Source organism: Opisthocomus hoazin, chromosome 19, assembly GCF_030867145.1.
Source record: "Opisthocomus hoazin isolate bOpiHoa1 chromosome 19, bOpiHoa1.hap1, whole genome shotgun sequence".
NCBI classification, from domain to species: domain Eukaryota; kingdom Metazoa; phylum Chordata; class Aves; order Opisthocomiformes; family Opisthocomidae; genus Opisthocomus; species Opisthocomus hoazin.
In genome coordinates, this window is record NC_134432.1 from 18,008,299 (window position 1) to 18,130,194 (window position 121,896).

Sequence of the window (121,896 nt, forward strand, 5' to 3'; positions counted from 1 at the left end):
ACTCGCGTTCCTCTGGCTTAGGCCCTTTATGTCTTTGTCTTATTAATTCCCCCACAAAATTAATTTTGGTCCCTCTTTTCCTTCCCTCCACGCTTGCATGGTGCAGAGGGAGCGAGCCCCCTCCTGCTCCGACTTGCCAGCCTGCTCTGTCAGCTCCCGCATCCGCAGCGAGGGACAGGGCTCCCCGGCCAGGGTTGGGCAGGCTCTGGAGCTGTGCCAGGGTGTGTTACTGGCTGTTCGCTTAAAACCACCACGAGAAGTTATCCAAAAACTCAGGCAGCTTTCTGAAGCCAGCAGTTTTCCTACATCTTTGTCTTCCATACCTATATTTCCCATGTTACTCACTTGGTTTGCTTCTCAATCATATCTGAGCCTCTGCAATTACTAACATGTTTTACTGGGGTTTGCTGCTTAGATGGCTCTCTTTTCTTTGTGAGGGACAGCACAGAAATAAGTTTACAGCCTGCATTTTAACTGTGCTTTTGCTTTTACTCCCCTTGGGATACAGGTGAAGAGTCACACGAGTTAGATTGACCCTAATTAAACATCCATATGGGCTGAGGTACCTTCCTCCTGGTCATGTAACTTCTGCTCAGAGGCAGTAACTTCGTGCCTGTCCCTTCCCTATGCTGCTGCTGCTTCCCCTCGGGACCTGCGTAGCTCAAGGCCGTGGCTGTGAAAGGCAGAGGAAGCTCCGCCTGGGCAGCGTGCAGAAACGATGCTGCCCTGGCTGCTACGGCACGCTTTGGCTGGGGGCTTCGTCAGCGCCGCGGGTGCACGGACGAAGAGCCGGTGCTGGAGACGGGCTTTCGCCAGGCGGAGGGAGGTTAGAGCGGCAGAGGGGGAAACTGCGCTTTCAAACTTCAAAGCACGTCGTGTCAGTTATAAACCCTATTAAGTTTGGTGGCTAGGGAGCGTACCCGGGCGGTTTGTGGTGTCCCCTCGGCGGGCAGGGCTGCCGGCAGGCAGGGCTGGCGTGGGTGCGTGGGCCTGGAGCGGCGGGTCTCCAGCCAGGCTCCGTCTGTTTGCAGAGTGGCGCTTTGCACTGCGCCACAGTGTAGACAATGTGTAAACTGTTGGGAAAGAAGAAAATGATTTTGGGTTGAGCGCTTTGTCTGAACTTTGTCCTTTTCTCAAGCAAAAGAAAATATTATTTCACCCTTTAAAGAGCCACACATAATAAGAGGCAAAATGTCAAGACCAATGTTGATATAAACCCCCAAGGAAAACAAACATCTATGTGGCTTCTCCTAAAGGTCTCACTTCCTCACCCCTCTCCCCTAGTTTAAACAGATTTAGTAACTGAGGAGGAAGGGGGAAGGGAGGGCTTCTTCTCAGGTCGCTGCTGAAGGGCCTCTGCATGGACCCGATTCTGCAGCGTCCTCCGTGTGAGGGTCCAGCCCTGCACGCAGAGCCTGGCGTGATGCATGTCTGGGGTGGTAAAATCTCCGTCTCTTCTGAGAAAAGCTGGGTGTGCGAGGCAGAAAGGGGAGCATGGAGCAGGACAAAGCCACAGACCCATCTTACCTCACAGGGCAATGCGGAGTCTGCCACAGAAAGCGTCCTGGGCTGCTCAGGAGGACGAATTATGCTGTGTACACAGCGCTGCACAGCCTCCCCGAATGGCGCGGGAGACCTGCCTCGTCAGAGCAGACGGGCGCGCTGGAGTCGTCAGACTGTTTGTTACCTGTTTGGATCGGCTGGCTTTTTCAAAGAGTTACGTGGGGTTAGAGCTGTCAGCAACTGGCACTGAGGAAGAAAAATTTACTTCTATGTAGAGTCATCCTATTCTTGCATGATCTCTAGCAGGAGGTGTGGCGAAGTCTGGGGCACCTCGGCAGATGCGCTGCATGTTTGCAGAGCAAGTCGTCCTTCTCCTCACTCCATGTACCTTCACGGTTCCTGTTGGTCTCGTCTTTCCCCTTGACCTCTGCAGCCCTCAGTGTCCTGGTGCTGCAAAGGGCCTGGTTTTGAATGACATTTGTTCCATTGCTGGGGACAGGTTCAAGCTGTTCCACAGCCGTTCAGCAGTTAGCCTGAAATATGAAATTCCCAATGACAGTGCTGTTACCAGAAAGCACAGGCTCAGTAATTCCCACTCACAGCAGCAATAACTATCACATGGTGCCACACAAAGTACAGGAATTAATAATTAAAAGCCTTGAACAGGCTTTGGAAGAGCTGTGTTATTATGTGCATCAGAAACAGGATAAATCACAAGCAATTCAGAAGTATATTCCCAGGTTCACTCATAACTATCGTGGTATTTGGAGTTCCTTTGGGAGCAATAAACGACATAGAGTCCATATTATAAAAATAAACATGAACTTAAGTGGCAAGGATTCACTTAAACCAAAAGGGAAAAGACTTTACTACTTGCGCTATCAGTTTAACCTAAGTAGAGTAAGTTTTACCTTAGAGTATATGCCCAGTGCTAGGAGAGGACCACAGTGGAGCAAAATGGCTGGCCGTGTCTGCTTGTCCTTGAAACTGTTTGCCCCAGTAACAACCATGGTTTTTCTAACTAAATTCTGCAAAATGTGAGCCCTCAAAGTGCTGTTCTGAAGTGAAAATAAAAGGCAAAATGCAGCTGTTTGTGATCCCACCACACTTTTATTCAGCCTTTTCTTAAATGAGTGACACCCCTATATGCAGTATTGGGGTGTCGTGGGATTCAATATTGCCTTCAAAGCCCTGGCTCCAGGAGCCCTTGGGCTATATGGGGCTCCTAGCACTTAGTTTAAAATGTGAGATTCTAGTCCTCGTGCTCACAGCTGAGAGCTGACAGTGTGACTAGTGGTAGTCCAAGAGCAGGCGACAAACCCGACCACTATTTATTGATCTTCATGGCTTTAAGCCATCTGAGTGCATTTTAAGAGCCTGACTTTGAAGGATTTTTCTGCATAAGGATTTCAGCATTTTGCCCCAAAATGCTTGTTCGAGTTTGAATGACGACAGGCTTTTCCAGTCTGACATTCCTTTTTTTTCCTTTGGTAAAAGCAGGCTCAGAACATCCTGCAGCCCAGACCAACAAAATAACGATAATTGGACAGTACCACCAGACCCAAAGTGAAATGCTGTCACCCGTCGGATCGGTTCACACTGGGAGGGCGACGCAGTTTGGCTCAGTGGTTAGATTCTTCGCTAAATGGAGAAGGGACTCCAAAGAGCCAAGAGGCAGACAGAGTGCCGGCGCTTGTGAAAGCAGACCTGCATCACAGCCCGGGAAAATTACCCAGAGGCTTGAGCTAACAAGCCTTTCCCTGGCAAACCATCTCATGACTCCAACCCATCCCTTCCAGTGGGAACCCTGCCTGGGTGAGGGCTACCGGGTCTGGCCTCATATCCACTCTTTGCTATTTCTGCCCACAAACACCGCCTTTTCTCAGATCTTAACTGCATCTCGCCTCTGATGTTGGCTCCTCCTTACAGGCTCCATTTCAATTAGCTCTCTAAATAAATACAATTCTGATGTGTGGTCTCATGGTGGGTTATTGAACTGGCTCCAAAACGCTTTTCACCAAGAAGCAGCTAACTTTCCTCTGTGTTATCGTACCCTGTAATTCACTTCACACTTCTGATGTAAAAACCCCACGGGGCAAACATACACAAGCACTTGTCTTTCCCTTGATAGCAGGTTTTTTCTAATCTGTTGAAGAATTAACCTTAAAATTATTACTGATGGAAGACAGAGCATGTCTGGTATGTGCAGCGCAGCTCTGCAACTATGTGCAATCTGCTGTAGTGTCAGTAGATGGAGCTAAGGGAGAAAAGAAAGGTTTGAGTGGTTCTCTCACGGTGCAGGTTTAGCTCTGGATTTCACCCGATTAGGAAAAAACATCTCATTTCGTTCCCGATGCTCTGAAAGTAATATAGGGAATAGTTCTGCGTAGCTCTGCCAGCACAACACCCAGTGAAAAGCAGCGACTGTTGGAAAAGTAAAGACTTAGAGGCAGTTTAGCCTGGGGGACAAAGTGTGCAGGGGAAGAGAAAGAGGGTAGTTGTATTATTTTTCTGGGAAGTGAGAGATGAGGAAAGTAATTTGTGAGGGTGGCAATGGAGTTTTGAGCACCAAAATATTAATTCCTCTTCAGTGAGCCCTGGAAAGCTACTCAGCTGGGCATTAATTATCCTCAGTGTCCCAGAGGATGCACTCTTGATGTGACAAGCCTGGGAAGCAGATTTGCAGAGTAGGTGCAGCATCAGTGCCATCATCCACTGTCACAGAGCTTCCCTGGAGAAGATATCTTCTCAACAGCGACAGCAGGAGCTCCATGGAAGGTGAATTTCATCCTCTGTAGTGGGCTTGCGCAAGCTTGCTGTGGGGACTTCCAGTCTGAACAAACTGAGGTTGACGGGTGGGGGTAATATTGTCTAACCGTGGACCTCACAACTCACCCAGCTGTGGAGTGCAGGCAGGGTGCTCAGCAAACCCCTGCTGCAGAAGGGGTAGGGTGTAGGCACATGAATCTGAAAACTCTAATACTGCTTGCACCAGTGAAGGTGCTCGCAGGCAGACATACTCCAAAGTCATCCATCATTTTCGTCATATTTTGTGATGTCTGATAATCTTTTCCAACCTCATGACGGTGATTTTGTTTGACTGTACCTTGTCAACAGCACAGTTGTTTTAACACATTGGCCATGCGAAAACATCAGACAGGAACCCAGGAGGAGCCCCTGATACTGCTGTGCAAGGCGCAGCACAGAGAACACGAGGATTAAAAAAAAGGAAAAAGATGACTGAGCTCCAGGAACTGTGAAGCCTTTTCTTTTGACTCTTTCTGCTACGATATAACAGCAGTAGTCTGTGAGGAGAAAGGATTATAACTGCTAGAAAAACAGAGGAAATTTGCTTCCTGCACACTGAGTAAAATGTACATCAGTACCTGTTGCACCAAAATGGCAGGCTGCATCCACTCCGGCAGTCAGACGACTTCATCAAGGAAGGTGTTGTAACAGCAGCATTTTGCCCGAGGCAGATTCTAGAACACACGCTATTTCGCTTGCACCAAACTATCTCCATGCTTGTGGAAAAAAACCTGTATTTACCAGGAGAAATGGAACACCTGTGGAAAAGCCTCAAGTGCTGAGGAAAGTCTGTGTGTTCGGTGCAGGACAGTTTCTCCATGGACGGGTGGCTTCGCAGAGCTGTGCCTCGCCGAGGAGGCAATGCCGCTCCCTTCCAGCCCGGGGCTCTCGGCCTTGCGCCCGCCGACCCGCGCTGCCGGCATGACGACGCCCGGGTGGGAGCTCAGCAGAGCCAAGCGGAGCGTCGCCCCTGCCGCCCGATGCCTTGGCTCAGCCCTGGGAGCAGGAGGATGGCTGAGCAGGGCGAGGGGAGGGCAGGGCAGAGCGGAGGGCTGCCAGCACCCGCCTGCCTCCCAGCAATGCACAGCGGCTTGCTTAGGGTGCTGTTACTGGAGCTGAAATGGTACAGGACAAAGTAGGTAGTACTGAGCCTCCCTGCAACTCAAGGAAACCGAGAATATTGCTTTGTTTAACGCCTTTAATCATTTTTAGCTCTTGCTGGGTGTTGCTCTATGCAGATGCTGTTTGTTTTGGAAGTTGCTGCATTCCAGTGGTCAGCAAACACATCTCTGCATGTTTGCAAGTTCTCTTGGGTGTCGTATGGTGAAAGGTGACAGAGAAAGCCAACATATAATCTAGCACGATTCTTTCTGTTTCTGCATTTGTTTTATTTTCAGCATCTGAAGATTAAAACCTTACCAGGAATACTTTGCAAGTAAAGAATAGAGAAAGAAAAATAGCTTGACATTATTCCAAGCTTCCTCCGCTGTTACCTGCCTTCCTCCCTTCCTGAGACTGCAGTGGGTGTGACAAAGCCAGCATCACTCGGCAGGTTGGAAGTTCGGGGGCAGAGGCTGGCAGGCATGTCTTAATTCTCACTTTTACACCTTTGGTGTGTGACCGATGGTACCAACAGATCGAAAAGGGATCAATCCGATGTTTTAAGGAGCTGTAGAGAATGCACGATCTACACAGCTTAATGAATTACTAAAGCAATATTTGTGTGGATACGTTGGGCCCTGCGGCTGCGGGCATTCTCGGGGAGGAGGAGGACGGCAGCGGGAGGATGCACACATGCTCCCTCTTCTCGGATTCCCTGGGGAGGGCCGAGGCCTCCGTGCAGGTGGCGGAGAAGGGCTGGCCATGCCTCGCGCTCCTCGGTGCCTCTGCTCTGCGCGCTGAGGTCGTTGCTGAGGCAGAAATGAATAAATAAGATCTTTTCATGCAAACAGGTAAAAATTCTGAAGATATTCTCTTTCTCTATAAGTATTCAGAAGGCAAACAAAAAGAGTAAGGGTGGTTTTAAAAAGCCCTCTAAAACTCCAGCCTTTTTTACAGCCCATTACTGCAAACAAATTATGCCTGTAGTGCTGAAATATGTCAGTCAATGCAACTGGCAAACAAACTGATGCTTTACAGTTGTAATTATCCAAATGTTATACACTTAGCATATAAATATTAAATCCTCATAAATAATGTTGTCAGGTCTATTTGATTTCAACTGTATTGTATTGTTGTTAAATGAAACAAACACTATATTTAAATTTATTCCCCTTGCAGTTCCATTGTTCAGCTTTATTATGATTTCTTTTAAAAGACAAAGAGAAAAGCACATCCATCCTATACAGCAGGCTACAGACAAAATAAATGCGCATCAAATAGGTTTATTTAAACAGACATGCTCATAAAATGTTAACAAGACACCAAATAATTGCAGGAAAAGGCTAAAGTCCAACTCCATACGGAGTCCAAAGGTCTGAGTTGTATTTAAGACAGAGATAAAAAAAAATACGCACTGACCGTACAACACCAAGCCTTCTATCATCGGGGATGCATCCATTTTTTCAAGGCCAATAAACTTTAATGCGCTAGTGGAATTGTATCCACATCACAAAAAATGCCCTGCCATAGAACACGTAGAACAGGCTAAAATGGGGTTTACAGTTCAAAATATTGTCCTCTTACGGTTTTTTTCATCCCACTTCCATTTTGACACAGGGGCTAAGTTGCTTACTACATTAAGGTGCTTTAAATTTTAGTGTTTCTACTACAGAGAAAAATATGTCCCTATTATTTGCAGACTAATTATCTTCATTCACCTAAATTAGCCCACAGGTTCTGCGGGTCGCTTTGGGTCCCACACAGGATTTCTCAGCAGGCGGCTGACGGACCGTTTGCTCTCTCCGTTACATGGGATGAGCAGGGAGAGGGCTGAGGTCTTAAGGAGGGGGTTACTGCAGGATGTAGGCCACTTGTGCTGCCTTTCATCCCTGTGCGTTAGCAGTGCTGGTTAGCAGTGCTAGTTAGCAGTGCTGGTTAGCAGTGCTGGTTAGCAGTGCCGGTTCATTCTGCTGTTTTCTTGTGTGTAGGGTACCCTAACATTAGCTTGGTGGAAGCTTAAGGGCCAAAGAGCTTTTTTGCACTGAAGTTTCTGGGCTCTAAATAAATGGTTTATTCTCTCTTTATTTCCATTTCCTACTTATGGAAAGGGTTAGAGCACCCTCCCCTTGGTGGAGTCTCCTTCAGCTGCCCCCTCCTGCGGCCTGCCAGACGTGGGTGCCATGCAGAGCCTGGCAGAGCAGCCCGCGCCCTTCCCCGGTACGGAAAGGAGAGGGCCCTGGTGTCCCCCGGCTCGTGGGCGCGCAGGGTGCCGGGGGCTGGCAGGGGACAGGGGTGCTCTGGCTTGCGCAGGCAGGGTCTGCCCCGCGAACGCAGGTGCTGGCGCAGGTTCTGCTCCGTGGTCGGGGGGTCTCTGTCTTCCCCGGGTCTGGAGTGAACCCGCATGGGATGCTCGGTTGGAGAGAGGTCTGGCTTTTCCCTGGGTGCAGGCACATCCCAAGCAATGCTTCACCTCTGAGGTTAAGAAAGGTCTTCTGGCTGCAAAGAAAAACTTACAAATGTGACCAGAAGGTGCCCACTGCTTTAGCCACGAGGAATAAAAATAAAGGACGGTTTAAGATCAAATGCTTTTAAACTGCGCTTACGATGTTTGTAAAGCTAAGTGATGGATTTTGAACACTTTGGCTTAGGGACACTGAAATCAGCTGCCCTTTGCTGATGATTTCAGTGTTATTACTATTCGCACGCAGGAGGCCGGTGTTCCCCGCTCCACTGCTGGAGACCTGCGGCTCTCGGCTCTGTCAGGCCAGAGGGTTTCGGTTGCCGTTGTAATTTTCCTTCCAAATTACGGATCCGACAGATGTTATTTGCATGTAGCAGTGTCTGTAAATATTCTAGGTGTGTTGGGGCTGTGGGATGGTGACCAGAATGTATATGTTGGCAGATGCTTCTCTTCAAGTATTTCACTGTAGTGAAACAAAGGCTAAAATTCAGCCTCTTTTTTTTTCTTTTAAGATGCCTATATGATTCTATAACATTTTAGAATATATAAACAAGCTTTAAGTTGTTTTCCCTGGGCACTGACAGGATTAGAACAGCAGTTTCAGAGGTGAAAGGCCTGTAATTAATACAGTATGCCAATCAAATCCCATCAGTGAAACACATTTCATTAATATTTGTTTTTTTACTGTTAAGCCACGTTATAAACATTTTAGCAGTTCACATCTGTCTCTCATAGAACAATTGTAATTGAAATTAAAATGCTGTTTTTTCCAAGGTAATTGTATTTTAGAAGCATACATTCTTGCTGGCAGACATATGATATTTTCCGCTGTGTATCTCAGAGTGCCGAACACTCTGTTTAGCCACCGATAAACAACTGCTTTCTATGTCTTTCACCTGCCAAAAGGAAACAAAAAGTTACCCTGAAAATTCCTTTTCATCTTTACCATTTTTTGCGCTTCATACATTCTGTGATCTGCCCCTTCCCAGCCTTTCTAGGGCTTAAATTAGGGCAGTTTCAGCCCACCTCCGTCCTGCTCTCCTCTCTGCCTCCTTGCAGAGAGCCCAGACCTCGGCAGGGGCTGGCCCACCCGTGCCCACGGCAGACACAGACACCCCGCCTTCAGCAGCAGCGGGGTCCCAGGGACGTCGTGTCTGTCCCCGGGGGCTAGGTACAGGGACACCTGAAGCCAGCAGCACTTGCTTCAGTGAGCAGTGGCTGCTCCGGCAGCGGAGATGCCTTAGGATTTCAAAACAAAACAGTAACGTTGTGCAACATTTTTCCATCACCTTTGGCGAATTGAGCTTGAAAATTCAAAGTCTTACAGGCTTCGCAACTGCTTTTTCCCATTTTAACAGCAGCATTTTAGTATCTGATAAGTAACATATTAATACATTGATACCCGGCTTTTCACGGCATTAATTCCTTATTAATACCTTGTTTTAGCATCATATTTTACCAGCTAACCACACTTGTTCTTAGCATCTTTGATCGCAACTCCTTCTTCCCACACAAAGGCAGGAAAAAGAATCTTTAGCATAAAAGTTGTCAGAAAAAAATAATTTTGAAATGCTTCAGGCTGGGCAGTGTGTGATGATAGCTTGAAATCAGCTCACTGAGGCTTGGTGCTTTCCTTGCCTTCTGCTGTGAAATCCCTGCGGGTGACCAAGGGGGTCTGGGGGTGTGTGACCCCGAATCCTGTCACTTCACCAACTCCCGCAGCCGCGGAGGACGGGACGCGAGAGCCGTGCAACGCTGCGGTGGCCTCCTGAGCACCGCGTAACCCGCGGCCGCAAGCACCGGGCTAACCCCGCGCCGGCGCGCTCGGCGTCCCCGCTCCCACGGGCGACGGGTTCATTCCTTGGCACCACTAAAAATTCAGACCCGGGCGCTCGTGTGCTGTTGGTGTTCGGGGCTCGGAGCCCGGGTCTCTGTCCGGCAGGTCCGGGGGGCCTCAGCCCGCCAGGGGTCCCGCACCGCCGGCCCGGGGCTGCCGTGGGGTCCCGCACGGCCGCGGGTCGGGAGCCTCCACCGGGAAAAGGCGCGGAGCCGGCGGAGGGAGCGGGGCGGGGGGCAGCCCCGCCGCGCCGGGTCCCGAGCGTGCGGGCGGGCTGCGGGGCCGGGCGGCCGCGCTGCTCTGACGGCCCGGTTGCCCCAGCCGCGCTGCGCAGGCGAAACCAGAAAGGGGAACGCGTGGATCGATCAGCTCACATGAGAGGGCTTCTTGGGGCGGGGGGTGCTTGCTTTTTAAATCGCGCCCGAGCAATGCCGCGGGTTGAAGCAGGGTTTGGCTCCGGCTCTGTGTGGAACAGAACAAACCCGGACCTGTGCTGGGGGGGTCCCTGCACCATCGGGGGGGGGGCCCATGCCGTGCCCCAAGCTTCCCGGTGACCGAGACCGCAGCCGAGCGCGCTCACGCCTGCAGGGATCCACCGAGAACCAGAGCCTGAGGCTCCCCGCCCGCTGTGACCGTTGTCTGCCCGGCAGCCCCTCACCCGGGCCGGGGGCCGCTCCCCGGCCGCGGTCAATGCGCCTGGCGCGGTGCGGGTCCCTCGGACAACGCGTCCGTCCCCGGCCAGCGCCCTCCCCGCGGGCTTCGCAGCTCCTGAGCTTCAGACTTGCGGGGAATCTCCGCGGGGCGAGCGAGACCCAGCCCGGGGCTCGGAGCGGGCCCAGCCCCGCCGCCCGCCCCGCACACCCGGAGCCGCCGGACACCGCACGGCGCGGCGGGGCCACGGCCGGGAAGCGGCGCAGACCTTTCGTCCTGACCGAAAATAAAAACGCGGCAATAATTAGAGGGACAAACCCGTGGTGCGGGGAGGAGTGTCAGGTCGGCCCGAACGGGGCTGCGGTGCCCACTGCTCGCGGCAGCCCCCGCGCCACGGCGATCGCTTCTGGGAAATGACCCCGGCTGGGATTCCGCCTCCCCCCGCTCCACAGCTGGGGCCGACAGACCCGCGCCCCGCCATCACCCGCACGGCGAGCTTGCGGGGGATGGCGGCGGGAGGGAGGGCCCGGCGGGCTCTACCGTGCGCCGGTGCCCCGTAGCGGGGCTGCGGGGGCAGCGGGGCTGCGGGGGCAGCGGGCAGTGCAGCGCGGTGCTGGGGGCCCCAGGGCTGCGCGGGGTCTCGTCCCGAGGCAGGCGGGAGGAGAGTGAGGACGGGAAGATGCTGCCGTGCGGGCGGCGGGCGGGCCCCGGGCAAGCACGCGCCGTGCGGGGCGGTGGCAGCTCCAGGCGCGGTGCGGGCCGGGGGAAACCCGCGGGCGAGACGGAGCTGCGGCGGAGGCGGCGGGGACGCGGGGGTCCGGCGGAGCGGGGACCCCCGCGCCCCCCCCGCCCGGGCTCGTGCGCGGCAGCGCTTTGCCTCCCGCTCGTTGTCCCGCGTGCGCTGCGGGTCCCGAAGCCAGCCTTCCCACCTCTGCGGCCCGCAAGGCCGGCGCGGCAGCGGCGGGCGCGCCCGGGCCGGAGCCGTCCCCCGGGGCGGGGAGCAGCGCTGCGGGCTCGCCTGGCGTGACCGCGCTGTGCGGACACCGGCAGCGCAGGGGACACCGGCCCGCGCAGCACGGCTGCCCCCCGCCGCCGCTCCCGCCGCTGCCGGCCCGCAGCCGAAGCCCCCCGTTCCCTCCAAGCCCTCTGTTTTCCCTTTCTCCCCGCACGAAGCACCGGGACGCGCCGGGGCAGCGGGGCTCGGTCCGGCCCCGGCCCGGGATCGGGGGCTGCAGGGCCCTGCCCGGGGGGTGCTCCGCGCCGGCGGCCCCCGCTGCGCCCCGGGCTCCTGCCCCGACGGGCCGGGCCCCGCGGGAGGGGAGGGGACGCCCCGGGGGGGGGGGCGCTGCCCGCGTTCCCACCGGCACGGCGCGGGGATTGTGAGTCGCACCGAGAGGCTGCCGGGCCCAGGAGGAAACGATTTCTCGTTGTTGGATTTGGGGATTATTTTTTTTTTTCTTCCTGAAAATCGAGTTTTATTTCGATTACTCGATTAAACATACAGAAACGATCCCGCAGCGCGTAGGAGCAGCAGGGGAGCGGCCGCCTCCCCGCTCTCCGAGGAGCGGGCCCGCTGCCACGGGAACCCGCTCCCCGCCCGCGGCACCGCACGGGCGCTCCCGCAGCCGCCCCGCCCGACGGGCCCGGCGCCCGCTGCGGGGTGGAGGGGCTGTCCCCGCGGCCGCCGGGATCCCGCCGGGCAGCCTGCCGCGGCCCTCCGCACCGGCGCAGCGGGGTCCCAGCGGTCGCTCCCGCCCGGGCCGCCCCACGCACCTGCCGATTCGCGGGAGGTCCGGGGTCGCCTCGTCCCTTCCCGTCGCTCCGACGCACCGCACCGCTCACGCCTGTGCGGAGAGGCGGCTCTCCGGAGCGGGTCTGTGCTGGAGCGGCCCCCGGCACCGCTCGGACGGGGCTCTCGGCGGCGGAACCCCGGGCACCTGCCCGACGCGGCGCGGGGGGGGTGTGCGGAGCGCCGGGGCCGCGGTGGGGCCCCGAGGGAGCGGGCGGGAGCGCGGGCGCTTCGGGCCCGGCCGGGCGGGGGGCGGGGAGCGCGGCCCCGCAGATGAAAGGCTGCGCTCCCCGCGCCGGCAGCCCCCCCGACCCCCCCGCGGGTGCACATGTCAGAGTTCACAGACCTGGCTGCTGCCTTTACAACACCGAGCTGTAAAAGAGCGGATATTAAACCCCTATAATGGATCCAGCTCCAAGGAGAGGTTAAATTTCCCAGTGAAACGAAGGTATTTGCCCTGAACTGAGGAAAGACGCCCCCTCCTCCCCCCCGGCCCCCCCGGCGGGAAACCCGCGGAGCCGTCGGAGCCTGGCGGCAAACCCAGCCCCCAGCCCCGCACCTGGCACGGGCCGCCGCGGGGACACAAGTGCGCGCCACGCCGCTGCCAGCCGGGCCCTGCCCGCCCCGTCGGGGCCCTGCCCCGGCCCGTCGGCAGCGAGAGCGCAGAGGTCTGCTCCGAGTGGGACCCGGCGCCGGGACACCCGAGCCGGCAGACCGGGCGGCGGGGGCCGGGGAGCAGGGCACCGCGCGGAGCCGGGCCCGTCGCCGCAGGGGCGATCGGGCGGGGGGCGGCCCCGCTCCCAGGCAGCGCGGCCCCGATGAAGCCGGGTGCCGGGGCCCGTCCCGCGGCCCCTCGGGCGGGAGAGGGGCCCGAGCCCCGCGGTGCCTAGCCCCCCGGCCCCCGACCCCCCGGTCCCCAGCCCCCCGGCCCCCAAGCTCCGCGGTCCTCGAGCCCCCTGGTTCCCAGTCCCCCAGCCCCCCGGTCCCCGATCCCGCACGGCGAGGCGCTGCGCCGGCGGCCGGAGCCGCGGAGCCCCATCCTGTCTGCCGCGCTGCCCGCAAAAATCCACTTAGGGAAGATGAAGGCGCATGCAAATGTGCGGCGCCTGCTTGCTTGTGCCTTTAATCACGGTAAATTGGCTCGAGCTCCTGCGGGCCCCCCGACGCCGCGCCCAGCGCGCGCCCCACCGCAGCAGGGCTGCTCGCCCGCCGCGCCGCGCGCTCCCGTGCCCTCGCCGGGACTCCCCGGCGCGACCCCGCTGTCCCGGCAGTTTCCCTGCCCAAGAGCTGCCGCGCAGGAGCAGCGAGGGGACGGCATCCGCTCCCGCAGTCGGGGACCCTGCTCAACGACAACACCGACCCGGTGCTCGCCGCGGTCCGCCGGGCCGCTCCCCGCGGACGGTGCGGGGGTCCCCGCTCCCCGGGCGGCCGTCGGCACATTTCAAGGGCCCCGCCGGGCCCCTCGGCGGGCTCGCAGCGCGGCCCCGGGCCCGGTGCCCCGCTCCGTGCGGCTGCCGGGCCAGCGGGGACCCCCCATGGCCGGGCGGCCGGGCCGGTGCCGGCGGCCCCGTGGGGCTCACGGCAAGCAGCAGCCCGGCGGTCTACGGTTACCGGTAACTGCGCTCTGCAGCTGGCTCGCACGCGTCCTTCCGAGGGGGGACAGCGCCCGGACCGGGCACGGCCCAGCACAGCCGGCGTCGGGTGCGCCCGGGCGGGTCCGCTCCGCCGAGGGTCCCGGGCGGTGCGGGGGTGCCTTCGGACAGGGGCTCGGTCGGAGCCGCGGGCTGCAGAGCCGCTCAGGGGAGCCCCGGTACGCGGGGGAGCTCCGCGGACCGCCGGCAGCAGGGACGCCAGACGAGCTGCGCCCGCGCCTGTGCCCCGCGCTCCGCGGGCCGGTTCCCGGGCAGCGATGCGTCGGCCGCGGGCAGGCGGGGCGGCGAGGGGCAGCGTCCGGCTGTGGGGGCACAGAAACGGGACAAGGTGAGCCGAGCCCCCCCGCGCCCCGCCGCCGCGGACGGAGCCGGGCCCAGGCGAGAGGCCGGTCCGCCCCGTCGAGGGCCGCGTAGCGCCGCCGGCTCCCCGCCAGGCAGCACCCGCCACGGCCGGGCCCGCTCCCGCCCGCCCCGATCCCGGCCCCGGCCCCGCGGGCGCTGCTCGCCCCGGCTGACCCCGGCCCCGCTCCCGGCCCCGCTCCCGGCCCCGCTCCCGGCCCCGCCGCGCCCGCGGGAGCCCCGGCCGTGCCGCCGCCCGCCGGCAGGGGGCAGGCTGCGCTCGAGCCCCGCCGCGCCGGGGTCAGCCGGGCCGGGGTCACCCGCGGGGCCCCCCGCACCGGCGGGACCGACCGCGCGCCCCGCACACCCCGCACCCCGCCGTGCCGCAGCCGGGGCGGCGGGCGGAGCGTCGGGACCGCGGGGTCCGGCGCCGCGCCCGGCGGGGCTGTCCGCGCCCGGGGGCCGGGACCGCACCGGCGCGGGCAGGGACGCGGCCGCACACGCGCGCGGGCAGCGGGGACGCGCAGACCCCGCGCACCCCGGCCGCGGGCGCCGTGCCTGCGCGGGGATTGCGCGTCGGGGGTGCGCGCGCCCGCGCGGCGGAGCGGCCCGGGGCCCCGCGCCGTCCCGCAACGTGGCCGTTCCGTCCCGCGCGCCTCTGCGGGCCCACGGAGCAGGAGGGTCTCGCCGCGCGCCCTCAGCTGAGCCCCCGCAGCGCTCCCCGCAGCTCGGGGCAGCGCCGGCGGGCGCGGGACAGGACCGGCGGGCCGGGAGCGGGCGCGGGGGCCGCGCCCCGCCGGAGCCTCCCGTGCGGGTCCGCGTCCGGGTCCCGGCTCGGGTCCCTGCTCAGCCCCCGCCACCCGCCGCGGTGCCTCGTCCTCCCCCGCCCGGCCCAGGAACGGCGGCACCGCGACGGGCTGCGCTGCAGGCTCGGCGCTCGCAGTCGAAACGAAACGCCTGGAAAGGAAAAGATTTGTCTTGCAAATAAAACCAACACCGCGCGGGAACCAAGCCGCGGGGGGGGATTCGCCTTGGTCTGGTTTGATTTCTGCGACGGTGCCGCGCGTGGGTGTTTTAATTGTATTTTGTTTTTCGTTAAAAGCAGTGTGTAAACCGAGCATAACACCTCCTCGGATTGTCCTCGGGTAAGCGGAAAGGCAACAATTACCCGGCGCGGTGTTCGCACACACGCGCGGCAGGGAGAAACAAATCCTCGGTGTGACCTTTGCGAGTGGAAGCCCACGAACAAAGGCTGAGTTACGGCTGCGGGCGCGAGTTTGGGAGGGTTCCCGCTCCGCCCGCCACGCAGCGGGACCGCCGCACACCGTCGCCCTTCTGTTTGGTTTGGTTTTTTTCCTCCCCTTCTTCTTTTAACGAGAAGTTACGTAAACTATTGCGGAGAGGAAAGAGGGGCTCTAATTTTCCTCGCAATTGTAGAAGATAATTTGACGGCAGCCCCGCGCGATGGAGAACACCGAATCCTTACGCGAAAATACGAAGGGGACATAAAAAATTAATGTAAACGAGCAGCTTTTTCTGCCCTGATGGAACTCTGAAATCTAAGCAGCTTTTATCTTGATCTCAGAATTAAATAATCATGTATTATTTTTTCAGCATTAGCTACCAAGGTTTTTCGATTTGTACCGTCCAGAACAAAACCCAAATAAGCTCTGTTACTGAAAACCCTTTCCAAAATATTTAACTAAAACACAGTCGCGAGTTTCTTTCGGAGACGTTTCCGTACGGAAACGGCACAAAAAGGCGGCTCCATCTGAAGACCGAGCAGAAGCCGTGCTCTGCAGTTCCAGCCGACACTCGTCCTGCTCATTAAATATCGACATTTTCGGAGCGTTCCGAACAAACCCCCGACCCGCGGCAGGGTCGCAGCGCATCGTGGGGCGCGTTGCGGGACTCCGCGCGGAACCCGCTCCGGATTTTTATTTCCTCGGGTTTTCGGCGGCATCGGCAGGAAAACAGAAACGAAAGGCGCGCCGGGGCGCGGGGCTGCGGGCGCTCCCGCACCGGGACCGGCGGCACCGCTCGGCCCGGCGAGCTGCGGCCCGCGAGGGAGCGCGGGGTGCCCGCGCCCGGCCGCCCCGCGCGCTGCACGCGCACCTCGCCGCGTGCCAGCACCGCGCCGCACGCGCACACGCCGAGGCGCAGCACCCCGGGCACCGGGCGCTCCCCCGAGGCCGGGCCCTCCGCGGGCAGCCCCGCCGCGACGGCGCGGAACCCCCGGCTGCGGAGCGCGGGCGCCGAGCCGGCCCCGCGCCCCGTCCCGCGCCCCCGCCGGGGCCGCTCCCGCCGCCGCCCGCGGCCCGGGGAGGGGGACACACACGCGCGCCGCTACCTTACCGCGGGCGGGGCGGGCGCCGGCAGCCGCCGTCGGGCCGGGAGCGGAGCGGCCGCGGTCCTCGGCGGGGCCCCGCTGCCCGCTCTGCCCCGTGGCCCCGCGCCGCCCGCGCCCGCCGAGCCGCTCGAGCCGCGCCAGGCGCGCGCGGAGCCCGCCCGCCCCGCGCCCCGGGCGCCGCCGCGCTTCGGGGGCCGCGGGGGCCCGGCGGGGCCGGGGCACTATTTGACGTCGAGGAGACGGATCACCGCGGCGCAGCGATACGGCGCGCGCCAATGGAGTTCAAATGTCAGCAAGTTTGAGGAGGGGTGAGGCGCCGGGGGGGTGTGTTCCTCCGCCGCGGCCCCTGCTCTAAACGGCGCGGCTCCTCGGGACGCCGCATGGCACACGGGCTGCGGAGCGCCGGGGAAGCCCCGCCGCGCCCCGCCCGGCCCCCGCCGCGCCGCTCCGCCCGGCCCCGGGAGGGCCCCGCGCCGAGGGGCGTGGGGCCGCGGCGCCGCAGCGAGCAGGTGACGCCGCGGGCCGCCCCGCGCCGTGTGCGCGGCATGTGCGCGCGCGAGTAGCGCGGGCTGCGCCCATGGGCAGCGGCGCCGGCCGCGCCCCGCGCCCCCCCCCCCGCCGCCGCAGCCCCATGCCTTCCCGGTGAACCGCGCCGCCGGTCCCCGCGCCCGGCCAGACGCGGGGCTGAGCCGGCCCCGCCGCGCCGCTGCCCCGCCGCCCGCCCCATGGACATCGCGACAGGTCCTGAGTCCCTGGAAAGGTGCTTCACGCGGGGCCCGCCGGACTGCCCGAAGATGCTGGACGGCATTAAGATGGAGGACCACCCTCTGCGCTCGGGTCCGGCCGCCTTGGGAGTGCTGCTGGGTGAGTCGCCCCCGCGCTGCGCTCGGCGCCCGGGGCCCGGCCGACGGCCGTTCTCGCCGACGCCTGCGGGGCGCGGGCTCGGCGGCGGCCGTCCAGCGCGGTGTCACCGAGCCGCGGGGCTGCCCGGGGGAGCGGGGCCGGGGGAGCGGGGCCGGGCGCCTGACGCCGCCGTCTGCCGTTCGCAGGGTCGGAGTGCCAGCACCAGGCCGTGTGCGAGGGCTGCCAGCGGCCCATCTCGGACCGGTTTCTGATGCGGGTGAACGAGTCGTCCTGGCACGAGGAGTGCCTGCAGTGCGCGGCGTGCCAGCAAGCCCTCACCACCAGCTGCTACTTCCGGGACCGAAAGCTCTACTGCAAGCAGGACTACCAACAGTAAGAGCGCGGCGGGGCCCCGCGCACGGCCCGGCTCGGCCCGCCCGGCCCGGCCTCGGAGCGCGCCCGCGGCCCGCCGGAGCGGGGACCCCGGCGCCCGGCGGCAGGAGCTCGGAGCCGCAGCGCCCGTCCCGCGCGGGGAGCCGCCCCCCGCCCCGGGGCCCCGCAGCGCTCGGACCCGCCGCGCTGCGGGACCCTGCGGCGCCGTCGGGGGTGGGGGGGCGGCGGGGCGGCCCGCTGGGGCCCAGCTCGGCCCGGCTCTCGCCGCCGGGGCAGCGCCGGCAACGCCGCGCTCGGAACCGTCCCGCGGGCCCCCGGCCCGCCGCCCCCGACCCGCGCCCGCAGCCCCGGGAGCCGTCCGCCCGCAGCCCCGGGCGCCGGCGGGGCCGTCGGGTCTCGGCCGCGGGCCGGCCCGGAGGAGCGGGGCCGCCGCCGTCCCGCCGAGCCGCCGCCCGGCGCGGGGGCCGCTCGGGCCGGCGCGGGGTGCGGGCGGGGAGCGGGCGGGGAGCGGGAGCGGCCCGGCGCTGGCTCGGTCGCCGCGGCCCGGGCGCTGCCCGCGCTTTCTGCCGCTCGGGCTCTACCCCGGGGTCGGGCTTTGTCGGGCAGCGGCCCCCCGCCGCGCCCCGTCCCCGCGCCGGGCCGGCCCGCCCCTGCAGAAGCCCACTTCACGCTTGTCACCGAAATTGAGGATCCTTTTTGTGCCGGGAGGGGGGCGAACATGGGCACTTCAATCGCTGGGACATAATGTGGCTCTGCTAGAAGTCTGGCAACAAACAAAGAACAACAACTATTGGTTTGCATCAACTTTTGTCAGGCATTCAGCAGGCTCCCAGAAAGGCCTGAAGTGGCTTAGTGGCAACAATGTGCATTTCATAGCTACAGCATGAAAATCCATCTCCATGGAGACTGGTAGTAAATGCTGACATGACATGCTGAGTATAAATATTGTTAGGGTTATAACTCTTGTATAAATGGCCCAGATAAATGTCCCCCTCTTTAGGAATTACAACAAAACGCGGTATTTCATACCGCAGCCCTCAGCAGCACGCTGCCGGAGAGCCTGCCACGGGCGCGGCGCTTCCCAGGGAAGTAACCCGGAGCTTGCTGCCGCGATCCTGCCCTCGCCGGGGCCGGGGCTTCGCCGTTACCCGCGTTTTCTCACACCCCCGTCCAGGGAGCGTAGCCACCGACTCCGTCCTGTACTTCCACGCAAAACGGAACGCCTCGCGGCAGCTGTAGTTGTAGATCAGTGAAACCTCTGCCTCTGTAGGTAGTACGACCTTAGATATTTTTTTTCTTAATTGGGAAAGAATCTAGAATAGTCCTGAGGCTACCTGAGAAAGCATTATATGGCAGGCTAAATATTTACGTCAGTTACAAACAAATGTACCCTCGAAGTCCCATCTTTAGTTTCTGTAAAATAAAGAATAATGCTTCGTGGCTTAGAAAGCAAGACCGCGGGCGGCTGCTGTGTGAAAACAAGAATACTTTTCTGACTGCAAATAGAAATGTCACCGCTTCAGAACTTTCCGTATTATCAAAGGTGTCCAATTGTATAGGGGGGGAAATGCGGTAAGCAGGCTGACGAGCAATAAAAAGATATCAACATGTTCGCCTTTGTTGAATCCCAGCACCTAGTGTGACATTACATGGTGACCTGCTGTGCGTGCCCCTAAGGACTGACAGCCGCCACGGCTCGTGGGGAGGGGAGGGGAGGCACGGTAAATCAAAATTTGTTTTTTCTGAGATTTTATTAGCCCGAAAGAGCAAACATGTGAAACTGCGCTGACCTTGTTTGTGTGCTTTCCCTGCCGGCCGCCTTTTAGGCTCGGAGAAACACGCTTTTACGATAGCTGAAGTGTGAAAACAGCCGTTCATACAGGCAGGCAGTTCTCACAGGCTGCGCGCTGCAGATGAGCAGTTTTATCAGTAAGAGAGCGGAGGGAGGAGCGGAGCCACAGGCGAGTTGTGCGAGCCGTCCGCGGCGCGCGGGCGCAGCCGTCCCCCGGTGCTGTAGCGTGCCGGGTGTGAGATGCCTGCGTGCTGCGCGAGCCTGCTGCGGGGCAGTGAGATGGAGCCGTGTCAGTGCCGAGGAAGACCAGTATCAGCAAAATCAGATGCTTTTTGTTACCCTGAGTCCTGTTCACAGATCTCGGGGCGGGGGGGGGATAAAGTGTACTTAAATATCTTAGTTACTGAAATTCGCTTTAAATAGATTTTTCTGTGCATAGTAATGTAATTTAAAGGTCAGTTTTCTCCAGAACTCCCAGGACTGTAATCAAGTGCTGTGTGTAGATCTTTGGAAAACTAGTGTCTCGTCTTTCTAATGAAAGCAAGCTTCTGATGGGTCGGATATCAGACCTTAAACCTTTCACTGGGTCAGGAAGGATTCCTGCCCATCCTTGGATGAGGGCATTTCACATTAGGGGGAAGGGTGAAAACTTGGTTTTGGGTTTTTTTTTTAATAAAAATGTTGGCTGTTTGAAGCTACCCCTGTGCTTGGAATGTCAGAATAAATCCTGGGGGAGATGGATTAGTGGCCCTAGCACAGTTTGAAGTAGTCAGAGGTGCCTGATAAGTGTAATTTTTCACAAAAATATCGTCGGTACAGCCATGGGACCATTGGGACGGGCTATGCCTGTATTTTAGAGCCTGTTTATAGAAGAGATTCGGCAGATTTTTGCATGAGTACATCCTGATCTTTTGATGTAAAGCTAAGTACGTATTTTGCTAAAATTAAAGATTTTGAGAGTCATGGGTACATTTGATTCCAAGGTTTTTAAGGGGGGGGGGAAATGGAGTCGTACAATGGCAGCAGGGAGGCTGACTCTCGCAAGCCCAAGTCAAACAGAATGTCTTCGATTTTAATGAGAGCTTTACCAATTTGCAGGATTGTTGCACATTTGGAACCTTACACTTTTTTTCTTTCAAAGGAGTTTTCTTTGTGACAAACTGAAACCTTCAGAATGAATGTTTATCAAAAATAGGGGGTTTGCGGTGCTTATATTCAGGTTCTTTGCTTAAATAGATTTATTTATCATACTGCTCATAGCAGTGCTTCTTGCTATAAAACATTAATAATTACTAATATTACATTTCTTTCCCATTTGTATATTTTCGGGGTTTTTTTGTGATTGTGCTTTTCTGGTTTGTTTTTCTCTCGCTACTCAGTATTATGTAAAAATTTTCCCTAGTTATTGCTGATCTTAAAAAAAGATGTGCTGTGTTTCAGGTTACATATTTCATATGTAAGAAATACATATAAGTTCTAGAAAGATCCATATTCTTATTCTAGCTTTAAAAATAAAGGCTGTAGGAAAGGTCATTTGTTCAAGGCATAGGAGAGCAAACAATCACAGTTGCTACATCGTATTTTTTCACTAGTGTGTGCTAAGTTTTGCTTAGGATGAGGAAGAAAAATATTTAGATTTTTGTTAGATTCTTCAAGATGTGTCAGACATTGTTTTAGCGTTGTTACTGGATGCTATTAAAAAAGACTTACGGTACATTTCTGGTATGTCTTTATACTGTTCTTCATCTCCAAGTCCTTTCTTGTCAGTGACCGGGCTGATTTTTTACCTACAATCAGCATAGAGCAGAATGTACCTGGCAGGAAGGAAAGAAAATGCTGCGAAGCCTCGTCGCTGCAGGGAGATGTTACCCTCTCCAGATTCTGGAAATTCTTTCACGTGGGCGTAGCACTGAGGCTGGTGTTTCCCACTTCGGTTGTGCTTTGTATTCGAAATAAGGCAAAAGCTTCCTGTTAGCAAATACCTCTTATTTTTGTGAATGTTATTTTTCTTCCCGAGAGAGCGAGCGTGTGTCTGTGGTGAGTGCAGGCTGTGCAATGCAGGCAGGAGCCGTGGTGCAAGAGGTGACTCGAGCTCCCAGGTTCTGCTGCATGCAGAATGGGAAATAGCTGTTTGCTAACAGGAAGATTTTACTTGTTTTCAGTTTTACTTTTTTTTGTTTTTTTTAACCCGAGGAGCACCAGACGTGTCGGTAGGCTCATCACTGCAATCGCTCGTCATCTGAACTCGGCGAAACCGTGTAGAGGAGTGGTGTCCCCCTCGGTTTCGTCAGACTGGCGCTGGTCCTCGTGCGTGTGTCATTAGGAAACAGCGTAAAAACTGACTGAAACTTAGGGACGAGGAGCAGCCTGAGCACATGCCCAGGACATGGAGTAATGATTAAAGTTAGGTCATCCGCTAAAAATGCTTTTAAAAGTCGCTGAAATGCTCTGGCGTTTTTGCTGAAAATCCAGCCAGCCCTGCACTGTCAGACACATCAGCCCGATTAAAAATTCTCTGGATGATCAGGCTTTCGTAGCGCCTCGAAACAATTCCGAAAGCGGGAGTGCTGCGGAAATGTGGCTGTTATTTCTGCCGATGACGTCAGCAGAGCCGCGGCGACCGGGCAGAGCCCCCGCAGGTCCCCCCGGTGTCGGCAGGAATTCGTCTGGGCAGCGCGGGGAGGCTGCGGGCCGATAACGGCGACGGCGCTGGGACGGCGCGGCAGGCTGGGCCAGCCACCAGCTGCCAGCTGGGTCGCAGTTAGGCTGAGCAGATACTGGCCGGGGTCTGGAACGGAACGCGGCTCGAGAATTTGGGGAGACATTTTGGCTTGCTGCTGCACTCGTGGTACCCTTATTGGACAAAATAATTGCAGTGGTAATACGTAGTTTGCACTAGTCCGTGGTAGAAAATGACAGGGAGGTTCTTTTTGCAATGTAGGCAATGTGCAATTAGATTAATAAGAGAATAATTTATAATGCTCAGCTACTAACCTGGGAAAAAATAACCAATAACTGTGAAATATACTGCAAATATTTCTTCACTGAAATATATAACAAACGGGAACATTTTTGTGTTCTGTTTAGAAATCACATCTATTATTTTTTGGCCTAAACTTGTGAACTTGTTCAAAGGCACACGTTGCACCTTTTCAACTACCAATAGTATATCATGATAAAATAGCTGGATTATAATGTCTCTTCTTAGACCAATTATGTTATTAGTGTATTTCAGTTGTAAATATACACCCCTCTTGCTTGCCTGCGTCGTGGAGCGCCCTGCAAAGCGTGGTATATCTTAAAATGCTTGCTACTACCCTGGTGAACTTCAGAGGTGGGTGCATATTTAGTAACGACGAGAGGCTGCTTAATTTAGTCGGATAGTTGGGAAGAACTATTCAGGAGAAAAAAGTATGCTTTTCATAGTGCAGCTGTGATTTTTATTTTTCATTCCAGACAATGTTTGAATTTGTACGAAATCTGCTACTTCTTCTGGCAAGAGGAATTAATTTCGTGTTGTTTAACATCTCCTTCCCCTGGAAAGACGCGTCCGTCAGGTCTAGCAAACCGCGAGAGGAGTGCTTGAGTTCCCCAGCGCTCGGTGTGCGGGTCGGCGGGGGGTTCCGTGCACCGGGAGCGCAGCCGCGGCCCTCCCCGGGCGCAGTCACGCCGGCGGAGAGCCACGGCGCTGGCGGCCGCGCGGGGACGGGGCTGGGGGCCGTGGGGGGCCCGGCACGCGCGTGCACCCGCCGCCTCGGGGGCTGCTGGCGGGCTCGGTGGGGCGAGCGCCGAGGGGAGGCGAGGGGCTCGCGAGAGCCTGCATTTTTCTTATCACTGCCAGGCTGAGAGCAGGCGAGGAGGCTGCTGCCGGGTTTGCACAACGCTCCTTGCGCCGTTCGCGTCTCGTGGCGGTTTGGGGAGAATGCGGTGCGTAAATAGAGCGGTGATATTTCATGATAATATTAGACAGGGATTTTCTACTGCTTGGGCTGGCTTGGACCGTGTCACGAGTTGCATAAAATGCGGATTCACAAAAAGGCTGTGAGTTTTGAACCCCAGAGAGATGGAAAGAGACCGTTACAGGATCCTCTGGAAAGGGTGTACTAGGTCAGACAACATACTTGCAGAAAACACAGGGATAAATCTGCTTTCTGCCTACGTTTTCTGATCGCATGCTATGTCATGTTATTGCTCAAGTGAGGTAAGAAAGCAAGCAAGTAAATACATAAAACTGTGAAGTGAATTGTACAGTAATCTCCAGTAAAGGTAAACAAGCCGGCTGTTGCTCTTGGATGGCTTAGCGCGGTAGAAGGGTTTTTTTGGCATGATGTGGGGATGGTTGCATTACTCATGAGGCACAGATTCACTCATAATGAAATGACAGTTTCTTCTTCATTACAGAATGTGAAAACTCCAGGTTTGTTCTGAAACAAAGAAGAAGGTTGGTGAAGTAACAAGTTCGTAGGGAGTAACAGTGTGACGTGAACCTTGGCGGCTGAGTCTCCGGCAGCCACGTAATGAAATTAGAGGAGTTGCTTTGGATTTAGATGGGTGCAGTTCAGAACAGAAATTTCCTTTCTTTAAGTGAATTGGAATAAACAGATCAAGTGGACAGGGAATGATTATGGAATATACACCTTGTGGACTATGTGATTGCGGTATGCTATATCTAAAGCTATGAATTAAGCTTGATTTTTGCATAATAAAAAAGTAGTAGAATTTTTTTTAGAAAGCAGAGGTGTTTTCTGAGCTGGGATATTTTCGGGAAGGTAACGGGGAGGTAAGGTTATTTTGCAGCAGTGGCAGCTCCAACAGTACTGGTAACATTTAGGGAAGGAGACGCCACTTTTCTCCATGAGTAACCAAGTGAAACAAATCCATGAACAACTTCATATCTAATTTAAAATAAAAGTTGAAAGTAAAGCTAGGCTTCTGAGTTTGAGAATAGAGACTGTAAGAGAGAGAAAAATGGCAATACTTGTGAGGAAAAGTGAGCTGACTTTTGGTTTTAAATGTAATGCTCTTTGGTGTTTATAACACGTATGCCAATATAGATCTAAATCTTGCATGCCTTGTTCAGGCAAATTATTCACTGTTTCTAGATGCCTGTAAATTCAGCATAAAATTGAGGCAGAGCTTTTACTTTTTTCTTGTCTTTTTTTTTTTTAAATACCAACCTTACATTTACTTTATGTTCCTGGGCTTGCTTTGGCTAGACTGATATTCCTCAAATTAAATAGTGACTTGCTCTTGTTTTACGTTCTGGTATGTCTGCCATTGCTTCGAACATACCTTGACAAACTTGTCCCATCTCTGTGGCCAAGGCGGTCGCCGGGCCGGAGCCAGCCCCTGCCCTCAGCAGTGCTCGGAGGAGTGAGCGCGAGCTGTTGCTGTGAGAGGGAGGTGAGGAGTGGCCGGGGCCTTCCGTTCCCTGGTCTCGAAACAGCCGTTTGCAAAACAGGCTCTGGCTGTTACCAGACAAATCACTGATAACAGACATTTTCCCCCTTTACGTGACCAGCACATACACAGAATGTACGTGTTGCCATTGCTCTTTATTGGATGCTAAATGCACCTTATTAGCGGAAAGCACCATGTGTGGCGTATTATGCAATTTTAACACAGATTATGTAAAACTCTTAAGTATCTTGTATGCAACATCAGGTATCCGCTGTGTCAAGAGGGTAAAACGTTCAGATCAGTGTCAACAGGGAAACCCAGGGTCTGTTACAGCAACTTTTGTGATGGAGATGGATATCTAGCAGCCCAGCTAACCCCCCCTGCGTGCTTCCTTCTCGTCGGGATGCTCGTACAGAACTGGGGTATTTTACTCACCTTTCAAAAACTGTTTGCCTGTGGACAACTGAACAAGTAGACATCTGCGAGATTGTATTACAGTAAAGGAATTGTTAATATGGTTAATTCCAGTTTGTTATTTTGTTGGGTTTGAAATTTTGCAGTGATCTTCATAGTAGATACAGCAGAACTGCTATGGCACAAGTTTATTCAATGCCCTTAATATCAACAGAAACAAGGAATAGCTTATTTCTTGGGAACTTTATAAGGGTTTATACTCTGATGCTTCTGTAACAAGCCAGTACATTTACAGAGAACAGTTGTCAAGGTGGTAATTTGCTTTGCTTCCAAAAAAGAATATTTTTTTTTAATATGCACAAAATTTTCCTTTGCAGATGTTGACAAGGACTTGCAAATTCGCAATTCCTGTTGACTTCAAGGAGAGCCATCCTCGCTCATCAAAGAATAGAATTTGACTCCTCATTTTACTGCAATCAGTGTGTTATTTATAATGTACAGGCGTGCACGTGCACTCTCCCAGTAAGAGCTAACGGAATTTATGTGCACGTGCTGAGGACCAAATCCTCCTGGTAGCTGTTAGGAAGTTTACTTTCATGTGTTTGTTCCTTCGTGTAACCTGAATCACCATTCACAGATTACAAAACCAAACCAAAACAAAAAAAGAATAATAGTCTACATCAATAATATTTTTTTGCAGTTGTTACTTTTATTATAGGTTATTACTATGATAGGAAGCAAGCAAATTTGAATTCGCAGAAGAAATTATTAACGCTGTTTCTAATTACAGCCAGTGGTTACTCGTCGTTCTCCGAGACTGATAGAAACATCATTACTTCTTAGAGGAGTTTCTCCTAACAAATTGAGCACTGGTGCATTGCTCGTGCGTTCGAGAGAAAGCACGTTTCTTACAGAGCGTGGACGGTGTGACCGGGGACGGCGTTTGCTCTCCGGCAGCGGGACTCGGCAGGGTGCTGGGCAGCGCTGCCTGCCGCAGCTGGAGCTGGGGTCACTGGGAGCTCGGCGGGACCGGACCCTTGGGCTGCAGCCCGATACCTGCGAAAACTCCTTAGTGAGAAAGGTTACAGTTCTCATTAGCATCCACTCCACGAACAGTTGTTTTCAACCTGTGGGATCCTATCCTTTGACATAATCAGCTTGCCTACAGCTAGCATGTTTCCGTCGCCTGATAGAGCTATTCCTGCAGCTTCTCAATGGAAGCAGCTTCTCTGGTTTCTCATTTTTCCTGTCGTGTCACAGCTGTAATCCCGTTTCAGGGGAGGGGGTTGGGGGGGTGGCGGGTGTGCTTGCTGAGATTTCTTTTGGTAATGCATGTGAAATGAGACAAGTATTTAATTCTGTATCATATCGTAAAGAGGTTTCTTAGCAAATCACAATAAAGCACTGTAGGAAATCATGAAACTAAGACAAAAAATGCGAAACAAAACACTGAAATGACCGCAGAAGAGGCGAGCTACCTTCGAGGAGGGGGAAACTTTGGTACAGTAAGGTCCAGCTGTACGTGACAGTGCAGTAGACCCAGCACTGTTCGTAAATACTCAGGATCTTCTGCAGACGTTGCTTTGCAGTTGGTGATCAGTGCTAAGCCGTCTCTAGTGCAGCAGCTCCTCATCTATTTACTCTCGTGGCGCTGTGCCCTCGGTTCTGTGGTAGATCCTGGCCGGGAGCAGGCCAGCGTGCCCAGCTCCTGAGGCTCATCGTGAGCTTCTCGGAGGGTCAGGAGCCAGAGGAGAGGTACCGGGAGCTGCAGGGAGCTGTGGGAGGGCAGGGTCCCACCGCGGCCGCACAGACTGGAGCTGGCTGGGCACACAGCCTGGTTTCCACCTCCAGTACTTCTTCCAGCAGCTGGAGGTCCAGGTTACCTGGTCCGTCCTCCCTGCCTGTTGAGTGACGTGTTCAGGATACTGGAGCCGTGCTGGAGCTGCTCGTGAGCTCACACAGGTCAAAAGCCATGGGCTGGCTCTTGCTGGCTGTGATGGGTGAGCGGGAGCTGGCGGGGGGGTGGGGAGCTGAGCTGGGATTCCCTGCATGAGTGGGATGGGATCATGCTGGTTACCTGTTCAGGTGGGTCTGCCAGGGCATCGTGAGGTTTGCCTTTCTGACTTTTCAGGAGAGGAAAGAGCTGATCTTCCTCCTCCTCCTTCTCCTCCCTCCTGCTATTAATAATCGTGGCTTGCAGACTGAATATCCACTCCATGAAGGTTTGTATGTACATGCAGGCTTGAGTCAGTACCTACCTGTTATAATTTTAGAGAGCAATCTTCAGATTAGCGGTGCGCGCAGCGGGCTGCGAGTGCTCGCAGAGGTTGGCAGCACATTCCTCCTGCAGCAGTCACCAGCGCCAGGAACACTCCCTGCGTGGAGGGGCTGATGCTGCCAGTTCACGGGCCCCAGCGGGGGCCAGAGCTGGCAAATCCCCGCTCCCAGGGCTCCCATGAGTAATGCCATTGAAGCCAATTTTCCTGGCGTGCAGTGGCTTGCAGTGTCGTGCAAGGTCAGTTTACTTACCTGACAGCAAGCGCATAGGGAGAGCTCGGTGGAGCCACGCACGGAAGTTTTTGGGGATGGGGCTCTTCAAATCTGAAACCCACCCTAAACAGAAGTTGCAGTTTAACGTTGTGAGTTGTCTTCGCAGTTGGATCTTGGCATGGGCTTCATCTGATGACAAGAAGAGTTTCACATGTGGAGCATGACCCTACGGGTCAGCTCCCACTCACACTACAGTTGATGAGGAGAGTGGGGGGGCCCGGTATGAATGTTGGTACCAGCAGTGAGGCTTTAGAAATTCCTTTCCTTCATTAAGCATTCTGACAAAGCCGAGCGTGTGCTCCTCACCCCGCTGCTGGCTCTGTGGTGCTCTGCAAGCCGCTTGGCTTCGCTGTGCTTGTGACTGCGCTGGGGAAATGCAAATACTGTATTTTGAGCGCTTCCCAGTCACCTTCTGGTCATTAATAATTAGAGTCCAGAATCAGAAAGGAAGAGAGAAGAGAGAGGAAGAAAGGAACAGTGAGCAAGACCTACCTCTCTGAAGAAGTCACCGCGAGGCCAGTCTGCCCTAAGTCCCAGTTTTGCATATTGTGTGCAGCTCTCTTGAAATCTCAAGAGAAAATGTTTTTCTGAAGTGATTCTATTGATACTAATTTTATTACGTGTCAGTCTGGTTTTTGTTACATGCAAACAATCACACAGATTCAGCGTCTCTGCTTCGTACCAGTACAGAGGTGACGGAGGAAGGCTCAGTGAAAGGCGGGGGCCCGCAGCCGCGCAGAGGAAGCCCCACCAGCTCTCCTACCCGCAGAACTCGCGTTTGCACCTGGGAAGGGAGAAGCGCGGAGGCTCCAGGCCTGCTGTCAGCCCCGCGGGTGAGGGGCAGACCCTGCTGTGGTGGGCGGCAGGGAACCCAGTACCGGCTCGACTGCTGGGGCTGGGCGGTGGCTGCTGTTGGACATCCCCAGCACACACTGCCGTGAGGGAACTGGCGCGACGCTGTGAGCAGCTGCAGAGCTCGGGTTCGGCGTCCTGCGTGGCCCATCAGGGTGGCAGTGCCCCGGCCCCGTGCGGCGAGGCGGCGGCTGTGGGCTCTGCTGCTGCCGCTTTCCAGTTCCCCCTCGCAGCGTGGAGAGGGTGGGTGTGTGGGTGGCAGCTCCCGCCCTGCTGTCCGGTGCCTGCATCTGCCGGGGGCTCGCGCCACCGGACGGGTCTGGCCAAGGTCTGCCCCGCGGCCGGAGGCTCCAGCTCGGCCAAGGCCTGCCCCGCGGCCAGAGGCTCCAGCTCGGCCAAGGTCTGCCCCGTGGCTGGAGGCTCCAGCTCGGCCAAGGCCTGCCCCGCGGCCGGAGGCTCCAGCTCGGCCAAGGCCTGCCCCGCGGCCAGAGGCTCCAGCTCGGCCAAGGTCTGCCCCGTGGCTGGAGGCTCCAGCTCGGCCAAGGCCTGCCCCGCGGCCAGAGGCTCCAGCTCGGCCAAGGTCTGCCCCGCGGCCGGAGGCTCCAGCTCGGCCAAGGTCTGCCCCGTGGCTGGAGGCTCCAGCTCGGCCAAGGTCTGCCCCGTGGCTGGAGGCTCCAGCTCGGCCAAGGTCTGCCCCGCGGCCGGAGGCTCCAGCTCGGCCAAGGTCTGCCCCGTGGCTGGAGGCTCCAGCTCGGCCAAGGTCTGCCCCGTGGCTGGAGGCTCCAGCTCGGCCAAGGTCTGCCCCGTGGCTGGAGGCTCCAGCTCGGCCAAGGTCTGCCCCGCGGCCGGAGGCTCCAGCTCGGCCAAGGTCTGCCCCGTGGCTGGAGGCGCGCAGCCAACAGGCATGGGCTCTGGTGCTGTCACCCACCAGTGCCGAGAGCTGGCGGGGAAGCCTTGCTGTGGTGCTGATGCCTCTGCCTGCCCGGGGCTGGGGATACAGCACCGACAGCCTCAGCCTGCCGGTTTGTCACAGCCTGGTTCTCCCTGATGTCTAGGGAGGAAGAGCTTCCATGTTCTGGGTGTTGCTTTGTCCCAGGGGCGATGCTGCTCTTCTAAGGGTTCCCTTTCTTGTCGGCCAAACATGCCAAAGCTTTGCAATATCTGGATACATTCTCACTTTTATTTATTTACACACACATATGAGACATTATTTACTTCATAACTTCATTCACCAACATTTTTGCAAGCTGCAAGGAAGCTGTTTCCCCACACATTTTCCCTTTGGAAGTCGTGAAGTGGTGACAGTGACAGTGTTGTAGCCGTGTGCAGTTTGTGCTTGTTGCAGTATTTGCATGAGTGCTGATGCTCGCAGCAGATACTGCGATGTCCTGCATGTGCCTTTTGGTTGGGGGGGTGGGGCTGTAAAAAGAAAAGCAATGCTCTGGCTTTTTACAGATGGGACATGGTGATGGGAGTGCTTGTAGTACGAAAGACAGGTTATCATTAAGAGCAATGTATGAAACGTTGGAAAAGTACAGTGAAGTAAAACTATTTGAGGGAGTAAATGGCATGTGAAATGCTGCAGTGATGCTATCTCTACTTGGTAGTGTTGGTTTGAACCGGCCAGGCTCCGTGGTTGGATCTGCAATGAACAAGTGATTTAGCTGATGGGAGTAGAAAGCGTAACGACCGACAGCCACTTTGTTAACGGAGGAGCAGGTGGAATTGCACTGCTGGGGGGATCCCCTGCTGCTGAGGGGTTCCCCTGCTGCAGCCCCTGTGCCCTGGTTGCTCCTGGCTGGCAGGAGCTGCTGAGGGCGAGCGTTGCATGGAGGAGGCAGTCTGTGTGTCAGCGGCAGCTTTGCATCGTGTCCTGCGCCAGGGGCTGTGGGGGCACGCGTGGCCTTGGTGGGGTCCCTGAACTCCTGGGTGGGTGTCCCAAGCGGGGGGGAGCGGGCGGTGCGCTGCGGGTGTGTAACTCCTGCTGCCTTGGTCCATGGAGTTGTGCTGCCTCGGCCTCGCTACCCATGCCCGGACAGTTCCCCAGCGTGGTTTTGTGGGTGTGGAATAAATTAGCCTTGATGGCGCCTGCATTAATTTAGTGTGGGAGAATCCCCAGAGATTCCAGGGCAATTACAGGGAGAGCAGCCTTGCCCAGCGCGGCGTCCTCCCCGTCCAGCTGCTGCTCCCCGCGGAGCCAAGGAGATGGGAGGACCTGGCGAAGCAGCGCCGGCACTCCGGCCCGCCTGCAGCATCCCTCGCGGCAGAGGCCGGAGCAGGGTGGTCCGTGGCCCATGGCCCTGCGAGCAGCCGTGCTCCACGGCTGGCCCAGGGCGATGGCACTGCGGGCCGGGCGGTAGCTGAGCTCGCTGCGCTGACCCATGTCTTGCAGAAAGGTTGTAAAACAAGCCCAAGGCAAGCAAGCCGTCTTCATTTCATACGTGTCCTATGAGTATTGGTTGTCTGGAGTAATTGAAGCCTGTTCCATTTGTGGCTTTTTTCTTACTTAAAAATTCAGCTCATATTTTGGCAGGGGTTTGTCTGAGCGCGCAGCGGATACATTCAATGGCAAGCGCTATAGCATTCAATTTGTTGGATGCCACAATTAAACCTCAGCTTTTTCACCCAGCCATCTGAAAGCCAATTGCGAGTTGTCACTCAAGCAAGAATACATACAAACAAGGGCGGTACATAGCCCCAGATCCTAACAATGTGATTTTCATCGCCTTACCAGTCTTTGGGGAGTCTTCAGCTTCCATCTGGAAGTACCTTCAACCCTTTCCAGCTACGGATCTTCAAATAGCTAGAACAGAGAGAAAACCAAAATTACATGGAGTTTATTGCCATTTCAGAAGGAAAAAAGTGTTTGAAAAAGTTTATTCAGGAAGCCAGGGGAAGTTAAGTGGGAGACATTTGCCATTTCATCAGTCTGCTGGTGATAGCCATTCATGTCATAAATGGCTTGTGTCATTTGATGCCAAAAATAACACAATTTTCCTCCCCAAAGGCCTATAGGGTTTTTTTGCAATAAATGTTTATTTGTTAATAATATACTTTAAACAGCCCAGTCTTGACCTCAAGTCTCCAAAAGAATCCATCTTCTCTCTGAAAAATCCTACCAAGTTTGTGTAATTTTTTCTAGGAAGGTGTAATTGATGGCGCAGTGAAGGGTAGTGTGTTTGCTTTAACTACTGCAGCTGCGTGGATTAACTGTTTATAAGGGCCTACTGTGCTTTGAATGGCTACTTTCTTAGATTTCAGGCTTTAGTTGACAGCACTTCCTAATGGTTCCTTGGATTTGCTGAAGTTCGATCAGTGAAAATAAATTTCTGCGCTGAGCTCACCCATTGTTCTTTCCTCGTTGCTGCTTTGAAAGCTGTGAAACCTTCACTTGTAGGAGGTCGGTTTCACTGGTTGCCCTGCACCCTGCGCCGTTTTGAACGGGGTGACCAGGACAGCGACCTGACCGGGCTGAGCGGGCGCTGGTCTTCTGCCACCTCTCGTGTTGATGCCAGAAAAAATGTAAGAGAGATTTGGGTGCACAGCAAATAACTGTATGCAAATATTTTTGACAGGCTTTCTCAGTGTAGTAATTGGAGTCTCTAGAGTCTGACACAGACCTGGCAGGTATGAAATATGAGTGATTAAATATTTGAAAATGCAATAAAGGATTTTGTAAATATGCATAATATAGGAACTGTTGTTTTGAGAGAAAATAGTAAGTCAGGTAATTAATTTATAATATGTTGCACTGTTTTGAAACTGCCTTCCCAAAAGCTGGAGTTAGATTTCCAGTGGCAGAGCGTTTGTGGAATGCCAGTGACATGTGATCAGCAGCCCAGTAGTGTAACAATTGTCTTTTCACTAAAATCACCAACCACTACTGATTTAACCGGTGTTAAATCACATTTTTCAGCTGCTGCTGTTCTGCCGTTAACCACTCTGATCCTTCTCTCTTATGATTTTTCATGCATACTTTTACTAAAAAAACCAAAGTCTTAAGACTTTTGTTAGAATTTTTTTGCTAGTCCTTAGATGAAAACATGATTTTCTTGAATAATTCTACAGGACTTGTTTACTTTGAGATCTGCTGAGTTATGGGAGAGAATTACACATTTAATTTCTCAAAGCATTTCAGCTTAAAGTGCTAGTTTGTTCTCAGTCGGACTGGCACTTGGATAAAATAAGGAACAGTATGTGTAAAATGAATGGAATTCATTTTTTCTTTAAACATTTCACATTTGTGGAGCTAAATTATTTGGATAATATGCACATTCAGGTGCTTTGTGTAAAACTTATTTTAGTGGGACTCCATGGTATTAAATAGCACTAGTCATTTACTGAGAATATGTTTGTAGTTTATTAATGGTGATGATTATACGATGTTTTAAAAATACATATTTTGAGAAGCGTAGCTTCTAGCTTGGGCTGTGGTCCTGCACTAGTAAGGTGGCTAATTGTACTCAGTCTCTTCAGTAGCTGTTTACAAGGTAGAGTTACATGCACGACTAGTTGAAGAACTGGGGGCCTTAGGGTGACTAAACTGCGTGGCCAGTGCTCGTTTACTTCCCAGAGGCATTTTCTGGGGCAGTCTGGGCTACAGTAACCAGAGCAACTCTGCTGTACCGGTAAAGGCTCGGCTGATCTTTGCGTCTGTTTTGATTTTTGCTGGCAGACTTCTTGACCTTCAGTTGTTGGATCAGTCCTGTTAAAGCAAGATCACATCCAAGCTCTCTTTCCCGTACTGAAAATATTTGGAAAATATCTTTAAACCTTTGCATGGCTTCCTGCTATCCTGCTCCTTCTGGCACCGCTGGGGAGTTTGAGCCAGACCCAGCAGTCCTGCTGCTCCTCGGCAGCGGCTGATCGCCCCGTGCCCCGGCTGCGGGCAGAGCGAGCGGCTGCCCAGCGGCGACCGCAGCCAGGGCAGCTCGTCCTCGCCTGCCTGGCCTCGGCGCTGCCGAGCGCCGGACTGCCGCCGTGCACACAGAGCCGCGCGGTGCGCACACGCCAGGCAGCGAACACGTGTAACGCGACAGTGGGCGGCACCAGGCCTGCCGCGGCTCAGAGCGGTGGCTGGGGTGTCCTGGGAGGGTTGGGGGACCATGGGTGAGGACGTGGGCCCTGTGGTTGCCCAGGGGCTGTGCTCGGTGTGGCGGGGCAGGGGCACGCGCGTGGGCAGCTCCTGCCGCAGCCGCGCGGCCACGCGGGCATCCCGGGACAGCGGCGTCGGAGCCACCTGCGCTGCGCCAGGATGCGGGGCTGCGATCGGGCAGAGTGCCCTGTCCTTCCCCTCTGTCCCCAGGAGACAGTACTGGGCAGACCGCGCGTGTGCCCGCCCAAGCCTTCTTCTCGGGCACGGGAGAGCTTCTGCGCTGCCCGGGCTCCTCCGGTCACCCTGCCGTTGTGGCACGGGCTGGATCCTGGCCCGCTCCCAGCCGAGCCCTCGGCGTAGCGTGGCAGTCCCGGGCGCGCAGCGGGCATGCGGGGGATGCAGACACGGACGCTCCCCGACTCACCCCTCAGGGCTGCGGTGAAGCTTCTCCTGATTCATTCCCGGCGGTGTGCGGTGATTCGTGCTGTCAGCATCAGCTGCCTGTTTGTGAAACCGAAAAGAAACAACCTGAAACGGGCTGGAAGTGAAACAGTCATGTTACTGAGGCTAATATGGATTTGCTCCTGTAAAAGGATATTAAAAGTCTGCCTTTGTTGCACAGAGACTGAGCTTTACCGTTTTTTAGTCTTTTTCCAGCTTACTTTGGTATTAAAGCAACTGACATAACATTTAGCTTTATCCGTGTGCGTGAGCACTCCTGCTAACTAATTCGGTAACTCTTTTGACCTTCTGTTCAAAAGATCACAACCGGTGCTGTTTCTGCACGGACACTGCCGCCCTTCAGGAGCCTGAGCTGTTCATTTCTTATGAGCACGGCTGTAGCGCGGATGGCTCGCATCTTTGTGCTGTTATATTCGTGTAATAGCTAACATTAACAGAGTTAAATGGACAAATGAACAAGAGAAAGAGAAGAAAAGCAAAGGAGCAATTAAATGTAACTTTTCATCATGAAAAGGATTTCACTGGTTTATCTTCTAATGAGATTATGTCACTGACACAAGTACCTAGGAGCCCGTGATTGACAGCCTCCTGTACTTTTATCAGGCAGTGTGACACTAAACCTCGGGGCCTTTTGTCCGATAGAGTGAGCTCACGGAAACTTGCCATCCTAATCCCCTTATTCATGTCAAGCACAGAAAAGAAGTCCTGATCAGATGGCACCTTACAACAGTGTCACCTCCACCCCCTCGTCGCTGGATGGACGTGGGACATCTCCCGCTTTGTTCGCTGCTGCCTGCTGCGTGGCACAGCTCCCGGCTGCTGGGAGCTGCGGCTGCCGCCTGGGTTTCGCCCATCCCCTCCCGCACTGCCTGTCACGACGAGCGCTTGCTGCCCGCTGCCGTCCCGGGAAGCGGTGTATCTGGTGCAGCAGAACCCCAGGGAGGTGGCAGGAGCATTCAGAGGCTAACTTTTTGTGTTTGGATTTTCTCTCATAAGAAAAGTAAGGTCTTTAAAGGCAACATTTCCCTTTGCATCATGTGTGCAAGGCCGTGTAGCAAAATGTGTCACTCAGCTTCTTCAAGTCTTCTGTCCAGAAAAAGGAGTGAGTGGAACTAAAAAACCCTGTCTTTTCAGAAGCACAGGATCGATGTGAAGCGTAAAATATTGTTGTTGCTCGGTGGTAGTTGTTACCGGGTGTAATACTTCACAAAGCTCAAAACAGGGTTTCATGTCCTCCTCAAAGCATGGGTACCTATAGAATCTGCTCCGCGGTGTTGTAGAAGTCAGCAATTCATCCCAGTTGCTGGTATTATAAGTTTCATAGCTCCGGCCCTTTCTTAGTTGTAGGAATTCCTTTGTGCGTATCCCTGCGGTAACCTATTTCAACTAGCGGTTCCCTGTGGTGCTTTATTTACTTGTCCAACTGTTTGGAAGTCTGTTAGTCTAAAGATCAGATGCTCTGAAACAAATCTTATTACTTTAACCAGCTCTGCAAATTCTTCTTTCTCCATTTTTATTGACTTCTCTTCAGCTAGAACTAATACACATGCAGCAGGTGGGCAAGTATGTCTCTCAAAGTTTAGCCTCTCAGATTTAACATGAGAAACTATAAATCTTTTTGTTTTCCTTGGAAAATGTGGGAAACCACAGGTATTTGAAGAGTTGCCTCCTCGGTGGGTTTGTGAAGTTTATGCTGGTTGCTGTAATTTTTGAAATAGAAGTCTGGGAAATTTTAAAAGAATGCTGCATTCTGGGGGATAGACTAATTATTTTTTTTCTTGTGTTAACTATTTTTTCAAGCTGTAATCAAAAGCAAGGGAATGGGAAAGCTTTAAGATTTTTTTCCTTTCATCCAGCCTGGCACTGCTGGTAGAGACACTGCGTAAAACTTCCGTCAACTGGTCTGCTGCAAGCTGGTTCAGTCGGCACTACTCACCAGTCCTAGTTTTAGAAGGTGTGTCCAGCTCTTCTGTATTTTTCATCTCTATGCACATTTTAAAAGTAATTTTAGATGTTAAAAGTCAGTGCTAATTAAATGTTTTAAGAAATTATCTTTCAGGAATTCCCCGTTCTCCTCCCCGTCCCCCCCGCCCAGTCTCCTTGCGACCTCGGGCTCCCCAGTTTGAGCACACGTCTCATCTGCGGGAGATGTTTGCATCTCTCGTGGCACTTTCCTCCAGCAGATATCAAAGTCCTGTGCAAAGCGACCTGCCCAGGGTTCCTGCGGGCTGGGGCCTGTCCCGGGCACGCTCATCCCTGGGACACACTGTTTCTTCCCATGTGTTCTGAGGACCGGGCTGCACCAGGCGTCGGGATAGGAAAGTTCTCACGTCTGGGGAGCGTGGAGCAGTTTGCTGCTGCGTCGCCTGGGTTGGTTTGCTCCTCCTTAAGCACCAGCGACTGCGGTCATACAGTGCAAGCAAGGGAACATACACACTGCTTTATTTACAAAAAAGCAAGCAAAGGAATTTACAAGGTAGCCGCTTCCCTTTAGCAGAGCAGGTTTGCTTTAAACACAGAGCTCAGCTCGGATCGCAGAGTCGGTTACTGGGCGTCAGTTTGGCAGCAATCTCTGCAGCAAGCACAGGGCTGGAGGTGGTGAGCTGAAAGCAGTGTTAAACAGCCAGCTAATCGGTGAGGCTGGTGAAAGAGTCTATAAAACGTCTGTAAACTTTTAAGGCCAGTTAACTAATAGGTGAATTGCGGCAGACAGAGTGATGTCAGGTTGTACTTGGTGACGAGGTTCAGTAAAACTGTGATCGGCCGTCAAAACATCAGACTTCTCAAAGAAAGCCTCACTGAAATGCAAGAAATGTTAAATGCAAACAAAAGTGATGCGGAATGAGGCTGTGTGTGTTTCAGAAAAGGTGACTTCAGAAAGCAGTCTGGGATCCCATTAATCTCACATGTTCAGACTTCAGGGGTCTCCACTGCGGCGGTTGGCACACACGAGGCCATCGCTCCGTTAGTGTCGGTGCTGGCGTAGGTCTCCTCAGGAACGACGAGCAGGTCTGGTTCAGAAAGACACAGGCAACGCAGTACATTCTGCATCTTCAGAGGGAACCGAACCCTGTCCTCGCAGTGTGCCCTGAAGCTTCACGCAGCAGCCCCTCACCTCCTCCTGACATGTCCTGCCCTCCTCTGAGCGAGAGGGTCCGTGAGCGGGGGAAACAACCACCCACCCGCGGCGAGTCCGGGGTGCTGTTTCTGTGTGAGCAGCGCTTAGTGCTAAGGCATTCTCACGGAAAGAAAAATAACTTGTGTTTGGACCGGAAAAAAAAACCAAAAACCTTTTGGGGATTGAATTTCAGAGCCTCTCTGCCTTCCTCTCAGCCCCCTCCGAGGGCTGAAATGATTTGTGTGCGAGGGCCTGTGACCCAGGGAGGCATCGAACAGCAGAGAAGGGAAACATTTGGAGTTCAGAGGGACAGTGGGTCTGGGTGACCAGCGTAAGACAATGCAGATGTTTCAGATCATGAGGTCTGTGATGATGATGAGAAAATGCCCCCAACAGCCTACGGGCAGGGTTCTCCTCTACAGCCCTTTTTTCTTTTCCTTGGTGTAGTGATGCCACATCTCACAGGATCAAGTTTATAGGATGTGTCATGGAAGAATCTCTGTGCTTATTGTATTAGGTCGCTCTGAAAAGTAGGGTGGGATTTTAATTTCTCCCTGCGGAGTCTGTTAGAAGCTCTGCCCCGTGTGTGTTGGCGGTGGCAGCGGGTACCCGGACCGGCAGTGTGTGCTGCAGGCCCTGGCAGTGGCCCGCGGAGGAGGGCTGTCTGCAGAGGAGCAGAGCCAGAGAAGCAATAGTTTTTGGACAAGAGTCCAACAATAACTGCATGTCCCATTGCCTTGTCTGACACAAACAGAGATTTCCTGGAAAGAGGACAGATTCTGGAACAAGGAAAGAAAAATACCGGTGGAGGGGAGAAGGAGGAGAAATTGTTCAGGAGCCTGGATCAGCAGCGGGTCTGCCGAGCGCCTGCAACACTGGCTGCTCGCCACAGCGGCTTGCTCTGCCTGGTGCCTTGATCTCGGTGTCCCTGCGCCCGGGAGCAGCGGAGAGAAACCGCGGGGCAGCACCGGACCCTGCGTGTGGGAGCTCTGAGACCAAGCCCCAGTGCCTGGGCTGGAACCCGCGTTACAGCCGGGACAAAGCCGTCTCTCAGCATCACGGCTGCCGGGCCAGAGAGTTGGCTGAGTTTTACCCCTCGGCTCTGCTGTGAAGAGGTGTTCCGGCGTTGTACAGGAGCAACAGGAGAATGGTGCAGGCTGCGAGCCCACGCTGGGGAAACAGCCCCTACTTGTATCTTGTTCAAAGCTTGATACATGAGAAACAGCAGACAGCAGTCCTGCTGCACCTGGGTGTGTGCCGGGGTCTCTGCTGGAGGGAGACCCTGTCGGTGGCCCAGTGCGGGGCTCCAGGACGGCTCACAGCCATCGTCCCTCAGGGCCCATGGCCTGCACCCCGGCGGGAAGCGCAGTGGGAAGCGCCCAGGAGACCGCCCTGCGGCACCGAGGCGGGCGCGGGCTGAGCAGGCGCCTCGTGCCCTCGCCGGGCAGCCCCTCCGCAACTGGACGCGGCGGTGGGCACCCCTGCCTGGGGGGGACTCCCCGAAGCTGTGGGGGAAAGCCCCGTCCCGCATGGCCGCCGGCGCAGGGTGAGCAGGGGGACGGGGCCTGGGCTCGCTTCGCGGGTCCGCCACAGCCATTGCTGCACCAGCAAATCCTGAATCACATGTCGGCAGGGAGGAGCGAGGAGACAGATTTTAAAGTACTGTTTGCCTAAAAAAGAAGTATTGTCTGTTGGCTTGAGGGAGGGCAGAGGCCGTGCAAGGTCTCCCCGGCATCTGTCTCGCTGGGCGGAGGAGGGTGCGTGCTGCGGCGGCGGTGAAGAAGGGGCTGCGGTGGAGTTGGCCGGAGCAGCCTCCGGCTGCCGCCCAAGGGCCCGATCCTGCACAGCCCCGCACCACTGGCTGCGGAGCGCAGGGAGCGGCGGCAGCAGCAGGTTTGCATCTTGGCACCTCTGCGAGGGGCACTCGGGCTGGAGTGGTTCCCGTGGACGCTGCCAAGCTGGAGCCTGGCAGAAGAGCGAGAACTTCCTAACTGTGACAAACGCCTGCCTGAAAAAATGTGTCTATTTACCAGTGGTGTGTTCAATTAGCCTGTGTTTTGGAAAAGCTATCTTGACCCTCTGACTGTCTCCCCTGCGATTTCAACCACCTCTTCTCAGAAAAAGGCTAGAAAATGTTTTGCTTTCAAAAGATTTAGGAACCCCGTATTTCTGGTGTCCCACTTTGCAGCCCAGATTTGACTTCTGATGCTAACTGACACGGGAACTTTCCTTCTTGGCTGCATGTGCGACTGAGAGCGCCTTGTAAGCGTAGCTTTTCATTCCGTTTTATATCTGATGGTAAGTTACTGTTTTCTTATCGGGTATAGCTAAAAAAAATGAAAACCAGAACACGGTCACCAGAGAACCTCTGTCACGGGAGGTTGTAATTAAGAAGCTGCTTCCTGGATCTGTTGTGATTTTGAAAAAAGTGACGACCACCTCGGCATGATTTCTCACCAGTGAGATGGATACAGCTTTGCCTTTTTATTTTGGCATTCAGAGTTGGGCTTATAATGAAAACTGAGCATGGCCATTATTATCATTATGGTTGAAAGCGCATTATTAAGGGCACAACTGAAGTTTTGTAAGCATATGCTGGAACATACACTTAAAGAAAAGTTTTCAACAACAATTGTGTTTAGAAACAAATGATCCTGGTTTTCCATTTCTGGGCTGTTCTGTGTGAAGCCAAATGATCGCTGCTTCAGGGATACCGTCTTTCTGCAGCATGGAGTTTGGGGTTTCAGACACAAGAGAAGCAAGCTCCCTACTTTAAAATGGTGCTGAGCTAGCAACAATGCTTCTGAGTCCAAAACAGCTTCACAAAGTACCATCTCTGGTAATCAGCTGATTTTTTTAGGTCATATGTAAATTAAGAACACATCTGCTTTCCATATGTCCCATATACACAGCTTACATATGTTTTTGGATGTATTATCTTAATCATATTTATTGGCCAAAGCAAAAAAATTGAAGTTTAAAATATTTTTGGATTCATAATATTATAAAACCAATAACTATAAAGCAAATGAGTCATGTACTACACTCCGGTTATAGCGTACAATTACGATGTGTATTTAAGGGCTATATTTCTTAGCTGCAGCGAAGTCTATAGGCAACAACGCTATCTCTCCTGTATTTTTGTCTAACAGAGATCTAAAGAAAAATTAATTACACTTCTTTGACTGATTGTTATTCTGCTGAAGTATGGTTCTAATCCTTATTAACATTCTCTAAAGTCATGCATGAAATATGACTTTTGCACCACACTCTGTGGCATATGTTTTCTCTTTCCAGCGTATTTTTCAAACTATCTTCAACCCTCACTGCTGTTCATTATTTTAAGATAGGTTTAAAGTTTGCCACAGTCTCAAAACTGATCCAGTACAGAGCGCTGCAAGGGAAAAAAATGACACATCATTCTGCTCATGAACACAAATTGCTTCTGATTATTTAGCTTTGAATGTTCTCCTCATACTGTTTTTATTAAAAGCCCCAGTATATTTACTCTTGATAGTGTCTTCAATTAAGTTAAAAAGAGTCCCTTTTCTATAGCAGTATGTAAAGAAAATAGTTGTTACAACCGCAAAATTACCGAAAAAACCTGGTTCTACTAAAGTCCTACTTCAGTTCAACAACCACAGCACGAAGTTTGCTGTTTTCTTGTAAACTTTCCAACCATTAGATAAACAGTGTCTGCATCCTCACATCCAGAGAAGCGCCCTCTCTTTGTTTAAGGACAGTTGTTTTCCCGCAGCTCTCTGCAAAATACGAACGCCATTAATCCATTGATCAATGTGGAAAGCTTGCCCGTTCGGATCTAGAGGGACTCTTTTTGCCCAGTGGTGAGTAGGTCTTGGCTCCGGGAACACTTTTGGTAACAAATTGCCAAACGACGTAGGCAGAGCGCTCTGGTTCTGTTCATTTGCCTCCTTGTGAGTGCAGTTAATTTAGGCTGTGACAAGGGGAAGGAGAGTTGTTACAAGTGGGATCCTGTGACTTCAGCACACATTGCACACAGCCAGGAATGCTTTCTTTTTCCTTTTATAAAACAGTGATTTAGGAAAATGGTCTAAGTTTAGCAGTTTCTGGAGCTTCTACTCTGTTGGCTTCACAATAACTGATTTTTCTTTTGAATACATTGTCTTTTAGTGCTGTGATGTCATAGCCTAATATTGTACAAAGGCGTAACTGGACTAAACATGTCAGGAACATGTCAGTAACTTTCCATAAATTATTCAGTCTCTTTGGGAAAACCCCTAATTATGTGTTAGCTCATTTTCTATTTCAGAGAAGTTGTGCCTTGAACTTCAGGGTCCAATTGCTGGGGAGTTTTACTGCTTTTTTTATTTTTTTGGGTTGCTGTATTTCTGCTTTAAATTCTTTCTGCGTGAGCTCTGACAGAGAACTGCAAGGATCTGGCAGAAACGGGATGGCAGAAATCAAAGAATGGGCCAGAGCAAGGGACTCAGCTTTAAACTCCTTTAGGAGAAGTGCTGGAAGCGTGCAGGATGCGAACGTCTCTGCAAAGCCGTGCGCCTTCCTCCGCTGAGAGCAACTGCCGTGCATCCTGAGTGAATACTTTACATGCTCCAGGCTATAAAGCTGTTTGTGCTTTGAAGGCAATGGGGTACGGAGGAAAAGACTGTTTGAAACATGTCACTTTGAACTGTGTTGGAGGGTCCCAGGGAGCTGGCCACCTCCGTCCGCCCCTGTTCCCTCAGAGGTCTGGTTCCAGTCTGCGAGCCCTGGAGCCAGCCCCGTAGTCTGGTCAGGTGGCCCCGCTGTGAGATGTCAGGCTGATAAGTGAAAGTAGAGACTTTCGAGTGAAGATCAAGAGTTTAGTGCTTGAACTGCATCTCTTGCTATGTGTAACAGTTCAATATGGTAACAAAAGGGTTTTCCTGCCTGCGGAGACAGATGCTGCCTGTTCAAAATGTTGCTTTACATTTGAAGCCTCAGCATATGCTGTAATAAAGGCCATCCTGAAACTTCAATGGATTGCGTCGTGAGGAAGTTCAGAGAGGAAGGAGCTTTAGGTGGATCTGCAGGATCTTTTATGAACTAATGCCCCATGAAAAAGTAAAATGGGACTATCAAGTAGGGGTCAGTCCAGGCTCAGGATCAGTGCCGCCTTGTGTTCTAGCTACGCTAGCATTCCGGCCAAGATGCCCAGACAGGGGAACAGGGGCTGGGGCGGTGCTAAAACACCTGAATTGCAGTGTTGTGGAGGTAAAAAAAGAAAATCTTGACCCTACATTTCTTGCCAAAAGGGTGCACCATTCCTGTTAGCTGATATGCAGAAGTTATGTCGGTACGGGACAATGCCGCTTAGCCGGTTGCTGTACCAAGAAATGGGAGATAATTGAATCTTCCCCTCGGAGCAAATCTGTGTGCGTCTTGGGTACTGTTGAGACTCGGCAGGCAGATGTGAGCATACGTCTGCAGCTATTCTGCATCACCTCTGCTGCAGTTTTCTCTCTCCTTTTCCTCACCGTCTCCGTTCTTCCAGGCACGTCAAAGACTTGCAGCTTAAGAAAGCAAGCGACCAGAGGCAGGGACGTTACCCTGGCTCCCTCCCCGAGGGACATTAGGGCAGCGCTCGCTGTGTCTTGTGAGCAGGGAAGGGTGAGAAACGTTTCCCTTGGCTTTTATTATAAAGCTGCTTTTTTCAATATGCTTTTGCATATCCTTTCTGAAATGGGCTGGCAATTAAGCTTTACTTGTACACATGTTTGTGAAAAACAAAACAAATAAACTCTTGTTTATTCTTCAGAATGGATCTCACAACATGCATTTAGTAATGACGTGATGGTTGGGAACAGACGTTGTCCAAAGCAGTGCGTGGATGCAGCGTGCTGTGGCTTATGGTGGGTGACAAACAGAGTACAAATGCTGGGGTTAGAATACTGAAAATGTGCAAAAAAAGAGTAATTCTGGTAAGGAAGAGAGGTTACAAAGAAGGATGTTCACTCTGCTTACCCATTATGAGCAAACAGAGAACCCTCTAACTTGTGGCAAGGCTGCAATCAACAGATATGCTACTCGTTTTTAGCAATTTGCTCTGCGACAATTTTGAATGGAGGACAGGCTGTAAATTTCTGTTTGTTTTAGTACTGACAGTAGGGAGCAGTACTAAGCTGGCTGCCAGCTAGAGCCACATGGGCTGGAATGAATTTGTGCTTAAAAACGCAAGAATTTTTAAAAGAAAATATTTTGCGCCTGGTATTTGAATTCAGTTTGTGTTATGCTGTGATTTTGTAGAGGTTAGATTTGTAATTTCACATTTTTACAGCCAAATTTTTGTCCCACAGCAGTGTAAGTCTACTATACTACTTTCCCTGAAGCAGGGCAAAGCCTGTGTGTGAAGTTTATGCAACTTTATTCAGCTCAGACCTTCCAGAAAAGGGCTGTCAGATGAATGTGAACTCTCAAGCCCCCAATAAAGATGCTGTTATTAAGTATAAATACAGAGTAGCATTTAATAGCTATAATTAACATGTGTGGTTGTTTTAAATGGATAGAAACTGGTTTTGTGTTTCCATTTTGAAGATGGGGGATTTACTTGGTTCACTTGAAGACCATAGGAAGCGTGAGTGGCTGTGAGGGTCAGAGCAGGGCGGGTGCTCTGACCGCGGTGAGGCACGGTGCTCAGGAGGAGCAGAGAGTGAGACAGGGCACGCGGGGGGATGCCGCCCCGCGACCTCTCCCAGCCGGAGGGGATTTGTGACTCGGAGACTTCCAGGGTGAGGGGTTGAGTCTTTAGAAGCTTTGGACTGTACACTTTCAATATTTAAATATTTATTCTAAAGGTTGGATTCCAGTCCGTTTTTCTGTCTCATTCTTGCAAAGAACGTGCATGCAGGCAATAGTCAGGGTAGATCTGTTGCTGATACAAATAACGTGAAGAAGCGGAGCTTACGTCCGGGGGTGTTATTTTGTCGCTCTAGCACAGGACTGAGGGGCCGGGGTGGCTTCGGCGGTGGCGGAGCTGCGGGGCAGCACGAGCTGTGCTGCGGGGCACGGGGGTCTCCAGCCGCGGGGCAGAGCAGGGTCCCTGCTCCTTCCTCTGCCTCTGTGGGCAGTGGGCCCGAGTCAAGGCGAAGGCGCGAAGCGTCCGAGAGGCAGCGTGCTGGGTGGCGTGCGAGGTGAGGCGAGGGGCTGCTCCCCGGCTCCCGGGCCCACTGCCGCCAGGGCCGGGGCTGCCTGTCCCCCCCAGGGTCTCTGGCTCACACCCAGCTGCTGGGGCTCCGGCGTGGGGTGCTCCTCCGCCCGGGCCCGCGGGCTCGATGCGGTAGGCATGCCGAGAGCACACCGCGCACACCGACAAGATCAGGTTTCGCACAAAATGCAGCAGCAGCCAAAACCTTCTCTTAAAGCACTGCCAGAAGAGGAGATGGTGGTGCTTCTCCCTCTCCCCCATCCTGCAACAGCCTGGAGCGCTGACGGGAGCCTGCGCCCTGGACACAGCAGTGGGCAGCCCTGGACACAGCGGTGGTGGGCAGCCCTGGACACAGCAGTGGTGGGCAGCCCTGGACACAGCAGTGGTGGGCAGCCCTGGACGCAGCGGTGGTGGGCAGCCCTGGACGCAGCGGTGGTGGGCAGCTCTGGACGCAGCGGTGGTGGGCAGCCCTGGATGCAGCGGTGGGCAGCCCTGGACACAGCGGTGGTGGGCAGCCCTGGACGCAGCGGTGGTGGGCAGCCCTGGATGCAGCAGTGGTGGGCAGCCCTGGACGCAGTGGTGGTGGGCAGCCCTGGATGCAGCGGTGGTGGGCAGCTGTGGACGCAGCGGTGGTGGGCAGCTGTGGACGCAGCGGTGGTGGGCAGCTCTGGACGCAGCGGTGGTGGGCAGCTGTGGACGCAGCGGTGGTGGGCAGCTCTGGACGCAGCGGTGGTGGGCAGCTGTGGACACAGCGGTGGTGGGCAGCCCTGGACGCGGCGGTGGGCAGCCCTGGGTGGGGACCCTGGGCCGGGCGAGTGCCCTCACTGCACCCCGGCCCCCCGGATGCTCCTCCTGTGACTCCTGCTCTGCGCAGTGGGGCAGGCCTGCAGGAGCGTGGTGGTGGGACCTGCCCCAGACACCTCATAGCTCGCAGGTGAGGTTTTCTCCAGGGTGGTGAAAGGTGTGAACCCCCTCAAGGGGAGGGGAGAGTTGAACTGACATCTCCCGCTTCCATAACCCACACACCTGCAGCCCGCAGTCTCATGTTTGCAGCCTGCAGGTGAGGGCCTCTCCACAGTACCGTACAGTTGGGTCCCAATTACTTTTTGCGTTGTTGTAGGATAACATGTATTCATGTGTGTCCCACAAAGGAAGCAGCGATGTCCTGCACAGCCTCAGCACCTGCAAGGACATCTTCACACTCCACCAGCAAATTTGCTCTGCGTGTTTTATTCTGGGCATCTCAGCTGTCTGTGGCAACTGAGAGCACAGAGAGAGCGGGAGCAGGCCGTTTCCGTTGTTCTCTTCTCAGGTCTGTGGTACCACTTCATACAAAGGCAACATCGTCTTGGTAGAGGCAGCGCTAATTTGCTGCGTATTGTGCGATGGCGAATGCACGCGCCCACGTGCTTGGGCACGGGTGCCCACAGTGGAGAAGGAGCAGTGGCACGGTGTAGAGCTCTTCCCTTCAAGAGGGCTGAGGACGTGAGGCTGTGAGGAGGTGGCCTTGTGCAGGCGGGGGGTGACTCTCCACTTGCGTCAACACCCGTGGGGTGACGGGATGTTGCTGCTGCTGCTTCGGTCCCAGGGGAATCAACCGGTGCGCACATGTGAGCTGATCGCTGCACAGTACTGAGCACGAAGGCATTCCCGAGGCTTCCTCGGGACAGGCTGAGTGCCAGCCAGCCTCTGTCAGCGTTTCCCAGGCTGTTTCACCCCCTGCCCCACTTCCAGGTGAACTTGACTCCTACTCCCCCGCTTCTCTCAGCCTGGGCACAGTGCCGTGCTGACACGGCTGTTCCAGCTCCAGCAGCTAATCCAAAGCCCCCAAGCACTCCTGCATCCTGTCAAGAGGGAGTACCCACAGTTTGAAAGTACTGGCATGTGTGTAAAATACTGGCGCTGCGGCCTGCAGAGCTCCCGGAGGTTGTTATTCCTGCCAGTGCACGCCAGCGTCGCTGGCAGCCTGTGGGAGAGGTCCTGGTGAGGTGGCCAGGGGACAGCCATCAGCCTCATTGTTTGAACATGTGTGCTGGTGTCCATGAGAGCAGTGAGCGGGACCCGGGCTGTGGACACAGGAGCTCTATCCGTTCAGCCGTATCTGCGTCCACGCAGCCCCACTGGTGCACCCCTTCTCACCGGAGCCCTGTTACATCCCCGGGCAGTTTTCTCTCTCCAGCTCTGGCTCCAGCACTCACTGCTGCAGTGGCTGAGGCTCCGGGCACACGGAGCTCTGAGGCACATAGTCCTGTCGCCTTCCTGATTTTCATAGTTAAACGTCTCAGCATTTAGAGTCTCCAGACCCAAACGTCATGTAGCTATGTGTAAGCACTATGACTAACATCTGTCACATGCTGTTTGCTCTCCGTGTCCTTCCCACGAGGAGAGGTATGGTCGCTCTGTGTCCTCTTTCGATGAGGTTCTTGGACTACTGGCTACACGTGCAGAAGAGGCAAGGTTGTCAAAGGGTGTATCACAAGAAAAAAGAGAGTTGGGTTAGTCCTTTTTTCTTCAGGAGAACATGACATAGGTTCACTGAGAGAGTTCTTTCTTCTTCCCTCCCTCTCATTCCTTGGCATCACCTGTGTCTTATTCACGTATGACATGACCTGGCTACTGACTGCCTATGAACGGACGACATCTGAGCAGGCGATTCCTCTGGACGCAACACGCATGAAGTTTTTAACTTCACTGGTCTCTTTTTTTCAAGCCATCGATCGTATTCCATGTACAGAGGCAACTAATAGCTGCATGTACCACATATAGAAGATGTCAGAGGAAGACCTGATCTTTGCAGGGACATTAAGCAAGGGATCCAGCAGTGTATCATCACTGCATCTTGGAATCATCCTGGAGATCTAAAGATCTAAACCATTTTATTACCCTTCCCTGAGCTTCTGCTGCTTTCCTCCCAGGAGGCAGGGGTGACAGCTGTAGCTCCTCATTATTAGCTTCACATGCTGCCGAGCTCACCAGAAGTTTGAAAATGGCAACTTGCCTGCTGGGGTGTTCCCTGGTTGCTGTGCTGGGCTGTGGGATTGGAGTGGCTGTGGGCACACGAGTGGGGCTGCTCGTCAGGGTGCCCCAAGCTTCTGGGCGGGTGAATGTGCTCAACTCTAAGAGTGCAGAGAAGCTATTTTTGTGATCAAGTTGCAAGCGTTTCTTTGGGCCTGTGGGCTTTTAGTTGTTTCGCTACTGCTGTAATGAGGTGGATTGTCTGTCCAGACAGCAACAGACATCCTTACTGCTGCGTGGGCAGAGGTCGGTTCCACGGCACGACTGAGGATGCGAGTGGGACCAGAGAAGGAGACGAGCCCTGGGAAGGAGCCGAACTTCAGGCTGGCGTGCAGTGAAACCTCCCAGGAGAAGGAGTCTGTGGCATTTCACTACCATTGCAGAGAAGGTACCTGTGAATTTCTTGGTGAATCCTTTAGTCTCTGGTGGTCTGTAAATAAGCATAAAATGCATGTTAGTTTTGGCTCAGGTTTCTATTCTCAGATGAATGAATTTGAATGAACTTGTCTTATCTGTGGTATCTCTCTTGGAACTGATGTTTGCAGAGAAGATAAATGTGCTGCTGCCTGCCTGCTTGTCCTGACTTAATCTGTGATGCACTGAGCAGTGTCCTGGGGGGATTAGGAGTGCTGGAAGAGAGTTTGGGAATTCAGGCTGCCAGGACCTGATGCTGTGACCTGTATCGGTTTCTCCATCAATGATAAAGCTGTGGATTGCATGTTAGCAGTAGGGCGTCATGGTTGCAATGTTTTCCAACATGTTTTTTTTTGTAGGGAGGCACCGTATACTGGTGTCCTGTTATCACAGCATCCAAATGAAGATATGTACTGGAAGAAAATCATTCTGCACTCATGTGTAGAGCAGGCCAGCACACCTGCCTAGTACAGCACATACCATTAGGGAAGTCTGCCTTTAGATGGTAACGTTTTTCAGGTTGGTGTCAGCAGAAGTTGAACCAGCTTCAGGTTGACTGGACTCTCTTTCCAGTTACCTGCACAATTTCTGCTTCCAAGAGCTTGTGAAAATCCTGAGGGAGAGCATGCTGTACACTGTGAATGTCAGTAAGTTACATTTGTGAAATGTAAACCATGAAGATACCATTGAAACTGTCTTACAGCAGGGGTCCTTAATGTATGGATTCAAACTTCCTTAGTACCAATGTCCTCAGAAGGATGCAACATGGTCTCAAAATTTCATTGTCCTATAAATGAAGTGTTTTACTGGAGAATTGCTTAAGCATCTTTTAGACTAAGGATTCATTCAAGGTGGAAATAAAATGAACTGAAAATGACTGAGGGGTGAGCAATGAGCAGTCCCCATAGGCCAGATCTCAGTAGGAGAAAACACTTAAAGTTTCTTTAGTGCTGGCAGGTTCAAAAGTCAGGGCTGGTTTCAATTAGCCTGGGAGAGTCTCAGTGATAAACAATTCCTGTGGTCTTGAAGCAAAGGGGCTAGCTGCATGCAGCCATTCTAACTACTTGAGCTGGCCCTGTTCCCTCTGCTCTGGGAGTGACTGTCTCTTTGAATGAAGTATTTGTCATCGTTTGTATGTGAATTCTTCTGAGTTTTTGAGAGCAAGGAAAATACAAAGTTTTCTGGTTAAGGCATTTTTGGTCTGAAGATCCCCCAGGGTATCAGCTTAAAATATGCATGACGTTCACGCAATTTATTTTCTTTAAGGGGCTGGAAAATGTGAGTGTGTGCAGATGTGCCTGTGTGCACGTGTGTGTATGGCTGCGTGATCCCCCAAGTCCTGCCTAAGGGTAAGCCCATGGGAGTGCCTGCTCTGCAGTTGGGCAACGCAGACCCGCAGGTGGAGGAGGGCTGCCACTGCCTGTGACGCACCATCCCGCAGACGGGCTGGCCTCTTGGTTGCACCCCGCTCTGGAAACCTTGTTCGCTTCTGCCCATATTATTTCGAGAGAGGGGACAGGAATTTCAGGTCATTCCAGCTGTCTGTGTGGCATAGGAGCCTATTCAAGGCCTCTGGAGCATCTCAGCGTGTTGTGGTTGCGCGCACTGACAAAGCCCATTGTTACAGTTCTTCTGGCAGACATGCGAAAGCATTGCAGTGCCGAGATGCATCACTTCACTGGTGCTCACAGTTCATAAACTGTTGAGAAAATACTTCTGCCTATTGTACAGATAATATAGGGGTAAAGTGAGAAGTTTGGATTAGAAATACTGTATCTCTCATTCGAAAAGATCGCGTCCTCGGTGCGCGGTGCTGCCTAGGCAGGTAGTGAGGGGATAGTTCATCTGATCGTTGCCTCGCGCCTCACTCTGAACTTGTGCCAGTTGCTTTTTTCCAGGCCTGCTAAGCCTATGGTGACTGGATGTGCCTTTACACTTGTAATTTATTTTCAGGTGACCAGAACAGTCCTCGTAAACAACAGAACTAAAATCAATGAACAATATTTCTGCATTCATGTAATCTTAAAATAAGCTCCTGATACCCAGCTCTGTGCCTACCCAACTCTTGGAAGTCATGGGGCTGAATGTATTTTGCTAGAATCACCATCACGGCATTTCAATTTTAAGAGCATTAAATAGTCAAATCCAGCAAAGAACACCAATAGCAGCCTGTAGCCTCTTGTTGGATTTTTTTTTTTAGCATGTTTTGGAGATAGCTGTTTTGCTTGTAGAGTTGAGAAGTCTGAAGTCACACGCAATACTGTTTCTTCATGATCTGATACCCCTATTCAGACTTAGTTACTGTTAAAGATTTATGGTAACATGCTTAGGGATAGGTTGGAGGATTATGTATAATAATTAGAGACCACCATATGCTCTTACTCCATAAAGCTTTTATTTTTAACCAAAATGCTAAGAAGCATAAGCTTGCCTTTTCCATTTGAAAAGGAGATGCTAGTATTTTCCCATAATGTGGCCACTACAGCAGAACTTTTTCAAATGAATCTTGGTGAAAGAGAGAAATTTTTGACAAATATAGTTTCTGTGCAACAAAACAAACTGCACAGCATAGTTCAGTAAGCCCCTTTAAATCATACACTGAACAAATCCTTAAGAGCAGGAGGATCTATTTTTATCATGAGAGTTTCCATAGCAAAAGCTGATTTAACTCCTTAGGGTGAAGTTCACGCCAGTGCATGTCTCTGTGAAAGATCAAACTCCCTTTAACACGTGGATGAGAGACCTGCAGAAATCTTGCGTTTGGAGTGGAGAGCAGATGTCTGTACACAAACATCCAAATGTGCGTGGAGAAGCTGCTTTGTGACTGTGATACGGTTCCTTCACCAGCAGTGACAAGATTTCAGAAAGCTGTGCCGAGCAAATGCGATGGTTGTTCAGCTGCGAGCAAAAAACCTTTCCCCTGTGCTTTTTGGAGCAGGAGGCCTTGCATGGGAGGGCTTACAAACGTTATTCGGGGGGGGGGAATTACCCAAACTTCACAGTTCAGCGCAGTCTCTGCACTGTGTGAGGATGCGGTGGCCACGGAAGGAGAACGTTGGACAGGGCAGAGCCCTTCTTGGTTGCAGGCCCGCTGGTCAGCCCGCTCCCAGGTCCCTGCTGCTTGGGCAGCTCACGGGGCTGTGGTGCCGGCCTCGGGCGCGCCACGATCCAGCACCCCGCGGCAGGGGGACGGGCCTGGCGCTGTCCGAAACGGCCGTTCCCGCTCGGCAGAACCCGTCCGGGGCAGCGGGACCCAGCTCTGTCCCCGGTCAGACGCGTCCAGCCTCTGCGTGTGCCGGGCAGCGTCCCGCGCGCTTCCTGCGCCACAGAAACGCGCGCCTGCAGAAGGCCCTGGGCGCAGCCGGGGACGCGGGCTGTCTGCGGCCGCGAGGGCGATGGCGCGGTGCGGCCTCGTGTCCGCAGGGCTGCGGCAGGCGGGCGGGGAGCCGGCAGGCTCGTCAGGGTTGGCTCAGAAGAGCTCTTGGAGCCAGCAGCTGCAGAAAATGGCTTGGTGTAGGACTGCTGTGCCATCCCCGGCAAGTGATGGATGTGTTGACCTGGGACTTGTGATACCCGAGTCCCGCTGCCAGACCGCCGCGGGCTGGGGCTGCGTGCAGGGGAGTGGCAGGGTCGTGTCGCTGCCGGGCGAGATTTACAGGGTGCAGACTGAAGCCGTTGCCTTCGCACGGATGTCGATCAGTCGGGGTTTGCGCATCTCGCATCCACCGCTGACTCCGTGACGGCTGCAGCCGGGCGACCCGCGCTGCGGGCCCCGGGGCCCGCGTGCGGCGGGGCGCGGGTCTGCGCTGGGGCGGGCCGGGGCCGTCGGGCTGCGCAGCCCCCCCGGGCTGGGGGTACGGCTGGGTGTGGGGCGTTCTAGAGCAAACTCCTTCCCCGCAGAGTCGGGAGAAGCCTCCGTGGTTGTTGCAGCGCTGGATCTTGCCCGCTGCAGTTTTTCCTACCAGCTGCAGCAGCCAGACGGAGCCTTCGAATCACAGGGCAATTCCTTTTCTTTTTTTTTTTTTTTTTCTCTGAGCAAGTTTCGTGATGAAGGCTTCCTCCAGCAGTAAAATGTGCGTATAAAGGGGAGCTGTGGCTCTGCCACAGTATCGGAGCTGCGAAAGGGTGACTGGTAAAAGAATCTGACCTGGAAAGTCTTGTTTCAGGTGTTGTATTCTCGCCTTCACAGTTTTAACACGTATGCTGCAAATTCACACTAAAAATAGATACTAATATTTAAAATATTTGCCCAACTCAGAAACTTAAAGAATAACAAAAAAAGCTGGGTAGCTTTGTAAACAAATTAAGATCAAAGTTTGTTATTGGATAAATACTATAGCAATTTGGAAATGAAAAGAGAATACCTCCGGACTGATTGTTGCATCTCACTGGTGTACAGTTTGGTTCTAAACTTCTTTCATGTTGAACTTCTACTGAGGGTTATCTTTAGTCTGAAGAAGTTCTGTGGGGACTTCTGCTTAAAAACCCTAGAATACAAGCTGTTTTTAAAAAAGAGTTCCATGATCTGTAATCAATCATTTTATAATGCACAGAATTAATTCCAACTTCAGAAATTTGACTTGTCATGTGTAGATAAGAATTCAAAGCAATATGCGAGCTCTGCTGTTAAAATGGCTCGGGGTGTCAGTGTTGAGTTGTTGAGAGTGTATAAATCATATGTATGTGTGATTCTCAGGCTAGTACCTGGGGATTTGCTTGATATGATTATACGCACTGCTCTGCTCACTTAGTTCATTTCACGTCTGCCTCGGGAGCGACCTCGGGAGGCGTTTACATTGATTATTTCCCTCACAACAGCCAACACAGTTCAAATAAAGCAGACTATGCATAATTAAAGGGATCATTGCTTTCTCACTCAAAATAGTAATGGGGCAGTGGATCTAATTTCCTACTTAACACAGAAAGGCTGTGCTTATTAACTATTCCTATGATTATTGTTTACTAAACTCATTTTAATAATGGCCTGGGTTGTTTGTTTTTTTTCTTCTGGAAGACCCAAGCTGTTCTGCATATCCTGCAGGAGCACGGCAGGGCAAACAGCTGCTCTGGAGAGGGCTTATGCGCAGCGTCTTAAAGGACTGGACATCCAGCAGGAACCGCGCAGGTTCTCAGCTGAAGGTTTGCACTGCGGGCTAGCGCTGGTGCTGTGCTGCAAGATGCGCACCCATAAAAACTGCCGTGTTCAGAAGAATCAAAAAGGGGAGGGGGGGAAGTTCCTATGTTAGAAACTCCCGGGGAGACCCTTCTGCACCTCACCTGTAGGGAGACAAACGGCTCGCTCTGGCGCAGCTTGACCCGGTGCCTGCTATGTGCCATGCCCTGTTGTTTCTCCTCGCGAGCCCTGGTCGGTGAGGCCGTTGGCATGGAGCAGCAAGAAGCCCGAGGAGCTGCTCCGCATTGCAGGGGAGCACCCCGGGCGCGCTGCATTGTGGGCTCTGTACTGTCAGCACGCCCCAGCGCAATTACATTTGAGCTCGCTCATGTGGTGGACAGCTGTGGTTTTCTGACAATGCGGTGGTTACTGTAGAGGACGCCCACTTTCAAAGCCAGCCTTGTATCTGTTTTTCCTGTGGGAGAAGTTTTTAGCACTGCCCCTAGACTGGCGTGCATGCTTCAGAGTGTGCTCTTATTTCATTAGCATAATAAAATCTGCGCCTCCCAGTTCATTCCCTTGAGAATTGAGGCAAAAAAAAAAAAGAGCAGCTCATACACTGACACCACTTGTGCCACTGAAAGAGAAAGTTGGCTGATGAGGAACGGTTGGAAGATTGTGCTGATGGCATGGAGTAGCAGCTGATCCAGCCTGATGTCAGGCAGAAGCGTGTCGGCTGCGAGCCTTGATCCAGACACCATGCCCTCGCAGCAGGAAGCGATTACACCACGCAGGGTTCCTGCTCAGGCAAGACTTGCACGTGGTGTCAGGCCCTAAATTACCAGCTCTACAGAAATAAATTTAGAAAGTTAAGACATTTTGTAAACTGGTCTTCTCATCATCTGGCAGAATTACTGAGCCTAAGGATCCTCTGCTAAGCTAAAAATCCGGGGAAGTCTGGGGCTAAATTCTGTGTGAATTTAGCTGGAGGTGGCAGGCGACAAGTTGAGCTTAGGGACTTGTAGTGAGAACATGCTCTCACATGTTTAAATTGTTCAGATTTTGTGGGAAAGATAGACATCCACCCAGACAACATCTTGCTTCTGATGGGTAGGGGAACCTATATCTCGTAATCCTTGAGAAAAATCCCGCAAACCTCATTACTCTCGGTGGATGAGCACCGGCAGCTTTCCTGGTTCATACATCTCTACCAAAGTTAATAAAATTTCCCTTAAAATGAGGACACTGCTAGCTGCTCATCCCAGTCCTGTCTTTTGGCCAGTCCTACCACACTCATCCGCCTACCTCTGTGCCAGAGCTGGCGTGCCTCCCTTCCTGGAGCTGCTGGGGGCCACGTCGACCGGCCAGCCCTGTGCCCCCTCCTGCCTTGGCTCCAGGGATGGGCCCACCAGACATCCCCGTTTCTCTGAGCGGATGCCCTGGGACGCTCCCAGAGCACTCCCAGGAGGGTGGCCGAGGCCAATCCTCCCCAGCCCTGCTCTCATGGTGGGACACGCAGCTGGACTGCTCCCTGTCCGTGTGTGGGGCTGGGTGGCCGGGGGCCAGGTTGGTGGCCCTGCCGTGTGCACCCCGGGACCCGGACCTGTGTCGGCAGCCTCTGCCCTCAAGGCTCGGCGGTCGTTCCGTCCAGAGCTGAGTCCTCGCGGCATTCACCTGGCTCAGGCGCTGCTCCAGTGCAGTTTGCCAGCCTGTCCCGGGAGGTGTTCGATCCTCAGCCCTCTGCGAGTACAGACCAGGAATCCGGTCTGAGCTTCTCTGAACAGAAATGAAATGGAACACTTTGTATAAATGGACCAAAAAGAAGACGACCCTATACCAGTTAGCCTCACCTTTTTCTTAACTTGAGCAAACTGAGTTAAAACAAAAGCCAATGATTGTAAGAAATAACTGAAAGAACTTCTGTGAAACAAGTTACAAACTCAGTCCACTCCGTGGGCTGTTAAATATCTGACAAACTTCTGGTTAACTTTAGCAAAGACCAACGACAAGTGGGTTATTGCCATTGTAAATTGTATCTAACAGTTTAATAGTTGTAATACCTGGTATGTTCTTTTTAATCGTAAGTGTCTGGAGTGTTGCAGAACAGACAAAGCATCTGGATCTATAGCAGCTGAAGTAGAAAGTTGTTTTTCTGTTTACAATGTGACCCTCTGCTCATAATAATGTTCTGTAAGTGCATGTCTTGTGCGCGCATAGACTATATATTTAGTGTGTGAAAAGGGTATATTTTTGTGTATGAAGGTTAGGATTCTAGTGGATTTTTTTAAGGTTGGAAATGAGAAAACAAACACGGTAAGCAAACCCATGTTGTTTGCACTGCCGACAGTCCGTCAGCTGGCGTGGTGACTGGCTGTGCTCCGCTGAAGACAGATGAGGGCTCGATGGCAGGGCTGTCACATCCATGCAGGCCGGACCAGCTGAATCCCAGTGGCAGCAGCCAAAAGTGTTTCCACTCCACAGATGCCCTACAGGGAGGGCTCCAGTAACTTAAACTTTACCAGGCTGCAAGTATATGCTTATTCAGACTCTCTTAATTTGAGTAATTCATGTGCAAATAGATATCGGTGTGTGTAGCTGAGAGGAAAGGTGTTGTAGGTATGGCCATATCTACTCCTGATTTTTGTTCACAGGCTTAACCCTAAGAGCATCTTTTACAGGCAGGAAACACTAGCTTTAACTGATAGACAATTGGAAGGTAATAAATGGGACTTTGCAGAGCTTTGTGTCGTGGTTCTGCCATTTCTCTGTGCAAGATCCGTTTTGGAATAGGTGGAAAGGATTCTGCTTGTCTTACTGTGATTAAAAGCGAAAGCCATAGGGCTTAAAGGGAGGAACAGTGCTTTTCAACACAGCGTGAGTGAGCTGGGGCGGACCTGCAGGACATGTCAGACAAAGCACTGAGACACATCAAAAAGAATCAGCTGAAAATGAGCTATCGGCGAAATAAACTGGAACTTATCTAGTAACTGCAGCATACTCTGCCTTAGATGTGGTTTTAGTTCAGTGACCCAGAGTCCCGCCCCAGCACACAGCTTTGCCGTAGAAGAGGCTGCGCTCAGGGTTCAACAGCCCGCGTTGGTGCCCGTGGGGAGGTGTGTCACGCTGAGGGCAGTGTCCCTGCGAGCCCCTTGCCTCGGGCAGCCCTCGGGACACGGCTCTCACCACACGGCTTTTCCCTTCGCTCTCTGGGCAGGAGAAAGGAGGACCTGCTGCAGACCTTCTGCTTGCAAATCCCTTGGCTTCTCAGGAGTCCCCCTTCTACCCACCACGTATGGGATGCAAAGCTGAGAGTAAAAACATTAAAACAAGGCTGTTCTGAGACAGAAACAAAGTAAAATAATTTCTGTGTTGGGGCTGCTTTGCTTCCCTCCCTCCTTCATGTTCAGGTTTCCAAAAGCATCCTGCTTCCAAAATGCAGGTCTGTGTTGGGATCAGGAGGACCAAACCTGTTCTCTCTTGGCCATTGCCTGCACAAGAACCTGGGTCTGTGCACGGTTCCAGGCGGGGTTTTTAGGGCGGGCAGGTACCGCATGCAGGGTATGCGGAAGACGTGGGCCCTGCGTAGGTGGCAGGAGACTGCAGTCCCCAGGCAGCCCTGTGCAGGGAGGGCGGGTACGGTCCTATAAAGAAAAAGTCGGAGCTGAGACATCATCTTAACCCCTGTGAAACTCTAGTGTTGGCTTCCACTAGTTGTACTGTAAATGAGCTATTTGGGGAGCAGACGTGGCAATGGATGTTTTGGTGAAAACTGGAAACATTGAAGGATTTATCGAAGCCAGTTGCCTCCTGTAGCCCAGCTTTATCCCAGCCAGCTGCCAGTGTTCAGTGTTCCCAGATTTTTTCCTCTTGCTTCAAAGAGGAATGGTCTAGAAGTATTTTTAATCACAAACAAATGTTTGAGAAATTTACGGGGCAGGTGAGAAGAGCCCCTGTGTCATCTCTCTCTCTCTGTGGATAGGCAGGATGGAGTCAGTGAGCCCCAGTTCCAGACTTGGGTAGCTTTTTCCCATTGCTCTGCACAAGCCACTGGACAGTTAGACTCCAGTAAAGGGCCTGGATAGGTGGTTGCCTGAATGTTGACGCCTGCACGTTTGATTCCATGCAATTAATTCAAGATAAAAATACTGCGATTGGAAGGTAGAAAAGATCTATGGCTGTCACCCGTTTGCTCCTTTGCAGGGATGGAGCTGTGTCGACCGATTTTGGCAGGGTACACACAGGAGTTGGAGCTCGCGCGGGGGCTGCGGACCAGCGGTGTGTTAGGTCAGTGGGATTGTCCACAGCCATTTCAGGCTGCTGCTGTTCTACATCCCCTCACCAGGACAGGCTGATGTACCTTGCTGAAGTCGTTCATGGCAGTACAGCACACTTGCTTGGCTGTGGGCTGCTGTTTTCTAGCTGGTCGGCTAATTGTGGCACTGTTTTCTCTCTGATGCGGAGTATTTCTTCCAACCCAGTGGAAAGCGGCACCTTGTTTTACTGGTCATCAGATGTGGCTTGGGATCCTCTCACAGTGTTCACGCAGCTGAGGTGCAGAGGTACCTCAGCTGATTTCTTAAAAGCACATTCATTGGACAAAGTTTATGATGTGTTCTGTCACTTAGTCCTTGCGCTGCCTTTCCCTATACAAAAATGACCAGAGTGTGTCATTTGTCTAAAATTCTGGGACAAACAGTATGAACAGTATCTAACCTCAGGGAACTGCTCATATGGAGTAGGATCTGCTCGATTCTGAAATTATTCCTGGGATCAAACAAGTGGAATTGACTCATAATAATAAGGGTCCCAGTAGGCCTAAATAGAAATTGGTTTTCTCAGATTCTTGATTTGTGTTGGTGTTAAATACAGTCACTGACACATCATTTGTGTCTGCAGATGTTGACACAGTACTTGTGAAGACCTGAAATGTGGGTAGTCGCTGCTCTGTTTGCAGCCACGCTGCTTTGTGCTATCAGAGTTCTCCAGCTCACAAAAGAAAAAATAACTGAGATTTGTCTTGTCTTGGGCTGACAGTATAGCCAAGTGATTGCCAGTCCAATTTGGCAGTTTTTAATCATTTTATCTCTGTTCTCTTCTCTCTGGGGAGACAGTCAGTGTTTAGCAGTCTGCTCAGAAAGACCTTGGGGCTAGTTTCAGCGGCAGTGGCTCAGAGCTCCGATTATTAGCTCTGCTCTTAGGAGCACACTGCGATCTTTCCCAAGGGAGTGGTGTGAAAAATTAACACAGGCTTAGAGCAGCAGTGCAGCAGCAAGCTATGTAACTGTAATTACTCCATTGATATTCCTCACACAATAACACTGTCATCAGTCATTTACATAAACTTTTTCTCCATGAAGAGGGAATGGCTGCTTATAACCCTATTGGGTGCTTCCAGAGCATGCATTATACATTTTATTTGTTCTAATTTCAGACTAGAGGCCTGTAGGAACAGAGGGAGGAAACGTGCAGTCTTTTCGTTGTTGTTTTTTCTATTGTAGCAGTAAGTGTGCCGCTCTACACGCATGGTCGTGCAAGCAGGCTAAAGTGTATCTTGACAGGATAGTGGGAACCACTTCCAGGATTTTAAATGTTCGATGTAATTTTAAGAAATATACCAGTATATTTTAAATATTTTAAACAGTTTGGTACACAAACTCTATCCCAAGCCTCAGTCTCTTGCCCTTTTGGTCAGGCCAGGTCCACGAGCAGCAGGTATTGTCCTGCTTGCAGAGCTCCTCGGGACATACTGGCTTTGCTTAGACTTCTTGTTCTTCCACAAGCACGCAGCATGGCTCTAGGGCCTCTGCCACGCTCTCCTGCGGCTCCGTTTTTCTCACAGTGACCAGAAAAAACGGCTGCGTAAGGCACAGGCGCGCTCTTCCTGGCAGCAGGTAATCCAAGAGAGTAACAAGAAAGAAGTGGCTAATAGAATTCAAAATTAGCACCCTCCTGTTTTCTGCCAGGACACTCATTCCCTTTGTGTCCTTCTACAATGGGGACACCCAGAGCTACGTAAAGCGAACTAGCTGCGCCGCAGGTCGGGGCCACGCAGAGACGAGCGTCGCAGAGCCCGAGCCAGCAGGCGCGTTCCGGCCGGGGCGCAGACCTGCGGGAGCGAGCGGCGGGCGCCGCAGCTCTGCGGGCGCGGGGGGCCGTTCGAGCGTTGGCCGGCCTCAGCAGCCTGGCCCTCGCCTGTCTCGGGGTCTGCAGGGCCACGCCGTCGTCGCTGCGTCACCCCACCCGGCAGGAGGGGCAGGGGGCTGGTAATTTAGTGCTCGGCTCCTTAAAAGAGCACCTTGTTAGGGAGGAGATGTCCCTGTCCTCCTAGGAGAAGTGTTAAACTTTTGTAGATATTACGCTTCCTCTAATTACAGTCTTTGGAGCCAGATATTCCTGGGGCCAAGGCTAATAATGTATTCAGAAGAGTAATAACCCTGTCTGAGCTGCAGCGTGTTTATTGATGGTGCCGGTACCTGACGGCCCTGACCGTGTCCTGCCGCTGCTCGGTGCTGCGCAGGCCTGCAGGGCACAGCATCCCATATTGCTGTCACAGTAAAAATTCTGAGCGCTGCAGCAGGACACATCTAGTGGGAAAAAAGGCGCATGATAGTCAAATTTCAGTTGCTGAATATTTAATGAAGCCTGCAGTGTTTATTTGGTTAGCCTGTCGATTTTTATCGTTCTGTCAATAGCTTCTCATATGTGGCACGGTGATGATCTTTAGCAGCCTGTCCCCTGGGAGCCAAAGCGCTAAATGCAATTATGGATTTTATACCGCAATGTGTTTGATATTTCCACTGATCTAATTTGCAGTCTGGTAGTTTATTGTTTGGCATTTTAATGGCGTTCAAATGCTATGGAAAATTTGATTTCTCTTTATAATTCACCCTAACATCATTAATGCTGGTAGCCGAATGGCATGGATTTTAGAGGGCTAAATATATAGGAAAATGATTTTTTTAGTATGGACCAAAACAATCAGATTTTTAACTAAAAGGAAAACCATGTTCTATTTTTTTCACACTTCCTCTTTGTCATGTTTCATTAAACATTAAGATTACTTTGAGGAAATAGTAAAACAAATGCTAGACCTTGCCAAACAAGCTACAAATGCAATATGTCTTCTGATGGAGGCTTCACTGTAGACCTCAAAGATCCTCAGGAGTCTTTTGAGAGAGAAACAGAATGAGAACCATCTATTAAAAAGTCTTATCGGGCTGCTTCTCTCTGCTGTTCCAGACACTTTTGCTTGATAATTTAGCCTCCGTGTATTTTTTTTTTTCCCCTCTGATGTAGCTGGCAGAAGCCCTGAGCCAACCACTTCATCAGATGCATCTATTTCACTAAAAACAAGACCAAAACAACACACAAAACAAAACCTCAAACCAACAACAACAAAAATCCCCAAGCCACGGTTTCTAAAAGTTCTTGACTTTTGGACAGGGGCTGTTGGCACAAAGAAGGGACACACAGAACTGCATGGGGCTAGGTGGCTTGGGGGAGTTAATCGTGGTGTTATTTTACACATCTACAACACTTTTATTGTGCAGTAACTCATGAGTTATGGGTCCTCTGCAATTGCAAAATAAATCCTTTAATTAACCACCTAGTCAGAAACAATTTAACCTCCTCGGTGTATCTCATAAACTACATTAGCCCCAGATTTATTTAGAATAGTGTTGTGCAAGTGTGATCTATTTACATTAAGAGTGTATGCCCTTTGTTATGTCAAGTATACTGGGACGAGGAAACACAAACTTATTTTATATGGTTTCATCCGTGGCTTTTAATGATCTTAATGAGTGTTTCCCAAATAGAAGCAAATACATTTTTTCCACTGAGTGTTACATGAAAGCAGGCAGGATGATAACTATTTCACATATACAGGTAGCTTCAGGTTTCTGTGCTCATAGCTTCCGTTAAGAATTCTTTCACAGACAACAGTGTTAGAGGGAAACCTTACTCTGCTCTTGTGTCCAGTGAAGTCAAACTATGCAGTGGCCTGTTGACAAGCAATGATTCTCAAAATGCTAAAGAGTTTGTTTCTGTCTTTCAACAGAGGTGTGAACACAAGGCCAGTCACTGTAATAAATCTTACAGGCTGCCAGAAATAGAACATGCTTTGTGGTTTATGAGTTTAAGAACATTAAAGAGGTTCAAGAGAGCTCATCTTTTAATGTAACCAAGTAGAAAAGCCGACAAAAATAAGAAGTCATAAAGGAGGCTCAACGAGGTGCCAAAAGCACTAATGAATGGATATAGAACAATGGGCTTTGTTTTTCACAAGGTGTTCCATCGCGTTGGACTGGTGGACCAGTTTGCTTTTTGGATGAGATTCATGCCGACCCATAGATTCTCAGTGTGGTGGTATGGATGCTTGTGCTGCTTGCACTGTACCTGGCAACAGCAACAAACATCAGTTACATTTGTTACTCATCTCAATTCTTTCCCCTAAATAAATTTTCCTTGAAGAAAAGATTTTTCTCTGAACTTGTTATATGCCAAGAGCAATAGTGAATCGTGTAGAGGAGAAACTGTTAGCTGCCACATTTCCTTCCGTGGGGCAAAAGTCTTTCTGTGGGTCCTTGTTCTGTCCCAGAGTGATATGCAGGGCTGTTGGGTCACAGCAAGGTTGGGCACTTGGTTTGCCAGTGCCACCAGAGATGGTGTGGAGGTTGCCTGGGGTCAGGGAAATTCTCTGCCAGACCCTTCTGTAAAACCATTTTTCGGGAAGACTGGTGAGGGACCCAGTGGGATCAGATCACAGGCAGCGCTTATTCTTCGTGCATGTCCGCCTCCAGCCGAGCCGAAACGCAGGCGAGAGCAGTCGCAGGACCACAGCAGGCTGTTGGGGGTCGGGACTGCTGGGCGTGCTGTCCTGCCTGGGGCTTGCTCTGCTGCAGCCCCCCTGTGAAGCAGTGCCTGGGGCTCAGTGGTGTGTTTGGGTCCTGGTTAGTTACTCCTGTGTCTGAGCTGGTGCCCATCGTCCGTTTGGACCCCAAAGTGACCCTTCCTACTTTAAGATCTGGCAGCTTGACCCTTATGCAGCAGAGTCATGGGCTCAGCTGGGAGCCCATCTTCTTCCCCAGGAGGGGCCAGAGTGAACTGGGATGGGAGCGCAGGAGATGGCACAATGGGCGATCACAGTCCTGCTGCTGTGAGAAAACAAACAAGGCATTGAAGAATACTCAGCAATATACAGACTCTGCAGTGGCAATGCTTGCTGGAGGTAGGCCGGAGCATCACACAACTGTGTTATCTCCAGCAAGTGTACCAAAAAACCTACCGTATTACTCAAGTTCTGGGCTATCAGAAAGCCAGGCACAAAATTTGCAGTTGCTGTTTTTGTCTGTAGAAACGAAAGCTAACAGGCTGTCACAAAAGTGTTGAGAAACCTAGTTAGCAGGAATTAGAAAAAAGCGCCACTAAGTTGTGTAGTGTGGCAGGCTAATGACATAAGGCCTGGCCCTCCAAGAGATCTGTTAGCAGATGATGGATGAATGTGCACCTCACTCGGCAGCGCCACCAGCCTTGCTCCATTCTTGAATATCTGTCAAGATGTTAAGTGGACGACTGCAATCAGCAGTGAAATAAGACCTGTGTAATCTGATGTTCCACTTAGAAAAGAAAACAAAATTCCTACCACCTAATATGAGACTACACCAGTCAACACACAAAGGCCTTTCAAGCAGGCTAGGTATCTGATAAAATCTTTACACCTCATTATCATTTGTAATTTAGAGATATGGGTACAGCTGTATCTACAAACAGTGCATGATGACATTTCCAGGGATTTTTATCTGTGGCTGTTTCCAGCGAACAGCTCTTCATTCGTACTTGTACTTTTATATTCCTTTTAATGTGTTCTTTTATTCAAACTTTATCTGCTGAGAAGGGTAGGCTGCCTGTTAAAAATGTCCCTTCAGTAAGAATTGACATAGGTTAGCAAAAAAGGCAGCCTTCTAGTTCTCTGCAATGGAAGTTCAGTTTTGGTTAATTCCATTTAGTCGAGTTGTTTTCTAGAAGGTGACAAGAAATGGAGAATTTGCTGTCTTTAGGTGCAGAAAAGTTCTACCTCTTGGGGAGAATCTGAGATTAAAAATAACTTTAGGAGTGTTAAATGAAGTGCAGTATTGAGTGACTATCTAGGACAGGACAGCCCAGAAACAACATCCAGCTTTGTTGCTGGCTAATCTGAGCCTTGCTTGTTGCTGTCACCCACATAGTTTGGATCACAGAGGACACTAGCAGATGCAATTGAATGCACAGCAGTTTGCTGTGAGAAGGCAGTCAGCTGCATAAGCACCTTGACTTCCTCAGCATTGTAGTAGAGGTTTGCAGGATGGATGTTGAGGCTGGAGGAAGTGTACCCAGAGGATTAACTCAACGCTTCAGCAGAAAACACTCTGAAGTAGAAACGTTCGTACAGCTCAGTCCTGACCAGAACATACCCTTGATGCCTCGAAGGTGCCAGGCCAGCTTCCATGCTTGGTTACTCCCACGCGGACTTCATGGGACGCTGTGGAGGGGGGGCCCTCTCCCCATGCAGGAGCGTGTCCCTGGGTGCAGAGTACTGTTGCACCCTCGCTGCATGGCTGGAGTTGGTGGTGCTGCGCCTGAAGCAACCAGGTTGCATCTCCTCTTTTGTGTCTGGACTCCTTCCTGGGGAAATCAGGGTGCAGAGAAGGATGCTTTATTTCCAGGCCTTATCCCAGAAGGCAGCTGGGAGACCGTCAAGGCACAGCTTCCCCAGAGGACCGGTGGAGCTCACCATCCCACCGTGAAGGCAACAGCTTCCATGAGCAGTCTGCTCCTTTGTGCTCTCGACACGGTGCTGGGTACCATGCCTGGCATTTCACACAGATCAGCAGGTTGCTGACACTTTGCCGTGGTCCCTCCCTCTCCTCCACTGCCCTGCAGCACGGATGTTACTCTGGTTCTCTGGGACACACGATGCCGTTCTTCAAATGGATACTTTCTTTTTTTAGAGCGTATGTCTGGGGAAGACGGGCATGAGTCACAAAAGTCCTGCTCCGCTCTCCTCCCAGCCTTCCCTCGGTCTGTGTTCTACGCTGTCGGACCTGAGCTTTGACCTTCTCCCGCAAGCGTTGCTCCATGGGAGCGCTGGTAGGCTCCGGGAGCGAGGAGGCCTGGCTCTGGGAGGAGGTAGGGAACAGTTGGCACAGGGTCAGCGAGGAGTCTTGGAAATGGATACAGACCTCCAGGTTGTTCTTGTTTCATGGCTCTCCCTCGGTGGCAGGGAGAATATGGCATCAGAATATGCATTACCCACAAAACTAGAGACTCCTTTTGTGCTAAGGAGCATCTCGGCATGGGTGTTAGGCAGGGCGGGGGCCTGGAGACCCCAGCAGTGTCTGCGCATTTGTGAGTGTTCACAAAGTGGCTGTCCGGGACCGTTCGTGCTCAGCACGGGGGTCCTTCTCTCTCTTGCTGTAAATCCCGCGGTTATGAGGCAGGTCACCCCGCAGCTGAAGTCAGTCTGAGTTCAGCTACCACCGATGGCACAGGGCAGGCCCCTCCGCGGAGTGTGCAGAGGGTGCTGAGCACCTTGACTGGGCTTCATTCTGGGCATTTGTTGTAAAAAACTGCATGCAGTTTGATCTATGAAGTTTAATATAATAGTTAAGAAATATTCCAGTGACAAATATATCATTATTTCTAATAATATTTCTGATAGTATTCATGAAATTTTAAGTGAGACGGAACTCCCTGTAATAGATGAAAGCTCTGCTTTTTTCAAGCTGTCTTTACAGCATTTTGCTCTTCACTCTCCCAGTGTCAGCTGGCTGTGATTTTAGGATTATAGTCATAAATAAAAAGAAGAGATTGACAAGGAAGGATTCCATAAAATGTTCTGCAAAGACATTGATTCCAACCCGATTCAAATACTGGAAATTAAGCAGCAATAGAAATTCTGATTACTGTTGTTACTATTAGAAATGTTATGTGATTCTAAAAGGCAAGATCTTAAGGAATAACGACCCCAGTAGCCGCGCAGCATTCCTCGTCTCGCTTCGAGCTGCAGATACTCCCGGTTTCTCCCCCGTGTCCCGTATGAAGAGGCTCGGCGAGGTGCAGCGCGGTTCCTGTGCACTGACGTGACCCTTCGTGATAGACCATCAGTGGAGTCCCGATGTGTTGTGCACACTGCATCATGTCACTTGCTACTCTTGAGTGTTGTGGTTTTAAAATGCCATGACTGACATGGTCCAACTTGTTTCGTGAAAGCCAAGAGTGCTGCTTATGGTGTACAGCTGACACATCATCTAGCTCTTTTTGTAACATTTTCTTTTTCCCTATGTCCTAACTTTTTTCTGAAAATTAGGGTGACCATCCTCAGACACCTGTTGTACAGCCCCTCTCACTGTGGACATGCCAATGACTTGTCGTTTTCCTTGTGTATCTGGAAAGCACAAGTTGAGATCTAAATCTAACTGAAAATAGTGATTGAAATAACCTATATTGCATCTGTTGTATAAAAAGACAGTTCTTGACCCCATAGTTATTTAAGCTGTTGTATTTATTATAACTACCTCTGGACAATTTCACTGAGAAAAAGAATAGGAAGGAGGACTGAAGAGAAAGGGAGGGAAGGAAGAGAGAAGGGAAAGGATGGATGGTTGGAGCAAGGAGAGGATACAGGTTAGATAGGCACAGGTAGTGATTAATGAAGATGTAGACTCTTTCTTAGGCACTGGTGCAGCAGCTCCTTGGAAGGCTGGAGCAGGACTCCTGATGGGGCTGCAGTCCTGAGAAGGAAGATCAGTTCTCTTGCGCTAGAAAACTTACGGTGGGTCACTACTGTTCTGTTGCTAGTCTCTCTGCCTAGCACAATATTTGACGTCTCAAATCCTTCAGCTTCTGGGCTGAAAATAGTCTGTACAGTGTTTCAGGTAACACAGTACAATGTACCATGAAACTGCTTAATGCTGTAGAAAATTGCTAATGCAACAAAACAGAGCCCCTTGAAAAATCAGCCAAGGCTTCATTATTCCTTCCTGGGTCCCTTTTGACCCCGTTCACTAGAGCAACACCTCCGCATGCAACAGTTCCAGCTGAGGCGTGGATGTCTGCTGTGGCTGCCGCCCTTGCCCTCCCTGGCAGCGTGTGCTTGCAGCAGGTGGGAATGCTGAAAAGCTGCTCTTACAGCCGCTCAACAGAACGCTGCGACAGGGATCGCAGCCCTCCAGTGAAGTTCAGTCTAGTGTGCTGGTCAGGGGGAACCCAGAGGAAAGGAGGCTGAGGGATCCTCAGTGTTCCTTTTGTTCCCCTTTCCTGCTCTTCTGCAGAGGCTGCTGCTGCCGAAGGAGTGCATGGGGGTTGAGACAGGGTCACCAGCACATGCGGGCATCAGCGTGCTCTCTGTGCAGGCATTATTTCTCTGTTTAGCTGGTGCTAAGGGAGTCACCTGAGCTACAGCAGTAAGAGAGGAATCTGTAGCTGAAGCAGTAATACACCTCATCTTACGCTAGATGTAGTTCCGTGCTGGGCTGGAAAAAACACTGTCCTTTTGGGTCAGGCGCTGACTTCCGGTATTGCCAGGCTCCCAGTCATTAAGCGGTGAAGTACATGTTATGTAGCAAAAGGAAAGCCGGTTTCTGTCACTCCTATTATTTGTATTGTGGCAGTTTCTGAGGGCCCTGAGGGTCTAGATAGTGGCTGGGTGCTGTCCTGATGATAGAAGCTTAGGTGTGGCTCTTAAACACCTGATGGCTCTGGATTTTTCTACTTTTAGTACAATACAGACAAAAGCCCCATATAAAAGGTCTTCCTTTTTTAACAATGAGAAAGAATATGATGGTATGCACATCACATAGCTCATCAAGCTGTAAAAATTAGGTTAACAAAGACTACTGAGTAAAAGAAGTATATATCTAAATGAAAAAAAAAAACATAGTCAGTATGTGCATAAATATGTTCCAGGCAAAAAACATAAGAACTCCTATAGAAAAAGGATTACAGAATTTCATACTTTGTGGGAGAAAAGTTCATTGAGACATGACAGCCTATCTCAAGGGGACAGGAAAGTTAGAGCAGCAGAAACAACTGCTGTGGTGATTCCATGTATATTTTTATCTGACTGATAAACTGCCTAAGCAGGAATACCTGCATGATGATGGATAACCTAGAGAAACAGAGATGAGGGAGAAGAGATAAGATGCATGGCTGCAGTTCCCGTTGCTGCTTTAGCTACAGAGGAGTATAAAAATACTCAGGTTTGAAAGGAGCATAGAAATACTCAAACCCAGCATGACATTACATGCATTTCTAGAGTAGCGTCAAGGGGCTCCACATCATTGAAAGTCAGCAACATAAAAGGTGCTTGGGCCTTTCTGAAAGGAGCGGGGGGAGCCTGTGGTTGTGTTGATAGACTTAAGCCCCTTCCAGCCTCTCTGCAGCTGGGTAAATCTCCCTAGGATTGGGCTGGCTAACAGAAATATTGGCATTCCTCAGTGCTGGGTGAGTGAGTACAACTGATTCATTTCTTTGCTCTGCAGAGTAATTCTAAGCAGCTTCTTTTTAACTGAGAGGATCAAAGTCCCCAAATGAGAATGTGGTGAACTTGATACTTCTCCACAAGCCCAATAGGCATGGACAATATACATTCTGTAACCGAAACCTTTTGGGGTTTGTGTAATACAATACCCTTTCTGTAACCCCCACCCTTTTCTCCATCCTCATGACCCTGCTGCAGCTAAGGGACTGGACAGTAGAAAAACATGTCAAGCATGAAAAGCAGCAACTTGAGGGCAAACATGACCCCTCCACTGCTAGTTACTGAACTTCTGAAAGTACGTCAAGCAAGCAGAATCAGCTAAAAAGGGAGGCCAGGGACACCTCATGTTGTGCGAGATAGGAGGTTAGGTCTTTGCTCTTTAGAACTAAAGTGTTTTGTTTTAATCATGGGGAGAGCTGCTGGCTTGGCACTGTGTGAAATAGCTTTAGAAATCCTGAGGAAGGAGGAATTTCTCAAAACAGTAAGGAAAACAAAAGTCAGCAACAGGGAAGAATTGGCCAGCATTTTTACAACAGGAAATGTGGAGGATACTGAAAAGAGAAAATTAATGACACTGGGAGTATGATCCTGTTAGCTGTTATTGTTGACACCTCATCGTTTCCAGACTAAAATGCCAGCTAAGGCCATGTCTCACTTGACACTAACTTAGGTCATCTTTGCTTTGCCCAGAGAAAAAGAAAAATCAAGCAAGAGATCGAAACTCTGTAATAAAAATGGAGCACATCACGAGAAACTCCTTTGTGTTTGGAATCGGATCAGCAGCCACAACATGGCTGCTGCCAAAACTCCTTCTGTTGATTGCACCAAATATTTTGCTGCATTTTATTTTCTGAGGTAGAATAAATGTTCCATTTTGAGCAGTGGAAAATGCTAGCTATACCTATTTTAAACACAAGTGTAATGTTTTATAGCCCATAGAGGGATAATTACAAAGTACAAAATCACAGATTTTATAGCAGATTTTCCCAGGAGTGCAGTTAGGAAAACGGTATGTGTCATGTAGCCAATTTAGATAATGATTCTGATAAAGATAAACTGAATTGTTTATAATAAGTAATTGGGTCTACAAAGGCCCAAATGACACAGACGAGTACACAAGCTCAGAGGCACAGGAGCTGCAGCCTCCGATCATGTGCATTAGCTCCCGCTCCCCAGCTGCAGTGCCTCTGCCCAGAGCGTGTTTGGCTTGGACCTGCTGCTGGGGCTGATCTTTGTAATGCAGTTAACTTTCTCAGCAATAGCAAAGATTAAAAACAGTTCAAAAGTTTTCCGCTGCTGAGGTTCCAAGGTGATGGCTCTTGTGAGGGTCTGTGCTGGGAGGAACCGTGCTTAGAGGAGGCGAAGCGGCAGATTCCCGTTTGGCAGCTGAGCTGGGAGAGACACCCAAAAGCCTGAAAATGGGAAAGAAAAGCCCCAGATTTCCTTGCTCCTAAGAAAGTCCTGGGGCCCATTCAGAGCTGAACCATGAAGAATACTGGCCTAGTAAATATACAGTGGCACTTTACCACAGGCAGGAGATTACTTGTTGAGTAGATTATCTCTCTTGAGATAAGACAAAATCCTTCAGACTCGAGTGAAGTACCTTGCCTAGCCTATTAGTAGATGACAAGATGCAGTTTGGGCCCAGTAAGCCTCTATCAATCACAAGATGAAGTAAAGCCCTAATTATCATTTAATTGCTGCCTTCAGCTTGAGCTGCCCTTCTTCCCAGCTTTCTGCATCCATTTGAGATTAGGTTGCACTAAAATGAGAACTGTAAAGGGCCTGGCAAAGGTGTGAAATTCCCTGGGTAACTGAATTAATGGCAGTGTGTTTCTGCTGCTGGGGGGTTTCTGTTCTCTATGAAGACAGAATGAGTGAGGGCAAAGGGATATAATGGGGAATTGGCAGCGCTAGCTCTCAGCCATTTGTTCACAAAATAATGACATAGAACGTGCTGGTTTGGCCAAACTCAAGCGGAACAAAGGAAATACCACTCACAGACATTTGGGTTTATGCTAATTATGTGGAATAGTGTTGTGAACTATTGTGTTGAGTTGGAAAATATGTCCATGTAGGCCTGTGCAGTTGGGTATGAGCTGCAGAATACGAGCATTGGTAACTGCAGGTTTTCTTTTCTGTGTTGTTCTTCTAGGGCATTTTGAAATTAACATACAGGTTTGGGGTATTCAGGATTTGGTTTAGTTTTTAGGTAAGGCTTCTTGTTGATCTGTTTTCCTGTGCTCTGCATGACAGGTGTGTTTCCTAAGTAAACTGCAGAAGCAGAACAGTGTTTCTCATGATGAAACTCCGACAGCAGCCCTGACACTGACATTCATCATTAAGACACTTGTCTACACTATGTAACTTTGCAACATCAAGTCCAATTTCAAAGATAATTACAGCCCATTAGTGCCTGACACATGGAGTTTAATAACAGAGTAAATATTGTGGTGATCTTTGGAAATACATAAATAAATAGATAAATACACAAAATCGTTGTCTGGCTTTAAAAATGAGCTCTTAAAACTGGTATTGCCTGAGAAGCAGGCGTAGTTGGAACTGGTCATTTAACCTCTTTAGATGAAAGACATAGTTCTATGAATCCATCATTTTACTAGTCTGCCTGGCAAGCAAATGCTACTCTTCCTAAACAGGTATTGCACAGTACGTGTTTGCAGTGCCCTGTAACAAGGTGAGCTGTACAGACTTAGTACCGGGGCGCACAGGGCCAGCTCTTCCATGGTGGTTGGGTTCCAGGAGTTAAATATTGGGAAGTCTTATGAGCATTTCCAGAAAATAAGCATTAATAGCTTGATAGATTTTTAAAGCATATGTCTTTTTGTTTAAAATAAAAAAAACTTCAGTGTTCCCAACAATGTAGTTGGAATTCCTTTAAAACCCTTCACAGTGACAGTGGTCGATGCCTTTTATACACATTCATTTGTCCACTTAATGTCAAGGAGTTTGGAGTCGTCCTTGTCCCTGCCTAAAGACTCCACTACTCTTACCCACATGGTTTACAAGCCTGTCCTTGGCCATCACAGGACAGTGGTAGGTAAAGCAGTTTTTTCACTTTGAATGGACATGCTCAGAGATTAGCAGATTTCTTTGAGGCAGCAGTATCTGGATTGAAAGCCGGGAATGCTGCTGGTCGGGCAGTCCAGGGAAGTGCCGTGCCGCTGCCGACACCGAAGCAGCTGCGTGGGCACAGGGTTGACTGGTGGTGGGGCGGCGAGTCCAAAGCAGCGGTGCATGCCTGGAGATTGCGCTTCTCTTATGCACTTGTTTCAACAGATCAAATACTTCTCATAGAGCTGACTTCAGGCCACAAAATCTAAGGAGCAGGAGACTTCTGTCACGTCGATCAGTGTGCACATCGCAGCCTGTGCAGGTCGCCTCTGGGCAGCGGGGTAGCCAGCTGCGTAGAGCACAGGAGATGAACTCTGCTTCCCTGCGGAAGCTTTGAGACCAAAGCTGCCGTTCCTGCACAGGACCATTAAGTATGGTTCAACACATTAAGACAGGAGAAGCAAGTAGACTTGCCTAGAAAGAAATTTTTCTTTAGAAACAAAATAAACTTGGTGTTAGAAACAGAGCTGAAAGGATCTCTGAATCCTCTTTTTTGGGGGAATATTCACTTTATCTAGCCGTTGCAAGATAACTGTAAAAGACAAAGGATGGAACTGAAGCCATCATTGTCTACCAGAGATTTCGCTACAGCTTTTTTTTTTTTTTCCAAAATGTCCAGTTTAATCTAACAGAGCTTGTACTGTCTATCTTTCTGTATTTCTCAGATGCTGGAGAAAGTTTCCATGCTGAGACTTTGAATAGAAAAATTTAGGCCAAAAATCATTTTTGCAGCCCAGTTACAAATCGTATAAAATTAAGGTTCGTAACAGGAAAGCACAACACGGAATAGTGTCTCCCTTTCAGTAAATATGCGGCCCAGGGACTTCAAGATCCAGGCACCTTACCAATATATTTTAAAAGAGCATGTTGTTCTGTCTCTTTACGCTTGGCAAATCCAAGCAAAGTACCGAGAGTTTTCGGGGTGCTGCAATATCAAGAAATAAAGTACTGTTCCTTTCAGTAGCGTACTAAGCAAGAGGTAGCGTTGTCTTAGCAGTGTTAAGCAGAAGCAGGACACAGTTTATTCAGTCCAGTGCTGCTCCTGCGGTCCTTTGGGTGTTTAAGTGTTTCGTTGCATTGAGTTTGACTCCACGAAGCCGGTTTGTGGCTTGACAGACGTCCCTGGAAAAGGCAGTGATCTGAATGCTGTGTGCTGAGCACTGAAAAGACTCCCAAATTATGATCAAAGCAAGAAGTAAGAGTTATGTAGTGACTCTGGCAGGTAAAAATGCTAGAAGACTGATGATTATTTCACTTTTAATAGATCACAAAATTCTCCTTGCTCCTGGGAAAGCAAAGGTCGGTCAGCAGTTTTCAGATGGTGCACGCAGTCTGCATGGGTCATGCAGGGAGTTTGTGTCCTCTGAGCTGCTGCATGCCCACAGTGTCACCACGCAAAAGCAGGAATTTAGATCATCCTACTATGCTTTAAGGCCTCCAAGTACATTTCTGTTTTGCTGCAGATAAGTTTTGCTGTAATGAATCAGAAGTATATTGCTTCAGCTTTCTAGTCTCACATGCTCTGATCCCTGCAAGCTTCGACAGCTGATGGCTTGTTACCCCAAAGCATTCACTGCAGGCACAGCACAAGCCCTGTCGTGTCTTCGAGCTGCAGTTTGCATGTAGTCCTTTTATCTCTCTCACCTTGCCTTGGACTTGGGGATGTGTGGCTGTTGCACTCAAAATCTGTCTCTGTGGGATTGTTTTATCCATGCAACAAAAGGCACTTGGAGAGACAAGAAAGCCTTGACCGAGCGGAGTCAAGCCTTCTCTGTGATGCACAGCAGAAGCTGTGAATCCAAGCAAAGCACCCAAAGCTGCCCACAGGTAGGGAGCTGCTCCTGCTCCGTGTGCTGCGGGCACTGCTGGTGCAGGCATGCCCTCGCAGTGCGGCAGCGGGCGGCCAGCCTGGAGGCCAGCGCAGCAGGCGGGTGGGCTGGGGCGGGCTGCTGCTGGGGCTCGGCTCGCACGGAGCACCTGCCCTGCAGAGCAGGCAGCCCGCGTGGGCACGGATGCCGGTACGCCGGCGCGTGTTGAAGCATCGGGCTCGGCAGAGCCCTCGGTGGGGTTTTCCTGATGCCGTTTATTGACATTACCTTCCACCCTGGCTCCCTCAGCTTTCCCCAGGCAGACTTTGTTGGCAAACGTGCCTTCGCCTGGGTGCCCGGTGGGCTGTCAGGGGCAGAATTCTTGTCTGCAGGGGTTGGTGCTCTCTAATTATGTTCAGCTAGAGCTTTCTGTGGATAAGGGTAGGTCCACAAGTTATAAATAAGGGATCAGGATTTTGTCCTTTTTGGACTAAGCTACTTTTGCTAGACTTAGGAGTTGTGTAAGTTTTATGTAGACAGACTGGATCAATATTTTAGGAATATTTAGGAAAATTTAGGTGTATTTAGGACTTTAATTTAAAAGGGGATTTATTCTAGCTTTAGCTACAGTATCTCAAGAATTTGCATAATTTATTGTCTTTTTAATGAACATAAACCATATGGCATAGGTTCTCATTATTAATTCAGAAGATATTTTTCTTTTAAATGCCCATTTTATTTTAATAATCAACGCTCTATAAAAGATCTTAATGTAGATTTTTAAGCATAATGGGAAAGTAAGAGAGAAATTGTGAAGGAAGGTCATTCTACACGCTGGTACACGGGCGTTTCAGGGCGCAGCGTAGTGGTGTCCAACCTCCTGCCGTCTAGTCGCTGGGAGATGGGAGATGCAGGGCTGTGCACGTTAAAGGGGGATGATTCACTGTAGCGCATGTATTAACATTGCAAAGATACATTTGAATCTTTTTAGGTGTAAAACAGTGAGTTTGGATCTAGTGTGAAAGCCAAAGAATAACAAACGTGGCTAGCTAAATGACTGACTTTTGGGGTAGATTTTGTACTCATGTATTCACTTTGCTGGCCCTCGTGGGGAAAATTGCACTTATAAGAGCAAAATGTGGTTAGAAATGTGGCTTGCTTTGTTTGTTTTGCAGCTACTATGATGTAAAACTGAAAACGTTTTCTATCTATCTATCTATCTATCTATCTATCTATCTATCTATCTATCTATCTATCCCCATGCTATTTTTTCCACTCCAGCTGCCTGAATTTTTTTAATAGTTGTGTATTTGTCAAGAATTCTGATGGAAATTTTTCTTAACTCACAGAATTTTTTAATTTCAGCAAAAGTAATTTCTTTCACTTGGAGCCTGATTTGCGTACAGCAACAATAATTCCTCATACTTTTCCTAAACACTAAAATAAATAGACCATAATGGTGAATAAGGAGTTTACATTCCCAATGGAAAGAATACATCTGTGGAGATGAGTTTCATTAAACTGTTAACTGAAACAGTGACTTTTGAAATTGATTCCATCTTTAGCGAGTGTAGTCAGTGCTCTCTGGAAGACTGTATTCATGAAGCATTCTTTATTTGAGATAAGCGAAAAAACACAAAAGGAGGCCTCCTCACCCTCTTTTGCTGTCTCTGGGTCAACATCTCCACCTCTTGATTAGATTTTGAACCTACTAATTAGATATAATTCATTACCTGCAAAAATGAGATCAGAAATCAAGAGCTGCTTTTCAGAATAAGGCGATCTTTCCCCTCATCCATCATGGCTATAAGTAACCCATTTAAAGTCAGACAAATGCATAACCAGCATTATTACCTTGTCATAACTAGTTAGGGGAAAGACCTGGAATAAGCTGGCATTATAAATGGTTTTTATCACATTATTTTGCAGTTATTTGTCAGCCACTTTGCTTAAGATAAATGTAGAACAATAATCAGATTCTAAAAATCTAAAAATCGGATTTTGTTAATTGCAAAGCCATGTCTGCAGACAGAACTCTCTGTAGTGGGGCACAGTGTATAAAGTTCCTTATGGAGAAATTGTACTGAGCATATCTCCATGTTTGGACTTGAAGGTCTGATAGGCCAAACATAGCAAAGGGGATCCCCTCCTTCTGAAACACTGTCAATCATAGAATCATAATCATAGAATGGTTTGGGTGGGAAGGGACCTTTGAAGGCCACCCAGTCCACCCCCCTGCCATGGGCAGGGACGTCTTCAACTGGATCAGGTCGCTCAGAGCCCCATCCAACGTGGCCTTGGACGTTCCCAGGGATGGGGCAGCCACCACCTCTCTGGGCAACCCGTGCCAGGACCTCACCACCCTCAGTGTAAAGCATTTCTTCCTTCTATCCAGTCTGAATCTCCCCTCACGACAACCACACTACAGTAATTCTGTTGCTTTTAAAACTGTAACCGTTTATGCTTCAGTTGAATACAAAAATGGATATTTTTATTATCAGAAGAAAAGATGTGTGAAGACTTTTTTCCTCCTAACAAGGGGGAACATTAGTCCTTAATGCAAGCTCCCCACTCCTGAACTCTCCATCTCACCCCATGGAAAGATGGCCCATCACTTTGGGTGTTCTGGGCCCACTTAGCAAGCTTGAAGAAACCTTCGTCCACGTTTGAAGTCTGCAAATTTTAAGAGTGGCTTTCAGTGGTCATTAAAACATTTGCATAATTTGTGGCCTGATCCTGTTCTCCATAGCAGGATTTTAAATTTGAAGTCACTCTTTGTCTAAATGTAAGTAGAGCTGAGAGACATGTTTGGGATTTATATTGCTAGAACCTTGCCCTTATATTCCCTTCAGTCAGCCTCTTTAAAACACGATTTTAAATCCTGATTTACTGAAGTTATAGGTGAAATCACAGCTACTCAGGAGAGGGTGGCATTGCAGTTCCCGGTGTGCTCCCTGGGCTCACACCCTCCACCACCTCTACTCCATGGAGGATGGGATGGTCCTGCAGAAACATACTGCAGCGAGAGCTGTGGACATCAGTCACTCTCTAAAGCTGTTGTTACAATAAAATCTTGCTGCAATTAGGATTTAATCATGTGCTTCTTTCTGTCAGAGAAAGCACAGCACTGACATTTGCGGTCACCAAAAATCCAGCCTTAGGAACCTGTTTGCACTTTTGAGAAGCCTCTCTTCCATCTTGTCACAAGACTTCTTTCCATGAATTACGGAGTGTGTTGCATTAAGATCAGTACACTTTAAGACCAACCAAGAGTTAAAGAACTCCTCCCTGGTCACTTGGCTCAGCAGTCCTACTGGGACACGAGCAGTGGCACTGACTGCTGTGAGACTTTAGTGAGAAATGGTGTCCCTCAGGGGTCCGTATTGGACCAGTGCTGTTTAAGATCTGCATCAATGACATAGAGGGATCGAGTGCACCCTCAGCAAGTTTGCAGATGACACCAAGCTGAGTGGTGCGGTCGACACGCCTGAGAGACGGCATGCCATCCAGAGGGACCTGGAGAAGCCCTAGAAGGGAGCATGTATGAACCTCATGAGGTTCAACAAAGCCAAGTGCAAGGTCCTGCACCTGGGTCAGGGCAACCCCGGTATCAATACAGGCTGGGGGATGAAGGGATGGAGAGGAGCCCTGAGGAGAAGGGCTTGGGGGTGCTGGGGGATGCAAAGCTGGACATGACCTGGCAACGTGCGCTCACAGCCCTGAAGGCCAACCGTCTCCTGGGCTGCATCCCCAGCAGTGGGGGCACCAGGGTGAGGGAGGGGATTCTGCCCCTCTGCCCCACTCTTCTGAGACCACCCCGGGAGTCCTGCATCCAGCTCTGGAGCCCTCAGCACAGGGCAGACCTGGAGCTGTGGGAGCCGGGCCAGAGGAGGCCCCAGCCATGATGCGAGGGCTGGAACCCCTCTGCTGGGAGGAAAGGCTGGGAGAGCTGGGGCTGCTCAGCCTGGGGAGGAGAAGGCTCTGGGGACACCTCAGAGCAGCTGCCAGTACTTAAGGGGGGCCTGTAGGAAGGATGGGGACAGGCTTTTCAGCAGGGCCTGCAGTGACAGGACAAGGGGTGATGGCTTTAAAATGAAAGAGGGAGATTCAGACTGGATAGAAGGAAGAAGTGTTTTACACTGAGGGTGGTGAGGCCCTGACACGGGTTGCCCAGAGAGGTGGTGGCTGCCCCATCCCTGGGAACGTCCAAGGCCAGGCTGGACCGGGCTCTGAGTGACCTGATCCAGTTGAAGATGTCCCTGCCCTTGGCGGGGGTTGGACTGGATGGCCTTCAAAGGTCCCTTCCAACCCAAACCATTCTGTGATTAATAAGAACACCCATTCTGGTGTCTAAGGATGCAGATTTACTCAACTGCGGTGAAGTACTAAAATGCACACGGAAGTCACAAAGTCAGCAGATCTGATTAACTGTAAATCCAGGTTTTTATTACACTCCTTTCCCCCCTGCCCCCCCCCCCCCCCCCCCGCAGTAGGTAAGGACGATAGCTTAATTTTGATCTCAGCTGCAGCTCAAGTGAGATTTAAGCCAAAGATATTTACTAAATGATTTATCTTATACAGCACTTTCACTGAAAAACAGTTACATGTTTTATGTACCGTTCGCAGAGTGCCATGTAGATGCATCTTACTGCAGAAAAAAGTACTTACGGAATACTTACTGTCTGGGTTTCCTTTTGGTTTTCATAAAGCCATGTCTAATTGATATTGTTAATATAATTGCAACTTAGAGGAAAAGGTAGCAGGAATAGGGGCACTTGCAAACAACAAGGCTTTTGAACTTGAATTATTCTTCCGTCATCTCAAAGCTTAAGCCATCACTAGGCAAGGGAGAGAGGGTTTATCTTCCTTTTTTTTTTTTTTTTTTTTGAAATTTTGATGAAAATTTCGTGCCTTCTATCAGCCCATGAGTATCAGCACACTAGTTATGTTGTCTGAATCTGCTCTAGAGGTGACTGTCAACGTCCAGACTTCCATCCTGCTGCAGCCTGTAGGCACACAACAAAAACAGTGGTGATTCTAATCAGATCCTGCTCTGTGCAGCATTGTGTTCGTGCTTCTGCCTGTAGTGCTGCTCGGCATACATTTGTGTTTCCGAATAAATACATTGTGAAAGGCAAAGAAGTAGTTCCACCTGATTTTTGTAATCCAGGTTCACTTTAAACGACTGATCAAATGGCAGATTTTAGACAAGCTTTCCTTTTTTTTTTCTGGTTAATGCAGTTTGGGTGGCTGTAGCGTGAAAAGACTTGACAAACTGTTAGCATTAATGTACTGAGCATAATGAACACCAACCATACAGCACATGGTGCTTGTCTGCTTATTGGTGAATTTAACTCACTTTAATTGCAGGGTTACTTACGTGATGGAGATGTAGCCCTCAGAGGGATCATTTGAGGGACGAATAATGTATTTGTGTAAAATTAAAAAAAAAAACCTCAAACAAACAACTAGCAGATAGTACTACTAGCTGTAGTAAATTATAGTTTAATAATTATTGTCTGGATAGTACTTGGCTTAAGGTTAAAAAAGAGGCACTTCTGGAAAATAGGATAAAAGCTTGCCTGGAGCACAGCCATCGGGACTGTCTTTTGCAAGCTATACTGGTGGCGAGACTTTCTGTGGAGCACCTGGGAATAAATTGAGTCTGCTGGGAGGAGAAAGTATCTACCCTCAGGGCATGTCAATGGAAATAGAAGGTGACAATGAGCCCAAGGCCTGCTTGGCCATATCACATGGGTCTCCTGATTCTATTGAAGGTATTGCACAGCAACCTGCCCTCTGAGCAAATCTGACACCTGGGAGGTTTTCTGTGCAAGTGGGAGGTGCAGGACCTTTACCCTCTAGCATAGAGCTGGTGCCGTAGGCGGTGGGACGCTGGTGGTGTTAGAACCTCCTTATGTCTGTCATTTGTACCCTGAACATTGAATGTCTTCCTCATTATTCATCCTACCACACTAGAAACAGCTGGTCTTCAAGGGAAATTACCTAATGAATCAACAATAAGGCTATTGTGTAGGCGTGACATTTCTGATAATAAATTATTGCTTTCAGGAGGTTGACCACACTTGTCAGGGTTTTGTGAGTTACAAATTCAGCTGCCTTGTCTTGTGCTGTTTTACATAACTGACAGTGTAAAACCTTGGCATTTGACTGTAAGTTATTCCCTCAACTTCTAGATATATATCATCAAATTTCTTTCTTTCTTTCTTTGTTCAGAATAATATTTTGGCATTTCCAACCCATACTTTGAAATTATATTCATTCGTTTTGAATTTGTTATCTTTATTGTGTCATATCTACCTTAGAATTAAAGACGAATTTAAATTTTTTTTTACTAGAAACATAAACAGGCTAAAAATGTAAGGACTACATTTTTTATTTCACACAGATAAATGATGTGTTTGCATTATGTATGCTTACACTTGAAGGAGTAGTTTTTCAGAAACCCGTGGTATGGAGAAAGATTTAAATATTCCCTTCCTAGCTTTCCAAAAATATCTGGATGTAACTAATTAATTTAAAAGTGCTTGGCCCATATGAAATATGCTTCAAGGATTATTATTTTAAAGCATGCTTCTTTTTTTCACATGCAAGTGTTATTTGCCTTTTACTTTGTGTATACAGGCATGTGACTAGTGATTAGAAACAAAAGTCTTTGCTCCCTCTTAGCTGAATGCAAATGATACTGAAATTCAGTCAGTATCTGCAACAAATTCTGTGCTTTATCTCTGTGGAATTCTGTGGAACCAGTTCTTTAGCTTTTAATACTGTAAGTCTTTTCATAAGTAGCCAACGACTAGAAAAGGACAGCACTTTCGTTTTCTGCCAGATTTCTCGGGGGCAAAATGCATACTTGCAAATATGAATGGAGTAGGCTAAGGTAAGTCAAGCTGGAAAGGAAGTCAGTATTCTTATGCAGGTAGATGTGGAAGTTAAAAATGAGATCTAAGGCAGGGAATATGTGTTCTAGCAAGTATACTGGGTTTCAAGCGCTCCCAGTGACTGTTGTTACACTCGTTTCTTTTCACAGGTAGTTGATGTGTAATGTCTGGACAGTGCAGCTGCTTCTGCCTCGTACAGAATATGTTCTTAATTTAATGCAGTAGGGCATTTTAAGTTGTAATATTTGCTATCTGAGAACTAGGAAACCGGCTTTGCCCAGTGTTGCCAGGGTGCTCTGAACTGGCCTCGTGCCGGACATGGTGCCAGGATCCCTCTGTCCAGGGTTTTCTAGGAAGGCCGGTTGTCAGTCAACTAATAATTATTGCACTCAACCCACCCCTCTAAGCCCCCTAAAACCATAAGGTCCCTGGGGAACCTGTGAAGTGAAGTGTTCTCCAGGAGGACTGCGGGAAATCGTGAACACGCTCTAGAGCGGTGCCTGGAGGCAGGGCCCTCAGCCTCTGGGAACACCAGCGTAGCAGAGAGCGCGCTGCGCTGGTCCCCTGCTGACCCCCAGCCCTGGAGGGGTTTCCAAATCCTGCCTTTTCAAGTCTTCCATAGTTTGTTTTTTTTTGCTTTGTATGTATCACCCCCGTGTAAGGCGCTCCCAGGCACCCTGCGCACTTGCTCCTCACGGGCCGGGCCGTAAGGGCAGTCATAGCATGCCATGCCCTCCCCGAGAAGGAATCCAAGCCCGTGGAAAATGAACAGCCTCTGCCTTTACTGCCGCTTCATTTTCCAGCATCCGTGAAGCAGCCTCCTCCGTGGTTGCAGGGCCTTAGCTGCGTGCCCTCCTGGGAAGGAGGCCTTATGGCCTCAGTGCCGGTGACTCTGCCACCGGCCACCACAGACCTCAGCCACACCGATGGGGATACATTTTCGCAGGGAAAACAGTCCTTTTTCTTTTTATAACCTGCAGCAGAGCACTGGCCTCCTTGGCGCAGTACCCCTTGCTGGGGCTGGGGGTGGCTGGCAGGAGACACAGCACCGGTGCCAGCCATTGCCCCCTGCCTGCTTCTCCCTGCTGCTGGCTGCACGGCACTGAGTGCCCGCAGACGGCGTGCCCCGCAGCCCCCCAGTGCCCGCAGACGGCGTGCCCCGCAGCCCCTGAGTGCCCCCCAGGCCCGGCGACCCCGCAGCCCCCGAGCGAGGGCCCGCAGCCGCGTGCCCTGTGGCCGTGCCCTCCGGGGCAGCAGCGTCGTGCCGGGCCTTGGCTGGAGCCGGGGAGGCCTTGCCCAGCCGCAGCATTGGTCGGGGGTGGCTCTTCGTGGGGAGGACCATGGCAGCGCAGGTCTATGGCCCCAGAACTGGTCTTGCTCCTGACACCAGCGGTTTGCAAGCAGACTCCCCAGTCACAAAACCCGCAGTCGGTCCTGCCAGGCTGCTTGGTAAGCAAAGACTAAACGGTAGAGAGAAAGCCGTGAGATACCGTGACCTTTAAGCATAATATCTTGGCATCAGTTAATTAATTTTGTTTTAAGTGTGCTGATGGTGATGCGTTAGTGGTGGACTAACTGGTTAATCGTGGATGTGTTCTGTTTATAAAACAGTGTCTGTAACCAGGGCTGGGTGCGCTGGGCGGCTGTGGCAGTCACAGGTAGGCAGGATAAAGCTCTGCAGCTGAGCCTGCTGCCCTGTCCCTCGGAGAGGGCCTTGCTCACAATCTGCTGCCTTCCTCTTCTGTCCCCTCCTACCTGGAGCAGGACTTGTCTCCCATCCCTTCTTGGGACGTTTCAGCTGCTCGTGGTGCCCGGGGGCGGATGCGTGGAGATACCCCAAAAGGCTGAGGCAATGCCCGTGCCTGCTGCCAGCACAAGGCACCCTTTGGAGGGGCTGAGCACATGGAGCTGTAATGGCTGCAGCGTGGCCACCCCGGGGTGTTGGAAACAGCTCTAGAATGCTCTCTAAAGGGCTGCTTTGGTTTGGTTGAAGATCATTGCTAACTAATCAGGGCCCAGTGATTCACGTGAGCGCCATCCAGTTACAATGCAGAGATGAAATGACTGAAAAAAGAAGTGGAAAAATAATTTTAAAACCTATAGCCACAGACCGACCCTATACAATTGTTGTGTGGGACAGTATTGGCCAAGAAAATTTAGCTGGATGTTGATGATAACCAAGGTCCCTGGAACCTTAAAATTTTTCTCCAAATTAATGTAATTTCTGGGGGTCCATTATTGAAAGCAAGTGCTTGTCGTGCTCTCCTTTTTCAGATAATGGAAATTCAGCTGAAACAAACAAAGGTGTCGTAATGGTGTCACATTGTCATTTGACTTTCCCCACCAGTCTTCTGATAAAGACACGTTGTATTCAGCAGTATACAGACATAACAGCAGTTCTGTCTCCAAAATCTGGCTTTACAGCGTAAGGCCTGTTGAGTTTCCATGGCAATGGCCACAAATTCCTCCCCAGCTCTTCAAAGTGAAAGACATATTTGTTTTGCTCACGCAACTTTGTAGCACAAAAGCTCGCTCTCTTTTTTCCCGTAACACCTGCTAATCTGCACTTGGTCCCTTTGAAGCCTCCTGCTGATCAGAAATTCAAATACATTTTTGCATGCTAATCTTACTGGTAATCTAGATCTTGTGTCTTTCATGTTCTGTCTGTGAAAACAGTTTTCTTTATAAATCACCAAAAATGCTGGTGCTGGTCGCTCTCCATGGGAGGATGAGCCGATAGGGAAATCACGCTGTCAACAGCTTGGACGTGGATTCTCTCAAGGTGCAGCACAGCCTGGACAAAGCTATCGGATCAGGGCTTTTTAACCATCCATCCGCTCTTTGTGGAAAAAAAAGGAGAAACGAGAGTAAGAGGAAAAAAGAGGGGGAAGGGTTTTCCTCAGTGCGGGTGAAGACAGGCCGCGTGTGGCTGCCCGGCTGTGCGGTGCGGCAGGGCTCACCAGGGGCAGAGCCGGGCGCTTGCAGCCAGGCGCCTGCTGCTGTCGTTTTACACGCTGTTCCTGTGCACGTCAGGTCCACAAAGGAGCAAGTGTGGCTGCAAAGCCAGACAAATGAGCGTTTGCTTCAGTGCTTTTTTGGTCATCTGATGAATAACCACGCAGCCACAGTGCTGAGCTCACAGCCTGTGCTTTCCTCCGCAGCCGAGGCTGCTGCGCCAAACAGCAGTGTTGGTACCGTGTTGGCTCGTAGCTGGAGATGTAGCTGTAGTGCTACATGAATACTCAGTGGTGTCTTTGTTTACATCGGTAGCAAAGGATTCAAACGGCTTGCCCCTGGAGTATTGCTGCATGTCCACGATCTATCTGTGTCTTCCAAAGCACACCAAAACCCTATGTCCCACATGTATTCCAGCCCCAAACCCGCTCTCCGTTCATTTTCCAGCAAGTGCCTGTGCTGGCAGCGCAGCATCAGCTGCAGAGGTGCTCACAGTCTGTGCTGTGCTACTGTGCTGCTCCTTTGTGCTTCAGAGTTTTAAAACAGAAGGGTTTGAGTTTCCCTGCAGCTTGGACATAGGGGTAGACCTCTGTGGCGTGGTTATTTTAAATGAGCCAGTCCTCACAGAGCTTTACCTTGTTGAAAATTATCAGGTTTTTTTTCCACTACTTAAAGAAAAAAGAAACCTTCATGATTAATTTCTTAACTAATAATTGAGTGAATATATACAGTCTTCCTCTTGGAGGAGATAAACAGTATACCCACTTTCACAAGACGTGTTACGTGTGCAGTGCTTGCTGGGTAGCGCAGGAAGCCGTTGAGCCAAGCCACCTCTCCCTCGAAGCCAGAGCTGCAGACTGAGCCCCTCCAGCTGCAGAGCCAGATCAGGCACCCCGGGAGTGCCCGCAGATATTCTGTCTGTGAGCTGAACCATGCAGCTCTTCCTCCATGCTCTGAATTTTATAAAATCTTAACTTTGAGAAAAATCTTTATTTACGAAAGCTCACAGTGTATTTCAGGGAAGGAATGCATACTTGCCATTTTGTATGGGATCACTAGCAAAATACTTCAAAGAGGTTTTTCTGTTCATTGTCTGCTGCATCTCGCTGCTATTCAGACTCTATTCAAATTCCCTTCCTTTCTTTAGGGAGAAGAGTCTGAGTGCATAAGGGGGCTATGGTTTCTGCAAGCAGATAATATAACCATGTAATATAAACATGGCAATAATTTCCTTAGGCCCTGTGATCCATCAGGCACATTGAGAACAGTTGGCAAAGGTCTGGGGAAGTTCCCAGTGCTACACAGCAGCTACAGATAAGATGCCTCTCTGTCTTGCTCAGCTGCAGGATCCACACCCCCGGCGCTGGAGAGGTCCATCCTGTCGTCTTTCCTGGCAGGGTAAACCTCTGCCTTTGAAGTCATATGCCCACAGCTTGCAGAGCTCACTAATGCATCAACATCAGTAATTTACCAAAAGTTGGGGGGGGGGGGGGGGGAGTGAAAGAAGGCTGCAGTATAAATCTCAATCTGGATTTATTCTCTTACTTTAGGTTCTATGTCTTTAAAGGAAAAATGCTGACAACATGCTTCCTCACAAAAAGCCTTCTGAGCCAATGCCAAGACTTTGCTCAAAACTGGTACAAAGTCACAGCTGGGATCTGAGAGCGACACTGGATTTTCCTCTACTTCCTTGCTTTATTTTTAATTTTCCAGTAGTTGAAGAGATGTTCAGTATGCCTGCTGCCTTTCGCTTTGAGGCGTGGGTCAGGGCGTGCTATTGTCTTTTGAAATAGGCGGTCACTGGTGTCTGACTGGTGCGGATCCGCTGGACTTCGTGTGTTTGCTTTCTCTGTATCTGTTACTCTGCAGTCTGGCAAGTGGGACTTTAAAACAATATTATTTGGACTGAAATAGTGCAACCAGGCAACAAGGGGCCTTGTGCCTCCGGGAAGGGCTTTTCTCCGCCGCAGAGAGCAGCTTCATGAATGGCAACATCTGCAGACCAATGTGTCTGCAAAGCTCCCTGTCCCCTTGCAGGCAGGGCCAGGTTTGTACCATAGTAACCAACGCAGCCAAAGCAACGGCCGCCTCACCTTAAACATCCTTCTACGTGGCAGAGATCTTGGTTTCTGTGCACTCTCATCTAATGATGGGATGTTGCTGCAGTAATACTGTTGGGCTTGTTTACTGTTCTAGACACGAGGTCCTGGCAGCTAACTCGGGGTCATCATCAAGATTTCAAACCTAATAAATCACAGGGAGTCATTTTTTGATAAGGATTGTGCCTGGCTAAGGGGAGCTGACCCCACATGTTTTTCTCCTCTCTGTAGCAGTCTTAGTGCCTCCTCTAATACACTGGACAGTGAGCACCTGCTTCTGCAGCAGCTATTCAGAATTTTGGTAGAGGTCCTCCTATAAGGAAACGGAGTCCGATAACTGCGTGTATTGCAGCGGCCTTCCACCTCAACGCTTGCACAGAGGAGCACTGTCTGGTATCAGGAAGGGTAGATGGATGGACTGCTCCTGCTCCCTCCAGAGCCCCAGAAAGTCCATCGGGATCTCTGCATTTGCACATGGGGGCTGAAGCACCTGTGTTATTGTACAAAGTAAGAACAGCAGCTTATTGCCCCTTTACAAACCTTTTCTAGTAGTGACTACCCTCCCCTTGAAATGCAGAGAGCTCAGAGCCTTGAATTATTGAGGAGTTTAGGACATGAATCCCAGGGAATCTCCTGCCAGATTCTCTTCCCTCCCTGAGCCAGGGGAGGGCCGACAGCGAGCGCGCAGTGTTCTCAGAGACGCTCGTGTCCTACTGCAGAACTGCGTTCCTTGCTTTCTGCAATATTGGTTGCCTGTCCAGCTACCTCACTTGTATCTAGAAGATGCAATGTATTCTTCTCCACTGAAGCTGACGTGTCCAGAGTCTCATGTCCAAATCTTGATGCTTCAATTTAAAAAATAAATATGTAAAGGAAGATGCTCCGTTCCTAGCCTTTTTGATTATAAAAAGTTTATGGAATGACTGGATCCCCACAACCATAGTAGTGATACCAACATGCCTTTTATTGCTTCTTGTGCTGTATCATGTACTAGTGTTATGGCCATGCTCCCCAAGAGAATGCAGTAAAAGTTCTTCCTAAACCTCAGGGGCTTGTGTGATCTTCTCACTTGCTATTTATAGCTGATTAAGGCCCAGTCATGTGATATAATGATAGTTCCCCTCATGCTATAATGATCCCAGAGGGAACGAAGGGCGTTCAGCACCTTACATGATCAGACCCTTCACGTCTGTGTCTTTCTGCGTGTTACAGAATATGAGCAGTAAGACTGAGTGCTCCTAGATTTTCTTATTCAGACTCATTTCAAGCACCAGCTCAGACTGGAGATTTGCTGAGTAAATAGTCTCAACAATAATCTCAGCCTGATTCCAACTAATTAAATCCTGTACAAACATCCCTCTCTGGGCCAATATAGCAAAAGACAACGAAAACACAGAAAACCAGACATAGCTTTCCTCCAGATTTTGCTCGGCCCTTTAATCCTGTATCTTTTGAAAGATAGTAACGTCCATAAGATGAGGGGTCAGCCTTCCTGCCCTCAGCATCAAGCAGTGGAATTTTTCAATAATGAACAGCTGGGTCACCAGTGACACAAAAGCTGCTGTAATATCCTGTAGGCTTACGGGGCACAACAGAAATCCCAAAGCAAATCATGATGTACACAGAAAGGGACCGTCCTTTTCTATTAAGGAGGCCACTTCAAACCAGTCTCGACACCACCTTTTCTCCAGCTTTTTGGAGGCGAGATTATCCCCTGCGTATATTTAATCACACATTGGGGGGTGGCTTTGATTGCCTTTTTAGAGTCAGAGAAGTTAAAGAACATAGTTTGAAGGCTCTTATTATCAGTGCTCCATCCGTGTGCTGTCATCCAAGATGTGTTTACAAACAACGTGGAGATCAGGGAGAACAGTAACACTGCACTGGGCCCAAGGCTGAGTTTTGCACCAGTTTGACGGAGTTGGTTGTATGAACCCAGACTCCAAGTAAGTGTGGTGAGAGCTTGTGGGAGGGGGAGGTAGGAGAGTGTTGCATTTGTGTTTTAATTTTTATGAAACCCCATGGAATTCAGGGCCTTTTCCAGAGAAAGAAAAAGTTACCTTGTAGGGTTTTTCCTAAGTACCCAGTAAAGCAAAAAGTAAACCAGGGTAACATGACCGAAAAATAAATACTATAAAAACTTTTTTAGTGTATCACAAAAGTCAGTCAGAGATGTATGCAAGATATGTTAGAGATTCCTGATTAAAAGCAGTTTGTGTCAAGGAAGTTACCACTTGCAGCATGTAGAACATCTGACAGTGATTAAATGGAGCTAGCTATTAGATTTTCCTAAAGAAACAATAGTTAAACATATCTCCACAAGTATGAAACACTTTATGTACTGTATCTGGTACACCTCATTTAAATTGACTTAGATGGAACAGACACACTAAGTCTAACTAGTGGGTTATTAAGAATATAAACCTGGTGCCCAAGAATTTACAATCAGTTATATGGGGGGTATCCTGACTTTCCTCCTTTTCCCAAGGCTTTCATTTACTAAGCATGTGTTGTAAAGATGTCACATTTACAGCAAGGGACATGTTTAGGATGTTTCTTACAAACAGTTTTAAGTTACATACCTGTAGCAAATGCATCTTGCTATGCTGTCTGCCATGGCCTTAAGAAAATGTGTGTTAAAAGAAGAAGGTGTGTGTTGGGAAGAACAAATTGGTAATTTTCTTTTAAGTTTGTTTATTAGAGCTTGTGAATTTTGCATAGAAAAATGGCATTAAATTGTTTTCTTCAGGGTGACAAGCTTTTCAGCTCTGTTAAACCACTTAGAGGTTTGAGAAATATGGTTTAAATTAAGCATATCATACTTCTAATTCTGGTGGGTAACGAAAAGAAGAGCTTGGAGATTCATCCAGCCTAGTGTTTGGTAGTTGCAAATAAACTGTGTGCTGTGAGTAATAATCATTTTAAGAGTTCCCTAAGAAATACCTTTTTTTTTCCTTCGCTTGTGAATCAGGAGGCGTATTTAGGTGGTTACTGCAGGGCTGTACGTGCACTTAGGTGCTCTAATTTGTGTTTGTGCATTGCAGGGGAGGAACAGACAAGTCCAAAGACTTTGAGTTCAGCGTTTTAATCTGCCTTTAATAATGAATTTCCCTGTTATTTTGTGAGATGAGTGGGCAGAATTGCTGAAGCAAACCACTACAGTGCTATAAGCCCAATCAAAATCACTGTTTCAGAACATGGATATCATATAAATAGTGTTCATACCTCTTTTCTATATGTCACTTACATTGAAAGGTTTTTAAACATAATTATGCTTCCATCAACAGCCAACGGAGGTCTGCTTTCCAGGCTGGCTTTTAACGCCGTAACCTATCTCACTCTCTCTATCTGTACAGGGTCAAGTCAGGAATTGCATTCAGCTCCTCCAGAGCAGAAGAATGCTGAGGGTCAGTGTTTAGTAGGTGGGAGATCATGTGAGCCGTCCTCTGGGGGGCTGAGAGCTAATTTATGCTTAAGTCCAAACTTCTCTAATTTGTATAATGCCAAGTCTAATAAAATATTCATGAGTAGCTTATCTCACTTTCAGATAATTTAAGACGGACAAAAATTAAATTGAAATATATTGCTTCAAAAATATGAGAGAAAAATTGAAGACAATGTCTTGAGAGCAGGAGACATGTTTTGCTACTTTTTGTTTAATTATCTTTTTCAGATTTACAAAGTTGTGTGCTGAGTTACTGCCAGGTAGAAGTCTGCCTTATGCACAAAGATGTCCAGAGTTTGGTCTTTTTAATAGCAATCACAAAACCGCTGGAATTCCGAGCCCTGATGTGGGTCAGCCAGAGGATGGACTTGGAGGATGTGGCATGTATGCTTCATGGGGTGACAGTAACAGTTATGCTCTAAGAAATGACAGCTTTAAAGGCAGTTGTTTTCTTGCAGTTGGATTCAGTTGAAATGATTAGGGCTTGAAGCTTTGCCAGGAGTTTGCTCTTCACCAAGAGATCGTTACTGCAGTTAGGTGATACATTTGACCAATACATTCTGTGAAATGTCAAATATGGAAGCGTGCGTGGGAGCAAAAGAAACCACAGAGCTAAATGACACTTCTGGGCTTGGTGTTCAGCTCCACGTACACTTACCCTATTCCGTTTCTGCCATGTGGCAGCTCATGACCAAAATCAGCTTATAGAATATGTAAGAAAAATACAGCGGCCGTAACCCTGCTCTCTGTGTAACTGTCAGCGGGGCACGGCCACGGATCAGCGGCGAAGCCGGGCTGGCCGCAGCGGGCAGCGAGCGGGGCAGGCTCCTGCGCCCTTCCCCAGCTCCCAGCACGGCTCTGGAGCGCGGGCAGCAGTCCTGCCTTTCCCACACTCACTGCTGGGTTAGAGCAGTACTGAGACATGGTTATTGCAAAAGTGATGCTAGCTTGCAGTGCTCAGCACCGTACAGCACAGCAAAGCAGAAAGTTGCAGTCACGAAGAACTTAAAGTACACATGGAAAAGCCAGGCAAAGGCACAGAGCGTGCAGTGGATGGGAGGACAGTACTGTGGTAGCGTCACCGTGCCTTATGGGGTGCAGCACAGCTAGAAAGGAAAGTGAGAGGCTACAATGGCAGGATGAGAACGTGTGATGTGGTGATAAGGAGTTAAAGATTTCTTCTGAATAAACAGAAATTTGAAAAGTCACACCTTTACCCTTGTGCCTGCCTGGGGTGTGGGAGATGGTCCTTAAATAAAGGGCAGTAAAGAGACATCTTCTGTGAGCAGTTTGTGACAGAGGTGCAGGACTGGGGTGATCTCTGCTCATTAGCAACAGAGGTGCGGAGCAGCCTGCCCTGGTGAGCCCGCAGGCACCACTGCAGAGTGGCCTGAGGTCTGGCAGGGTGCTGCGGGCCTGGAAGCTCCCTGCGGGGGATGTTCTCTGCAGTTACCATCCCAGGACTCAGAAAGGAGTGCATTGCAATTTAGATATGCATACACACATAAATACCTTAAAGTTTATAGATCGTGCAGTCTGCAGAAGTGCACAATGAAGCACACCGTGGATGTGTATCTCTGAAACCGATATAGATAATGCAAGACTTGACATATACAAAGGTCTGTGTCTTGTTTCTCCTCCTGAACGGACCAAACTTTCATTTCCCTATTTATTCCCTCTTAGTATTTCTAGGCTGAGTCCCTGCCCCTTCCTAAGGTGGGTGTGTAAGTCACTGCTGTGTAGGTGTGCGCTCTCTCTCTCCATGCAGTTTGTCTTTAATGTCAGCTGTTGTCACCCTTGGCAGGACACTCTGAAGGGTTCTTCTGCAGTAGCTCATCTGTGTTGGGATTCTCTGACACAGAAAACCAGAACCAGTCCCCTTCCTCCTCCTATCTACCTCCCTTCAGCAAATACCCACAGTAAGGGGATCATTTCTTTACAAACAAACAGAACAGCAGCACATCAAGTCTCTGCTGTCTCCCAAAGGGACAAAACAGAAGAACCCTCCCCCCCCCCAACCAACCAAACCCCCAAAACCAACCCACACACTTTTCTGCCCCTGCTTTGTGAGGTCCCCTCTCTTGGTGCAACGCAAATGTAGCATGGCAGAAATGTTCTGTTTTTCATGAATGTAGAGGCTGCGCAGTTCAGCACTGGGGCCATCTTCCTGCTCCAGAGTATGTGTTTAATGCCAGGAAGCAGAACACAGTCAGCCGTGCGAGATTCACTTCTGCATCCCTGTGTTACTACAGAAGCCACTCTAATTGCTCTGCATCTTTTTTGCATTTATAGGTTAATCCTAGTCTTTGCTATAAGATGATTTAACAAAATCAGGAGCAGAGCCGTATCAAGAAAGGCTAGGGCTTTTGTTGAAAGTTACTGGTGAGCTTTTATTAATTTTTCGTGAACTGACAAGCGATGGCAACTTAAGGCGGATTGTTATCTGATGTGCACCAGCTGTGGAGTGCAGATGCACAGACTTGCACTGAGCTGCTTGCATCTTCGTGATATCTGAATCAATTGATCCCCTTTTTACGTTTTATGTTTTCTGCCAGTGTCACCCCAAGATGTGTGGTTGCTAATGGGATCATTGGTAGCTTTCATGATATTCTTCTCCTAAATTCAGTGATGTTTGTCAAAAAGGGCTCATTTGGAAAGGTGCCTTATAAATCTGTTCATCCTGTACTTATTCACAGAGAGATACAAACTTCTCTTGACCAATCCAGGAGTTCCTTGCAGGTGACTATTGCACACAGTCTTCGTAATTCAACTTCTTTCCAGGGCCTTGTGTTGGGAAAACGCTGATTTCTGCTGTGCCATTAACTACCAAACCTGCAGTCTTTCTCCCAGTGCTGACAGAATTTGGAAATAAAAATGCATGTATATTTTCCAAATGAGGTTGCAACTGTAGTGCTTCAACAGATCTGTCATCTCATTTAGATAATGTGTTTCAAAGAGTGTGGAAGAGTATCTGATTGGGTTTGTTCTTAGCATTTTCATGCCAAATTATTTTGATTGTATCGATTTCCTCATATGAAAGCTATGGATTTCATTAAAGCTCATAAATGTTGTCAATGGTAAAATTCAGTCATTTGCATTAGCAGACACGGGTTTTCACAGGGTACTGCCGTGAGACAATGACTTTTGTACTTTTTCAGAAAATGCAAATGTTCCTTAGAAGTGCATGTGTTTTACTGTGAAATGTCTTCAGGATGGTGAGCTGGAAGGAGGTTCCCTCAACATGTTTGGGCGTTCAAAGCAGGAAGCAACGCCGTCAGTAGCTGCTCTGTCTTCAAACAAAGTAAATGCTCAGGGATCTTTAAACCATCGGCCTCACTTGTCCTCATGCAGATAATCTTCAAGTTGCCAATAACTGTTCTCTTGCGTAGCCCCACCTCAGTCCCTCACAAGGTGACAACTGTCTCCCCCCGGGTCCCTGTCTGACCTTCACTGCTTTTTGTGTCTATCTACGCAGAGGTGGCTCTTATACCAGGAGTGGTGGGGCCATCCCACCAGGTATTTATAAGCCTTTCTCTGAGTTTTATTTCCCTCCCCTGCCGAGCACAGATGATGCACGGGCCAGAGCAGGATGTGCACTAGATCACCACCCGCTCAGAGGCATTAAAGGTGCTGCTCTCCAGAGCAGTGTCATTATGCAGAGCTCTCACTGGAGAAGACCAGCAAGAGCAAATGCAGCCAACTCAGAGCGAGCTCTGACCAACCCCTTTCCTTGCTGCTGTCAAGCTTCGTTTATTTCTTGGTAAGAAAACGTGAGCAGGAGTTGCTGAAGGTGTAGGATCTCTCTTGCCTGCTAGCTGTATGCAGCAGTGCCTGATGGCTGCAGCAGGCACATGCCTGGAAACTGCTCTTCAAAGCCACTCCGGACCCCTGGGAAATACAGTTGTCCCCAAGCGCTGGGTGGAACAGTCCTTGTCACTGGCAGCCCATGTCGGAGTGACACGAAGCTGTGCAAGGACTTCTGGGGTCCCACAAGGCTTCACAGGTGCTGTCTGGAAGTGATTAAAAAAGTGTGCTGTGAATAAATAAGTTCTATGCCCATTTTTTAATATGTGGATTAGCATGGACAAGGCTGTGCAGTTTTCTTAGTGAACCAGATGGGTTCAGGAAGGAGAGTGTGGTGAAAAATTGAAATCTGTGGCACTGCTGTCCAATTTCTGATATTGTTTTTTTGCAAATACGTTTTTCCCAATCCCTGAACTCTTAAAAGACCATTAGGATCCAAAGACTGTTCTTTTCTGGTTATTGTTATTATTTGGGTTTGGTAACTTCTGAATGTGCTTCTGAGTTATTAGAGAGCCCCTTGCCTGGGTCACCAGAGTTGGTTCTGGACTGACATTTTGATCTGTCGAGAGTCTCATTTTCAGAAAAAAAATCCATACGTAGCCTTTTTTTTTTCCTGTTGAGCAACCAGTAAGTCTAGCTTCATTATGAGACAAAGGATGGTGTGAGCTTTCAACAAGCAATGGTTGGGTATTCTTTATCTAAAAGAAACCGTGTATAAAGCACACTCCGGCAAAGGAGACATTAAATAAAAGCACTTGTTTGGGGGTAGGAGGGAGGTTGAAGCTGCCAGCCATCATCAGATGACAGATATAGGAAATAATACCGTCCTCTGATTTCCTGAGAAGTTGAATATGAAGCATAAAACAAGGGACAGTGATGAAATCCAGAAGAATTACTTCTGTGTGTTCTGCTGGAAGAGAGTAAACAAGTACCTGTAAGCTGCCCAGGCACCACAGACACTGTTTGGACAGCTGCATTGCCCATTGAAAGGTGCTGCTTAACAGTGGCTTGGTGATAATAATGCTGGTTTCATACAAGGTTCGTATAAAATCGTACAACTCTATAGAGATAGCTGTGTTAATAAACCCTACACAGCAGAGAAGTTGGATTTTCTGATGCATACCAACTACTAATGTAAAACATGCTCCAGTGAGAATTCCTTGAAAAACTGCATTTACTGCTTCAATAATAGTAAAAGGTCACCTTGGATCACATTTGCAAAAGGTCAGATGCTGGTGGAGATAGCAGCCTGTGCACACAGAGCAAAAGTGGGTAGGTTCATTGTAGTTCCATCTGCAGCCGCAGCTCGAAACCAGTCAGGATTAGACATGGAAAAAAGTTTCTTCCATTTTGACCGATTCTGTGGTGGGAGAGGGATTATTCATATGGTAAGGAATGTCTCTGGGCCTGGTAAAAACTGTCAAAAAAGGCAGAAATATTTTTAAATGCACCGCTATGCTGAGCTCCTCTTGTATTTCTGTGTTCTTGAGATGCACTGGGGTGAACGCGTGTCTCCAAAGCAGTTATGCTAGCATGGTTTCATAGAACGGCTTCTCTAATGCGGCATGGCGCAACGTATGTAGGGCACACTTTCCAGCGTGACACCTGTGGTATAAATCTCAGAGGCAGGGAATTGTTATCCTCGGTCTGGCGGGAAGTTTTCAGTATGAAATGGTTGGAATTAGTTGTTTGCTGCAGTGGATTCTGCGTTCTCTAAAGTCAGTTCTGCGGGAATTTGAGAAACGCCTCCCTCGCAAGTTGCTGCTCTCTTCTCCAGTCCCCCTGGAGCCCCACCAATAGCTGACAAACCTCAAGCACAACGATAAAGAAGTTTGTACTGAATATTGCCTCTCCATCTGTTCTCAACCAGATGTGCTGAAAATGTTGCAAGCTTATTCTCAGCATTGCAGCTTTTTGCTTTAAAGAAAATATATTAATGGAGAGGTTCCCATAATTGAAATGGTCCCGGGAGGAATTAGCATTTGTGTACACATCAGCTGTCCCTCCATCAGCCCCAGCAGAGGCAGTGAGGAGAGCGGTTGTGGGACTGAAGATCCCATCTGAGAAACTCAAGTCATCTTCACCGTCTTGCAGTCCAGCCTCTCTGCTCCTTATATAAACTATATGTCATCTACTCCAGGGTAGTTTAGGGGGAGTTAATTCAGTTGTGATGGATTTACATTGTTTTGAATGATTCTGCTGGTGACACTTGTTTGTGACAGGGCGCGGTCCAGAGATGCCCAGTGAAGTTTGTAACGCTTGTCCCTGCGCAGACGGTAAATGAAGGTCTTCACCTAACGAACTTGTATTCCATTACAAGAGAAGTGCACCTTCTTTTCCCAAATTATCTGGTATCAGTTAAGAGGCACAAGAAATGTCATTTATCTTTGGAAATGAACTGTTAGGACATGTGTCGGAGGCTCCCAAATGCTTCAGCGAAAGGAAGCAGCAGCGTATATTTACGGCTGGAGTCTGCCCTTAAATCTGATCACGTTCTCTGTCGGCCCCTAATTCCATCAGGGTGACCCTTGCGGTATAAGGTGTAATATAAAGCAGCAACTGTCAGTAGTTACTGCAGCTGCCTGAGACCTGACAGGGTTTTACTGAGTACACAAGAGCATTCGGCACCACTTATTGCGAGTCTCTGAAGGATGCAGAGTGATCAGCGTTCTTGGAAATGAATGGTCTTTTCATGTTGTTGATTTCATTTCTGTGGATGGACACAGCACTCCCGAAAGCGAGGGATTAATAGTCCTGGCTGGATGCAAGCAGAGCGCAGCCAGCACTTCACACGCTGACGCTGGAAATAAAGTGTGGGACCTGGAGAGCGGTTTCCAAATATTTGACAGAGAGCTACCGGCGAAACTCGGTGCTGTTCCCATGTCTAGGCTGCCAGCGGTGTCTAGTAAATTTTCCCAGAGAATCGCTGCCGTCCACGCCGCGGCTTCGACACAGCCCTTTCTCAGCCCCTCGTCCTGCTGGAGGTCGCCCGCGCCTCCGGGCAGCCTGCGGTTGCTGAGCGGGAGGAGGGGCCGTGTCTGCGGGGCACTCGCTGCCCGGCGGGCCCTGCGAGCGAGCCTCCGGCGCTGGAACGCCGGCCCGGGCGGCTGCCGCCGGCGCCCTGCGAAGTGTTTTGTACCAAACGCAGCGGAGGCTCCGAGGAGGCATCGCCAAACAGCGAGCGCGGGAGCCGAAAGAGTGGGAGAGGAGCGCTCTGTCTGAGCACCCGGGCGAGCTGTACGGGAGCCCGGGGGAGCGCCCGGGCCGGATGGCAGAGCGTGCCCGGGGGAGCGGCCCGGGGCCGGGGGGCAGAGCGGGCCCGGGGGAGCGGCGGGGGCCCGAGGCCCGGAGGAGCGGCCCTGAGCCGCGGCCCGGGCCGGGCTCGGCGGGCAGCGGCCCGCGGCGCAGCCCCCGGTGCCGCCAGCGCTGCCCGCCCCGGCGAGCCCGGCGGAGGCCGTCGCAGCCCCGCGGAGGTGCGGGCCAGGCCCCGCCGGCGGGCAGGGAGCCGGTGTCGGCACGGGCCGCGCGTTACGAGGGGTCTGGGTGGAATATTGATGGATTCGGGCCTCGGAGTGACTAATTAGCATGCAGAGTTCCTCAGAAGGGTTAACATGGGATCTTTTTAATTGTCAACAGAGTTTCAGGCTATTAGTGTTGGCATATTCTTCAATAATCTGTTTTATTTTTACCTGCTGGGAGCTTAATTAAAAAACAAAGAGGCTCAATTTAAAGCCCATTACTATGCTAATTTTGTAAGAACTGGGCGGTGATTAAGAAGCTTTAAAAAGAGGAGTTTAGTTTGCTCTAGGGAATGGGTTGGAGGCAGGTTTTATTTCGTTTCATTAGCTAGCTACAATTATTTATAAACTAAATGGAAATGATATTAAAGAGTAATGAAAAAACCAGCATCTATGTATTATTGAACAGCAGAACTTTTTTTTAATTTAGCATCGAAGTGTGCAGAGCTTTTATTACTGCAACTTGCAGTTAACACAGCTAAATGCAGTTGTTAAATATAAGAGGCTTTTAAAATATGCCTATAAATACAGAGCTGTCTGGTTTGCTTTTCCTATAGATCACTAGAGTAAGTTTATAAAGATATCAACGTGACAATAAAGATGAGCTAGTGTCTCTTTTAAAAATGATTTTATGAGGTTTTATGCAGGAAAATTTCTTAACAGAACAAATTGTGAAGATTTTTTTTTTTATACTGCATATGTAATGCTGTATAATCTAACAGCGCCACAAACTTTCTCCTGTCTTTTGCCTGTAATGTGATGCTGTGATTTACGGGTATCACATGCAAACCCAAAATATGTGCAATTGCAGCAGTGTGAGGTGTGCCCGAGAGGAGCGGCTGCATCGAGTGGACGTTCAGAAGCTGAAGGCCAGGCAGATGCCAGCGCAGCAAGGGCCAGAGATGTCCCCGTGGATGCGTGGCCGTGAAAGGCCAGGCAGGCAGCAGCAGGAGGAGAGCCCGGCTCCTGTGTCGGCCCTGTGAGTGGGCAGTGGGAGGACGGTGCTGTGGGTGCGGGTATGGCCAGGGAGAGGCTGCCAGGTTGATGAGAGCCCAGGAGAGACCTCCAAGCCCGGGCAGCTATTTTGAACTGAATGCCAAAAACAAGGGTATCTGTTTGTGGCATCTGTGAGGATGTGGGCAGGGAGATGTGTCCTGTATCTGCCAGAGGAACTGGTTAAACTGGCGTGTATCTTCCCAGCCTTGGGAGGAGGAGGTGCTGAGCCTGTGCCTGGAGAAGCCACGTCTCTGGTGGCACCAGGGCCTTCTATAGAAATAACACTTTCCTATAAAATATGTAGCTATTCCAGCTTGCATGGCGTGAATGAAATCTGGTTAGCCTGGCCCACCTAGTAGCTAAGTTAACTTAGCATTTGAATTCACTCTGAAACAGTCACTCTGGTCTTGTAAAGCGACATAAACTCTGCGACCCAACGACCAGCACTGCTGCCCAGTGCTGAAACCCACTGTACGGCTGCTCATTTTGGGAAAGCTCTCTTGCTGTGCGGGGAGGGGGAGATGGAGGAAGCCTGGGCAACTCTTAGACATCAGCGTCCACCAGGCAGAGGGTCCAATGAGGAGGAAAGGTGGCCAAGGGTCAGGAGCTGATGCCAGCCCACCCTCGTGGGCTGCCCAGAGCAGCTGGCGTTTAGCCTCTGCAAGGGTCCGTGTCAGTCTGACTGCAGCACGAAGCTCTAGACATGGGTGGCCAAGCTTCCACACAGTGTCTTTGCTCCCATGACGAGGGAACAACTGCGTCCATGCGCCTGGTCTTCGGAAAGCCTGTTCTTTCCAGTGCGGCACAGAACAGGTACTCTGCTTTTCCTCAGCCTGCAGGAGACTGGTGGTGGAGCTTAGGACTAGCCTGGGCCTCTGCATTTCTTGGCTGTGGGAGCCATGTCTTGGCCACGAGACTGGCGCGTGTGCAGGCGGGGACCGCGGGCTGGGTGTCTCACAGCTGTGCAGGCCGCAGATGTTTCCGCAGGTCCCGCAGTGAGGAGCTGCACGAGCACTGGGAGGCTGCGGGCAGCCACACAGGACAGGCAGGGTTGCAAATGGAGCCACATCAGGGGACCTGGATAGCGTTGCAGGGACGCAGAAGTGAGGCGACTGCCTGAAGTGCTGACGGTCCCAGCTTTGCCCTGCCATGGTGCCAGGAGCGCAGAGCTGAGCAGCAGCCCTGCGCCGGCTGTGCTGGATTTGTCCATGCTCCAGAGTTCCCCCGGGGCTCGGAGTCCTGCAGGAGACCAGTCCCCAGGGCTGTCTGCACTCTGCAGATCCCTCCCCAGGCGTCACTGCTGTCAGTGACGCTCTCTTATGCCCTTCCTCAGCTGCATCTGCACATTTCTTCAGTCCTTTATTCCCTGCTGGAATGGGACGTGCTTCTTGTATGTGGTGCCTTGCTAAGGAGGTTGAGCCTGAAACGTGACATGGGTTTACAGATAGTTTCAGCACTGGACTGGGGATGGGGTGGCAGAGAACCGTCTCCCTCTACTTAAATGTTGCAAAACGGTCCTTTGGGAGTGTAAGAGGGAGTTTTCCATCAAGGGGGCCTCAGGTTTGGCCTCAGTATTTAATTCCACGTACGGTCTACTGATCAGGCAGTGGAGATTCACCCAGCTGAGTCCCAGACAGCGACGCGAGGCGTGCGAGGCTCACCCCGGGCGACCCTTCGGCCAGTGGTGGGGCTGCTGGCACTGCGTCCCGGCTCCGGGCCCTGGCTTTCCCTGGGGAGTGCCGGTTCCCTGAGCCCTGGGGAGCAGTGGGCGCATTTCCACTCTGCGTCGCTGCGCGTTTCAGAACAGCATTTTTGGGGCAAATGCTTCTGCTGTGAGGTGGTGTTAACAGTGGGCCGGGAGGGTGGCTGTGCGTCGAGTGGGTGTTGCAGTGGCTGCTGGAGGTGGCGATCTGCAGGGCCCAGCTGGGAGGGCAGCAGCCACCGCCGCTCCACAGCCACGGCTGGGTCCCGCAGGACCCCCCGCTCCCGCCGTGCGCAGGATGGGTGAAGGGGCCCTGCCAGCACCCAAAGCCAGGCAGCATGACACTTCTTTACTGCCCACTCACCCTTTTTTGAGGGTCTGTATCAGGCAATGGCGTGAACGGAGACAGCATGAATGTCATTATGGGGAATCTGTAAGAAGTGGACTTTTTTCCCCCCACTCATGTTCAACTTTGCAACTGAGCAATGAGGGGTCCATCAACAACCGAACCATTTCACCTCTCAAACCATGACCATTTCTCTCTTAAATTTACATTTCTAGGGCCAGGAATTGCATATTTTCTCTGTGTCTAGAAAGTGTTTAGTAGGTACTACTGTCCAAAGAAAGACATTAAAGTGTAATGTGAACAAGCAGGGATACGTAAGAAACCCACACCATTTGTGCATTTATTTGCTTGAGACCTAGTTAACTCTGATAACAATAGTAACTGGGCTAGCCCACTCCGGGAAACAGAAAAGAGCTGGCACTTTCAGAGTGACCTGTATGACAAAACTGGGACTATTTTGCTTTCTTCTGATGACTATGAACCCCTTCCAAGTCCACATCCAGGAGCAATGATTGTCCAGACAGAATCTGTGAATTGCCTAGGCACTCTTGAGACTCTTGTCCTGAGGTTTGGGCTTTTTTTGCTGGTATGTATATGATTACAAGAGGATTTATAACTGTAGAGACTTGTTTCATGACAGAACTATTTCTGTTGGTTCTCAGACTTATTTTTAATTAAATTTTTGATCTTCCTGCCATTTCATCTTTAAATCTATAACAACTTTATACTTCTCACACCAAAATGGTTGGTGGGGCATCTCTAACTTAAATAGTTGTTGCAGCCAGGAAAGTGATTCTTGATGAAAGAATTAAGTTATGAGAAGGGTCAATACAAGAATTAAAATTACTTACAGTGCCCTGCACATCTGTGACTCAAGTATCTATAGAAATCACCAGGACTTCTGTTATCAAAGTCTTCTGTGTGGATCCTGAGTTTGTCATGAGGTGCACCATTCTGGAGCCATTTAGGCTCTGTCAAGTCGAAGCTCACCATGCTGCTTCCACAGTCACCTTGGGGAGGAAAGCCTAAAGCCGCAAGTCTGCCATTCCTGTGGGTAAACTCAGGGCTGAGCCTGGCCACAGAGCTGCCTCTTGAGATAAAGGTCATACAGCAGAAAAGCTTAAAATCCTCTTTTGGTTCTAAAGGCAAGCTGGGCTATCCAGGATCCTCGAGGTCTTAAATGTCCCTTGGCCTTCTTTTGACCCTGTATACACCTTACATTCTTCCTTTCATGACTGACACTCAGTGGGTATGTGCCTTCGGGCATACTGAAGTTGTAGCTGCTTCTTCATCAAAGCAACTGTTTACAGCTGGTTTGAGTTGGATGCCAATAAACAGTATTCTTTTTGTCTCAAAATAAAAAGCAGCTTAAGTCCCTAATGATGAGGATTTTGTGCTTTGTAGAGGAAAAATTCAGCTAGGTTGAGACAGCCAGCCACTCAGCAAGTCAGAGTACTTTATACTTCCAACTAAACCGCTTTTATCTCCTCAAGGGAGTGGGCTATAGATTCTTATCATTGTGGCAGAAGTGATGAGGGTAACATCTTTAGTTGGAAATCATTGGCAACATGTGGAGAAAGCTTAAGATGTTGTCACACTTTAACTTGGTCCTAATCTGTTCAAAGGCAGTTCATACTTTCTAACTGCACCAGCAGGTAGTGAGAGAGAGTCAAAGACCATCAGGGTAAAATAGCTCATGCTTTTCTTTGGAGAGTTTATGACTTTCATAAGGCGGGTACAAAGAAGCTGCAGCGGTAACTGTTATTGTCTAAATGAAGAGCTTATGTTCACCCAACCATATTTCATTAACTTGTACACCCAAGCTTCTACATTTCCTGCCTGCTTGGTGCAGTGCTAGAAGCAATTCTTAAATATTTTAATGCCCATTGTCAGTGAAATGAGAACAAGAGAAACGTGCAGATCAGCTGTGCCACCTTCGTGGCCATCACGACCAGCAGGTAGCACGGACAAACGTGTGCTGCACTGTCGCCGAAAGCTTCCTGTGTTGTGAATTGTGACGTGTTGATGTGAGATCCAAAAGAGGAATCATGTTCCTTCCAACAACAGCAAACTGAGACATTGCTAACAACACTTTAATGCCAAAGCTGGGGATTCTGTGAGGGAGTAGCAGGAAATAGATTTAGGACCGAACTCTCAGTGGAGCTAAGCGTTTTTAAAGTCTTCTTACCTGTGAATGAGGACCCAATCTCGTTCCTGATGATGTCAAAGGAGTTCTTCATTTCACTCACTTGAAGCAAAAACTGACACAGTTTCTCCTCCTTTGTTTATCTTTAGCAGATGATCTTAAGAACCTCAGAATTACTGGTGAGCAAACTTCATTCTATTTCAGCAAATATTCTGTTAAAAAAAAGTGCTATGTCAACTTTGTAGAAAGGACAGTACAATCAGAGCAGGATTTTTTTTCAGCCAGATATTCAACAAAGCACCTCATTTTTGGAAACATTCATGGAACCCTCAGGAACACTGTGGGATATTTCTGCGCTTTTATAGAACAATTCCAAGCCATACAAGTTTTCTTGCCAAAAGAAAGGAATGCCATACTGTTGTGATGCGGTGGGGGTTTTGCACACTTTCTCTCTAACAGGCATTTCTTTTTTTTCTGTATGCATGTGTGTGTGCATGTGTGTATAATATATATACATACAAATAACCAAAAGTTAAGTAGTATTTTCCAGCTTTGACCTACTTACAAGTTTTCATTTAATTAAAAAAAGTTCTGAAAAAGTTAATAAAATGTTTAGACAAACCTTTCAGTCTTGTGAGCTTAAGGGAATAATCCTCTTTGCATGCCTAATAATGTTGTTGATGTCTAATGGGATTTCATTTTCACACATGTGGAAGTGTCCTGTGTGATATGTGTTTAACTGCTGGAATAACTTAAAACCTGTGCTAAGGTTCCAGGCAAAAGGAGGGTCTGGGCATGCTATAGGGCTTTGCTTATTGATAAATATTTTTGTATGGGTTTAGAGACTCTAGTTTACCAAAGCCTGAATACAAACACAGATGGTGATAGCTAAGTCTTTAGGACTCTGTCAACCATATTTGGCCTTACAGGAGCTAGGAGATTTTGGTAGTTCTGTGTTAATCTAAAAATTCGGTGTATAGAACAATTACAGTAATCGTCCATACTAGAAAAACTAGGCTAGTCTGTTCATTAACTTAAAAAAGATGAATCAGTTGTCTGTTCATTAATGTAAAAAAGATGAATCAGATGCTTGGAGTCTTCAAAAAAAGCCTGTATTAAGAGAGCTATTTATTTTCCATCATCATATTAGTAAGAAGTAATTGATGTGATGTTAATAAGAGTGACTCCACACTATAAGAATAAATTATCATTCGTAGATGTTGCAGGACACACCTTTAGTTGTCTGAGTTTTGGGGGGTGGATTTTTTTTTTTTTTTAATTGTTCCTTTTCCTTTTTCAGTGGTCATTTTTACAGAGTTTCTCCCAAAGCTCCGTGCCTCTGATAAGACTCTTCTGTTTTACCAGAAGAACACAGTTTGTGAAAGAAGGACAGTAAAGAGATACTATGTGAGGTGATTGAGGAAAAAAAAATTGATCCATTAAAGGTCAGGCTAATAGAGCATGATTTAGAGCAGAATATAGCGGGGACTTTTGTAAGACAAGCAGCAACTTTTCATGCTCTGATGGGGATTCTTGGGTTAAATTGCTATCTTTGAGTTCTGAACTTGGAAAGGTATTAAAGTGGAATTAAACCTTTACACAATCCGGCTCTTGTGTCATTCAGGATTTTTTTGGGTTCTGTTTAATTGTACATCACAGCAGGGTTCTGAGTGACTGGTGCTCTAAAGAAATGAGGGGTAGGGTTAAGTCTGCAGCCCACTGCTCTCTGCTAATCCTTCTTGTTTCTTGAAGAAGGATTTACTTTTGCTGCCAGCTTGTGAAAGACTTTCCTCCTCCCTAAGAGATTGTTGTGGCTTTCCTGGGGAGGTGTGGTTGCTATAGCAGGGAGTCACGCCTGGGTATTCTCTCAAACCCCACTGAGAATGGGCCAAAAAAGAGCTGAAGAAGAGTAAAACTGGGGATTAAAAAATGGAACAATGGGAGACAGGAAGATAGGAGTGGGAACAAATGGGAATTACAGCACCAAAAATAATGCAAAGTGACAAAAAGAGGAAATAGAAAAATAATAGCTGACAGTCGGACTGCAAGGAGAAACACTACAAAAGAACAATTTATTTTCAGCAGGTAAAGAAAATAAAAGGGCATCTGGGAAATAAGACACAGGCCTGTGTTGAGGGCTTTTTTGGTTCTTACTGTATTGCAAACATATATGCACCAAGTATACAAAACCTTCTCTGTATCCCCTTCTCAGTTCTACCTTTGCCACAGTCTGTTTATTCAAAACAAAACCTTCTTGGGTTTTAAACTGTGTGGTTACTTCTTTGCTGTTAAATGATATTTCTAACTGTGTTGTTCCTAGGGACTGAGTGTAGGGTAATTCTGGGCTTCTCATATAAAATATTGACATGTAGATCAATAACAGAATAAAAGATCCAACTCTGCTCAAATTCTGCTCTTGAATGCTTTCCAAAGCAATAACTGCCTCCGGGAAAATGCCAGCGGGTACTTGGTTTTGCTGCTGCTTACTGGAGACAAATTCTTCAGCTCTTACCATGGCAATGCCCCTGAAATAAGTACCTGGTCCTGCCTCTGCTGGGGGATGGTGGGAGCAGAGACTGCTGCTCCCTCCTCGCCCCAACACAGTTGTGTCCTCGCGTTGTGTTGACCAGCTCATCACTGTATCGTAAAGAGCTTACCTTTAGGATTTTTAGATGCTGTATTTTGCTTCTAAAACCCTTTGCTCTATGAAGCAGATGCAGCCTAATTTTGCAAAGATCCAAACATGTTCATCTCAGTGAAATTTTCATTCAGTTTAAAGTTTGTCACGTTATAAATAAATTTAAAAAGGCAGTCCCACATCTAACAGCAAATCTCTCTGAATGCCTTTCCTGCACCCTACTGCTTTATGTATAGGAGAGGCAGAGAGATGTAACAGATGAAACATTTTGTTTATGAAGTGTCTATGTTTTGTTTTATTTCACATGTTTTTGCAATATAGATAACAGATTACACCACAGAGCTTTCATTGCCTTGTGCTATAAAGATACTATAAAGTCTTTCTGGGTATTAATAATAGATTGTGTTGATGAGTTTGGAGAAGCTGGCAATAGACCCCCCACTGTAAAGACATTAACACCACAGGACTAAGGTATCTTTCCCTTGCAAATCAGTTGCTAAATTGGCTGTGCTGATGGGTTTGGGCACACGCTCTTGTACAGCACCCGTGCAGCAGGCACAGGAAGTTATTTTGTTTTATACTGGCAAATAACGTTTCTTCCTCTTAATGATCTTAGTTGAGAGGAAAGGCCCTGTGTAAATTCTTTCCCTAAGTCATTTTTGCCAGCCAAGAAATAACTTAGAAATTACATCTGAATTGCTTTGACACATGATTATTTTTTTCTGTAAAAGTGAAGGCCGGGGCAGTGAATCACCAACAGTACAATTTCCCTGCTTATAGGGCCTGTAGGGTGAATTTTCATATAAAAATTGTATTAGAAGAATTTCCCTGTGTTGTTTGCGATGTAAATTCAAAGGCAACTGTAAATTCAGTATGCCACTTAGTGAACAAGAAGGATAAGGCATCTCATCAGACGAGTGAATATTCAGCACGCTGGAGACAGGCAGTCCGCACACAGAGCTGGGCTGTGAAGTAAGACGCCCTCTCCATGCAGAGCGCGAGCTGCTTAGCCCTCTGGAAATCAGCGAGGTTGTACAGGTAGGAAATAAAGATGGATTTAGTTTAATGTGTGTAAATAACTGAATAAAAATCCAAAGGAAGTAAACCAAAAAAAAAACATTGGTTTTCGGTAATGACCTAGCTAAGCAGAGCTGCAGCAGAAGTACAAAATCCCCAACACCTACTATGCTTTTATAGCACTTCAGTATAATCTGAAGCAATACAAAAAGCACAACAGCAGAAGCCCATTTAGCCTTTTTTAAACTCATAGGCAAAAATAATGTTATTTCCCAAATGTTTGCACTGCCTAAAAATATAATTCTAACAAAATCATTTTGTTAATCCATGAGGCTTCTTAATTGCAGCCCTGGCTTTATCAAGTCAATTGGCGCCCTTAACTTTTATAACAGTTTCTATTCTACGGAACAGATTAGGAGAAAATTGCAGCCATAATCTGTACAGTGCAATTGCCATGCTATAAAGAGGAATGGGAGTAGCTGAGAAGAGCAATTGGATTCCCAAAGGTGGAGCACAGTAGAGCAATATCAGTGACTTTGTAAATGAAAAATTGTTTTAATTCCCTTCTAACAGCAATAATTCGATTCTTCATAAATTTTTCCATCAAAGTGTTGTAAGGAATAATGCTATAAAATAGAACTGCGTGGCAGTGATGGAAGACAGTTGAACAAAGTGGTCAATTAGGGGATGAAAATTAAGCAAAGAGGAGAATCCATTCTGTCACATTCTGCTTGAAGCGAGAAACTCCTCTGCACTTTACATTTTATGTTTTACTTTACAGTTAAGGAAGATATAACTTTTTAGGTCATTGCGGCCCCACTTGAACAAGCTGCATTAGGCTGGCAGCTTTGAATTCTGTGTGTCTTTATGCACTTCAGTGAATCCATTCGCTAGGTCTTTTCCATTTGTTTCAGCATCGTGGTTCTCACCCCGGAACCGCCAGTGCAGAGAGCTTTGGCGCGGTCAGCAAACGCAGGGCCCGCCCGCAGAAGGGATTTTGAGATGCCTCGGCTGCAGGGTTGGGTATCGGGTGGCTGGGCAGTCCTGTGCCCAGTGGCCTGAGAACCTCTGAGACTGTGACGAGCAGTCGCCTGTCACCATGTGAGGGGCCAGCTGTCCCAGTCCATTACCTGCCAAACACCCACCCCGTCAGAATGGGCGGCAGCCAAGACCTGTCTTGGTGTGCTGGGAGGGAGCTGGGAACAGTCGGTCTGCACGAAGGTCCCTCTGGACAGGTGCTCGCCGGTGGAGCAGCTGCAGGGCCCTGAGCTCTGCTCAGCAGGGGACGTCAGCTCGCTGTCCACAGGTGACTTTTTCCCTTTGTTGAAACTATGTAAACAGAAAAATTAACACAGAGCGGGAGACTTTCTGTCAGTTGTCGTTTCTGTCGCAGTACAGGCCAGTAATGCTGGTCTGGCCGGGACTGCCACATGGCACAGGGGTACACGCAGCACTGCCGTCCCTGCCGCTGATGGGAAGCAGAGTCTAAAAGTGAACCAAATCCTGCTCCTATCGAGGCAAGTGGGACTTTCCCCTCTTGTTCCAGTGGGAAGGAAATCAAACAAAGGGTAATATTTTTGTGGATACAGTTGTGACGTAAGCCATCATCTAGGTATGGCCATCCTGTGACACTGCCTGGGGCCCGTGTTTGGCGGACAGCGCGGTGACGTGAGCTTGTTTGGTGGATCCAGCGTTGGTGGACAGTGTGGTTACGTGAGCTTGTGGCTCTGACAGTGTCCATGGTCAAACTCCCACCAACTTCAGAGCAAGATTTCACTTAGCATGGGATAGCATGTGTTTGCTATCACTATTTTATCCATTAGGTTGCCTTTGCACAGCAGTACAGGACTTCTCATGAAAATGCAGGTAAAACGTTCACGGGAAGAAAAAGTAACTCAGTACCAAGACAGGCTACATTTCAGTCTTGAATCTAAATCCACATTGTGAAGCACAAGCGCAAGCTTTCACCAGTAGTTGGTGTCCTTGCTACAGCACCTGTGGATAGAGGGTCAATAAATATTTTCTTCAGTTCTCCCTGAAGAAGAAAAAGGTTTCTTTGTTTTAGTTTCTCTCTAAATATTACTTTTTTTTTCCTAGAAACTTTTAATTTTTGCACATGTTTTATTAGTACTTGATGAAAGGGAATTAGCATTCTTTTACTGAAGTTTCAGCTACGGAATTGGCTTTAATAAGCTATGTAATTGTTTTTTCTGCAGGGAAAATATTTAAAATTTATTTTTTTTAAATCATAAAATTATAATATTTCTGTTTTGCTTTAGTGCATTTGAGATGTTTTGAATGTTCAGAATTCAGTGCAACCAAGCAACAGTTTTTTATAAGCACCCATGAGCAAATGTTCAAGTCCTATGCTGGCAAAAAACCTCATGCATAGTGTTTTCCCCATTCTGTTTCATCTAAAGAAGACGGAAGTATCAAAATTTCTCCCAAAGAACAAGTAACAGATGTCATTCATTAGTAATTTAATTTCTTTTCTTAATAAAACTCAGTTGTGTGAAAAGCATAATATATTTTACTTCAGCTCTAACATATTTCTTATGATACGAGTGCCAAGCGAACTCCCAGCTGGCTATAGAGGCACGATAGGGATGTCATATACAGGCTATTATCCGAAAGAAAAGCGTCAGAGCTAGAGATTATATACCCGCAATATCTACAAAAGCTTGTGACCACCATCTTTGCATACTTATTAAATAAAGAAAAGCCAGGTATCTGCTGTGGTTTCTTGCAAATGTAACGTAATGTCAGAATAACACAGAAGGGAAAATGATTTAACGTCTCTGATAGGTAGACAGCAGCATCTGTCCCCTTGCATATATCAAACGTGGCTTAATAACTTTCTATTTACTGCTTCACGGCAGAGGTCCAGTAAATAAACAACCTGACCGAATTAGTCTATTTTTATACCTCTGTTCTGTGTAACAAACCTCTTGAACCACGCTTAATATGAACAGCAAATTTTGCACTGCACATGGAGATCTCTCAGCACAGATTAAATTAGTTATAATAAAACAATTAAAATTATTTGCTCACAGACAGGAGGAAATGGAAGAACCTGGGTGAGCAACAGAAAGGTAAAGGGTGGGTTGTCAGGACATCGGAAGAGTAAACAACAGAACCGGGATTCTCAGGAGCATAGCAGGGTCAAACTTACTGCAAGATAACTACGCGAGAGATAATAAATCAGCAGTACGTATTAAACACCAGATGGTTGTGCCCATGCAGGAAGGCACAATGGATCATGTAACTGTGGTTGTTTCTAAGGATTACTGATTCAGCCTGACTTCACAGGGATATCCTAACAAATAAAATCTTTATGGCCTCTTCTGCTGGTGAACATTTTCTTCTACTGTTTAAAGACAGGACCACGTCTTAGCGTTTTCATTGCCCCTTATATATATGGAAAATTAATTTGTTAAGTTCCCCCAGTTTTAGCCGATGAAGACTTTTTGCCTATCTCGTACTGTACAGTTGCTTCACAGCGTTTATTACAGATCCTCAGATGGACAGACAGGCCATTGTTCCAAGCTTTAGCTCAGCTGAATCCCCAAGTGTTTCAGGCATAGAGGCAAACACACTTAAAAACTCCTAAACCTATTGAGTTGTCTTTCAAAATTGTCCAGGCAACAGAATTTATTTATAAAACTCTTGCAATCGTTGATTCAAAACAAGGTTTTCTTGTTCTGCTTTGCTCCTTTGTCCTCTTTGAACCATTTTCTTTGGAATGTTTTCGTTGTGCTTAGGAGTCAGAGATTTCCTGGGGCTTCTAATAAAGGCATTTGATTTCCACTCTCCACATACTTTAACAAGTCCAAGGATTTTGAGGTTTGACGTTAACTTGAAGAGAGCTGGAGAAAATCAGCCAAGGGGGTAAAAAGTCAGAGTTATGCAAATTATTTGTAAAATGCATAGAAAGTGAAAGAAATATTTCTTTAAATGTGGTTGGCATGGGACAGGGATTTTGTCTCACCACAGAGTATCTGCATGCTCCCCTTCAAATTTATGGTGCTGACTGAAACCTGTAAAGGGGTGATCTGTAAAGTATTCCTGCTATCCTACGCTTCTCAACAGGTTTATTACCATTCGTTTATAAAATGAACAGTCTAATGAGCAGTGTTTTAGATCACAGATAGCAAAGTCTGGTCATTTGTCAAGATTAGTTTCCTGTTGTGAGATTGCCTTGTGTAAAAAAAGTGCATAACCTTGGGTTATTCACTGGAAGCTGAAAAAATACCTATAAACACCTTATAAGATAGATTTAATGAAGATTTTATAATCTCAGAATTAAACCCAACATGGTGCAGTTCGTGTATATTTGTGCGAGTGCATGTTACAATGCAGAGAGTACCGAGCACAGAGTATGGAATTTTCTTACGCTGGCAACAGACGAATTAAAGATCCAAAATCCATGCAGTATTGCCAGGCCAATTTAATTTGAACGAGTTAATACTACATTGATGGCAATCTAATTCGTTATGACCGAAAGACTGCCTTTGGAAACGTTGCTGTGAAAGCACCATCTTTCTGGCAGTAGTCAATTGCCAATAAATAACACAAAGTATTTTTTATTTACGTTAGACATCTTTTATTTTGAAGAAAAAGGAATAAAACCCCCAACACTCAGTAAAGCAGTATGACAGCAAAGGTGTAAGCCATGCACTCTGCAGCACAAGGCTCAGGAGAAAGCAGATTATTTTAATGTCTCACTTAGAAGAAATGCGGGGGGGGGAGGTGTATATGCTTTCCCGCATAAAATTTCTTGTAAACCATATGACGGCTGTTTCCCCTTCCCCGGCCGGAGGCAGGCCCCGCCGCCTCCCCGCTGCCGGGGAGGGCTCCCGGGGAGGGCTCCGGACGCTCCTCGCCCGGTGCAGCGGCGGGAGCCTGCGGCCTGCGCGGAGCTGCGGCGGGCCGGCCGCCCGCGCGGTTCCGCGGGCCCGCAGCGATGAGCGGGGCCAGCGCCGCGCCCGCTCTGCGTTCCGCGCAGTAGGGCCGCCGCGGCTGGCGGAGCCCGGCCCCGCGTCCCGCCGCACCGGGGCCGCTGCCGGGGCCTCGCCGCGGGGCAGGCGCAGCGCGCCGCGCTCCCGGCCTGAGGGCAGCGGCCTGGCGGAGGCGCCCGCAGGGGCGGCGGGGCCGGCGGCGGCGCGGTCGCCGGTCTCTGCGCGCCGAGGTCGCTCAGGCCGGCGGCGCTGGCCGCAGCCGGGCCCCGGGAGGCTGCAGCCGGGCCCCGGGAGCGTTCCCGGGCCGGGCGGCCGCCGGGCGGCCCCTGGGAGCGGCACCGCGGCCAGGGGCAGGGGCAGCGCACCGCACCGCGTCTGCTGATCCGCGGAGTCTTTCTGTGTGCTCGGTCCTAACGACAGCCTTCAGACAAAAGATGCGAGCTTAATTAAACCGAGTCAAACAGGTCTAAGAGTTAGATAGAAACAACTTCTGAAAGTGCTTAAAATCTGTTTGCTCTTTTTTTCCTCTGGTGTTTTAATCCTTTCAGAGATGTTACTGTGTATAGATAAAAGTATTGCCTCCTTAGGAATTTGCTAGCTAAAGCGTTGTCACATTTTTGTGATGTTTCCTAGTCAGAACATAAAGTCATATTTCTCTCTTTCTGTTAAAGTTTGCGTCTAACAGAACAAAAACCTTGCAGACAAACCCAGCAGACTGTGTGCAATAAGATGGCCTAGGTACTAGCGGCGGCCATGGGTCCTGCGAGGCATCGGTGTCCCTTTCATAGATTTAATCCGCTACGTACCCAGAAAAGAGCCACTCGGTCCACCTTGTGTGGCTCGCGCCGCGCGGAGCCATGGCCTTGTGGCTGCAGTCACGCGGAGGTGCGCACTGAGCCAGCAAGGTTAATAGCCCGGATCTCTTTTTTTAGGTCGAAAGATACAAATGGGGAAAGCCCACAAGCTCTTGGGCACCCAGCCTTTCTCTGGACGCCGTATGCAAATGTATTTACATTTTCTTTTCCCTCCTGCCTGTTCTGCGACTCTGTCATTTTGCTGAGGAGCAACTGTGACTGCCATTTTGCTGTACTTCTCAGCTCAGACAAAATGGAGGCTTTGGAGGAATCAGTAACTACAACAGCCCGTGCCTTCTAAAAATCAAAGATAATCGCCTTTTATGAAAAAGGTGATAATTTTGAGGATGAAAAAAAAAATTAGCATACCCCATCCTAAAAGGCGGAATCTCCTTTTTTCCTGTGAACACATGGGTGCAGTTGTGTTAATTTCATTGCCGAAATGTAAATATTAATGCACCTTGCACTTTGATGTATTGCCATAAAAGACACTGAATTTCAAATCACCAGGCCCACTGTGTGATGCAGGGACGTAACTTAGCTATTCATCTTTATTTGAACAGCCCTCTTCCTAAAAGCTCACTTAGGGAGATTCCCAGTCGCCATTAGAAAAGCAAAATAAAATTAATCTAAATCATTCTAACTTTATCTCAGAAAATTAATGATGGATGAAGAAGGGGTTTATAAAGGTTTAATAAGAACTAGACTGGAATACAGTGTATATTCTAGAGCCTGTGATTATAGTGGTAATTTAGCAGATTGTATCACTGCCTATCTCTGCCAAAGGATGTTTCACACCATTTAAAATGCACAGTACTCCCTTCAGAGACAGGTTGTTCTGGAATAACTCAACATCCGAAGAAAAGCCATGTTATTTCACTCCTCTCTTTATCAGTCGCATGTGTGCGATTGCGTGTGTGTGTGTCATCTTCTCCTCAGCAATAGCGCTAAGTTTTCATGGTTGTTTCTGTGTTCATTTATCAGCCTCCTGTGAGACAGACAATACCAAAAATGGAAAGCCATGAAATCTGTTCAGAATAGGGTTTAAGTGCTGAAACCAGAGAGCCTGTATAAAACAAAGCATGAATTGGTCCTTCCTCTAAAGGGTGAATTAAAATAAATTTGGTTTTGAACACGTTATCCAAACTCTGAGAGCTCCTTTTTGTTTCTCATTTTGAAGAGGAACAAAACAGTGAGATAAGGACAAACCTTAGTGGTTTTTTTATCCAGCAAAGGTGATTTGAGAATCTCTAGACCAAAGGGATTGAGATTTGAATAAATTGCATGCCTGTGATGTTTCCAAGACTAAGGATGCAAGTCTCCCAGTGTGCAAAGGCATGAGCCAAGCTGATCTGTAGTTAAATTAAAGAATTTGTCATATTTAAATTCATGGAGTGCATGGTCTGGTGTTCCCTTTGACTCTCCTGCCTCTCTCTTTTACAGGCTCTTTGCTGCCAAGTGCAGTGGCTGCATGGAAAAGATCGCCCCAACAGAATTTGTGATGAGAGCCCTGGAGTGTGTTTACCACTTAAGCTGTTTCTGCTGCTGCGTTTGCGAACGACAGCTGAGGAAAGGGGATGAATTTGTTCTTAAGGAAGGGCAATTGCTCTGCAAAAGTGACTATGAAAAAGAGAAAGACTTGTTGAGCTCGGTCAGCCCAGACGACTCAGACTCAGGTGAGCTCTTCTCACACCTGCTCCAACTGGAAAAGCTGCAAGGGTTTGTGGAGCTTTCTTATAGAAAAGTACATCCATTTACACACCCGCTTTATCTATATGCACATGCCGCCCATGCTAATTAGCAGACACAGCTAAAAAAATCCCTACTTGTAGTCTGTTCTCGCTAACTTGACTCCCTTCCTTGTCTTGCTGCTTAGTAAAGGACAGAAACTTTTTGGTTTTGTCAAGACATATTTCTCTAAGATCACAAAATGTGAATCAGACTGACTTCAGTTACCTGAGACCTCATTTAAAGCATGCTCTTTTCCATAGGCATTCTTCCATCCACTTAACACATTTTTCAGCATTGAGCTAGGAAAATGGACAAAGTAGTAATATGGTTTTCAAGAGTATTCTCTCTGCCAGTCACAAGTGGTAACTTTAAGAAAAACTACAGGTATAACACAGAAGTGCTGAGGAGAAGCTGAAAGAAACCAAGAAGTGAGTTTGTGCTGCAGCAATAGCATGTGCGGCGCAGGAAGGCAGGGGCACTGCCTGCTTGGTGAGGCTGCGTGCGTATCCACTCCCATTAAGGCAGGCAAGGGGGCTCACACAAAAAGCAGTAACTTGAATGAGGAGTTCAGGGAAGTCTGTCTCTGGATGCTTTCAAGCCAGCTGCAATGCTTGGCTCTCCTGACTTCATCCAGACTTCTCCCTGGCAGTATGTCTCTTCTGTGCTGCTAAGGCTCTAGTTTCTCTGCTGTCTACCTGCTGTTTTGTGTCAAAGCCCCATTCTGGTTTCAGCCTAAGAGATCATCTTTGTGTTGACCCAAGGATAGCTGCACTGTGAGTTGTGTGCTACATACAGTACAGAAGTGAGGCGTGCAAAGTTTGCTTGTTACAGATGTCCAAGAGTGTTTTTGAGGTCCTGCACTCTTCCTGATGAGTGCAAACTGTTTAGGATCAGGGGGCGACAGGCTCAGTATCTTAGTAAAATGCACTACCAGTAATCTGCAGTGTGACCTCTCTCTTCAGAGAGACCTGGCGTTTGAACAGTGTGATTGCAAGAGTCTGCACCGCTTGGCCTGGGAGTTTAGGCAGAGGGTCTCCATGCTGCGACCAGAGCTTTTGCCTTCCCAAGAAGATAGCTGACAGCAGCTGATGGGTGTCTTCCCCAAGTTCTTCATGGTGATGGAGACACAGATACTTACTTTCCTCCACCCGTTTCCTAGGGAAGGTTTTAAAAGAGAGTGAGCAAAATCTGCTTGCTGTCTGTCTGGGGCTCGGAGCACAGTACTGTATAGGACAAATAGTCCACACACTGCATTTGGATTCTCCAGTCCAAAACCCAGGGGATCTAGCATTGGTCACAGTGAGGACTGCCTTTCAGGCTCACAGGCAACTCCAGGAGAGACGGGATGCATCCTTCCTGTGCCATATACGCTCAAGGAGACTGGAAACCTCCTGCTGCCAGTGTGCCCTGGCTGATCCAAAGACTAGAGATAGTGTGTACACAAATCGCTGCCAGCCATCATAATTCACACTTGTTTCCCAAGAAAACATCTAAGAAAATCAACAATTACCATTCCCTTAAGCGTACAAATGACATGAATGTTTGCCTCTGGTTTATGGGAAAATGCATTATTCCAGTTTAGCTAAGAGCAGTAATTATCCTTAATCTCTAATTTGAGAGCTGTATTCTCCATATTGCTGAAATTTATACTTTTGTGTCAGGAATGCGGCAAGACAAAGGTCACTGCTGACTCAGCAGGACATGCGGGACCAGGGCCTTTCTTGGAGCAGCATGTTATTTATCACCATACTGTATTTGCAGGGCCTCGGGTGCTTTGCAAATCTCATGTCGCAGGGTCTGGGCTCTTTGTGAATTTGCCCGAGGCATGCGAGTTTCCTACTTGCCCTTCAGCATGTCGTTCTCATCGCCAGCTTCAGCATCCTGCCCTCCACCTGTCTGCGTCCAGACAAAACCCCCTTTGAGAAGCTGGGTGTGCGGGGCTGTCCCCATGCTGCAGGGGTGGGCATGGAGATCCTCATCCCCTGCCCTCCCCGCTCGTCACGCCAGCACTGGTGGTTGCCATTTGCCAGCCAGCCGCGTTTGGGATCTGCTTTGGGCACGGCTGAGCTCTCCTTCAGGACCAGATTTTGTATTTTGTGATCAGCAGCAAACTACCACAGTGGCACAAAACAGCCTTGGTTTCGGTTTCATTTCCCCTTGGCACAAGGGGTAGTGTCTTACTCCTGGAGATGCTTTCCCCCTCCCCCTCATTATTCTGTTAGCCAAACCCAAACCTGAAAAGCAAGCTGACAAATTAAATGGGATGTTTTGTCTCCCATTGTCTAATACATTGAGAACACATATCTCCCAGATGCCTGTGTGAGAGCAAATGATGTCACATAGCCCTAGCTGAGTATGTGTCCTTCTCCAATCAAATATTTATCCACTGGACACAAAAGTAACTCTCCAATGAGCAATATTAATCCTCACAAACCTTTCCTGAGAAATGGCATGCCGGAAAGTTAATAATGTCATGGTTATTAAAATGACTGAACTTCTCTTTAATCATTAGGCAAAAGATGCTTATTAAAGTAAAAGGTGATTAGATTGCTAGGTGCATAATAATCAGACCCTAAAATGAATTAAAGTCTAATTTGTTAATTCCCCAAACGTAATCTTTGAGTATATAAAAACTGCGGTGTGTTTCTTCATGCTGAAGTCCCTATAATGGTGTATTCATGTTTTCTCGAAGAAAAATCAGTAGTCTGGTGAAAGAAAATATGCTGAGTTGAAAAGTTGTTTTTCACAACAAAATTTGTACTTACTCTTAAATCTTTGCCACTGTGACTGAGATTTCCAAGTACCATATACTAACACACGTAATATCACCAAATTGCATGAATATTTAGATTTTAACTATAGAAAATCCAAATAATCTGTTTGGTCTACACAAGCATACATATATTTGTTTGTATTTACCAAGAAAGAAATTTGTGCCTGCACACATAGGCACGCTGAAATTCACAGAGAAAGAATACTGATGTTTTCTGTGGGATGCAGAAATGAGATGGCAAAGATTGTATTTAGTATTATCTCTAGAGCTCAAAATATTCAGAACAATAACTACACTATATTTAGCTAAACAGATTTTGAGATATTTTTGCAGTATCTGCATTTACACTGTTTTGCTGCCATAGTGGTGTGGGCTGTAGTACCTGTCTGCAGCTAATGCTTTGGGAGAAGATGCGGCTCTGCTCCAAAGGGAGAGGTGCGTATCAGTTGGTGAGGTTGCAGCAGGTGAGCCCACAGGGGACCAAGTGATGCTGGAAGGGCACAAAGTCTCTCTGTGCCCGATTCGTAGCACCATTGAAGCATATTCCGAAATTCCATCCCCTGATCAGTCCCATGGCCTCAATTAAAAATTCAGCACTTTAATGTGCTTTTGTGTCATTTGATTGAGGCAGTGCACACAAATCTAAGATCGTCTCTTCCTGCCCGCAGTTGCTTTAGGTATTCAGATAGACATGGGATAACAGTCAAACCTGTTGGCTAGTTTGGCAGTGGAAGAGCAGTTCTCAGATCCCCTGTTATCTTGGTGGAACAACTACAAATCTATATTCTGTTCGTTTTTCACCAGTTAAAAGTGATGATGAAGACGGAGACGTTAAGCCCACCAAAGGACAAGTAACCCAAGGAAAAGGAAGTGATGATGGGAAGGACCCGAGAAGACCTAAGCGACCAAGGACAATACTTACTACGCAGCAGAGACGAGCGTTCAAAGCATCCTTTGAAGTGTCTTCCAAGCCCTGTAGGAAGGTATGTGCTTCATCAGGGACCTGAAGTCAGCTCTGACCCCAGGCCGTGGGGGTGGCAGGGTCAGGTGGCAGCTCCAGACAGCCCCTAGACCCTTCCCAGGACAGCAGCAGGTGCCTTGGAGCAAATACAGAAACCAGGCCAGCGTATGGCGATACTCACCCACATAACCGTTTCAGACTGGAGTGATCAGCAGCTTAGGATCAGCTCATTGTTGTTTCTGGATATTCACCCACAGTATGCAGAGCAGCTCCATGGCTGATTCCTGCCGAACAGCAATATTTGGTTCTGACAAACCATGAAGTAGTCCTTGACTACCAGAGCCCAGGTAAACAAGTGGCTTTTGCGCTTCCCCTTCCCACCACAGAGGGAGTCGCTTTCTAGTGAGCCGGGTGCTCAGCTTTGGTCCCACTACTTGTGCTTCCAGTCTGGCTTTTTTATGAAACTTAACCCTGCTGTTGATCTTGTTTGTAGCAGCTAGGGAAAGGTATAACATATTGCTTCACTGATGAAGCTGGTGAAAATCAAATCTTTGCGAAAAGCCAGCCAGGTAACTGTTTCCTCCTAAGTTTGATTAGGAAAAAATGGAGGTGCATCCTGAAAGCTGTCATTTTTGCAAAAAGTGACATTCTTCTACTGATGTACAAAGTATGTCTTTTGGGACGGTGCAATGTGCTTTTTTGCAATTTTAAAATATGAAGTTGTACCTCAGCAATATGAAAAATATTCATAGCCAAATTTGTATCTTTTTGCACAGAACAGTTTTATGGGTAAAATAAAAATCATGAAATGACTTAGTGTCATTTTACATGGCTCAGACTATTTGTTCAGTAGTTATGAAGCTGGTAGCAACATGAAGAGCAGAACTTGAACACACTGCAAAAAAGATGAGGAATTTTAAAAAGTAATTCTGTACATGCAGGTTTTATTGTAAGTGTGGGCATATTCCTCCTAACATAACTGATTTTTTTTTTAAATATTAAAAATTACATCATGAAACATTTCCTCCTGTAGGTCAGAGAAACACTAGCAGCTGAAACAGGACTCAGTGTGCGAGTTGTCCAGGTCTGGTTTCAAAACCAAAGAGCAAAGGTAGGTTGTTTGTCAAGTTCTCAAACACGAATTGTCTTCCAACACAGATTTCCCCCTCCGCCTCAAGGTAGTACATACCTCTGAGATCCCAGGGACTGAACTGTACATATTTTGCATGCATTGCTGTCTGCATCCGTACAAGAAAAGCAACTTTCAAAAACAGACATTAAGTTCATGTGCTCAAAGCAACATGACGTTGGGAGTAAATTTGGCATGCAGATATGAACTGGAAACTGAAATGTTTAAGCTTAGAAATGAAACTGAACCCACAGTGGCGTGTGCATGAATATAAATGGTCTGTATTAATTGATTCAGTGTTTGCAGAGAGTTTTGTAAGGAAACAAAATCATTGCATTCAGAGCCATGAGATTGTTCTGTTCTTCCTCTTTTATTCAGATGAAAAAACTAGCACGAAGGCATCAGCAGCAGCAAGAGCAACAAAACTCGCAGCGACTAGGGCAAGGTAGGGGATTTGCGATGAAGGCAAAGCAAGGGGAAAGCAATCTGCAAAGTTTCTTGAAGTGCCATTCCCACGTAATTTCTTAAGTACAGCCATACAGGGCATGCATAAGTCTGTGAATAATGTGTGCCATCATCAGTGGCAACAGAGTTCTCAGAGTTCTCCCATGGGGCCAGACCCTGGAGGTGCTTACACAGAAGCTGTTACCCCCTTTCTACAAGAAATGTGCACTATAGAGGCGCTTTCACTGGAGGAAATCTCTGGGAGTCTCACTCCAGGTAGGTCCTCCAGTTTGTTTTCTCCTGAAGAAAGGAGGACCATGCTCAGCTGGGCATCTGCAGGCTGCTTGCAAGGGCGTCAGCATCACTGCCACAGCCACGGCACAGGGAGCCCCTCCCGTGCCCCAGCAGCTGGCTGGACCCTGGGGCAGGAGCCGCACGGAGGCACCAGGGCTGGCTCTTGAGGTCGTTCACCTCCCAAGGCCTTGCAGCCTCAAATCCTCCTCTACGCAGAGCCAGAAAAACTGGTACCAACAGAAGTTAGAGAATAATAGGGCCATGTCACGCACAGGACAGACTTGGGGAAGATACAGTCCAGCACCCAGGAGCTCCAGAAATGACACAGTCAGAAATTACAAGTCTTTCAACTTACTGCTCAGAGTTGTACTCTCAGACAAAATTTGGAAGGCTCCTCTCAATGGCAGGACAAGCCTAGCTGCGTTCACTCTGCGCTCGGTTTCAGTATTGCCACTGAAGCTGCTGTCTGCTGCCTCTTTGTTCCTAAGCAGTGACTGTGCCCTCCTGCTTGCTTTGCAGAAGTGATGTCCAACCGAATGGAAGGGATGATGACATCTTACACACCGCTTGCACCACCACAGCAGCAGATTGTAGCAATGGATCAAAGCAGTTATGGCACAGACCCATTTCAGCAGGGTCTTACCCCTCCACAAATGCCAGGCGACCACATGAACCCTTATGGTAAGGCATGCATCATTCTGCCTCATCAGAAATAGCAGGGTTCGTATGCTGGTTCACATACCAAAGGTTCAATAGAGTTACTTGCTTTTATAATACTTTTTCTGGGATTTGTACCAGGGAATTTGTACCAGTCAGTTTTGTGTGTATATTTTTATGTACACATAAGGGTGTTAGAAGAGAGCTCATCCCAGGCTCTGGACACCCTTCAGAACTATTTCACAGTGTAATTCTGATAAATGATAAAACAAGCAACATCACCTCTCCTGCTCCACTTTTTTAAACCACTGTCCAAGACGTAGAAAAATAAACAGTACCAAATTCTAGCTCCCTCACAAGTTTTTCCTTTTTCTTAGAAGCTTTGGGAAAAAAGTGCCTTGAAAAGTGGTCTAATAAAGAGAAGTAATCTATTCATTCCAGAATGAATAAGCATTCCTCTCAGATCCCTCAGACTGGACGCATGGATTTGTTAAAGAACAGTTCATGAGCTACTAAGAGATGTGTTACCACAGGACATTTCTCCTGCATAATTCCATTCTCTGCCCAAAATCAAGATGATGGTTTGCTCTCATGATTTCCTGACCACACACCATCAAGTGAATAGGTACCAAACACATCACAAGCATTACATGCCTAATAATTGATTCTGGACAATTGCAGTGTGGCATTTAAATAAAATTTAAGAGGATTTCTCAGACTGTGATTGTTGGCCTTGTTGTAGCCCACAAGGGCCTGTTACGTCAGACTTGTTTCTGCTGACCAGGAGCACTTCATTGTAGAGGTCCACGTGCATATCACTTTCATGAGCACAGCATGCGCTGGCCAACAAGAAATCTGCTTTGGGTCTGTGTTACTACTTTTCCCAGTGAGCCAAGTCAACGGTACACACCAGGCAATTTAGTTTATCCTGTAAGAAGCTGAGGACATCTGAAGTGCAGTTGAGCGTTAGATGGCTTGTGATTTTGTTGCTGTTTGCTTGGCTTTCTAAGCAAAACTCCTTGAGAGGCAGGTTCTGTGCTCCAAAACCCCAGTGCAGGAAATGGCACAAAGACATTTCAAATGAGTGCATAAGGAATAAGAGCTGGACTAACACATCCTTGGTGCTCACAGGACTTGAGCTAGAGCTTTCTGGTACCTTGAGAGTTGAAGTAAGCTGACATCTTAGTTGCTAGGGGAAATAAAAGGTGCTGTTCCAAACCAGCCCCAAAAGAGTGGAATTTTCTGAAACGAAAGCATGTTTATAACTGTAGCTCACTTGAGGCCAGGGAAGCTGGGTCTTCTCCTGGGTCCTGTTGCATTTGTAGATCTGTCTTTGACCTTGTGTGTGAATGAAGACCATTAGTGGTTATGACCCTCAGACCGCTTTTCCCTGTAGTGGGCTCTCAGTGTCTGGTCCCACCTTCCTTGGTGGCCCCTGCACCCTGCAAAAAGGTCTCTTTCATGAAGAGCCAGTGATCTGCTCCTCCCCGGCACCATTTGCTCACGTCGTCAGCCAAGACTCTCTTTTGTGCTGCTGACTGAAGTATAAATGAAATCCTGGCAGATTCGAGTGGCACTGCTGCCAGCTGAACTCTGCGAGCTGGTTGCTAGCCTTCTCCTTGGTAGGTCAGACCCTTAGAGCAAAACTACACTAACATATAGAAACAAAACCAGGAGCGTTCCCTTTTGCTGCAGTGCGCAACATATGAGCATCTGTGTGTACTGTGTCCTCCTCTGGCTGCACAGAATCAAGCTTAACATATACGTTTCATTTGCAGGAAACGACTCCATTTTTCATGATATCGACAGTGATACCTCTTTAACTAGCTTGAGCGACTGTTTTCTTGCCTCTTCCGAAGTTAACTCCATGCAGGCTAGAGTAGGAAACCCCATTGACAGGCTGTACTCTATGCAGAGCTCGTATTTCGCCTCATGAAAATAAAAGAAAACAAACAGCCGGCATATATTTAGCCAGTGACTTTTTCCAGTGCAGACTCTACAGCCATATGTTGCCCAGCTCTTCCTTCACAGTGACTCCTGCTGCCTCTGGACTGCAAAGAGCATTTTTAGGAAGACTATATCTGTGTGCATATATGTGTATGTATGTATATACATATTAATACTTACATACATATATATATATATAAACAAACTGCATCCACCAGTCCCATATCCTTGATTCCCAGCTTGCACCAGACCACGAGACAAGCATGGAAGGAACAGAAGACCCTGCTCGTCAGCAGCTTTTGGTTTGGTTTGAGCTCATCGTTGTAAAGGAAATGGATTTTGTGGAAAGCTAGACCTTTTCCTGCTTTCTCTCTTCCTTTCTTTTGGATGTTTAGATCTTTTTTTTTGTTTAAAGCCACTGATACTGACATCGCTTGACCATATGACAAATAAAGAAACTGGAGATTCCTCCCTTTTCTTACTGCATGATTCATACTATGTTGTGGATGAATTGCCATTTGAACTGTGAGAAGTTAATGTAAATGTGACGTTCGACATTTGTTTCCTTTCTACACTTTTTCTACATAACCTAGATCTGCTCATTAGTTTATAGCCCTTACGCATATGAAACCGAGGAAACTGGTTAGCAGTAATATTTGTGGAGAAAGCCAGTGATTTCATTATAAGAAAGGTCTGTGACCCTGGAGAGGAGATGCATGTTAGGGACAGAGGCATTTAGGTTAGTATTGATCTTAAATAATTGAAACTAAAGGTGCTTACAAGACAGAGTTTTATTTCATTTTTTTAGAAGTGTGAGAGTAAAATATTTACATTTGTTTGTAAGCATTGCAGTGCCAAATTTCAAGTCTGGGCCATGACTAGCAAACCTGTGTTGTTCATTCTGTTCTGTTTATTTATGTTTTGTATGAGGCATAAATGTGCTATGCTCCATTGTCCATCTGGAATAATTAAGCACTCCTTTAGTTAATTATCTTGCCTCAGCAAGAGTCTATGATAGACAGTTCTAGCCTGAACCATCAGAAGTCCTGAAATGGGCACCAACTGGGGAAAAAAAAGTATGAAAGAGATCACAGTGGGAGGTTTAGATATGTTGAGCTGGAGTCTAACCCAAGTCCTGCAGGTTTCTCACTGATGGGACTCCCGTATTTACAATAAATACTCCAGCTAACCTATTAGTGCAAATGTAAGGAGAACAAGTACACAAGTTGAAGGGAATGTCCCAGCTGAAGTCTGAATGTCTCAGATGCTGAAGTTTGAGCATATGTCATATAGGTTTTCGTAGGGCATAAAATATCATAAATAATAATAGTGTAGTTATAAATATTGCCTGGTGATAATTATAATGTGGAGAGGCAGACAAGTACGATCATGGCTGTTAGTGGAGAAAACTTCATGGGGAAAATTTGCCAGGGTAATATCAGTAATTATAGGGTGTGTTCAAAATAGAGCTCATGGGGAAAGATTGGCAGGATAGGCACTTTCTTAAATAAATACCTTTAATATATTGACCATAATAGCCGAAAACAAGTCCAAGGCACTGGTTAATCCAACTCCTCCAGGCTGAGGACCGGGACCAGGCCGGCGCTGCAGAGTCTCCTGGGTGTCGGAACCTTCTGCAGGGGCGCGGGACTTGGAGGGTCCTGTCGCGGTGGGGGTGAGGCCAGAGCGGGGCTCCCGCAGCCCCAGCTCCCGGGCAGAGAGCAGCCCCGGGGGGGGTCCTGCGGGGGAGCCCCTCGGCGGCTGTCCACCCCTCCGCTGACGCAGAGGCATCCTCTTGTCCCGACGGGGTGGGTGGCAAGGATCGGATGGTAGGTCCAAGGAAAAAAGTAAGATCACATTGCTCCCTAGGGCAGAGATGGGAACCAAGCGTCTTAGAGGTGTCTCGAGAGAGCAAAGTTTTATCTGCAAGACACGTGTGTGCATTTTCACTCTGTGGAGGTGAGGAAGGCGCTGGGGGAGAAGACTGTGTATCTGCAGCGCAGGAGAG

General features: G+C 49.3%; 1 protein-coding gene across 3 annotated transcripts; it reads left to right on the forward strand.

Moving 5' to 3' along the window:
- Window positions 1–17,216: 17,216 nt before the first annotated feature.
- Window positions 17,217–120,207, forward strand: LMX1B (LIM homeobox transcription factor 1 beta). 3 transcript variants are annotated; one of them, XM_075439472.1, is made up of 8 exons: window positions 17,217–17,355; window positions 17,541–17,727; window positions 111,396–111,628; window positions 115,261–115,439; window positions 116,451–116,528; window positions 116,925–117,039; window positions 117,804–117,944; window positions 119,720–120,207. In XM_075439472.1, exons 1-8 carry the CDS (start codon window positions 17,217–17,219, stop codon window positions 119,875–119,877), a joined length of 1,230 nt encoding a protein of 409 aa, XP_075295587.1. In that variant the 3' UTR covers window positions 119,878–120,207. The 3 variants fall into 3 exon arrangements, with proteins under 3 accessions (XP_075295587.1, XP_075295586.1, XP_075295588.1); XM_075439471.1 differs by having other exon boundaries at window positions 116,925–116,991; window positions 117,804–117,965; XM_075439473.1 differs by having other exon boundaries at window positions 116,925–116,991.
- Window positions 120,208–121,896: the final 1,689 nt, after the last annotated feature.

Excerpts from the sequence above, each read along its gene's own strand:
- LMX1B (XM_075439472.1), top strand. The coding sequence starts at position 17,217 with ATGGACATCGCGACAGGTCCTGAGTCCCTGGAAAGGTGCTTCACGCGG. Across the intron at positions 115,440-116,450 it reads CTTCCAAGCCCTGTAGGAAG|GTCAGAGAAACACTAGCAGC; the intron begins GTATGTGCTTCA and ends TTCCTCCTGTAG. Across the intron at positions 117,040-117,803 it reads AGGGGAAAGCAATCTGCAAA|AAGTGATGTCCAACCGAATG; the intron begins GTTTCTTGAAGT and ends CTTGCTTTGCAG.